General features: G+C 40.7%; 2 protein-coding genes across 12 annotated transcripts; both read left to right on the top strand.

Annotated features, from left to right (window-relative positions):
* Positions 1-2,684: 2,684 nt before the first annotated feature.
* Positions 2,685-41,259, top strand: LOC149319247 (GRIP and coiled-coil domain-containing protein 2-like). 5 transcript variants are annotated; one of them, XM_089511370.1, is made up of 23 exons: positions 2,685-2,754; positions 9,375-9,437; positions 11,124-11,208; positions 11,476-11,540; positions 13,434-13,538; positions 15,336-17,801; positions 18,718-18,778; positions 20,380-20,480; positions 22,254-22,352; positions 23,779-23,898; positions 26,285-26,449; positions 26,538-26,642; positions 27,528-27,690; positions 28,413-28,513; positions 28,635-28,712; positions 30,044-30,181; positions 31,001-31,116; positions 31,422-31,598; positions 31,885-32,102; positions 32,642-32,836; positions 34,394-34,533; positions 35,575-35,776; positions 36,377-38,912. In XM_089511370.1, the coding sequence occupies exons 1-23, from the start codon at positions 2,749-2,751 to the stop codon at positions 36,445-36,447; spliced, it is 5,040 nt and encodes a 1,679-aa protein (XP_089367496.1). In that variant the 5' UTR covers positions 2,685-2,748; the 3' UTR covers positions 36,448-38,912. The 5 variants fall into 5 exon arrangements, 3 of the variants coding, with proteins under 3 accessions (XP_089367496.1, XP_089367497.1, XP_089367495.1); XM_089511371.1 differs by lacking the exon at positions 2,685-2,754 and adding an exon at positions 7,890-7,910; XR_016280169.1 differs by lacking the exon at positions 2,685-2,754 and adding an exon at positions 40,673-41,259 and having other exon boundaries at positions 7,993-9,437; positions 36,377-36,532.
* A 10,050-nt stretch (positions 41,260-51,309) lies between these two features.
* LOC149319246 (LIM and senescent cell antigen-like-containing domain protein 1) lies at positions 51,310-143,324 on the top strand. 7 transcript variants are annotated; one of them, XM_089511366.1, is made up of 11 exons: positions 51,310-51,597; positions 119,661-119,820; positions 124,981-125,047; positions 126,744-126,864; positions 130,198-130,347; positions 132,294-132,444; positions 134,150-134,242; positions 135,389-135,437; positions 137,535-137,610; positions 138,789-138,983; positions 140,721-140,800. In XM_089511366.1, exons 1-10 carry the CDS (start codon positions 51,566-51,568, stop codon positions 138,934-138,936), a joined length of 1,047 nt encoding a protein of 348 aa, XP_089367492.1. In that variant the 5' UTR covers positions 51,310-51,565; the 3' UTR covers positions 138,937-138,983; positions 140,721-140,800. The 7 variants fall into 7 exon arrangements, with proteins under 7 accessions (XP_089367492.1, XP_089367494.1, XP_089367493.1 ...); XM_089511368.1 differs by lacking the exon at positions 51,310-51,597 and adding an exon at positions 61,320-61,343; XM_089511367.1 differs by lacking the exon at positions 51,310-51,597 and adding an exon at positions 101,267-101,298.
* Positions 143,325-144,179: the final 855 nt, after the last annotated feature.

Here is a 144,179-nt window from a genome sequence, read left to right as displayed (position 1 = left end):
CTCTAAAGAAAAGGGCTCTGCCCCACAAAACCTTATGTCACAATCAATTTCTGTTAACTTCTAAAAGGCCATAAATGAGGATCTCTCTTGAATAAATATTAAATGTGGATACAGGGAATAGTAGACATGATTCGATATGGTAAGAGACACTGAGAATTACAAATGTGCTTCTATGTATGATAGACAGCCTTTTATTGAATTTGTTATGCACAGTGTTACTGACTAGTAAGCACCAGAGACCGAGATCTGCAGGCTATCATGGCTATAGTTATCAGATCATATATTGCTAAGAAATTCAAACAAAGACTAAGGCTACTATAACAAAATGGAGTGGCTAGCGTGATCTGCATTCTTTTCTGGAATGCTCTGGTTCATTCTGAAGGAGGCAAAGAGTGTCAAACATGAGTTCTTAGGAAGTGGGGTCAATGCTTGTTTTTATTCATATTCCCCCACCAGTGTAGCTGCCAAAAACAACTTCTAGCTCTAGTTTATCACTTTGAACATTTTGCTCAAAGAACAAAATCACCTCTCTAGATAAATGAAAGAACTAAAAATAAAAAAATGTGTTGAAATAGATGTAATTAATCAGTAACTTGGGATGACTTTGGATGTTCCAGACAAAGTGCTGAGACCAGATGAAAACATGAGACAAAAATTATAATTAGTCTGAAGGGTACTGAAAGGAAATAAACATTTGTGTCTTTCACTTTAAAATGAACTCTTAACACACCTAAGCACATCTCTAAAAGCATGTTTTATAGCCTTATATACAAAATGGACTCCAGAAAAGATTCTGTTTAATATCAATGGATTATCGCTTCACAGGTCTGAATAACACTGAAGCAATATCCCCACCAAGGATACTGAAAACCCATCTTCCTCTATTGTTGGGCTTGGGGACTCCTTCACTTTGGGAGCAGAACTCCAAGGAAAGGTAAGGGAAAGAAAGTTTGTATCTATTTCATTTGGAGTAAGAGAAGTACCAATAAATAATAGAGTTCTAGAACATAATTGTTCCTACTCCTATGATCATCTACAGTACCACTGTCAATACTATCAGTCCCCAAAGCAGAAACCCTTCAGCTAAGTATAGACTATGATTGAGCATGAAAAGGGCACAACACTGTATCTACTTCGCGGTGGCAAATAACAAATGGGTTTGACATCTTTCCATTTATGTACCCAACGCCTGTCTACATGGGCGCTGCCATTTTGACACGACAGACGCTTAGCTACATGGGCGCTGCCATTTTGACACGACAGACGCTTAGCTACATGGGCGCTGCCATTTTCACACGACGGACGCTTAGCTACATGGGCGCTGCCATTTTCACACGACGGACGCTTAGCTACATGGGCGCTGCCATTTTGACACGACGGACGCTTAGCTACATGGGCGCTGCCATTTTCACACGACGGACGCTTAGCTACATGGGCGCTGCCATTTTGACACGACAGACGCTTAGCTACATGGGCGCTGCCATTTTCACACGACGGACGCTTAGCTACATAGGCGCTGCCATTTTCACACGACGGACGCTTAGCTACATGGGCGCTGCCATTTTCACACGACGGACGCTTAGCTACATAGGCGCTGCCATTTTCACACGACGGACGCTTAGCTACATGGGCGCTGCCATTTTCACACGACGGACGCTTAGCGTCTGCATGTCCCGGCGCATTTGTGATGCAAGTGCGCCATTGGCGCATTGCGGCATCACAAATGTGCCACAAGAAGAACCTGCTTTTTAAGGGTTCTTTTTGCTCCGCGGGGAAGTCCTTTTTGGGAGGTCTGTATCCCGCCTATGTTTGCTTTTCCAGGCTGTAGGGTGGGAGCATTCCTCAACACTGGCTACCCTGGCTAGGATTGATGGGAGTTGCAATTCAACCATATCAGAAGGGCCACACAATTCCCACACCTGCTATAAACCACAGACTAGTTAAAGCTATATTTGTTGTTGTTTGCCTTCAAGTCGTTGCACAACATCTGGCAAACCTAAGGCAACCCTATCATAGGGTTTTCTTGACACGTTCCTTCAGAGGGGGTTTGTCCTTGCCTTCCCCTGAGGCTGAGAGTGTGTGACTTGCCTAAGGTCACCCAGTGGGTTTCCATGGCCAAACTGGGATTTGAACTCAGGTCTCCCATGTTCACAATACTCCAACTCCCAGAATTCCATAGCCTTGAGCCAGAAAAGAGTTAAAGCGACGCCAAACCGGGTTATTTCTCCAGTGTGGATGCAGCCACAGCGTCTTTCAAACTGTTTAATTAGACGTTTCCCTGCCCTCAGGTTTATCTAATCTAATCTAATAATAATAATCCAGTTTGACCCCACTTTAATTAACGTGGTTCAGTGAGATGGGACTCTGAGAACTGTAGTGTTTGTGAGACATTGAGCCTTCTTTGTCAGTCAGAGAGAGAGAGAGAGAGAGAGAGAGCGCTCTGGTGCTATAATAGACTACAATTCCCAGGATTCTACAGCACTGAGCCAAGGCAGTTAAAGCAGTGCGAAACTTGGATTCCTGTTACTATTCTGTTATTGGGTTATGATTAAGTGCGAGTGGGCGTGGCCCGAAGGAAGATGCGGTTGAGTCGCCATGGCAACGCCAATCGGCTCCAGGGGCCCTGCGTCGCTGCTCGCGCTGCTCGGGTTGACGTCAGAGGCGCGCGCGCGAAGGGGGGGCGGAGCGGCGGTGACGAAGGCGGAAGTAGAGGCTGGAAGCAGAAGAGCAGTCGAGGAGGGAGCCGCGATGGAGGTAACCCCACTTTGATTAACATGGTTCAGTCCTCGCCCCTGTCTGTCAATCAAACTCTCCCTGCCTCCCTCCCTCCCTCCCTTTGTGGCTGAAAGGGCTTTTGGAACAGGGCTAAGAAGCATGCATTTACATTTATCCAAGTGTATATATAAGTGTGTGTGTATATGTGTATATATATGTGTGTGTGTGTGTGTATATATATATATATATATATATATATATATATGTCTGTGTGTGTGTAAGTATATATATATGTGTGTGTATGTATGTGTGTGTATATATATATGTGTGTGTATATATGTATGAGTATGTGTGTGTATATGTATATATGTGTATATTTGTGTGTTTGTGTATATATATGTATAAGTATGTGTGTATATCTATGTGTGTGTATGTATGTATTTATATGTATAAGTGTGTGTGTTTGTGTATATATATATATATATATATTATTGTTATTGTATTTTATTTATGTGTTTTTATTGATTTGTAATCCTGCCTCAATCCCTCTGGGAGAGGCTGGAAAATATAAAATTATTATTATTATTATTATTATTATTATTATATCCAGGGTGACCAGACATGTCCTCCTTTCCCAGCTTTGGACTGGGACTCTGCAGAGCTGGGTTCGAATCCTGGCTCAGCCATGTTAAAAATACTAGGTGACCTTGGGCAAGCCACACTCTCTCAGCCTCAAAGGGTGGCCAAGGCAAACCCCTTCTGAAGGAACTTGCCAAGAAAACCCTATGATAGCTTTGCCTTAGCCACATACACACCCCTTGATTCGAGGATGTCCTCCTTTTCCATCCTCCCTTTCAGCCTTCTTCTGTCCAGAAGGAATCCCAAATTCGTCCTCCATTTGGAGCAGGGCTAAGAAGCATGCATTTGCACTTATTCACTGAGTTGAAGGCTACACAGCTCAGGGACGCGTTTCCAGGCATTGCATGATAGCCTTCTCACGTTACTTTAAATTGTTGGACCTATCTTATTGAAAGCTGGCGTGAATTAATATGTATGATTTAATTGTTTGTGTAGAATGTACGCCATAGGCAGGTTTATTTTAGCTATTTTAATTGTATCTACAGCGCTGTGTAAATTCACAGCGCTATATAAATAAAGCTTCATAATAATGATAATAATAATCCAAGTGTCTTCAGCTTCTATAGTTCTTCTGTGGGTTTTTCAGGCTATGTGGCCATGTTTTAAAAGAGTTTTATTCCTGACGTTTTGCCTGCATCTGTGGCTGGTATCTTCAGAGATGCTTCAGTATGGTCATGTCCCCCATTTTTCTTGACTGCCCTACATCTTTACGGTGCTTTGCTCTTCTTTGCAGTGAGGACATCTCTTCACCCTGGTCTTTTACCTCCTCACCGTTGCTTCGCAGGTTGCATTTATGTCCCACTTTCTCCACAGTGAGCTCAAGGCAAATGAGTTCCCCCTTCCCCACTTTTCCCTCACAACAACCCTGTAAAGTGGACCTGTAAGCTGAAACGCACCAACTGGCCTGAGGGAGCCCCGATGATGGAATTCAGGGTTTGGTGAGAACTAGTTTTCTCTGGGGTTCAAAACACACACTGCAGAAATCATAATCCAGTTTGAGACCACTTTAACTGCCCTGGCTCAGTGCTAAGGAATCATGGGAACTGTAGTTTATTGTTGCACCAGAACTATCTCTCTGACAGAAGGCTAAATGTCTCACAAACACTACAGTTCCCAGAATTCCCTAACACTGAGCCAGGGCAGTTAAAGCACTGTCAATCTGGATTGTTTCTGCAGTGTGTTTTGGACCTGGATCAAGGAACCAGGAAGCCCCTGAGGAGCAGAATGTGACTAAGGTCTAAAACACACTGCAGAAACAATCTGGTTTGAGACCGCTTTAACTAACCTGACTCAATGATAGGGAATTCTGGGAACTGTAGTTTTGTGTGACATTGAGCCTTCTCTGTCGGAGAGAGCTCTGGTGGAGCCATAATAAACAACAATTCCCATGATTCCCTAGCACTGAGCCAGGGCTATTAAAGTGATCTCAAACTGGATTATTTCTGCAGTGTGTTTTGGACCTATGGCTCTAATCATCCACACCATAGAAAGAAATGCAGTTTGACACCAATTTTAAATGCTGTAGCTCCACCCTGGCTTAGTGGTTTGAGCATTGGACTAGGACTCAGGTTTGATTCCCTGCTTGGCCATGAAACCCACCTTGGGCGAGTCACACTCTCTCAGCCTCCTCAGAGGATGTCAAAGGCAAACCTCCTCTGAACAAACCTAACCAGTAAAATCTCACTATAGGTTTGCCCTAGGATCACCATAAGTTGGAAGGCACAAGTGGTGTTAAAAAGCAGATCCGTACCTAAAACAGAGGTTTGTTAAAATAACATAAGACTTTACAGGATGGGAGAGTGGTTGGAGCTTGTTGTTATTCATGCTGGTCTTTTGCAATTCTAAACAGATGCAGCAGACAGGCAGAAATGAAACAGGTGACAGATGGGCATACAGCCATTTCACTATATGGTGTTCTCACAAAACTACAGTTCCCAGAAATCCATATTTTCACTATCCCTTAAGGACAGGTTTAACACCTCTAGTGATACTGTCTCAAAGATAGGCCAAAATCCTATGCATGATTGCCTTAACAGTCCCACTGAACTCAGAGTGGCTTACATCTGAATAGGCCTGCGCAAGGTTGTACTCTAAATCAGGCACATGGGATGCTTAGGGTTGTTGGCCTTGTAGGTTCAATTGGTTTGGCTTTTGCAGCAGCCTGATACACACAAAACTCAGTTCGGCTTTTCTGCCTCCAAGAATTGGTATGGTGTAGTGAGTAATGGGATGTGATCAGAGGATCATGGCTCTGTCTTTACCTTGAACTTAACTGGCTTTTGTTGAGTCACTATCTTTCAGATTCAGACCCTCCCTGTTGCAGATTTACAACCTGGGGGAACGACTGTTGAAAAAATGAACACTTGACACACTGTAATGCATTCTGTGACTCCCTAGTATAACATCCCATCATTATGTACTTAACATTTACTGCCTGCATTTCAGTGTGCCAGGCTGCTTTTAAAACAGTATAGAAGCAGAATAAGTAAATACAACAGGCAATCCAAAATATGTATGCTAGCAATTCCATATGAGCTGACCCTGCTGCAGCTCCAGGCAGGGAATTGTTTTATCAGCTCTTCTGGCCAAAAGAGGATTGTAATTACTTTTCTAAAACCAAGCCTTGGCAACACGTTTTGATTGGACATGTGAACTATTAGAAATCATAATTGTTTCTGAGCGTATGGTGAGTAAAAGTAGACAGAAGTCCCTCTATACCTATGATAATTAAAGAACAGGGGAGTAAAATTTTGTGGAGTTAGTCTTAAATTGTTATAGCCACCTTCATGTAGAATAGTTATCCTTGATCCAAAACACACTGCAGAAATAATCCAGTTTGAGACCACTTTAACTGCCCTGCCTCAATTCTAAGAAATTCTGGGAACTGTAGTTTGGTGAGACATTTAGCCTTCTCTATCAGAGACCCCTTATTGCCACAATAAATGACAATTCCCAGGATTCCCTAGCAAGGTGCCATGGCAGTTAAAGCAGCCTCAAACTGGATTATTTCTGCAGTGTCTTTGGGCCCATTCTTAGGTTCAGTTGTTTTGGTTTTAGCAACAGCCATCAGGAAAATAGTTTTTTGCCTTGCATGTTTAAAATAATTCATCTTGATAGTAGATGAGTAACTGAATTATTCATACTAGTAGCCTGCAATGTGTAGATATGAAATTATCTTATTCAGAAATATTGTATTGTAAAATATTTCTTCCTGTCCTTCCAACTTAAAGCTTTACATTTTTCAAATATAAGTAGACAGTAAGAGGATTTATTATCATTGGCTACAAACTAAACACAAAATGAATGGCCTAACAATATTCCAGTGAGGTACCTCAGTGGGGCCTTAATTTTATGGTTAGGTAGTACATTATAAAAGACCACATGTCCTTTGAGGACCTTCCTTCTGAATTTTTGTTGTTGTTAACCATCCTCAAGTCGTTCTTGACTCATAGCAACCCTGTGGATGAGACATCTTCAAGACTCCTTGTCCCCCACTGCTCTGCTCAGTCCCTGTAAACTCATACCTATGACCTCCCTAATACAGTCCATCCATCAAACATGCAGCCTTCCTCTCTTTATGATTCCCTCCACCTTTCCTAGCATTATTGTTTTTTCCCAATGAGTCATGCCTTCGCATAGAATCATAGAATCGTAGAGTTGGAAGAGACCACAAGGGCCATCCAGTCCAACCCCCTGCCATGCAGGAAATCACAATCAAAGCATCCCTGATGATGTATCTGAAGTACAACAGGCTCAGTTTGATCAACTTGGATTCCAGGAAGATTGTCTTTTTGGCCATCCATGGCATCCTCAGCACTCTTTTCCAGCACTACATCTTGAATGAATTGATTTTCTTCCTATTTTCTTTCTTAACTGTCCACCTCTCACATCCATACATGGTAATATATGCTGGTCTTTTGCAATTCTAAACAGATGCAGCAGACAGGCAGAAATGAAACAGGTGACAGATGGGCATACAACCATTTCACTATATGGTGTTCTCACAAAACTACAGTTCCCAGAAATCCATATTTTCACTATCCCTTAAGGATACATCAGGGGCTAGCCTGAAGACGGAGGCTCCTCCCTCCCTAACTGTCATCGTTCGGCCTCTGAGGGAGAGAGAAGGCTGGCCCAGTTCCATCAGGGGCTAGCCTGAAGAAGAAGAGCCCTCCCTCTGGTCCATCTGCCTTGGTCCAGGCCTCAGAGGGAGAGAAGAATGCTGGACCTGATTCCCTCCCTCCCTCCCTCACCATTCCCTTCTCCTTTTGTGTCGTGTCTTTTAGATTGTAAGCCTGTGGGCAGGGAACTGTCTGTTATCCCCCCTATTGTAAACCGCTTGGATTCCCAGTGATTGGGCGGTATATAAATAAAACATATTATTATTATTATTAATAGGCAGTACAACGGCTTGTATGCTTCTAACTTTTGTGCTCAGTTGTATATCTTTGCATTTTAGGATATTTTCTAGTTCTTTCTTAGCCACCCTCCCCATTCTTAATCTTCTTCTGATTTCCTTGTTGCAGTCCCCCATTTCTATCAATGTTTGATCCCAGGTATGAGAATTCTTTTACTATTTCTATTTCTTCATTGTCTAGGTTGAATTTGTGTAGATTTTCCATGGTCATTATTTTTGTTTTCTTCATGTTCAACAGTAGGCCTGCCTTTGCACTTTCTTCCTTAATCTTTCTTAGTAGTTGTTCCAGGTCTGTGATGTTTTCTGCTAGTATTATGGGGTCATCTGCGTATCTTTTGTTGTTGATATTCCTTCCTCCTATTTTCACTCCTCCTCCTTTGTCCAATTCTGCTTTTCTTACAATACGTTCTGCTTATAAGGTCCAAAACACTGCAGAAATGATCCAGTTTGAGACCACTTTAACTGACTTGGATTAGTGCTTGGGAATCCTGGGAATTGTAGTTCATTGTGGCACTAGAGCTCTCTGACAGAGGTTAAATGTCTCACAAAACTACAGTTCCTAGAATTCCATGGCACTGAGCTATGCCAGTTAAAGTGGCGTGGAACGGGATTATTTCTACAGTGTGTTTTGGAGATAAATTGAATGGGTAGGGTGATCAGATTAACTGTGGCATATCATGTCTCCTGACCCTGACAAACTGGCTAATTAGAACTGGTTTTATATGGAATAAACCAGCTTGAAAGTGAGCTATTAAGTTGATTTGTTTGAACAGAACATTATTAAAATTAATTGATTTCGGCTTCAAGCAAACCTCTACACTATGATTATTCTAAAATGAAAGTAGAAACTTATGAACACTTCCTACTAGCTGCATCAGAAAAGGAAAGGAAAAAGGGAGTTTGTGAGCTTCAGGTGAGTAGTGGGTGGGTAGGTTTACTCCTACCAGAATACACTATCATGACATCAAATGTGGTTTACCCTTTCCATTCAGATTCAAATGAAGCAGTAGAGTCACTAAATAGATGTTTTATTGGTTAATTATCCAGTTTTTGACTAGTGAGGATGCCTTCAATTCATCCAAACAAGATGTACATGTGAGTGATGCCACCCAAAAAGGCAATATAATTTTGCTTGTTCTCTGGGAGCCTTTTCTGTTTCCCAGGAAGTCCACATAACTGGCTTCCAGGTAGGGTTTAGAAAACAAGCAAAAGGTACAGTTTAACAAAAGCAGAAAGAAATTGTATTGAACACATTGGTTCTAAATCCTGAATAGAAGGGTATAGAATTGTATTGTAGGATTGCAAATCTGCATTCATTTGATAGGGAATAAGCACTACTGGACATTTCTGAGTAAACATAACATAGGGTTGTACAGACAAAAGCTTTTCGTTCTTTCAGGATTTTGGAATAAAGTGACAGCTATATGGTGACCATGCCTTTTGAGATTAATTATTATTTTTAGCTGTTGTCGTGATACTGTTTTAAATTGTGACTTCATTGTTATAATCCTATTGAACTACACTGGTCACATGGTGTAGATCCACAGAAGCAAAAAATATCTGGTATGGCATGGTTTACATAAAAACTGTATTTCCACTCCAGCTGCAAGATGGTGGTCAAGAAATGGCAGGCTCTTCTTCCACAACTACAGCAGGGAAATCAAAGGTAAGGTTTCTTTACAGACATAACTGATTTCAGAAGTAATAATGTAACATTTTTACTATGACTCAGGCCGGGGACAGATGGGCAAGAAGGGGTGACTTAAAGGCAGGTTTGGGCTGCAGTAACCATACGCTGTGGCCCCAACCTGCCTTGAAGCCAGCCCAAAAAGAAGCAGGAAAGATCCACTCCTTTTTGGGCCGGAAGAAAGCTGGCTTTCCTGGCCCCGCTGAAGCCCGAAGTGGCTTCAAGGCATTGCAGTGGTGTGCGGCATGTAAATGCCATGTCTCTGGAGCATCTTGAAGCCACCCACATCTGGGTGGCTGCCCGAATTGCGTGTGGCTTCAGGGCAGCTTAGGAATATGTAGCATATAAACACTGTGTTCTGAAGCTGCCCAGACAGCGGCATTAAAGGGCCATCTGTTCCAGCCCTCATTTTCTAATGCAGAGGTTTACTGTGCGTAATGTGCAGAAAGCAAAATTGTTGCAGACATTCAAAAAGTAATGTTGGCTGCATCAAGGGTTTATTAGGCAAACACAGTTGACAGCTGTCACTGAAAGAAAGCGTTCTGGAAAAAGTTTGGTTATATTCATTCAGACATTTTTGTTTTTTGTTTTTTATTGCTCATTCTTCCAATAGTGTTGTAAAGTCAAACTAATTTTTACAGCATTCAGCTATGTAATCTAAATTTCTTCCTACATTTTATCAGCTTGTTAAGATTTACAAAGTTAGGGATTTATATTCAGAAGGTAAATCCTCAGAATGTTTACATATGGAGGCCTTCTGAAATAATGTGGGGTATAACAAAAATGCAAGTGAAAGTCATTTTATGCACTGAATACTGCACTGGTATTATGCTCTGGGACTGGATTTTTGGGAAAGAGGCAACAAGTCCCTCCCTTTGCTATACCAGGATTTTTTATTTCTATATTAAGCACAAGTGTGGCTAGCTAGGGTGTCTCTCTGAGTTTTAAAGTGCTAGATTAGTAGTCTGGGATGCCACTGGAATAGGGGCAGGTGCACAGACCTACAGTGCGTTCCAAGGCAGGTCTCCTGTATTAAGAATAGGCAGCTGTTCAGTTAAGGGCTCCCCAGAGGACCATGCCACCCCTATCTTCCCCCCCACCGCCCCCCAAAAAAACCAAAAAGAAATTATTTGCACCAAAATACATCCAGTGCCTGGGAGGGCAATTTTGTCACATTTTGGACCCGGCATGGACCACTTTAGGTCCAGGAGGAGGGCTTTTTTTCCAACAGAAAGTGGCTGGAAGATTAATTGCAGGGGTAAGAATATCTAGATGGTGTTTTTTTAAAAAAAGGTTTAGGGTACTGGGGAGCCCCATGGCTATAAAAGATTGCCTTTGGGGCTGCATCATCACCACCCCACCCTATATGCTGTCACTGTTACTTTTCTGAGACGCTTCTTCCAGTTGACAGATCTGGCAGGGACAAAACGGGCTGAAACCAAACCATACTGAACCAACAAAACCAACAACAAAACAGTTTCCTATTGACTGATATACTGCAGTATGGCACATTTCTCAGTGTTCCTTATGGGTTCAGAATCTATTAAAGTGGACAGGTTTCTACTGACAAAGTATTGTCTGAAGAGCAGAGCTATAACAATTACTTGATGTGTTACTATTCAGTGTTGTTAATTATAATTTGAGAACCATTCATAAATTTTCCAGCTGGATACACTGTCAAAAGAAGATCTTATCAAATTTGCAAAGAAACAAGTGATGTTACTACAGAAAATGAAGTCAAGATGCACAGGTACCATACAGAAATTGGTTTTAATTTATCTTAAAGCAGCATAACAGGATCCACAAGGGTCAGTGGGGGGGGGGGGAGCAAAAAGGATCCATAAGTTTTGTTAGGTACAACAAATGAGAAGAATCACAAGAAAGATCTTACAGTATTCCTGGGTTATTACTATAGTAATGAACCTGAATTACTTGTATGGGGCTGTAGGAAAAGTTGATATCATTGTAATGAATCTATTGTCCGTATTTGGGGAAATGTACTCTTTTTGCTTTCTAGAACTAGAGAGAGAGATTGAAGAGGTGAAAACAAAATCTGCAGGAGGAACTGATGATATTATACAGGTAGGAATACATAATTTCATACGTCACATATAGTGTAAGTATTTTTAATCCTCAAGAAATCCAGTATTCCCATGTGGTCAGAGAATCTTTTCTTGTGTCGTACAGCTCATACTTAGGGTCTGTGCACACCGTCGGGAAAGGACAGGTTGGGGCTGGAGTCAGAGCATAGCATCTATATGATTCACACCCCAGCTCTGCCCCCAGAGCGGTGTGATGCTGTGTGCCGTACCACATAGTGTACAGCGTCATGGCGCTCCTCTGGCACTGCATCATGTGGGAAGGAGCACCGTCAAGCCACGGCTTTTGTGCCCTGTAAAGGCCAGATTGGGGCTGCAGCATGCAATTGCCGTGGCCTCGATCTGGCTGTAAAAGGGGCTGTTGCAGGCCAACTCTTAGGCGCAGTCTGCACAGCCCCTTAGTTTGCCATCTCACATATCATTTGCCTACTATGTAAAATGTTGGCAGGTATATTTATTTTATATATATATATTTGTATGAAATTTGTGTTAACCACTGCTTTGTGTCTCATAAGAATGGAAGATGATATGATAGAAATGTTCTTGAAACTCTAATTGTATATAACAACAATCACTGCTAATAGAAGACTGCTCTGCTAGAAAATGGGAGCAGGATAAGTTAGATTCCTGCTGTTTTAACCCCAATAACCTGGTTCTGACATAACACTGAAGTTGTTGTTTGCCATTACATGCAGACCTTGAGCTTGCATGCCCTCTCCCCAAAAGCACAGTTGCAAGGAAATCAGAAATTTTTGGTTCCATTTTCAGTTGACTGCAGTTTAATATTGTTTTTGAATTGTAAACTGTGGTACATCTTACCAACAGTTTGTTCCAGCACATGTTAATGAATAAACTCTGGTTTTGAATTTTTCTTTTTTAAGTAAATCACAGTTAAAATTAACTGCTGTTTAGGACTCAGGTTATTAACAAGCTATTATTAGAATCAGGTGTAATAAGAAGCTATTATTATCAGAATCAAAAGGTATCAGTATCCTCCTTGCAGCTGGAAGAGGAAATGGAGGGGATCTCTAACAAACCTCATTGACATAATATTAAACCAGGGATCGGAACTACACAGCTCCCAGGCTACACATGGCACTTGAGGAAGATTTTTTGTGATCTTTGGCTCCATACAGACAGGCCAAAATAAAGCTGCTTTGGGTCACTTTGGAGGTATGCTGTATCAATGACGCATGCGTACTAAGAGTCCAGAAAATGTCAAATTAGTGGCCCACACAGTGTTGGGGAGGACCCAAAGGTGACCCTCCAACCCTCTCTGTGTTCAAGCCTAAATTAAACTATAGTTTAGCATTATATTGAAACATATAGTAATTTGTTTGTTTGTTTAACTTTCACTTCCTCCTTTCCTATACTGATATGACACACTAGCCTTGAGGCTATGTAGTTAATGAGAGATAAAAGAAAGATCACTTAAAATAGGTGGCTTATCCTGTAGGCATTTTTGCAAATACCTGTTTTTCAAATAGTATTTTCACTGGCTGTTCCAGGTTTGTTGGAAATGCCAGCCATCTTCTAGAACCATACCTAGAACCACAACAGTACCCTACTAGTTAAGTCAGATTTTTTTTCAAGGTGGTCTAAAAAAGATTTATAGGGAAATAAATGACAATAATTAGCAATAAAGCAGATATTTCTGTGGTTTTAGTGCCAATGGCGCATAAAGAGCAAGGATGTGCTGCTGAGTAAAGAAGTTCTGTGTTTGTTTTGTATTACTTTTGATGTACATTAGAAGTGGAAATGTTGAAGGAAAAGTGAAGTATCTTTCAAGAAGTAAACAAATGCTTTGTACTATTTTTTTTGTATAATGATCTTTCTTTCCCTCTTCCCCCCCCCCCAAAAAAAAAAAAAAAATTAGGCTCTCACAGAGAGACTGGATGCAGTTCTTCTGGAAAAAGCAGAAATCCAACAGCAGTGCCTCACTCTGAAAAAAGAGAATGTGAAAAGACAACAAGAAGCAGAGGTACTTCATAAGTAAAGTAAATGTTTCTAATAATCTGATTTAATCTTGGCTTGTAATCACAAGCAGAAAGAGATGTCTTTCAGTTCCTAGGTTCACAGGTATCACAAACTGCCCCTCTCACCATCCCTATCTGTAGAGAATCAAGTAAGAGTGAACCCTATGGGAATGGGACCCACCCATCAGACCCATCCCAAAGAAATTAAACCTACTTCAGGGGGACTTTGCTGTTCTGGGAATTTAGGAGCTGAACAGGCTGCCCCTTTCAGTGCCAGATCGGAGCCATGGCCCCGATCTGGCCTTTCTGCGGTGCAAAAAGGAGCTGTACAAAACAACACCTTTCTGCACTGCGGAAAAGGTGCCATAGATGCCGGCACCATAGCTTTTCTGCACTCCTTTGGTGCTGCATCATCTGGATGCAGTGCCAGAGGAGCGCCATGACACCACCCGCCGTGGGGTGGGGTGCATGGCATTATGCCGGTATGGGGGCAGAGTCGGGCGTGCATCGTGCGGACATCACAGCCCCACTCCGCCCCGATGCTGCCCTTTATGGCTGATCTGTTGAGGCTCATAGTCCCGAGCCAACATTCATTTATAGTAGGATTTTGACTTCTCAACATGTTGTGGATGAAATCCTATTCACCACACGTGTAGTTATACAGGGTTGCCTGCTACGCTTATTCCATGAAAGGTAAATGCTCTCTCAGAAAAATAGCTTCCACATGCCGATATTGTGGATACCTTACTGTCTAATTACATGCACAATTATTTGTTTTGCAAGCAGTTTGACACAGGTTCCTGACCTTTGAGATGTATGTTTTTGGGAAGAGAGTACTTACCCCTGCTAAGATTCAGGTGTTATTCCCATGGAAGGTTCGGGCATTGAAGAAACAGTGGCCCCATACAGACTGCCAAAATAATGCTGCTTCGGGTCACTTTGGAGGTATGCTGTTTAAATGATGCAAACGTCCTAAGAGTCTGGAAGCCATGCCAAAGCCACATTCCATTCCTTAGGACTGGATTGTGGCTTTGGTGTGGCTTCGAGACTCTTAGGACGCATGCAACATTTAAACAGCATACCTCCAAAGTGACCTGAAGCAGCATTATTTTGGCCTGTCTGTATGGGGCCAGTGAAACCTTTAGTTCTGTGTTTTGCTTATTCCTGTCAGCTTTTTAAAAGAACATACTCTGCTGCTTTATTTTCTGATGTACTGTGCTTTAGAGACAGGAACTGCCATTGCACATAAAGGATATATAAATTGCTCAGGGATTGCATGCTCATTTTGCAAACAGAATAACTTAAGGAACAGCCAAACTTTATTTAAGCGTGCTGAACCGAAATCCATGCTCATCCTTTTGAAATCTTATGTTGCATTTAATCAAATACAAATTTTTGTTTTAAGTGAAGAAAAGCTATATTTTTGGCTGGGATAGGAAGACAGATACTGCTGGTATACAGTTGTCCATTTGTGTGGACTTCGGATCCTCGTCCCTTTCTTACTCGCAAGGTGCAAACTGCGGGGCTTGAATATTGGCAAATTTCCATTTTTGCAGAGTGGTGGTGTCTGGAATGGATCCCCCACAAAAACAGAGGTGCGACTGTAATTCTACATGTGCAGATCTCATACAGATGTTTCGGATTCTTTATCTGTCCTGTTCCTTTCATTATCAGTGCTGTGCGATGGGATTGGGGAATTAGCTTGATATTGTCATTTAATTTCATTTAAATTAATACAAGTTTATGGGGTTTGGGAACATAGGTAAATATGACACTGTGCTCTATGTTTTTATTCTTGTTAGGCTGCTCTGGCTAAAGAAGAAAAATTGCAGAAGCAGGTTGCACAAGGGAACACTGCCTACCTGAATGAAATTGAAAGTCTTAAAAATGAAATTGCAACATCACAATCCAAACATGCTGAAGCTATAGCCACATTGCAAAAGGAACTACATATAGAACTGAAGAAACAAGAGAAGCTCACTGAACAGCTTGAATGTTATAGTAATAGTCATGAAGAAATGAAAAAACTGCAGGAAGAGGTAGATCAAACAAAAACTATCTATGAAGAGCAAGTATTGGGTCTGCAGAAACAGTTGAAAGCTTGCGATGAGGCTAAGAAGGAGGAAATTGCCAAACTGGAAGATATTATTGAAAGTAATTCTCAGTATCACCAAAATGAAATAAATAAATTAGATGAAGAATTATCCAAATTGAAGACTGCTCACCAGAAGGAGTTGTCAGAGTTGATACATCAGTTGGAAACCACTGCTAAAACACGTGAAGATGAGCAAAACAAATTAGATCAGCTAAAGCAGGACTTAGGAGAAGAGTACAGGCTAAAAGAGAAAAACATGCAGGATGAATTGCATGCTTGTAAAGAAAAGTATGACTGTGAACTAGAATACATAAGGCGGACTTTGGCTAAAGATGAAGAAATGGAGACTAGAAGTGTAGAATTGGAACCAGAAATGGGAGAAAAGACCAGGCAATTAGAAAACACTTTAAAAGAACTACAATCTCAGCACAGTATACTAAGAGATGAATTAACCTATATGAGTAATGTTAAGATGAAACTGGAAGTGGAACTTCAACAGACAAAGGATGAATACTTTCATGAGAAGGAAGATTTAGAGTTCAAAATTAATGAACTGCAACTTGCCAAAGAGGATCACAGTTGTTTAACTGAAAAACTAAAATCGGAGCTTCAAGCAGCTAGAGAACAAAATGAGAAAACTGTGAGAGAGAACAGCCAGGAAATTCAAGAACTAGTAGAAAAGCATAAAAGGGAGATCTGTGAGATTAAAGAAACAGTATCATCTACTTTAGAGGCAAAAAATCAGTCCTTGGTTCTTGAAATACAAAATCTGAAAGAACACTGTCAAAGGCATGTGGAGGAGAAAGAAGAAGCAATTGCTAGTTATGAAAGCTTGCGAGAAACTCTGGAGACTTTACAAACTGAGTTGGGGGAATCAGCTGGTAAGATAAGCCGAGAATTTGAATCCATGAAGCAGCAGCAAGCTTCTGATGTTGATGAACTACAGAAGAAGCTTAGAGTAGCTTTCAATGAGAAGGACGCTCTTCTTGAAACAGTGAATCGTCTCCAGGAAGAGGTAGAACAGTTTTCCTCCAAAAGAGAAGAAGCAGAAGAACTGAGGCATAAAATAGAAGAACTTAAGGAACAGAATGAGAGACTTGTTATTTCTCTTCAGCAGAGAGAAGCCTTTATAAAAGAATTGGAAGAGAAGGAGAGGGAGCTCTTCTCACAGAACAGTAGTATCTGTGATGAAATGAAGTGCTCTGCTGAGAAAATAGAAAACCTCCAAGAAAAATGTGAAGTGGAGAAAGTGATGGTTGTGAAACTTCAACAACAGACTGAAGCTCTTAACCTTTGTAACCATGTATTAGAACAACAGGGAGCAGAATTAAGAGAGAAACTGGAAAGTGCTTCAGTGGAACAAGAAAAAAACCAGCAAAAGCTGTGGGAATTCTCACAACAAATTGAAGCCCTTCAGCAAGAGAAAGTATGTCTTTTGTCAGAATTAGAGAGTTTGCATGATGAAAATATTAAAATAAAAGAAGAAAGAGAGAGAACAATGGAAAGCATTGCCTCTGAAAAAGTGGACTGGCACATCTCTAAAGAGAAAGCAGATTGCTTAGAAATGGAACTGCAAACAGCCTGTAAAGAAAAAGACCATTTGACTAAGCTGCTTGATGAGGAAAAGGACTTCAAATCACTCATCATGAGTCAGCTGCATGTCCTTCTTGAGAGGATGGGCACTAAATATCCAGAGGAAAATGACAGAGATGATGTTTTTGGTATACTGGAAGCTATAAACAAATTCTTGGAAAATATGAAACAAGAAGAACAAAATATGACTTCGCAGAAGGATGAAAATGTTATTCTACGGCAGGAGATGCAGCGGCTTCAGGAAGAAAGTGAGGCTGATTGTATGGAACTTAGATCTCGACTGGATGATTATGAAAAAGAAAAGCGCCTTTTAAAAGAGGAGTTAGAAGGGGTTCTCTCAGAAAAAGAAGCCCTCCAACTAGATATCCAAGAGTTAAAGCACACCAGTGATAAAGTCAGGAATGAGAATCAAGAACTTCTTGCCCGTATTGGACAAATGTGTGAACAACTTGAACTTCATGAAAGCAAAACAAAAGAGCAAGAAGAAAAATTGGAAGAAGAGCGAAAAACATTAAGCTTATCCATGGAGCAAAAAGAAATGGAGCTGAGAAGTGTACAAGCTGAACTTTCTTTGCTAAAGGTTAGGCCTTTTATTATTAAGGTACTCTTGATTTATCCCCTAAAATTGTGTATAACCAGTTCACATTTTGTGTTCACCTTGACAAATTCCGTCCACCCATGATCACCTAAAGACTGTGGAATGAGGTCAGAGCCTTGATCTGGAAACAGTAATTCCCAGATTCAAAGTAATGAAAACAATTGATTTAGAGAGTGGTTTTAAGAGGTTTTTTTCTATCCAAGTCAGTGAAAGAGTCTTTTCCAAGATTATGCCAAAGGTACTTAAATGAGAAAAGGTGAAGCTTCTCATTTATTATTGATGGCAAAGATGTTTTTTTGTCTGTCAACTTTTGAGATGTATAGGCTAAAACATGTTCATGACTCTCATATTGAGGTATTTAAAAACAAAATAGATTTTATAATGTAATAATGTCCTGTCATTCTGTAATCAAGATTGTTGCAACGTTGTTGTTCTTTTTTTAAAAAAAGGATGGGGTTGGAAGCAGCCTTCATAAATTTATGATGTCTTTTGAAAGTTAAATGTGTACATTTCCAGATATTAAAGTGGTATCATTCTTTTTGAAGGATTTCTTTCATTATAATATCTTATTCTTCATTTTCTTGTCATGTAAAACAGATAGCAAAAGGCAGCAAAATACTTGTTAACCAAATGTGTTTTGTTTAAGACTATCTTATAGATCAGGCTCAGGGCCTTATGTGATGTCACAGTGGGACTATTAAGTTGTAAGTCTTCTCATCCACACCTTGCAGTTCCCACTACTGGCAATATGATGCTACCCTTGTATTGTAGAGAAACTCACATGCAGTTGTTTTAAGTGATTCTCACTATGAATTAGTACGGCAGGCTCTGCCTCATGAGACCTCCAGTCAAAGATAGAACTGAACTAGCCTTCTCATTTATTTTGTTTACAATGCAGGTTTCTGTGGAAGACTCTTCAGCTAATGTTGACCAACAGTCATCAGAAACACACAAAATAGGTAAGTCTGGTTAAATAGTTGTTTTCTCAGTTTTGCTGTGTGTGTGTGTGTGTGTGTGTGTGTGTGTGTATCATAGTTGACATCTGTCACTGTTGTATATCACAGTTCTGTAGTCTGCCAATATTACTGTCATAACAATATTAAAAATAACTGATTGCATTTTTGCAGTTTGTTATATTGTTGTTTTGTTCTTTTTTATTTATTTTATTATTTTGATACTTTCTGTAAAATATTTTTAAATACTTTACATCACCTGGTAACATTTTATACTGCCTAACTTTTACCATCAGTTGGGGTGACAAAGCCATTCTGCATTTTATTGTTTCACTTCCTACAGGGTAAAATGCAGAGTGGGTTTGTGGGCCATCTCTGAGATCAATATAGGAACAGTGATTTTAAAGAAGGCAAAGAAAGAAAACTGACAACAGCAGTGATAAAATAGACATATCAACCAGTATAAGACAAACCAGTTTAAAAATATATACAGGGAGAGTGTTCTGCATCTGAGGTACACAGAAAAAAACATTGGGAAAAAACTCATTCCATTGTTATCACACTATCAATAAACAAGTCTTGAAAATCCTCCTTAGTGTGGTGGTTTGAGTGCTAGACTGTGACTCTGGAGAGCAGACTTTGAATCCCTGTTCAGCCATGGAAGCTTACTGTGTGACCTTGGGCAAGTCACATTCTCTCAGCCTTAGAGAAAGGCAAGGGAAACCTCTGAACAAATCTTGCTGAGTAAACCCCATGATAGTCACCATAAATCACCATAAATAGGGTTGCCATAAATCAGAAATGACTTGAAGGCATAAAACAATAACAACAGCAACAACAACAAAGCAGGCTGTTACAGGAACAGGTGCTCCTTTTAGGAATGAAACAATTTAGAACATTAAAAAGAAAGCCCTGAATTTTGAATTCACTTTGAATTGAGCTCGCAGACATAGAAGTAACCAATACAGCTTTTTTTAGAACTGGTGAAATACAAATTCAGTTGTATTTCTACTACACTCTAAATTGAGTGAAGCTTCTGTTATCTTCAAGAGCAGCCCTCGTGAAAATGTTTTGCAGTAGTCCAATCAGGAACTTATATGCAGAATGGTGATTAGACTATCTCTCATAAGCTGCTGAAAGAACAGTGCCAAGAAAGGATGCTGCTAGACACCAAGATCACCTGGGCCTTTGGTGACAAGGTTGGTCAAGGATTGTGCCTTTGATTAGGATCTGGGCCTAATCTTTCAGGATGAGTTTATTTCTGTCTAGAGCAGACATGAAGATCATCTAACTGTAGGGCCCCCATCTGGGGAATTTAGCCCCAGTGTATTGGCCCTAGTCAAAGCTAGATGTCATTTCGGGCACATACACAGCATCACTTGAATCCAGTAGAGCTGAGTGTCATTAAGAGAGTCAATCAGAGTTTTCTTCAGCCCTTGCCCTCATCAGCTAGCCAGAGATATGTAAGACCTACTCTTCACTATCCCTGTACCATGAGAGATCAATACACATGAAGTAATCAAGCTAATGTGTGTTAATAAAGTGATAATTTCTCCTGACAGAAATATTGTGCCATCAGATTTTAAAGTGGCTTTTATTTATTGTAGAAAATTTGGAAAAACATCTGAAAGAGAAGGAAGAAAAATTAAACAAAATTAAAGCAGTTGCTGTAAAATTGAGGAAAGAATTGGATTCTAGCAGGAAAGAGGTAAGTGAAACCATACTCTGTCATTTCCTTTGATATGGTAATGTAATTCTGGGACCACATAGGTTTGTTAAATTTTTTAGTGTTTTGAGTTCCTTAATTTTGTTCCCAGCAGGTTAGTTCTAAAGCAGGGGTCAGCAACCTACGGCCCGCGGGCCACATGCGGCCCGCTGAGCCATTGGGACCGGCCCCAGGTCAGTCCTGCCGCTGATTGCCACCGCCAAAGGCCCCACGAGGCCTTTGGCCTGTCGCGGAAGCGCGCGGGGCCTCTAGCGCAGGCGCACGGGGCCATTGGCCTCCAGTGCAGGCGCACGGGGAGGAGGAGGAGGGAGGAAGGCACAGGAGGTGGAGGGAGGGAGGAAGGAAGGGAGGAGGAGGAAGGAAGGAGGAGGAAGAGGAGGAGGACGAGGGAGGAAGGAAGGAGCAGGAGGAGGAGGAGGAAGAAGAAGAAGAGGAGCAGGAGGAGGATTTCCATTCCATTTTTACAGGTCTGCTTTGTTTTAACAATGGTGATGATGATGATGGTGATGGTGATATTGATATTGATATGAGCCAGCTTCAGAGGCACGGCCAATGTAAATTGCTGTGATTTTTACAAACTCATGCGCAGTGAAGAAAAACCACAGTCCCTTGACCAAGTACACACTTCTGAGAAGTACACTTGGTGCAAGAACTGTGAAACCACCTTGACATGTTCAATATGCATAGCCATGTGAACCCCCCCCCCCCCTGTTCAGTGTGAAACCCAAAGAGTTTGGTTATGCAATAAGCCTCTGAAATATGCAAGAGGCCATCTTAAGTAAAACCATGTTCAATGCCCAAATGTGCTGTTTGGAATGGGGTGAGGGGGGTTGGCCAGAAAGGGAAGTACATTTCTGCCATCTGTCTAGGAATAATGCCCAAATGTCCTCCATTTTGATCATGCCTAAGAAACATGCATTTATATTAACATTTTTTAAAAATCATCAAATTTTTTTGCATGTCCTCCATTTTTTAAAAACGTGTCCTATATTTAAAAATGTTGTCCTATATTATTTAATTATTTATCCCCCCCCCCCCCCCCCCGTTGTCTGGGGGACACCAACCCGGCCCCTGCTCAAAAGCTTTCTCATAAGTGACTGTCTTATTAAAGTGTTGCTCTATTTTGTTTCATCCAGAGCTTAATGTATTTCAGGGATGAGGCTATATGAAGAGCTGGCGAAATGCATATGTATGATTGCTGCTTTTTGGTTTCAGTTTTTTACAAAGCTTGATGCATTTGCATGAGAAGGCTATGAAGATGATAATTGACACATTTTGAAATCAGAACAGAGTAATCCAGCAATATTGGAAATATTTCAGTCTCTGGTATTCACCGACAGCCCCTCCCTTTACTTTTAGCATTTTCATGTTCCAGTATCTATGTGTTCAAAATGGCAGTGTGGTACAGAAGTTAGTATCATAGCATGAACATGAGCATTTCCCTGTCCGTGTTTACCTTGACAGACTTACAACTAGTTGTATGTTTAGATACTGTATATTGAGATGCAGATTTATTAATTTATTTGTTTTTCAAAAATTAGCCATTTCATGAATGAAGTTTCAGTCAGGGAAAGGAGTGCTCTTAGGTTCTAACTCCCCTGCAGTCTGAAAATGTGTTCAGGAGGACTGGAAAAATCTTTGGGGAGGGTATGAGGGAAGAAGGAAATCAGGGGGGGAAATCCCCTACCTTGATGGAAGATTATTTTTTGATCACGTCATTGTCATTAACAGCCTTATACCTATCTGTGCACTTAGGTACAGACACTTAAAGAAGAACTGGCATTGTCACAGTCAGAGAAGGAGCAACTATCTACCTCGATGGGAGACATTATTCAAGGAGCTGAGAGCTATAAGGTGAAATAGAGGCACATGAGTGCTTGGTATACTTGAAATTCTTGATCAAGGCTTCTCTACTATGATATAAAACCTACTTGTTCAGTATTCACTGGAATTGTTCTGACTTTGCTTCTGGCCGTCTCCTTTTAAAGCTTCCATGGAATTATATGGGGGAGGCTGTAGTTGCCATGGATTGTGGTTTGTCAGGAAGACTGGGTTGGAGAAGAGAAAAATCTTGCTGAACACTTTGAAGGAGTACATTATCTCCACACTCCCCTGCATAAACAGTTGTTCTACTCCTCTATAACTTGGATGGTTGCATTTGATGTTTCTTAAATTGTTCTACAGAAGGGGTTGATATTGTTGTGTGTAAGTGAGGCAGTTGAAAAGTTAGCGGAGTTTCATTTGCCACTTTTTTTCTCACTGAAGACAACAAAACAAAGGAGAAGCACACAGAACCAAGTATTGTTCATCTAGGCATTGCATAGTTACCTTGAAGTCTATACATGAGTTAGCTGAAATGTCTCTCTCCACTTGCTTTTATGCCTTATATTTTGCCAGCAACATTTTGCTTTTTTAAAAGCAGCATAACTCTATATATGAAGACAGCTATATGGTTTTAAATTGTTCGAGAGGCTCTGAGTGGTATATGAATACTAGAAGGATTGGATACAGCTGTCTCTATAAATTAATAAAATTTTAATTAGAGATTAAATTGGCTGCCTGTTAAATCAGCCTCAATTCAGCACTGTCACAGAAATAAACATAACAGGCATTCTCCAACTGGCATCTTCCACTGATAGAAAAGTACAGCGTGCCTGTGTCATACACGGCTTTCAGCTTATGCTGAAAGCTGCGCACTAGTAGTGGCAGTGGCATGCACACCTGTGGCATGCACATCATGCTGCACCCCATGCATGAGCCCCATTGTTTTCAATGGGGCTTGAGCATTCACAGTATTTCCCTTTACGGGGGGGGGGGAACAGATCCCCCGCATAAGGGAAGGGCCCACTGTATCAGCAGAACAGATTTCCATCCTTTCTGCATTACTCTGTATCCCATAATCTCCAGGGATGGGGAAACAGCAGATGCCCCAGTGAGAAGAGAAGCTGGCAGTCCATTATGCAAACAGAAGTTTTATTTGCTCAGTATCTGATGTAATCAGTTGTAGATATTAATTCTCACCAACAGTAAAATATTGCTGCTTTAAAAAAATACTTTAAATTCACAGTAATGTTGTGGAAGGCAAATACATTGATATAGATCTTTTAAAAGACTTACAAAGAAAACTGATTATTTCCATGTGAAGAAATAGATCAGATTTCTCAAACGTTCTTGTAGTATTTAATAAAGATAGATGTACACTTCATACTTCACATACATCACACATTGTATACTTCTGTATATTTTACAAAAGTTGAAAAAGATTTGTATGTGTTCCAAGAATCTTTTACTAGAGTTTGACAAACAAGCAGAACAGCTGGATTTTGAAAAGGAGCGAGCTCGTAATTTTGAACGGCAAGTTGATGACCTTACAAGACAGCTGGAGAATTCAACTCAGCAGGTATTGTTTATTTAAAACATTAAAAAATTTACTTGTCCATAATTTGATAGATGGGAAGTAACAAGGCAAATAAATTGGAAGAAATGGGATTGGAGTTGGAAAATCAGTGACTGGGTGATGAATTTGTGATTTATGGCAGCTCACTTGTCACCAAATCTATCCCAAATACCTCTGAAAACCTTACTGTAGGGCATAGGAAACAGTAGTGCCCCACTGTTTCTTTTTGAGAAGGATACTGCATTTCTACATGGAGGTTCTGTTTGGTCATAGTAGCTGATAGAAGAGGCTTTCATAGGTGAAGTTGATGTAAGACAGAGGTTGGAAATAGTGTTGTGGTATTTGTGTTACCCAGAGCTTGCAAAAGCTACCTTTCTGGACCCAGCCAACATGATCAGGGACTATGGGGGCTGTGGCATTCTTTACCTTGCAGTGCAAATACTGAACATTTCCAAGCTCTCTCATCAGCCCACATCTTAGAAGGGAACATCTACTGGTTGGATGCTTGTAAAAGTGTCATTCATAGGATTATGCATCTGCAGAAATCTGACAGTTCATTGACACAGAACAATTTTGGTTTTCTCCTGCTGATTAATTTAATAGCCCCATGAAGATATTCTTTGGATAGTATATAGTCATTAGAAGTAGCACAGATTTATTTATTTTTAATTGGGGGGGGCGCTAAGTTGTTATGGAGATAATGTATGCGTGTGATTATTTTTTCTTTTGTGAGAGCAGTGTTTTAAAATAAATTCTGTTAAAATATTTTTAGGCAAGAGACTGTTGCACTATCTCTAGGCCACTCTAGGACAAGAAACAAATAATGAGTGTTGTAACATCTTTGTTGAATAGAGACATTGATTATTTCATTTTTTTTTCTCTTCACCTTCTTTCTTTATTTAGCTTTTGTGTGTGTCTTCAGGTTGTTTCCAATTTATGATGACCCTAGGGCAAACCCATGTGGTTTTCTTGGCAAAATTTGTTCTGACGGGGTTCACCTTTGCCTTTGTCTCAGGCTGAAAGAATGTGACTTGCCCAGGTTCACCCAGTACGTTTTCATGGCTGAGTGGGGATTCATATCCTGGTTTCCAGAGTCACAGTCCATCTCTCAAACCATTATGCCATGCTGGCTCCATTTAGCTAGCAATTTGAAATGATCCTATATTTTCATGTGAAGATCTCAAATCTTGCGGGTTCTTCCCCCTCTTTTTTAAAGAATTACCAATTTTGTAAAGATCCACGTATAATGAAAACCAAGGTCACAAATTTCTTTTCTGGCTGTCTGAATAAAATGGGCTTACAGGACTGTCTACAGTAATTTTCTTCTTTTAAATCGTTATCACAATAGGCTGTTTCTGTGTAAATTCTGGATATTATAATTTAAATTGTTTAGATTCTAACAAGGCATACTCTTTTAAAGTGAAAGCATCCCTGGGCTTAGAACCGCCAATAAAAAGAAGTTAAACGGAAAATCATGCTCTGCTTTTGAACCAAAATATTTTAAACTTGTTTTAAGCTCTACATCAAGTGTGGGAAACCTCCAGCCTTCAGCCTGCTTTCATATTTCACTTGACCATTTCAGAAGTTCAAGCTTCTTTTGAAAGTTACCTGTCCCTCTTCTGGCAGCCTGCTGCTTAAAGAGACAGAAAGGAGGGGGAAAGGATTAGGAGTAGGATATAAAAATAAAGAGTAAAGGTTTTATTGTTTCTTTATAAAGCCCCTAAACAATTCAGGACTTGGTTATCTGAGAGACCATCTTCTCCATTGTAGGTTTACTCAGTTTTTGTGGTAATCTGACTAGGCCCTCCTGGCATTGTCACATGCTCCTAGGATCTCATCAGTGGTTGTTTGGAGCAGAGTATTTAGTGTGGTGGCACCTGCAAAATGGAATGCTCTTTTCCAGGAAAGCTGACATGCTCCAACATTTATAAATATGTTAAATACGTTAAAACATTTTTTAATGCAAGCCAATCCTAATTTGTCCAACGTAACATCTGTTTCAATATCAACATAAAGATTTATTGATGTACACTGCTTTAAATTTTTTGGATCCAAGTGGTATATAAATATTTATTAAAAAATAAAGAGAAAAGAGGGGTGGCAAAAAAGCGAACACAGATACCCCACTCACTTTTGGCTCTGGCCTTAACCACCACAGTCTTTGGCTTAACAATACTCTACATGAAAACTCCTTACAGGTTATGCCCAAGAGAATCTGATCCTTGACAGAAAAAAAAACCTTGAAAAAGTAGTGTGTGTTTGGTGTTTTATTTTATTTTATTTTGCTTGCTTTACTCACATTGTAAATGATATATAGCCAAAAACTCCAATGTGCAAAATAATGGTTTCCTGTCTTAATTACATTAGTTTTTTTCATCTATCATTTTAGCAAGACCAGTGCCGCTCTGCTAATGAAGATCTCTTGGCTCGTATTGAGACTCTACAGACTAACACAAAGCTTTTAGAAAGCCAGCTATTAGAAACACAGAGATCCAAAGCAAAAGTTGATAAAGAACTTGAAGCAGAAAAACTTCTAAAAGAACAAAAAATTAAGGTAATAGTAAATGCTATGAAAGTGAAGATAACTTAAAATAAAATTGTTTCTTTTTTCTAAATGAGGAATACTTAAAATGTGTTTTCAGGACCATTCTAATGCTGTAAAAGAAGTTGAAGAACTCCAGGTACAACTCCAGAAAGAAAAGAGACATCTTCAAAAAGTGTTAGAAGAGTTGGAATTGGCAAAGAAGGTAGGCTAAGGGCTACTTTACCTTTCTGATACTGGTTTTTGGCTTATGATTATATAGTAATCATAATTTAACATGGGTCTGAAACTGATAGGCCGAATAAAGGGGCTTCTGGCCACTGTGGGGGCATAGCATTCAAATGACGCATACCCCCAAAGCAGCTGGAAGCCACACTGAGGCCACACCAAGCCTGCAAGAGCCAACCCTTTTAGGAGCGGATTTAATCCATTCCTCCCAGCTTCTGCCTTGGGGCCACAGTGGCAGCCCACTTTGAGAACGGGCCATGCAGTTGCTACAGTCCCTGGCTGATTGCAGCCAGAGTGCTTCTGCTTCATCCCTATGATTCTGGCTTTATTTGTTATTGTAATGAATCATAATATCTTTTACTTGGGCAGTATGTGGCATGTTAAATTGATATAAAGGAGAAAGGTCTACTACCAGTAGTTCAAAAGTAGTAGTATTAGGTTTACTAAAGGTAAAGGTAGTCCCTGATGTGAATGTCTAGTTATAATTGACTGTAGGGGGCAGTGCTGATCTCTGTTACTAAGCTGAAGAACCAGCGTTGTCTAAGAACTATTCTGGTAGTCATGTGGCCAGCATGACTGCACCGAATGCTGTCCCCCCCCCCCCCCCGAAGTGGTACCTGTTTAACTACTTGCATTTACATGCTTTCATACTGCTAGGTTGGCAGAAGGTGGGACTAGTGACAGGAGCTCGCCCCGTCATGCAGTACTTGGGCCTCTAACTGCCAACTTTCCAATCTTCTGATCATGGTCTTAACCACTAAGCCACCATATCCCTGCCTTAGATCTACTAGATTAACTATTATTACTAGCTGCAGTTGCATATGTTGTATGGAAATGTCACATTGAATTTTGCAATTTACAGGATGCACAGAAAAGTACATTGATGGACATGGAAATAGCTGATTATGAACGTTTTGTAAAAGAACTTAATCAGAAAATTGCTGACAAAAGCAGCAGAATTGAAGACCTTGAACAAGAGATTAAAATTCAAAAACAAAAGCAAGAAACTCTGCAGGAAGAAATCAGTGAGCAAGATACCTCTTCTCTTTGTGTTTTGGTTTGGTATATATTCTGTTATACCAAGACGACTTAATATGTATCCAGAAAGTAGAAACAAAACTGTAAAAATTAGCATCAATCCATAGATTTTGTTCCAAAGATTGAGAAAAATAGTTTACTAGACATTTCACAAATTCCCCATTTGTGGAGCAGATTACCATTCTTGATTCTTTTGTGTTCAGTGAGAAACCCTGGTTTGTGGGTATTAAAGAGAGATTTTCATATTATCCATTGAATTTGGAACACTTTTTAATCGGGGGGGGGGGGGTGGAGGGGTGAAGGGGAGCCTTAAAATGAAAATTAATTTAACTGCTCTAATGTTCTAGCATAATCTCAATTTAAATCCGAACTATACTACAGAAATAATCCACTTTGAGACCATTTTAACAGCCCTGGCTGAATGCTAGGGAATTCTAGGGACTGTAGTTTTGTGAGACATTTAGTGTTTTCTGTCAGAGAATTCTAGTGTCACGATAAACTACAGTTCCCAGGATTCCCTAGCACTAAGCAAGGGCAGTTAAAGTGGTCTCAAACTGGATTATTTCTACAATGTGTTTTGGACCTTAATTATTTTTCTCCTTTCCTAAACTTGAAGAATATGAGAAGAAGAAGAAAAATCTATTAATGTTTCACAAAATTCCTACTTCTTGCTGTGTAACTAATCCATATTACTTTCTTTGTTTTATAGAGTCATTTCAGGGTACTATACAACAGTATGAGGAAAAGAATACCAAGATTAAACAGCTACTGGTGAAAACAAAAAAAGAATTGGCAGATTCAAAGCAAGCAGTAAGTCTCAAAGCTTTTGTTATGTGTTCTGCTTTTCTTTTTTTCTTTGGGTAAAATGATAATCATATGTTGTTGTCTTCTATGATATGATAAATTATTCAAAATAGCTCTTTTTTCTCAGGAAAATGAACTACTTAGACTTCAAGCATCATTAAAAGGAGAATTGGAAGCAAGTCAGCAGCAAGTGGAAGTTTATAAGGCAAGACAATGTTTCCTTTTTGTTTTAGTGAGAAAGCATTATATCTGACAGAGTGGTAGCTGAAGGTATGGCTTGATATTATATCTATAATCAGTTTGTACTCTATGTGCCATCTGCCATCTGCCTAGTCATTCTGCTTATATTTATGTAAATCGTACGGAAGTTAAAACTTCTGCCATGAATAGGCTGCAGTCCTAGTCTCAGTTTTTTATTAATAAGGCCCTGTGAACTCAATAGTCTTAACTTTTCAATACATGCTAAAAACAGATGTATTTCCCATGAAGAGGGAAGGAATATCCTAAGTGTGTATTGTCCGATTCCTTTTTCCATAGACAGAAACGAATAAGCCTATTGAGGGCGTTGGATAAGCAGGGCAACTCTTCTTACAATGCCAGTCTTCATTTCTGCCTTCTTTCCATACACACACATTTCTCCTCACTCCACTTTGATTTTATTTCCATAACCAAAATGGGAGCTTCAGTTATAGAAAACTAATTAAGCAAACATACATAGAGCACAAATCTGTGACCACTACAAAAATATCAAAGTGCAGATAACAGTTAGTGTAGATGAGCCAACCAAATTAAGTATTACTAAATACAGTTCGTTGCTAGTGGAAGAAATGGAGTAGGTGCTTGAGGTTTCAAATGGAATTTGTCGTAGTCGTTTAACTGGATCATCCAAAATACAGTCATCTAAATGGAAATAAAATCACACTGAAAATTGAATTCGCACAGAGAACCAGAAGCCCCGTTCCACACTAATTGGTTATAATGGTCATTTCACTCATGTTTCCTACATGAGTGTAGCGGGGGAAGTACAATGTATAAAATTAGTTTATCTTATTCTATGTGTACATGTGTTGAGAAGCTGCAGTGAATTCCAGTTGCATACCGTGGTTAGTACTTGGATGGGAAAGTACTAACGAATACCAGGTGCTGTAGGCTATATTTCAGAGGAAGGAATTGGCAAAACCACATCTGAGTAGTCCTTGCTGCAAAAAAACCCTATGAAATTCCCATTCTGTTCATGAAAATAAAATCATAACAAAACACTGTTGTTGTGAGAAATCAGCAAGCAACTTGAAGGCACATAGTGACTACTTGAAGCTTCCTTTTCTACACTTCTGTGACAAATTCTCAGTTGGCTTTTCAGATTCACATAACAGTAGATGTAGTACCATTTTTTGCCACAACCATGCTATTGCCACAAGGAAATGGAGTACCTTGCAACTTGTAGTGAAATAATGTAGTATTTATTCTGCTTTCCAAGAGAAGTATTAATATCCACAGCTAAATTCTAAACTTACTGAAATAAATGTCCTTTTGTAGATTCAGTTGGCTGAGATAACCTCAGAAAAACACAAAATTCAAGAACACCTGCGGACTTCCCTAGAGCACCACCAGCGGGTTCTGAATACTTATCAGCAGAAATTGACAGCTTTCCAAGAAGAGTGCAGTGCAGCAAAGGTATTTTCTGTTAACAGTAGACCAGTAGAGAGCTGAAGTGGCAGAGCTTTCTACATGTTCACCTTTATAAGCATATATTCTAGCCCTGGTCCAAGTTATATTTTCAATTATAGGTTCTTCATAACAACAGGTAACAAAAGATAGGTAGTACTTCCCAGAAGGATGTTTTCAAGAGCAGATGGGAAACAAGCCATGAGAAGACTTCAGTCTGTTGCTGAGAACATTTGTGCTATGGCAATCCTTGTATGGATACACAAAAGCTAAATGAATGATATCCTGCTATTGGAAAACGCTTTTGTATGCTTTTCACAACTCTTCCCAAAATTTAATATAATATTTCCCCCCTTCTCATTTGCTTTTGCAAAACAGAGTGAGTCAGAATCTGATGTAATTCTATTCAGGCACTTGGTTGATGTGATTGTAGGAGAGAATGACTTATGACAGGTAGATATGTCATGACTTGTGAGGTTTCTGGCCAAGGTTGCATTATAAATGTTATATATAGTAGTTGTTTACACATTGATTGCAAAATAACTTCATAATTATTCATACATTAAAAGTATATCTGGAAATCATGAATAATGTTGATGCTGTCTTTGAGGCAGAAGTGTTTTTACTCTCATTCTGATAAAGTGCATCTTGATAATTTTGTAACAGCCTATCATTGAGGTAGGAATGTAGTCTTGTTCTGTTTAAAAAAGTATACAGGTGAATGTATGCCTACAAATGGACCCCAGGTAAATGGAGTATGTAAGTCTTTGTAAAATATATTCTCCTTTAACAGAGTTGACTACCTTCTCTCCCACTATGTCATTGCAGGCAGAACATGCTGCTGTTACCTCTGAATTTGAGAGCTATAAAGTCCGTGTACATAATGTTTTAAAACAGAAAAACAAAAGTTCCCAATCTGACACTGATGTGACAAAACAAGAAAGGTAAGTGTTGCATAGTTGGTTGGCTTGGTCAATGCTGTTTTGAATCAAAATTACCTTGCAAAGATCGGTTTCCTGCCTGAAAGTCATTGCACAGTGGAGCTAAGACATACTTAATTCACATGCAATGTAGGGCACCATTCCGTTTTCTAATTCTAAGATACAGTTCTTTTATGTTGTTATACCATTCAAATAATAGTAGTATATGACTAAATCCAATGAAATACTGAAGAATTTGGTTTTGCGGTCTATTAGTGGTCACTAAAAGATTCAGAAACAGGTGTTTGCAAATATTTTCTTCCTTTTAGAGAACAAATGGAAAAGGTAATGGACCAACTAAAGATCAAATTACAAGACACTCAGCATAACTTACAAATTAATGTAACTGAACTGCAGGCATTACAATCTGAACATGACACCCTGCTGGAAAGACACAATAAAATTCTTCAGGAAACTGTGGCAAAAGAAGCAGAGCTCCGAGAAAAGTAAGTTGCTGTGCTATGTAAATCATACTGTTGTGCTTGCAAGTGGTATTTGATCTTAGAATATTGTGTGTGAATGGATCATTTAATCATAAAGGGCCAGAGCTACCATGTGATAGATATTGCTGTTGGGGGGGGGGGGGGGGAGGCAGATTCAGTACACTCTTGAAATCCTCCCAGACTGGCAGTAGTAACTTTAGAGGTTTCTGTCACCATTGCCTCTTGCTTTCTCAAGGTACTGTAATTTTTGTATACTAATGTCGAAACTTGGGCTTGGGGGGTCTTCTAGGCTCTGCACAGTACAGTCTGAAAACATGGTGATGAAGACAGAACATGCACAGATTGTGAATCAGCTGACAGCCCAAAATGAAGCTCTTAGGAACAGCTTCCGTGATCAAGTCAGACATCTACAAGAAGAGCACAGGAAAACAGTGGAAACATTACAACAGCAACTATCCAAAGTAGAAACTCAGCTATTTCAACTCAAAAGTGAAACAAACACCAAAAGTAAGCTACTTTCCATTTACTAAAAAGTTAGTGTTCATCTGAAGCCACTTATTAACTGTTAACTCACTTCTACTTATGACTCTCTTTACACCAAACACACATATCTTAGGGTAGTATCTAATGGTGGCATTCCATTGGCAGAACAGCAAGAGCCAATGCAACTTGCAGGGGGCTGGGACACCGTAGAGCAGCGATGTCCAAACCCTGGCCTGCCAGGTGTTTTGAACTACAGCTCCCAGAAGCCTCAGTCACCTTGGCCAATGGTCTGGGATTCTGGCAGCCAGAGTTTGGACATCACTGCCCTACAGTGTCAGGTTTCAGGTGGCATGGAGGACTGAAGGATGGGAGGAGAGTTCTCCCATAACCACCCACAGAATGTTGGATTTCATTCCTATTTTTAAGGTGAATTTAGAAGTAAATTGGGGATATTCTGGTATAAATCATTATTTTTTAATTTTACAATACTTGTTGAACTCTCATATACAGTAGTAATAATTTTCTTGTATAAAGGGTTTATTTTCTAGTGGTTTGTCTTTTAGGCCCTCCTGCTTCCAGCCTACCAGCGAAGAACTTGCGAGAACGGAAGAACACCGACCTTCCTCTTCTTGACGTCCACACTGTAGCTAGGGAGGAGGGTGAAGGAATGGAAATGACTGACACAGAGTCTGTATCATCTACTAGTACCCACATACCATCCTTAGAACAGCTTCTTAATACGCCAGAAACAAAATTCGGTAAGGAATGTTTCTCAGATGACCATGTGTTCAATTGTGTTTTGTGCCTGTCCTAATTCAGAATTGATATTGCTTAATAGTTGTTGTTGTTGTTGTTTTTTGGGGGGGGAGTTATAACAGATTTTTATTTATGATTCCCAAATGGTGTGTTTGAAGTTACTATAACTTACCTACTAATAGCATTTCATGTAATGTCTTATAAGAGTCTAAAACAAAACAGGTGAGTTATTAGGGCAGGCTAATGGTGCATAATGGATATTTTCTTCTGAATCTCCGGGCCACAACAAGTCTCAGAAGAAATGACTGCATTAGTAGCTAGTTCCCCAACCTTTCTGATTCGCAGAGCCTAAAGGCTCCATAGAGCACAGGTTGGGAACCACTGTGATAGACCATCAAAGGCTGTGGCTTCCTTATCTGAACTGCCATGCTGATTTCATATTTTTGGTTGCTGATGGCAGGTGCATCAAGACTGCTTGTGGTCCTTGAGATGTTGGACTGCAACTCCCATCAGCCCTAGCCAGTATAGCTATTATGTTTTATGCTGGGAGTTATAGCCCAACAATATCTGAAGCAGCACAGGTCACTTATTATGGCAACAAAGGCATCTACAAGCCTCTCTCAATCTGCAGATGTTCTAACTGGCACTCTTCTGAATATTTGGGCCATTGAAAATCATGGAGGAGAGTGAAGCCAACATCAAAATGGTTGTCAATGTAGCCAGATGTTAGTCCCTGAAATGACAGGCCTTTTTCACAATTGCTTGAAGCTAGAAGACACACTGGGATGAGTAGAGGTATTAAGGAATCTGTTCTCTGTTCTCAGAGGGTCCTAATTATGATGGAGCAGCCTACTCTTTTATATGTTTCTGCAGCTCTTAAGGCACAATTGGATTGTTTCTTGGCATCTGAAAAAGTTAAATGTGGGTTTTTTGTTGTTTTTAACATAATTGAGACAACAGGTGGGATGGAATCATCACCAACTAGACAAAAAGACAAGAAGTCTGAGAGTGAATGGAAGGACTGCAATAATTATTCATAAATACCTGATATATTTTGGAGTAGATCACTAAATCCAAATGCCCAGGACTTTTCTACTTTCTTGTAATAAAAGCCTCAGTCAGAGTTTTAGTGTATTTTAGCACACATAATCAGCTAATTTAAACACAATTACATACTAAGTTATTTCCATTAATCATTGAACATTGTTTTTCTACTTCCTTTTTATTTTTACACAGTTACAATTCACCTGCATTTTATTTTTCTGTAATTTTGGTAAATGACTCATTTGGACTAATGGCTAATTCTGTAAGCTTCAGCCTCAAGGGAATGGCTACTGTTGTATAGGGTAATGGATTAAAAGCTATTGCAAGTGTATGATTTGTTTGTTTTAAATCTGAAAAGGTCCTGAAAAGGCATTATTCACGAAAACATGGAAATGAAAGAGATGGCTCTAATTTGGATTTTTAGTAGAAGTGGGAAAATGGATAATATTTGCTAGCAACCACAAGAAACAGTACTTCTGTTAAATTTTAAATCTCATTTTTGTGACCAATTTTAGAACCTCCACAGTGGGAAGCAGAGCTCACAAAAGAACAATTGATCCAGAAATTAAATACCACATCAAAGAGTGCTGATCATTTAAATGGGTTGCTTCGTGAATCAGAAGCAACCAATGTAATTCTAATGGAACAAATAAAGGTTAGTAGTTGTGTGTGTTTTTCAAACTCATCTTATGGTATGTGTGTTTTTCAGATGTTCTTTACCAGGTCCAAAAATCTTGCTACAGATCTTGTAAATGTAATACGTTCCTTGTTCCCACAAGCATTCCTTTGTGTGCTTGCTCATAGGTTCTCGCAGGAGATGGTGTCTCATGATCAGTTCTCAGCATTTTTCTGGGAACAGATAAAGGCCAGGGAACAGAAGCCTGGGAAAGCCAAGGCAAATAATTAAATATAAATTAACAGAAAATAGAAAGATGAAGCATGAAGACTTAACAAGGAGAGAAGTCCAACCCCTTGCCTTCATAGGCTGTGATGCCCCGCTCACCAAAAATAAAACATAATGCTTAAGCCCTACTACCAGATGTACCTCAACCAGAGGGGAAAGCTAGCACTCACAGAATACCTTTTTGATTCTTGCTCATGGAATAGCTCACTGAAAGTACCTTTCCAAGATCTGCTTGCTTTCTCCCCTTACAGATGCTGTTGGAAGGGATTGTTTATGCTTTACCTATTGAAGTAGCTGTAGCTATCTGATGTAGTGGACTGACATTTCTTTTTCCAGCACACCAGAGACTGGTACCATATTTGCTACAGTTGTTTATGCCTTTCCTAAAAGCTCTCCAGAAACCAACAGCTGATGGTTCATAGGCTTACACTAGTCCATGGGCCACCACTTTTGAGTAGCACTGTCTTAGTTGACATTGACTTTCTCCCATTGCTTTAATCTTTTAAAGGATCAGTTCCCTCTGCTATATCATTCCCTGAGAAGGAATTTAACTGGGCGAACTAACCTAATTCTATTCTTTCATTGTATTGTGCCATACTTTGATTGTGTGTTCCTGCATGGCAGGAGGTTGGACTGAATGGCCCTGGTGGTCTCTTCCAATTCTGTGATTATACATTCAATCAATTGCTGCAGATCACTGCATGTTTGATCTCCTTATGCTTTTTGTCTAATAGGCTTTCTTGGTATCTACACATCCAGCTATGATTCTGTTTCTTTGTTTTTCATCTTCAGCTTCTTAAAAGTGAAATAAGGCGTTTAGAAAGGAACCAAGAACGAGAGAAATCTGTTGCCAATCTGGAATATTTGAAGAATGTCCTGTTACAATTTATATTTCTAAAGTCAGGCAGCGAAAGAGAGAGACTTCTTCCTGTCATAGATACCATGTTGCAGCTGAGTCCAGAAGAGAAAGGAAAACTTGTTGCAATTGCTCAAGGTACATGAAGCTATTTTGCTACCTTCATTAAGAGGAAGGAAAGTTGTGAGATAGATTGAAGTAAGGGACCAGCTTCAAGAAATTTAGTTCTCTTTTAACCTCTGAAGCCATTCACACCATTGCTAATGGCAAAACCTAAAGCATTTAACCATAGGTGCTGTGACTATGTTTGTAACTCAAAGCAGAGTGCATTAATATTGAGTACATGTTTAGTCTAGAGACTGGAGCATGGTTTTAGGTATGGAAATCTTTGTTCAACAGTTGAAAATCGGGAATGGGCAGCTTGTGGTACACCAGATGTTGCCAAACCGTATCTCCCATTGGCCCTAACCACTTAATCAATGGAAGTTTTAGTCCAGTATCACCTGCAGTGCCACTTGGTGTTTATTTGCTTGGTGACTTTGCAAGACAGCTCACTTGGAAATGTTTGCTGCTTCTTGCTGAGATATGCCTTTCATAGGCAGTGCCTCCAACGTGCATCAGGTTTCATACGTTAAGGCATAATGAATGCACTGACAGTCAAATCATGCTTTCAACTCTTTGCTTTAAATCTCTTGGCTGTTATTTAAAGGATGTTTGTATTCTTGGTCTTTTTCTAAGGTGAAGAGGAGAGCACATCACAGCCATCTGGGTGGGCATCATATTTGCACAGCTGGTCTGGACTCCGATAATATTCTATACTTATTGAAACATTCAGAATCTGGAATTGCACTGGGAGGAACACTGAAGAATGAACCATATATGTGTGTAGCAAGGGTAACTCTTGTTGATTCTTCTATTGATTATTTTATATCTGATTTTGACTTAATATCTGGAGAATAATATACCAGTAGTCTGGGTGCAGATTCTCTCCTCTGTTTATTTTGCTATAGGTGTAGGAACTCTGATGCAGCTATTCAGGTTTCTTTTATTCAGGTTCCCTCTCCCCTATTAGAGGAGGCAGATTAGTACACATATCCTCTTCTGTCTTTGAAGCCCCTTCCCCTGGAAATGAGTCTGTAAGTTTGCACATAGAAAATTTTGTAACTACCTTGGAACTCTGGATGTTGTAGTATCTCACTTCAGGAAACATATTTTTTTTATTTGTCTAAAAAAGGTGAGCTATGCAATTTAGTGATCAGTGATAAGGATAAACTCAATTCATAAATCCAAACATACGATTTTGATTTTCTTTTCTTCCTCAGCATTGGTCCTTTAATGCCCCTCCCCCCACATCACATAAATATTTTACTTAGCAAGGTACCTGAACACATTCTTTTCGACTTGCTTATTCATCTCAAAGCAAGAGACAAATACAAAAATGAAGTCTTTGGCTGTCTGCCCTACATTCAATTTATTCAACACTAGGAATGTTGCCAAACTTACTTAGTGATTCCTCCAGCTAATAAGGTAATGTCTAGTGCATAGGACATTGCTGTGTCAGATCCTTCAGAATGTGTACTAAATCATTAGTTAATAAGTACTGGAGACAAGCTGCTTTAATAACTTTAAAAACAAAGCAAAAAGCTTCACATAAAGTGTAATAGGGCATTGTGTTCTGATGCTTAAACACCTATTGACACAATTGTATTAGTCTAGTCATAAGGGCTAAAGATAGAGTGGAGGAGATCAAGTAATAGAATAGCTTGATGTAGGTTGTGAATCTTAAATGGAATGAGTAGTAGTCATCAGTTTGAGCGCTTTGTGAAAACAAGCAGGAGTGTTAAACGTCTAGTTATATGCTTGATCTCTGAACCTTGATTCAGCATTTCATCTCTCTTCATATAAAATGGAGATGCAGAAGTGTATAGAGCAAGATCCAGATTTATTCATACAGTAGACCAAGGATGGGAATCGTGTAGCCTTCCAGATATTGAACTGAAGCTTCCAACACTTGTTGTTTTTAGCTATGCTGTCTGCAGCAGCTGGGACTTGCAGTTCAACAGCATCTGGAGGGCCACACATTAGCACTGCTGGAGTGGACTTACTGAAATTTAGTCATGAGTAATGTAAGTCTCATTTTTTTCAGTGCACCTACTTAAACATAACTAAGGCTAGATAGATCTAACAACTGTTTGCACAGTACTTTCTGCTTTCTCCTGCTTTCCCACATATGCTAGGAGTCATATTCCTTCCTCACACCAATACATGAATTGGATTGAGAAAAAGGAAATCTGGATGAAATTGTTGGTCAGCTGATTAAGTCAGAACTGCTTCTTTGAAATTGCTTTTATGCAGTGGAGTGGAGATTTCAATGTATATTCATTGATGCTACTTACAAACTCATTCCAATGCAGTCAAGGTACAAGTGACTACTTAGGGCAGTTACTCATTCGCATAGATAAAAAGACTTGTTAAGGAAGTGCTAGTAACTCAGAGAAGGAATGTAAATGGCAAATCTAGTGTAGAGGTATTTAGGAGTCTTTTGTCTAGGCTAATAAACGTGTTTTGTAATCCACTACTTGAACACGTATTTTCAGATACAAGAATAGCATAGCAGACTACACTAGGTCTTTCAAGTGTAACATGAAACCATAAACTTGCAGCTACTGCTAATCCACCAATTTAATTTTTACTATCTGTTATATTGATCTACCTTGAAAACAACTGGAAGGTGAGCTCATTTTAGGCATATGAAACCTTTTAAGTATTTGTCATCAGTAATGATAAGTGTACAATTTAATTTATTATATCAGAAATGTCTTTGTGCCACTTTTATAGCACAGGCAGTAAGGAGAGGATATCTGATTTATTGCAGCATCTGTAATTGTCGTAGACGCACAGCGACATCTGCACTGACTTTTCAAAATACAGCCATTTTACCTTTTGTCATCAAGTGTTAATTTCACTGCAAGCAATGTTACTGGAATTTCTTTTTTTAAATCCTACAAGGATAGCGCCGAGGGTCAGATATTCTGGGATATGTCCTGTCATATACTTCTTCATGTTTAAACTCAGCAGGAAAATATCTTTGCACTTTCTTTAAAAGTTCACTTTTCCTGAAGTGGTACCTGAACACTGGCTACTGATGGAAAATAATTTCTCTGTCTGCACAATATTGTTAAGAAGCTGTGACAAAGCAAACATTTTGTCTTTTTAGTCATTTCAAAGCCTGTTTTATTGTTCCAAACTGTGAATAAATTATGCATATAGTTTAGTTTTGTTACTTTACAATTTTAAATGTATATTCAGTATATTGATTAAAATACTATACTTGCAAATGTAACATTTTAACATGCTCTAAACAACCTTTTACTACACAGAAAGTTTAGAAATCTGGGCAACGGGTGGAGAATTCAGATTAAAATGAAAAGTACAAAACTTTTTGTAAATCATGTGTTCTCTGGATAACCAAAGGGGGAATCTATCACATATGGTTTTACCCCCATGTACCAACAGCTCAAGGCAGGATTCTAAAAATTTTTCTTCCTGCACTCTGAACTCTTACCTTTTAAAACCCCAAAGGCTTAGAATCAAACTGTTTTGGTCCCTTCATGGATGTTGCAGGAAGACATTCCAGACCTCATTTATTCTGGGTGGGTAAGGAAGTCTCTGCTGTAGACCTCCACTGCTGTGTCTCCTCTGCCCTTAGTGAATGATAGACACATGCAGGGGATGGTTGAAAGAATGTTTTGGACCCAAATCCCCTTCCTTCCCTCAGTAGAGTGGGATGAGAGGAATATTCCAGCCCTAGAATTCCTTTTAGCTACTGCTCAGATTTCTTCTGCCCTGAATGATACATCCTCCACTTCCCATTTCCCAGTTCTATTAACTGTTTTCTGAAAGTTAATTAGGACTAGATTGGTATTTTGAAATAGTTGCATTTTTTCCTGCTCATTGAACTGTATGCTAGACTTCCACTTTGGAAAGAATAGAAACAAACATAAATGAACTCTGTCCCTCCCTCTCCCCACTGAGAGCTTCAGGGAGATAGAGGATGAGCCAAAAATCCCATTGTTACTGCTGGTATCACATTGGTTTTTAGACTTTGTGTTCAGATTCCCAAGTGGAGAAACTAGAGTTTGTCCATTTTTTTGTTCTAGATTATTACATCTGTTTCTAAAGCAAAGGGAGGGTACTGTCTACCCCTCACAGTAGTTTTGGATTGCAGCTCTTATTAGCCCTAGCCAGTACTGTCAAAGTTGAGAGAGGAATGGAGTTGTAGTCCAGCAACTTCTGGAGAGCTACATGCGCTCCATATCAGTTCTAAAGAGTCAAATTAAATTTTCCCAACAAAGGTGCAAAATCCTGATGAGAGATACAATCTGGTCTTTATTATAGTTTAACTGTCCATGCTACAGTAACAAATATAGAAGAGCAGATGTGACTTTTCATTGTGTTAGGACAGCTCAGTAACTCAATACATTATGGTTTGCACTCCTTCTAGGGTCCAGTTCTCTACAGTAGACAATATGAATGCTGCAAAAAAGGAGGGGACAATTATTGAATGTACATTTAGTCATTTCAGCTACAGGATCCAGACATTAAAACACTGCTCAGGGCACTGGAAAAATATCTGTTGGTGTATTATCTCCAATTTTTTAATTATCCATGACAAATTCAGACTTGAACAGATAGAAAGAACATTTGTTGGAATGACAGGAACAAAGAACTTGTTAAATGTGCAGAGGCTAAATGGATTGGAAGCATTGAAAATAGGAAGCTGAGAACACATCTGAGTCATATTCTACAATTAAATCAGAAAGTACAAGATTTAAATGATAGTGGTTTCAAACCATAGATGGATTTCTGAAGTATACTTTGGTATTTTCTGCTCTGGAGTGTTAGTTGTGAACTATTGTTGTTGGATTTTTTTCTTCTTAAGATTCCTAATAGTTGTGTGGCATTGATTTCTGTCTTCTAGGTAAGGTTGTTGCCTTGAATCCATATACTTAAAGCTTAAAATCTTTATTGCAGTGGTTCTCAAAGTGCAGAGTGCAAGACTTGGGCAGCAGAAAAATGTTGCTTAAGGCAGGGAGGGGAGGCATAAGACTAAGAGGCTCCGATCCTGTCGTCTCCTCTGTTTCCCAAACTTTTTGTGTTCTGGAGGGGAAGAGAAAGGAGTGTACTTTGAGCAGCTGCTGCCTCTGTCTAAGCGAAGAAGAGAAAGTGACTGGGGAAATATTCTGGATCATGGCCTCTTGTTGGGCCCACTCCAAGCTGCTGCCAGCCCAGAGCTGCCACTACTTCTTCTCCTGACCCGTCCCAGTCCCAGTTCTCAGGACAAGACACTGTTACAGCCTAAACTAGCAGGTCTGCTGAGTCCAGGACACCCCCGGCACACATCAACTAAAGAAGAGCCAGCATCTACCCACCCACCTATAATGGCCCTCAGGACCTCTTTTTGAGCTGGCAAATTTCCGAATAAGGGTCACAGTGTGCAGTTTCCGCAGCCCTGATCCAGCGCTGAAAGGGGCAGCAGGATGCTGCTCTACTGGGGCTGTCTGTTTTGCCCCTTAGAATCACTGCTGTGTCTATGAGAACATGATAATTAAATGTATTGTTTTTGTTTGTGAGTCATCCACATAATATCACTAGTGGGAAAGAACACAACAATACTTGATTAGTAGTCTACTCTTGAGGATTCTGTTTTCTGTGTAAATGATAAGTACCTTAGATGCACAGAACTTGGGAGGGTGGTATGATAAATAGCATCTCTTCTGGCTATTTCAGCTAACTGGCTGAAATCAAATACATAAGGATCAGATAGAACCTTGGCAACAAATCAAAAAGGAAGTCACAGTGTCAGATACAAAATGTAATCTTGCTTTATTTTGGCTCAGCACAGGAAAATAAATCATTCTACAGTGCACAGTATTTTGGGAAACAACAGATGAATCTGCTAGAAGCAGTTGCTGCAGATACAATGTGAAACTATAAAAAGTATGGATAATGGAATGTTGGATTCTATAACTAAAGATCTAACTATATGATCCTTGTTGAATATTGTTTTTATGTATTAGCAAAGTGCAGAAATTGGAAAAAGACCAAATATACTAGTATTCAGGGGAAGAGGAAGAGGATGATGTCCCATTTGCAGTGCAGTTGTCAGTGACACACACAGGCTGCACTACTGATGAAATAATTCAGTTTGACTCCATTTTAACCACCAAGGCTTAACGCTATGGAATTCTGAGAATTGTAGTTTTGTGGGACATCTCTGCCAGAAAATTCTGGTGCCACAATAAACGTCTGGATCTTAATCCACCCTGGCAGTTTAGAGGCTTAGAAAGCCTGTTTCTTACAGTTAAGTGTTATGAGGAAACTATCTCACAGAATGATTAATGTTCAAGGGAAGACTATTACAGAAGTTATCCCTTTTATTAAGAAGTATTTTTGTTTCTGGATCTTCTTTCAGCTGTTAAAGAATCCTATTTGTATGTGCTATAACCCTTGAAGGTTTATATTTGGACTGGAACTCAAGTCATGTTAACATCTCCTGGCCTCTTATCTGTCAGGATCACAGTCTTGAACTCGAAAGTGGAAACAGAACAGCACTGAGAGCTTTTCTACTTTGTCAATACAAAACTCACTGGAGAAAACATCACTTTGCAAAATTTGCTTTAGGCTCTCTAGCTAGTAGTACTATTTTTTTTTCCACATACAAGGTGGCATTACAGCAGATGGGGTTCAGGAGTGTAATCACCAGTGTCATGCCCTTAAGGGAAAGGGGTGACTAAACTCTGTCTGAAGACCATATTGCGTGCTGGAATATACCAAGTGTTTCTCCCCTGGCTCCAACAAATAGTATGCAGCTATAGGACACTGGCACTGCATCTACTTCACCCTTCTAGCCCTAGGATGAGTAAGACCATAGCTTAAAAATTCTGTCACCACCAAGCATAGGCTCTGGTTCCTAAGCAGCAGTTGCTTCACTTTGGCTGATTTTATCATGTACTTTGAGCAGGAATAAACAGAATAGCTGGAAGACATATTGGGCATATGACTTGTCATGGTGTGTGTGTGCTCTGGGATATCCCCAAAGGACTAGTTGAATCATGCAGGAGCCAGACTATTGATATATGTAATGCGCCCCCCCCTGCCCCCCATGACTCAACTATTCCCGCATATGGAACTGCTATTGCAATGTCTGGTTCTGTGCTGGTTTCAAACCAGGGAGTTTCTGTATATGAGGTCACTCTTCCACCCATTTTAGGCTCTCCTTGCAGTCAATATGTTTCTAGTGAGTATGGGGCTGTGCAGACTGTCCCTGAAGGGGCGGCCTGCAGCCACCTCCATCCTTGCCAGATAAGGCCGCGACAACCACACACTGCAAAAATCATCTAGACTCAGCGCCAGAGGAGTGCCGTGATGCTGCACGCTGTGTTGTGTGGTGTGCAGCATCACACTGACCTGGGGGCATAGTTGGGCATGCATCATGTAGACGCCCCACCCCGACTCTGCTCCCACGTGGGCCAAAGATGCCGGTCTACACAGAACTTCTCATTGAGATTTTGGCCTGGAGGAGGACAAATGTCCCACGACCTTCACGTTTTGCTACAGTAAGTAGCATGGGTTAGATAAGGATGTACATGACTTGGCCAAGCAATCTCCTTACGTCAGTGTCGCACTTGATTTAAGAAAGCGTCTTAAGCATTTATACATTTTATATGAAATAGATAATGGTTAGTATCTCTTACACACACACACACCTTACTCTGAAACCACAATATTTTACTTCTGAGGAAAGCCACCACTCCAAGGGAAAGAGACAGTTCCACCCTTCCCAGTTCCATCCTGCCTTGGCTGGATACAGGACAGCGCTCCAGCTAATCTTAGATAAATTGTGGAATTGGTTCAGATTTAAGCTCCCTGCATCGCCTGAGTCTTCTAAATACCTCAGTAGTCAACATGGAGTGGATATGCATGCCTAACTCTTTTGGACCATGTTCCACACTGGTTTCTTTATTCAACACATTTACTACATAAAGTCATCAGAGGTAGTGTGTTGTGTGACTTCAGGTTGTTTCCAACATATGGCAACCCTTTTATGGAGTTTTCTTGGCAAACATTTTTTAGATGGTGCTTGCCTTTGCCTTCTTCTGTGGCTGAACATGTGACTTTCCCAAAGTCACCCAGTGGATTTCATGGCCAAACAGAGATTTGAAACAACCCATTCCCACTGAGCTATTTGTGCTGGATGGAACTGGGCAGATTCGGATCCTCCCCCTCCTGAATCCCTCTGGAATCAAGTGCCCACTAATTTACCTTATTCGGGGTAATTTATCCCTGAATGCCATTGCAGCCCTTTTGGAGAGAGTTCACATTTGTGGAACCGGTTTAAAATGAAGGCTCCTCTGCTGTCAAATCAAATTCACTTCTGCTTTACTCAAAGGTGACGTTTCCTACAGCAACTGGCCAAGCGGATGGGTGCTTCCGCCCCCCCCCCCTTTGTTTAAAAAAGCTGGCGGCAGAATGCGCATATGCTGCCAAATTTAAAAACCTCCAGGTGTGTGTATTGTGTGTAAACATTCACTCTTGTATCAATTTGCCAAATTGAAAGGGAAACATTTGCAACATTTGCATTGTAGCATTCGCATTTTAAAATAATAATTAAAAAAGACTTGCAAAGTGAGGCTGCTGTTTCAGGAGCAAGCAAATGAAAGGGAAAGTAGCACAAGCAGACACACATTCCATCTATATTGTAGCATTCGAATATTAAAATAATAATAATAATAATAGCCTCTTGCAGAGTAAACATATGTAACATTCGCATTGTAGCATTCGAATATTGAAAGCAAAAGTGAGGCTGCCGTTCCGGGAGCAAGCAAATGAAAGGCAAAGTAGCACAAGCAGTCACACATTCTATTTGTATCACCCTGTAGCAAAATGCATGCACATAGTCTGTCAAAAATAAAAAATAAAAAGAGAGAGATAAAGCTGCCTGGTGTGAGAGGGAGGCTTGTTCCGTTCTGTGACCTCCCTCTGACCTACTCTGAACTTGACCCTTTCTCCGGCTCCTTCCTCTTGCTCCGTCAGTCACCCAGATTGCCCTTTGCACCCTTCCTCTGGCTCCTTTGCTCCGTCAGTCACCCCTATTGCCCTTTGCATCCTTCTTCTGGCTCCCGTCACCCCGATTGCCCTTTGCATCCTTCTTCTGGCTCCCGTCACCCCGATTGCCCTTTGCATCCTTCCTCAGGCTCCCGTCACCCCGATTGCCCTTTGCACCCTTCCTTTGGCTCCTTCATCATCATCCTCCTCCTCTTTCATGAAGGGGAGAAATGTTTGGCCCTCTGCCCTCCCTCTGCCCTAAATCCTTCCCTTGAACTTGCTCCGATCATGATTGGGGACAAGTTCATATTTGACGGAACCCGGTTTATTTAAAAAGATACAGCTTTTACTCCGCATTTGCCCCTGAATGGGTGTGAAAGCCTCATTTTCGCTAGTGAAAGGATCAGGTCCAATATGAACTTCCCGTGGTTAATCCGGGTTCTGATCCAGGGTAAAAGGTAGTCTGAATGGCGGTCTCCAGAGTTGTAATCTGATGCTCAAATGAGATGACTATACCAAGATGGCACTTAAAAAAAAAATTTCATTATCACGCTTATCCTTATTTTCTCCCACACTCTTGTTAACTTGTCCATGCCCTCAATTCACATTTATGCTATGGAATATTGCCCTGTTGGCCTTGGTTGGGAGGCACTTGTAGTAAATTTTGATTTTTCTGGGACGCTTCTAATGATGTGATACATGCACAAGAGAGACAAAAAGATTACACACTCAGTATTGCTCTTTATTGCCTATTGCACTGAGCAAAAATAGTTTGCCTTTTTAAAACAGTTTTGCTAAAGCAAAATATGACCATCCTTCTTGACTTAGGATGGGGGGGGGGGGGCTGAGTGGGTGAAGGGGCAAGAGGCGTTCCAAACCAAGGTGTCACCCAATTGGGGGGGGGGCTTCAGGGGCAGCCCAAAAATGCATGCACCCAACTCCCTCTCCCACGTGGCTTTACTCATGAGTAAAGCTGTGCAAGTCAGGGAGGGGGGTGCACCGGGCCCTTTCCCTCCCTGTCACATATGGCTTTATTGCAAGTAAAGCCACGGGAGGACAGGAACGAGGGGGCACCGGGCCCTCTTCCTTTCTGACACGAGCTATGATGCACATCAGGGAGGTTGGGGAACTTGTCAGGTGTCACCCCCTTTGTGGGGTGTCACCCAGTGCATTCCGCAACCCCCCCCCAACCCACACTTCCCTAGTGATGCTACTGGAAGGGGAAAGTCAGTGCCACCCTACAACCAAGCAGTTTCCAACTTGCCTAAAGGAGGTAGTTATGAGGCCTTTGTTGAAAAAAACAATTCCTGAATTCCTCTATAATGGATAATTATCAGCTAGTGTCTAATCTATCATATTGGGGGTAAGATGTTGGAGCAGGTGGTAGCCTCCAAACTCCAAGGTTTTCTAGATGCCACAGATTATCTAGATCCATTTCAGTCTGGTTCTAGGTTTGGCTATGGGAGAGACAGCTTTGGTTGCCTTGGTATATGACCTGCACAAGAGGAGTGAGTTTCTGTTGGTTCTGCTGGACCTTTCAACAGCTTTTGATACCATCAACCATGATATCCTTCAGAGCCGCTTCTCCAATATGGGGCTTGGAGGTACTGTTCAACAGTGGTTCCGTTCTTTCCTGGGGGGGGGGGGGCAAACCTAGAAGCTGGTTCTGGAGGACTCCTGTTTGACCCACTGATGTTGAACTGTGGTGTCCCTCAGGGTTCCACTTTGGTCCCCATGTTATTTAACATAAATGAAACCACTGGGAGAGGTCACCTGGCATTTTGGGGTGCAATAGCATCAATATGTGGATGACACCCAACTCTAATATGCCCTCCCATCTCAATCCAAGGATCCTGGTCCATAGTCTGTAATCAGTAATGGACTGGATTAAGCAAAGAAGTTGAAACTTTAATCCAGAAAAGATGGTGATGGTCTTGGTCAGTCAAATGGCAGATCAGAGAATAGGGATTCAGCCCACGTAAGATGGAGATACACTCGCTCCGAAGACACAGGTTTAGAGTTTAGGTATAGTCCTGGACTCAGTTTTGAACCTGAAGGTTTCTGCAATGGCCATGAGTCCTTTTGCATATTTCAATCTTATGTGCCAATTGCACTTATTTCTTGAGACTCTGGATCTGTCTGCAATGGTAAGTGCCTTAGTTACATCCCATTTGGACTACTGTATGATGTAGTGGTTTGAGCATTGGACTATGACTCTGGAGAACATGGTTCAAATGTCCACTCAGCTATGAAACCCACTGGCTGACCCTGGACAAGTCACACTCTCTTAGCCTCAGAGGATGGCAATTGCAAACCATTCTGAAGAAATTTGCCAAGCAAAGCTTGTGGCAGGTTCACATTAGAGTCATCACTAGATGGAAATTATTTGAAGGCACGCAACAACAACAATGCACTCTACTTGGGGCTGCCTTTGAAGAGTGTTTGGAAGCTTCAACTGGTCCAAAGAGCTGTTGCCAGAGTATAAACTGGGGCAGATTACAGAGACCACACAATGCCCCTGTTGAAGCAGCACCACAGGCTGCTCATTTATTTCCAGGCACAATTCAAAGTGCTGATTATGACCTATAATGTCCTATATGGCTCAAGTCCAGGCCATTTGGCAGACCATATCTCCCTGTATGAACAAGTCCAAGTCGTGAGATCATCAGGAGAGGCTCTCACAAGCACGGTTGGTAGTCACAAGAAAGGACCCTCTCTGCCCCTAAATTCCGCTTTAAGTCCCAATTCTGGGGAACAAGCAAGGTACAAATAAATATAACAACAACATCTTGGGTCCATTAATGTAAAGATTAGGTTGTGATAATAAGTTATTGCTGTGAACTGCAAGGGGGATTTGTTGTCTTTGACAATGAGAATCGATCTTCAAATAATATGACTTCTTAATACTTTATAATCAGCCATGGAAAAATGATCTCACAGTCTTGTATATACTGCAGTTATTTCCCCCAGGATAGGGTGGGAAGGAGGATCTGACTTCCATTAAGCTCTCAGAGCCCAGTGGTATATAATTGTTTCATGGAAAATATTCCTGTATAGAAAATAGCATGTAATCTGTGTATAGATAATCAAATGTGTTAACCACAAAAGCACACATATGTATGCTACAATCTGCACATGTTAGTGTTACCAATATTTCAAAACAGCAATAAGGGAGCATTAAAATTCATGACACGCAGGGTTGACAAATAGGAATTAGCTATTAGCAAGTTTGTGTGGTACCAAAGTATCAAATGAAAGTATTAATTTCAGTTTACTTACCCATCTATTTATGTATAAAACACATTGTCCATAGTCATAAAATATATGATACACTTGTTTCTGTTTTTATGAAGGACCCACACCCTAAAATTCAGGATTTTTTAAAATTATTATTATTTGCATCTTGTTCAGTCTAAGGAAAAGGCATTCCAACCCTCAAATAGGGGACATGTCTTTTAAAAAAGACTCCTGGTCACCCTAGTATATGCTGCTGTACATGTTAGTGAAAACAAGGCATTACTACAGTTGCAACTGCACTGCAGAAATAATGCAGTTTGACACCACTTTAACAGGCGTGGCCCAATGCTGTGGAATCCTGGGTTTTGTAGTTTGTTGTGGCACCAGAGTCCTCTGACAGAGAAGGCTAAATATCTCACAAAACTAGAATTCCATAGCATTGAGTCATGGCAGTTAAAGCGGTGTCAACTGCATTATTAATTCTGCAGAAATTATTAAGGAATTAACACCTGGAGGAGACCCGCAGCTATTTCTCCCAAACCATACCCACAGTCCCAATCTCTTTGGCACTCAGCTGGATGATGGGCAGCAGTCCAACACATCCAAAAGGCACCAGGTTAGAAGAGGTTGTGTATGGTGTTGTGTGCCTTCAAGACAAAGCTGACTTATGGCAGCCCTAAAGCCAACTTAGGCCTCAGGGACAATGCAATGGCTTAGTGCAGGGGTAGGCAACCTGTGGCCCGTGGGCCGGATGCGGCCTGGCAAGTCCTTGGGACCGGCCCCAGCCCAGTCCTGCTGCCGATTGCTGCCGGGGCCTTTGGCATCTTGCGCGAGGGGCATGGTGGGGCAATTGTCTATAGAAGCCTCAGAAACATGCATTTATCTTAACATTTTTTTAAAAAATCAGCAAATTTTTTTGTGTGTCCTCCATTTTTTATTTAAAAAGTGCCCTCCGTTTGGAAATTTTGTCCTACATTTGTCCCGGTTTATTTATTTATTTAATTTTTTAAAAAAATATTTAATTATTTATTTTTTTGGCTTCGGCCCCCCAGTTGTCTGAGGGACAGCAACCCGGCCCCCGGCTCAAAAGGGTTGCCTACCCCTGGCTTAGTGGTTAAGACACCAGTTCTGATGATTGGAAGATCGGCAGGTTGGAAATTTGAGGCCCAGGTGCTGCATGATGGGGTGAGCTCCTGTCACTAGTCCTAGCTTCTGCCAACCTAGCAGTTCGAAAGCATGCAAATGCAAGTAGATAGATCAGCTTTCAGTGGAGTCATGCTGGCCACATGACCACCAGAGCAGTCCTTGGACAACGCTGGCTCTTTGGCTTAGAAACGGAGATGAGCACCACCCCCTACAGTCAGTTACGACTAGACATTCATGTCAAGGGACTGCTTTTACCTCTAAGGCCAACTAGTGTGACGGGTGGTTTGAGTGTTGGGCTACGACTCTGGAGATCAGGATTTGAGTCCCAGTGAAGCCATGAAACCCACTGGGTGACCTTGGGCAAGTCATATGCTCTCAGCCTCAGGGGAAGGCCATGGCAAACTTCCTCTGAAGAAATCTTGCCAAGAAAACCCCATGATAGCGTCACCAGATGTCAGAAATAACTTGATGGCACACAGCAAAACAAGGCAAACCTATCACAGGACTTTATCACATGGGGGAAAATTGGATAGTTAAAGTGATCCCAATGCAGGGTCATCCAGGGCTTAGGGACAAGTTTGCAGCTGCTTTTCACATGACACTGCATGCAATCAGGAGAGATTCCAAAGAGAATGTGAGGGTGAATCAGGAAATGGCAAATTCGCAAAACTACTGGATTTCCATTTCCATTTTGCATGCGAATTGACTTCCTTCGCGTAATGCTAGCCGTCTGAAAAATCAAGCCTCCATGCATTCGGATTCCTGATTTCCCAAGCTGCCTTGCTGTGCCAGAGAGGGAGAATGCTCTCGCCTTAAAGGGATACACAGACACTTCCCTTGCTTTGCCGCTATCCTCCTCTTTGCAGGCTCTAATGAAGGGAGCAGCTTGTGGGAGAAGGCAGACAGAGGGCATTTGGGAACTTCTCCTGGACAGGAGGGAGAAATGGAGGACATGGCCTGGAGAAGCAGGGAATCAGGCAGGTTTATGGACCCAGCCCTCTCCTTTCTCTCTCTCTTTCTTGTGTGCGTGTGTGTCTTTGTGTGTTTTTGGAGTTTGCAGAGGGAAGCCTCATTTTGCCTTGCTCTGAAATACCTTTTGGGGCTTCCTTGGCAAAGAGGATCCCCCCCCCCTATCCCCTCCCTTCCCCTCCCCTCCCCTCCCCGGAGCATGTGGGGGGGGGCATTTGTGGAAATGACAGTTTTGAGCATGCACAGAAAAGGTATTTATAAGCTTGCAATGGGGGTTTGTCTCCTTTTGATAGCCAAATTCACATTGGGCCCACTTTAATGTGCTTTTAACCCCTTGTTGTGCTCTGAGTGTGATAACCAATAGCAAATGGGCTTGCTTTTGTGGGATGCCACCACTTTAACCGTTTTTGGAATGGAAGCACATAGGTCCACGTGTGGAAAAGTCCATAGGGTTTTCTTGGCACGTCTTTTCAGAATGGGTTTGCTACTTCCACCCTCTGAGGCTGAGAAAGTGTGACTCACTCATGGTCTGCAATGGGTTTCCTTGGTCTCCAGTGACCTTAGCCCAACACTGGAACCACGACACCCCTCTGCCAGGATGACCAGGTGTCCTAACCACCAAGGAGGACAAGGCACTCCAAAATGTAGGGCGTTCAAGAAAAAGGTGGGATATTGCCAAGTAAAAGCTGAAAACGCTCATATAAATATTAATTCCGTGCTTCTTAGTCATGCTCAGAATGGAGGACATTTTGGAATTCCTCCTGGACAGAAAGGTTGAAATATAGGGCAGGTGCTGGAAAAGGAAGGTGTATCTGGTCACCCTGAATTAAAAACACTCATACAGATGTGTATTCAGGCTTCTGGGTGATGCTCCAAATGGAGGACATTTGGACAGAAGTTTGTAATGGAGAAAGAGGGCCTCTGGTTGCCCTGAGCTCAATAAAACCCTCCCAGCAATGGGAAATCCCTGCTTCTTAGCCAGGCTCAAAGAAATGGAGGACATTGGGGGATCCCTCCTGGAGCTGAAGTGTGGGGAGGAGGAGGAGGAGGAGAAGGTGGGAGTGAGGCAAGGAAAGCGGGGCCGGAGGCGACTCCGGGGAAAGCCTGGCCCTGCCCTCCTTCCCTGCCTCCAGCTCCCGCCCATCTTTGGGGCCCCACTTTCTGCTCTTCGCTTGGTGGCCATTTTCCCACTCTTGGTCCTCCTGGGCCGAGTTCCCTGGAGCCTGGGAGCCAGAGGAGAAAGCAGTGCCTCTGGGCAGAGGAAGGCAGGGAGGGAGCCCAGGGCAGCCCTTGGGGCCACCCAAGCCTCCTCCGGGGCTGACGCGCCATTGCCACCGCCCTCTTCCCTCCTTCTTTCCCTCCTTCCTTCCTTCCCTCCATCCCTCCCTTCTTGCTGCCAGGAACTTGCCAGGAGAAAGAAAGAGAGAGAGAGAGAGACGTGACCTCCTCCTCCTCCTCGCCTTGGCCATGTTGGGGCTGGCGGCTGGCATGACCAACAGGTAAGGAAGGCGCCAAGGCATCATCCCAGGCTACTAGCCAGACCCCGTCCTCCTTTTCCAGGACCCCTCCTCCATTCCGGCCTTTCTTTCTTTCCCAGGAGGGAATTCCCAAAGGCCCTTCCCTTTTCAATTGAGAAGCACGCCTTTACATTTCTAGGAGTGAGTTTTTGTTTTGTTTGTGAGCAGGCATGTCCTCTTTTTCCAGGACACGTCCTCCATTTCAGCCTTGTGTCCAGGAGGAATCCTCCACTATGAGCAGGACTAAGAAGCCTGGCTTTAACACCTCTAGGAGTGTTTGTGAGCTTTCCTTTGGTTTTTTTCTGGAGTGTCCTCCATTTTGCGGCGTGCCTTGTCCTCCATGGCAGTGAGGACATATCTGGGCATCCTGGGGTGCCATTCCCATTCATTCCCTCAGGAGACCATTCCCCATCCCCCCTTGGCCCAGGAGCCTCCTTCTCCCTCAGGGGATTGAAAACCCATTGGGGAGAGTCACACTCTCTCAGCCTCAGAGGAAGGCAAGGGCAAACCTCCCTCTGAAGAAATCTGGCCAAGAAAACCCCAGGAGAGGCTCACCACTTTAAGGTTGCCATAAGTTGGAAAGGATATGAAGGCACACAGGAACAGCCTTGGATAACCCTGGTTGCCTTTGGCTGAGTCACACTCTCTCAGCCCCAAACAAATCCTGCCAAGAAAACCCCTGTCATAGTTTCTCCTTTGCATCACCTTGAGCCAGAAGTGACTGCAACCACAATGGGAGAAAGGAGTAGTGCATGGAATCCCTGTTTACAGCTAGCATAGAGTTTGCCTTGGCAAGTTTCTTCAGAGGAGGGTTTGCCCTCGCCATTGTCTGAGGCTGAGAGAGTTCCACTTGCCCAAGGATCCCCCCAGTGGGTTTGCATGGCTGAGGCGGGATTCAAACCCTGCTCTCCAGAGAAGAGAGGAAGGAGGCTCCTCCAGAGGAGTGGCATGATTTAAGAATGAGAACAGAGAGGAAGCAGGGCTGCTCCAGAAAGCGTGGGTGTGGAAGTGTAAGGGGGAGAGAGAGAGCAGGAGTTGGGGGGATTTGAATCAGGATCGGGACTTGTATGTGTGGATGGAGGCCCAGGGCTGAGATTTGGCAGGAGGGCTGGGAGGTGGTCTCGCTCTCTGGCATTCAAAGCACAAACCTTACGTTGATCACATGGAGGAGGAGCAGTGACTCAGTCCTCTCCTGGAAAGAAGGAAGGAAAGAAGGAAGGAAGGAAAGATGATGATCTGCAGTGTTCCTCTTGCTATTTGTTTCTTTGCAGAGGGATCTTGTCATACCTTTGAGATGGAACTGAAAGAGAGAAGTTGGTAGCAGAAGCAAAGCTCTTGCTACCAACTTCTCTCTTTCAGTTCATCTCAAAGGTGCGACAGGATCCCTTTGCAAAGGCCGCATTCCCACTTACAAATAAATCGCTTTGCGAACCGAACTGATGGCTGCAAAATAAAGTAAAATAACCCACTTGTGTTTCACATTTATGAATGAATCGATTCAGAATGGACGCACTCCAGCCGGCCAGAGGGCAAATTTAAATCGATTCCAATCTGCATCTGGTTCACACTTGTGCAGAATCCATTTATCCAAAAAGGCGTGGGAAAAATAAGCACCAAAAAGACATGGGTTAAATGGGTCCAGCATATACCCCACCTTCGAATCCCTTTAGCGATTCGGTTCAAGTATGAACTAGGGTCATTTAAACGAGTGCAAACCAATTTACGATCTGGTTTAAAAGGTAGTGGGAATGAGGCCAAAGAAACAAATACCAAGAGGAGCACTGCAAAGCATCATCCTTCCTTGGGAAAGGTCCATCAAGACCTCTTTGCAGACTGCTTTTCCAGACTAACACAGCTAGGCCTTTGAATTCCTGTTTATTTTATTTTGCTTCTGTTCCTTTCCCTAATTCTACAGAACCCCAGACCAAAAGCTCTGGTGCTTGTGTGCCTGTTTCCCGAGGGAATTCAAGCAAAAGGATGCTGCCTTGTCACACAAGTCCTTTTACAATGCAGCAAACTGAGGTTTGCAAAGAAGTGTGTGCTTGATAGGGAGTGGCAGCCAGCCTCGGCATGCTTGGCAAGCTTATCTGTGCGGGGGCACACTTTTCTCTACACGTTTGTATCTCACACGTGTATGCGCACGCACAGAAGTCTTGGGCAGATGCAGGATGCAGGGACTCTGTGGCCCTTCAGATGTTGTTGGGTTGCAGCTTCCACTATACCCACCAATTGGCCATGCTGGGTGGGGCTGATGGAAGTTTTTGAGTTGAGCATTCAATGGACCACAAATATCTCATTCTGATATCATTTTTGAAGCAATTCTGAGGACTCCCTTAAATAAGGTGCATTTCCTGTTCTCGTGCATGATAGTTTGTGACAGCAGTGCGCATCTCTTTGACTGGAAATGTCTATATAGTGTCCCATTTGCAGTTGCCTTAGAAATCACTCCAGAAAGTGTACTCTATGAAACTTCAGTCTGATCTAATGTATCCATGATACTTAGTTGTGTGTAAGAAAGTTTATTTATTTTTTATTTATTATTTTATTCATTTAAAAAAACCCAGAAATTAACATGAGAAAAGTACAACAACAGCACAATAACGTTGACAATGCTTACATGGAACGTAGGGGATGAGTTATCTTATCCTCATCTTGAAATGCAAAGCAAATCCCTCTGCAATTATTTGTTTTATTGGATTATTCCTTTCCAAACGGAACCATGAGTTTATAGAATGTGACTTCTTTCTTCATTAATTTGGTTTACATAAGAAATACAGTTGCCCCTTCTAACTCACGGATCTGGAATCTGTATCCTCAAATATTGGCGGAGGGGTGACCTCCGCTATTTCCAATGGCACACGCGCCTGGGCCACATGAATGGGGGTGCACCCCATTCAAGCCTATGAGGCTTGAATATGCATAAGCCTCCATTTTCGCAGGGGGGGTCCAGAACAGATTATTATGAGTAACCAAGGCCCAGTACAGACATCCAAAAAAGGGAGGCTTGCCAGCACATTTTTCCCCCCTGCAGGGAAGCCGCAGCTGCCAAACTGTGCGACTTCCCTGCAGAGAAAAAAGAACCTGCGAAAAGTGGGTTCTTTTTTGTGCCACGCCAGTTACACCTGAGTGCGCAAATGGTGCACCGGTGACCTAACTGGCACAACGTGTGGACGCTATGTGTCTGTCACATCACAATGGTGGCACCCGTATACATGGGGCGCTGCCATTGTTACGATACTGCACCATACTAGGGTTAGGGGCCGTGCGGTTATTACGCAGTCTCTTAAACCTAGTACACTGCCAGCACGGCGCATTTGGCTCGTCTGGACTGGGCCCAAGTCAAGAACCAACTTTTCTTAAAACATTTTCTGACCAACTTGGCTAGAAGTACTGTATTTTCTGGCGTATAAGACTACTTTTTAACCCAGGAAAATCTTCTCAAAAGTCTGGGGTCGTCTTATACACCGGGTGTCATCTTATAGGGCAGGTGCTGAAACTTCTGAGCCAGACTGGAGAATCTGCGGTCGCCACATATGGTGGGGGGAGCTCAAAAACGGCTACAGCCACATCCCCACCGTATGCGACCATCGTATGAAAGCAGCTACCGCTCTGATAGTCTTGGAGACAGGAAAGGCTGGGTAGGCAGGGAGAGTTGACCAATCCAAGCAGGCTTTGTATACAACAAGGTTTCCTGCTAAGTACCTGCATGTCATTTGAATTAAAATTACCATATTGAAATCAAATCTGATGTCTTTTTAATTTTTATTTGGTGTGCGTTGGAAGAGGGGTAGTCTTATACGGTGAGTATATCCCAAACTCTATATTTTAACTGGAAAAGTTGGGGGTCGTCTTATACGCCCAGTCGTCTTATATGCCGGAAAATACGGTAGTTCTCATTCAGGCAGGTTGCTTTTTATTCAAGTAAGAGGCCTCCTCCATTGTGGAGCTTCTTCAAAGATAACATTTTTTAAGTTTTCCTGTTAACACGTTTCTCAGAGAAGCTCACTCACGGAGTGACAAGATCTGCTCTGTGTAATGTTCTCAAACAATTGGGTTCTGTCAGAACATGTAAAATAATTTGAAAGACTCTCTTAATTTAAGTCCATCATTTCCCCTACATCTGGGACTTTGAGCCATTGGTTTCTGCTCAGCTTGCTTCTGTGTAGACATCCTGTTTGTAAAGCAGTGGTGATTGTTGAACTGCAACACCCAATATTTCTCACTATTGGCTTTGTTGGCTAAGGCTGATGGAAGTTACAGTCTAGTGGTTTCTGAAGTGTCACATCTTCTCCACTCTGATGCTAAAGTGTTAAGTATTTGCTCTCCATGTATGTGTGTCAAGGAGCATAAACCAAACAGGGCTCCTTAGCACTTGTTCACAAGAAGTTGAGGGCATCTGTCTGTAATGTGTGTTGCTGCAACAAATACTGCTGGACCATGCCAGACACAGCAAACTCTAAAGTGTCTCTTGGAGCCCTGGAAAATTTATCCTAGTTGTCCAAAGTACCTAAATATTTTTCTGTAGTGAAAGTAGGTGTGTGGCAAGCCTCCTTTTTACACACGGTCCACATTTCTGAAGAAGCTAGGGAGGGTGGAGAGATCCTGTGCATAATATCTAGATTCCTGTTATGCCAAGATCCTGAGCAATTTGCAGATGTCCTGTGGTCAGGATGCTTTACTAGAACATCTGTTCTTGCAAAAAATAACCACAGCTGCTCTAAACTTGTGGTAAATGAGGCAATTCAGAATTCATGGAAGGGATCTGAAATGCCAAGTATGTTGCCTTCATGTTCTTTTCCCATTTTTGTGATTATCATGAATTTGTACTGCTTGATTGACACTTATTTTGTAATGGACTTGGGTAGGGGTGCAGTTTGTGTGGTTTTTTTAAACTACAGATGCACTTTGTTTTGGTTATGATTTCCAAGGCACAACCTGGGAAGAAATGACTGTCACCTGGACTGTTCAATCTGTTCCAGTCTTGTTTATAGTTTTTTTGTGGGTTTTTTGGGCTATGTGGCCATGTTCCAGAAAGGTTTCTTCCTAACGTTTCGCCAGCATCTGTGGCTGGCATCTTCAGATAATTGTTTATGTTTCCTTCCGTTGAAAGGCAGATGAATTGGGAGGCAGGCACCCTCTTCCTCGTGACCTAGTTTCCAAAGCCTTCTATAAGTGATCAGTTTAGACCTATGGCAAAAGTGACCTGTTTATATCTCAGCATGATACTTTGTCCGGAAGAATGGGGAAAGAGAAAAGGGTATCCATAGGAGAGGGAAAGAAGAGGTTTCTGGATCTGTTCACCACAGCCTTCAAACTCACCCACTATCAGTGTACAACTCCCAAAAGATTAACCATAAGGGAATCCTTCCTTGTTTAACTCATATGAAAAAAATGAAACTGTAACATAGGCCTGCACGGTGTGTGATTCAGTAGGCCAAATACAGCTCACATGCCATATACGGTAGCCTAGCAGGGTCATGATAAATTCCCCTTTTTTGTTGACTGCAGGGAACTGCAACAACAGGGCAGATATCCCCAACCTAGGATTTTTTAAAGCTTTGGTTAGTTGTAATTTGCAAGAGAAAGATAAAAGACAGGGCTTGTTTCCTCCAGAGAACAAGGTGATCCCTTTATGGAGAATCAGGAAGAATAGCAGATAGATTACACCTTCTCTGGGACAGCTGCCTCTCCTCTGCCATCATGAAGCCCAGGCTGATGCCTCAGGGCAGGCAGACATCCTACTGGCCTTGCTCCTATTGCAGCAAATGCAGTAGAGAAGTTGTCTTTTTGAATCAGAAGAATACTTCTACATGGTGCTGTTGTTCCCATGGTCTACGTTATCTTGTTTGATGCTACCAGAACTGGAAGAATTTGTCTATTTCTTGATACAGATACATTTCATGCTTGTAGTGTATGCATGATTATCTCTGGATGTAAAGATACATGCAGGTATGAGGTCTAGATATAGCCTTTGGCATTTCTTTTCCATAAGGGAGAAAAAATAACAGGCTTGAAGCCTTCATCATTGCTGACATTCCCTGTTCTTTTTCAGCCATGTTTTTGGAACCATGAAGAGGACTCTATGCTTAATTAAGATTAAAACAGATCATCATGAAGGCAGATTCTGTCTTTGTGGGTCTCAAAAGATAGGCTTGTGTTTGATGGATTATGTGCATATTCAGAATAAATTGCAAAAATATTTTTAGTTAAAGGTTTTTAAAAGCTGACTAATGTTTTAATGAAGAGAGTAGTGTGGTGTAGTGGTTTGAGGATTGGACTGGGAGACCAGGGTTTGAATCCCTGCTTGGCTGTGCAAACCCACTGGATGACCTTGGTCAAATCACACTCTCTCAGCATCAGAGGGAGACAAGGATAAACCACCCTGAACAAATTCTGCTAAGAAAACCCTCTGATAGGGTTTGTCTTAGGGTCACCATAATTCAAAAATGACTTGAAAGCACACAATAACAACAATAGTGGGAAAATTGCTTGCTTGCTACTTTTCCCTGTGCATACAGTTAAAGCCCTTGCACATGTGCTTGTTGTCAGTCACCAGATCTTTCTCTCCGTTCCATGGGTTGTTTGTTTTACTTGAGCTGAGTGTAAGGAATAATGTCATAATTCAAAGTGTCTACCCAGCTTCAATTCTCTGCGGATTATCTTGGGATCGTGGGACCTACCAAAAGAAAAAGAAAAATTCTCCGTGCAACTGGTCCCTGAACAGAGCATTACTTTTCTTTCCCTCTGTCCCTGTTCCCACAATAACAGACCAGTTCTCAGAAGGACAGTAGTTCTGAATCCAGGCCCACTTTGGATGTTTTGAACCCAAAACTTGAGGATGTCTGTTTTTAAACTCCTGCCAACAGTAACAATAACTGTAATAATAATAATTATTTTTAGAGGATGCACATTCTTGAGGAATGAAATTATGTTGTATGCTTTCATCTTGTTAGACATCTTGTGCTCTGTGGAGGAAAGGTGGAATATGAACATTTTTAATGAAATAAAAGCTGAGCACTTAGGACAGCAGCTTCTGAGAACTGTCTTTGTTACACTTTTGATATGAAATATTTGGGCCAGCTGAGATGATTCTCTGTCTCTTGTGTCCTGCCAGATTTTCAGCTTTTAACAGTGGCTTGAAATCCAGCCATTATGATTGCTTCTGTGCAGCGAAAGCCTTCATTTGTTGACTTCTGTAGATCTGTCATCACCAGTTATGAATGTTTCAAAAACATGAAGCAATGGTGGGAACCATGTAGTCTTCCATATGTTGTTGGACAGCAAGTTCCACCAGCCCTAGATAGAATAACCAATGGTAAGGACTACTGGAAGTTGCAGTTCAGGAACATCTGAAGGGCCACAGATTCTCACCTCTGAGTTAGAGGCATAAAAGGAAGTAGGCCAGAGCTGGGTTTTCCTCTTTTTCTGGTCAATCTGACATCCTCATGTAGCTCAAGTTTCATTGGGGAGAATTTCCTCACTGCAGCCATGACACTTCACAGCCAATGCCAGACTTTACTCAGATAAAAGTCCAGTTATGTTCAACAGAGCTTATTACCAAGAAAGTACCTTTGCATACGGGTGCCTTTCATCGGGTCCTAATTTTGGCGGGGTGCAGACCGCCAAAAAGAGGCGCCTCCTTGGCGTCTCTGTTTGCTGCACAGGAGCGAAGCCGCTTACAAACAGTGCTGCGCAGCTGCGCAGCAAAGAAGGAGCTGTAAAAAGCGGCTCCTTTTTGTGGCGCTGCAAAGCGCCAGAGACAGCTCCTTTACATCGCAGCTGCACAGCACTGTTTGTAGGCGGCGCAGCTGCGACGTAATCATTGCGTGTGCCGTTTGTATGGCGCTGCGCAACTGAGGCATGTTGACGACGTGCTAGGGTTGCGGGGCGTGTGCACGCGCCAACCCGAGACAACCCTAGCACATCGTGGACGCGCTGGTAAGGGCCCATCTATACAGGGCCTTTGCTGTCTTTTCCAGGTAGCTAAAAGAGGGGTGGGTGGGCATATTGAGTTTATTGCAAGTCACTGTACTGATTTGGCAGGCTATATTAGATTAGCCTAGGTAAGAGAATGTGTGTAGACTCTCCCTTGGACATTGAGCACAAACTAGTGTCTGAAGGATAGAGGTAAAAAAAGATAGGTGCCAAAAAGCAAGAAAGAATTATGTGGCATCTTAATCAGTGACATCTGTGTTGTGGCTTCCTATTGTGGTTTCAAACATTATGTTCTTCATTTTGTTCCCAAAACATTATATCTGTTTTTATGATTTCTTTTTATTAAAGGAATCCCATGTCTTTTTTAATCTGATATTGTTGCTATGCAAAATATATCAAAGCAGCTATTTTCTCATGATGGTAATTCGAAACACTTTATTTATTTATTTGATTCATATTTCATTTCTTTGATTGAAAGTTTGATATAATTTGTTTTATTTATTGGTTCAATGGAAAGGTAACAATTCTCTTTATAATGAACTAACTCAAACATTCATGTATGGGGATTACATGTGTCAATGAATCCCTCTAATGCCCCCCCCCCCAAAAAAAAAAAATCCTGTTCGTGCACACTTAGCGAATCAGAGAGAAGACTAGGCTAAAAAATCTTCTACAAGGTAGACTAGTTTTGTGTACATGAAGAATTTTAATGAAAGAGACAAACCTCATACTCATATCTGAGATGATGTAGCCCCATAAGAATTATACAATATTCACCATACTCATATCTGAGATAATGTAGACCCATAAGAAGTGTACACTATTCAGCACTCACTGACTTTGGCTTAAATGTTTTCTGCTGTTATATCAAAGGCCTGCTTTGAAAAAAAAAGCAAACAAAGTACAGCTGTCCTATGGATTGCTTGCCTAATAGGAAGGATGAAAACTTGAGTTTTGATTTATTTTTTTTTAAAAAAAACTCCCAATTTTGAAAGGTCTCCAGCATTCAAAGTCAGATATAAAAAGCTAGTTCATTATTGCTGAGCTGTGGTATGCAGCACTGGAAAATAGGTAAATAATGGACTTGAGGGTAGACATAGCAAAAAGGAAGCTAGTAATAAAACAATCTAATTGGTAACATATGGCACCCACACACTCGAGAAAGTCTTCCCTTCAGTTGGAATGTACAACAGTATTGGAACTCTCTTCAGTCTCCTTTTCCGGCAGCATAGAAGATTTCTAAGGATATTGTATGGATCCATTGTGAAGTAAAATTCTTACAAAGAATATTTGTACCCCAGCCAATGTAGTCCTTATTCTGGACAGGGTAGTAGAGTAAGGGCAGAGTGCAGAGTAGTTGCGAAGGATATTCTTGCATTTTGGAAGTGCAGAATACACAGTGAAAGCAAAGTCTTGCTGATAATTAACTTCAGTCACAGTTGTTGGAAATGCTGGAATGAAGTTCTGGATATTTTCATTTGAGCCGCAGCCTTGGGCCTTGTGTGCGTGTGTGGTGGGGGGAGCATACTTTTACTAGAAAAGCATTAGCTGAAATGAGGTATCTGCAACCAGACATTTGCAGATGAATTCCTTTAAAAGAACACTTCCATGCTTTCTGTTCATGTGCTAGATTACCTCATGCCTGTCTGGGTAGCATTGCATTTACACCATGTATGGTGATCACAGGAGAGCAGCTTGTAGTGTTCTGCGGAGTTGGAACACATTGTTTGCAACCTACAGATCATAGAGGAACTGTCCTTTTTGATATCCTCCTGACTGGAACAGATTATAAAGTAAGTGTGCCCTTCTTAGCATCTTGCTAACTCTTTGGGGATGAATGTTGCAGTTATCCCTCGATACTCTTGACTTTCATCTCTTGATGTTTTCCATGGATGCTATATATTATAGACTGTTTGGGGAAAGCCCTTGTCTGTTTTCTGTTTCTGCTATGTCTTGTATATTAATGTTGTATAATAGCATATGCTGCCAGTGAACAAATTAGTGTGCTTTTATCATCCTGCATTCCTAGTCTGATGCAGCCTAAGGGTTATTCAGACAGTGTTGATTTTTTTAGTGTGACAGTGTGAATAATCTCATTCATGCATTCCAGTTTTGTTGTTCACACTATTTTTTTTTATCAGAGCTGCATCTGTGTACAACTGCAATTTCTGTTGCTCACACGCGTTAGTACTGTGAATAAAGTTGGAGTTGATGATGCAGATTTATTCAAAACACATTTGAGGCATGTAGAGTTTTATCCCTGTTTATCCTGGGTATATTTACATTGCTCATTCACATAGCCAAAAATGCAAATCTTTTAGGAAAACTTGGGGGTGGGGGGAAGATCAATTATCCTGGGTTAAGTGGGCTTTTGGCAGCCCCCTCACCAACTTAATCGGGCACATTCAAAATGCATGTAAACGATAAAGATTCAGCCCACATTCTACTAAGATTATTTTTACCATCTGAATAACCCTCTAGTTTGCTATGTGGGAGGAGAAGCAAATTCAGGTTTTAAGTGTGTGACACTGGCTTAGAAAGGCCTGCTGCTTGCCTTCTGAGGAAAGGTTTTGACCCCTGTGTTCAGCCAACCATATGAAGACAGTTCTCCCTCCATTTTAGTGTAATTGTACTCCTCCAGGAATATTGAGTAGATCAATATTGTTGTTACTGCTCAGTAGATGGATAAACAGTACAGCTGAGATCTTCCCCTTCATCTTTTCTGGTACTCTTGGGAACACTTCTGTAGCATACTGGCACATTACCACACGCTTCAAATGGAACTAAGATCTAGGAAGAGCTACACCTTGTTTAAGGCTCAAGCTGCACGATGACATTTTCTAAAATGGCTTCTGTCTTATTTCTGCTAGGTTTTGCCAAGAGTTGTTAGTGTGTAGTATATACTGGCAGAATGATACAAGACTCTAGTGGTGAAAATTATTTTTCAGCTACTGACAGAGGTGCTTGCCTTTCAAAACAACTAGCAATGCACATTTTATAGGGACAAAATGCATATCCTTTACATGTGTAATATTCAAGAGCTGCAAAAGAGAGGGGAAATGCAGCCAGTGGTAACATATTCCAACACACTATGATATATTTCAATTGGCTGCATATTTTGTACATATTGCCTCCTTTTGCTATTACCTGTATACTTGACTATAAGTCGATCTCATGTATAAGCCAAGGACAGGTTTTGGGGACAAAATTATGGATTTTGATATTTCCCATGGATGTCGAGGGTAAAATTTAGGGGCATGTAACAAAGGATGTAAAGGATGAAACAAAGGGAAAACAATGGCAAAAAACTTACAGAATTCCAGCAGGTATAACTATCTGTGCTCATGTATGAATGAGAGACTAGAAGGTATCAATGCCTTTAGGACAGATTATGCTCTTGCCTTTTACCAGAAGATGGTTCCTTTATTTACATAAAAGTTAAAGTACAGTACTTACATTGACCCATGGATAAGTCAACTCAGGGTTTTTTGGGTCAGTTTTTTGACCAAAATATTTAGACTTACACATGAATATATACAATATTCTTTGTGCGTATAATCAAATATGAGGGGGGAGGGGTTCAAATAAAGCATGTGTTACTAGCATCTCAAAGTGGTGGACTACTAGTAAGCAGACATTGGCTGCATTTTAAAACATTTTTCCAAATCCCTAAATACGTAAATATGAAGTGTTTAATCCTGCAAATTGTGGCACATTTTCTCATTCTGAATCCAAATTAAGTTCCACTGAATTCAAGATTTAACTCTAAATTCAAATGCATTAATCTATGCTCTGCATCCTTTGAGAGAGAGTAAATAATACTGGGTCTTTGGATAAATTTTCATTTGGAGTAAAAATGGGGCAAAACTCGTTAATTTTCTCAAAAACATTGCAAGCGGGTTTGAAGGCTGTGTATTTTATTAACACACTGAACTAAATACCCCTCTCCTATAAGGGGTAGAGAACATGTCTGGTACCCAGGTGTTGAACTCCAGTTATCATCAATTCTAGCTCACATGGCCAATTAAAAGTCAGGGATGTTGTCATCCATCACCGTCTAGAATGCCATAGTTCCCCATCTTTGTTTTTATTGTTACATCCATTCTAACCTTCCATATACTTAGGGATAACCAGAGTCCCAAACTGACTAGAATTCTTTACTCTTTGGTTTAGCTATCACTAATGCCAAATTTCATGTGTTCTTTAATTACAGGAAGGGTAATTCATTCCACAAAGGAGACATTTTGTAGGGAGGAATTATGTACATCCATGCCTTCCTTCTGAATGCTTCTTGATAAGACTTTAGGCACTTTACATCTTCCCTGAAACTACAGACAGCCAAAATAAAGCTGCTTCGAGTCACAGTGGAGGTATGGTGTTTCAATGATGCATGCGTCCTAAGAGTCCAGAAGTCACGCCAAAGCCATGCTCCAGCCCTTCAGGACTGGAATGTGGCTTTGGTGTGGCTTCTGGACTCTTAGGACGCATGCATCATTGAAACACCATACATCCACTGTGACTCAAAGCAGCTTTATTTTGGCTGTCTGTAACAGGCCTTAGAGTACTGGGTTAAAAGTTTTTGTGCTGCACTATCCATATAATACAAATATTTCTTTAAAAATTGAAAAGATGGGAGAATCAAGAAACAATATCTAATCAACTTTATAATGTATAAGTGATTGTTCATGAGCTGTTGTAAAAAATTAATTCTTTTCTAGATAGCTTTCCAGTCAGCACTGTTGCTCAAACATACACAGCCACAACCTGAGAAATTTCTTAGCTGCAGGCCTTGCTTATTTTCATCTGCAGCCCTGATGCAAATAGTTGATGTGGCAGCATCTTCACATGGTGTGACTCATGACAAATGTGGGTGAGGCAACAGCAAGCCTCTCACAGAGTTCCTTGTGAATTTTATGAAAATACTATTTGCTTGTGGTGCTACTTTTTAAAGGAAAGCAGAGTCTCAGTGCTTTAATTTCATAACAGGCTAAATGGTGGCATTCAAACCTCTTCAGAGCCAATGTTCTCTGCCCCAAACCCCCATTATTATGAGATTTAGTTATGGTTACTCACTGATGAGGAACATGCCTTATAGATCCTCAGATATATAACATCTTTTGTTATTAATTCATTGCTGAGACCTAATTCTCACTGACATGGTAAAGCCTATAGAACTTTAACCTAAGAGTGGTAGGATTTTACATAAAGTAATACCTCTTGGTACAAACTCCCCTTCCAGTTCCTACACATAGCGTTTTCCTTGACATGCTACTTTGCTGAATTAGAATCCCCATTTTGTCACCTCATTTTCTATTCATGAATATTTATATGTATATACCAGATCCTGGCTGGTACTAAGCTTGGAAGCTCAACAGGGTTAGCCCTGGATAGTACTTGAATGGGAGATGGCCAACAAACACCCAGTCCTATAGGCTATATCCAGAAGAAGGAATTAGCAAAGCCACATCTCAGGATTCCTTGCCTAAGAAAACCTTATCAAATTCAAAGGGTCACCAAAAACTGATAATCAACTTGAAGGTGTGCATAAGATTGAAGGGTCATGGAGTCATAGAATCATAGAATCGTAGAGTTGGAAGAGACCACAAGGGGCATCCAGTCCAATCCCCTGCCATGCAAGAAATCTAAATCAAAGTATCACTGACAGATGGCCATCCATGTGAGTCCCATCCTGGAGTTGAACAACCCAAAATCAGATGTGCCATCTTGACAAAAAAAAAATGATAGAAAGAAGCTTAAAGCACTACAAAATCTGCAGCTGAAAAACTCAGCTCAGTTGATGGCCTGTAAGAACTTGTTCAATCTGTGTTTGTGTTATAATTTAAATTTTGATTGATTGACATGTTGCGGGGGGGGGGGGGAGGCAAGAGACAGCCTGTGTCATTACAGGGACAAAAATTATTGTTCCAAATTGAAAAAAGCATGGTTTCTTTCTCCACCTTGTTCATTCAAGAATTCCTTCTACAGCTACTGTCCAGTGACTGATGCCAATCTGCTGTTAGTGAGAAGGGAGCAAAACCAAAAACAGAGAACTAGTCCTTCCCTTCTTTGCTGGCTGATCTTCAGTATCCTTTCATAATGAATTCCAGAGAGGGTGTTCCTTCAGGAATGAGGATTTTCTCCCAATGCTGGAAATGTTTGCTGCTTGTGTTATTTATTCTAACTAACAGCAAGCATGCTGGGAAGCTCTGGTTGCTTTCTGAAGCTTTTAAAAATATTGAAACAGAGTAAGATTACTGCTAATGAATTGACAGGTTCTGAACTCGATATCAGTTTTCAAATTCCATAGCAGGTGAAAACAGTAGATCCACATTTTCTTTCCTACTGCTGATTGTTGTTAGGTGTGGTCCAAAAAGTTTTTTAAACACAAACAGAAAAATAAGTTGTATGGTCATCTGACATTGCCCACTTGTCTGAAAATCCTGATTCCCACTTTTCCAAAGTTCATAGTGGATTAAAAGATGCTCTCAAACTCTCACCCATCTAGACACAAACCTAAATTAAGATCAATTAAGTTATAACAACATCTTGGCTAGCCCAAAACATTTTTTTTCCTAGTGGCAGAGCAAGTGTTTACTCCTCCTCATACATATTGTAAGGTGTTCTTTTGCCTAATGATAGGACTGTCCATGAACACCATTATGTAGAATCATAGAGTTGAAAGAAACCTCAAGGACATCCAGTCCAACCCCCTGCCATGCAGGAATACACAGTCAAAGTATTAGATTGCCATCAAGCTTCTGTTTAAAAATCTCCAAAAAAGGAGACTTCACCACACTCCAAGGCAATGTATAAACAATGTTGAAATGCTCTCACTGTCAGGAAGTTCTTCCTAATGTTAAGGTGGAATCTCTTTTCTTGTAGTTTGAATCCATTGCTCTGTGTCAGTCTCTGAAGCCGCAGAAAACAAGCTTGCTCCATCCTAAATATGACATCTTTTCAAATATTTAAATACGGCAATAATAATAATAATAATAATAATAATAATAATTTTATTTATATTTTCCCACCTCTCCCAGATAGATCGAGGCAGGATTACAAGCCAATAAAAACACATAAAAATGCATCAATAAAATACAATAACAGTAATAATTTCATTAAAATTTAACTCATCGTCAATTAACAACAGCAATAAAATTATGCAATGGTCAGAGAAGTGGAGCGATATCTCCCACACAAGGTCAAGTGGGTAAGCTCTCCGGAAGAGATCAGTCTTAAGTACCTTCCTAAATGCCTCCAAGGAGGTAATAAGGCAGGCAGATCTCTTCCAGAAGACTATTCCACAATTTCGGAGCAGCTACAGTAAAAGCTCTTTGGGAAGTCAATACAAGTCTGGTTGATGTGGGGCGGATTATGTAGAGAGAGGCGTTCCCGCAGGTAACTCGGGCCCAAGCCATGTAGGTAAATGTACTGCGCCCAGGAGCTAATCGGCAGCCAGTGGAGAGACTTCAAAACAGGTGTTATATGGTCAGACCTGGAAGAACCAGTGACCAGTCTGACTGCCGCATTTTGAACCAATTGGCGCTTCCAAACTTGATATAAGGGTAGCCCCATGTAGAGTGCATTACAGAAATCAAGGCGAGAGATTACCAGTGTATGTACCACTGCTTTAAGGTCCCCCTTAACTGTCTCCCCCCCCCCAATCTCCAGGCTAAACATACACAGCTCCCCAAGTCTCTCCTCATGAGGCATGGTTTCCAGACGTTTCACCATTTTAGTCACCCTCCTCTAGACAAGTTCTAGCTTGTAAATATCCTTCTTGAATGATGGTGCCCAGAACTGGACACAGTATTCAAGGTCGCCTTGCAACATGTGGCCTAATATTCACATTTTTCATCATGGATGTCACAGTTGCCATGAAACAAGCATAATATTGGGGTGCCTGTTTTTGCAAGTGTATGAAGAGTAACATGAGCTATACAGATAGCTAACACTTTTGAAGATCTACCTCACTTCTTTGTACTTGGAGATGTGTGTATGTGTGTTTTTTTGTGTGTATATGTTGCCAAATTGGCATGTTGCTGGGGTGCGGCTGTTGAACTATTCTGCCCATGCTGCTGCTACATTACAACCACAACCACTGCTTGGGTGTGGCCTTCACTGAATGTTTTTCATTGCTATTCTAAGTGTCTGTACTCTTAAAAAAATTATTCTTCTGATTTTAATGTATAGAAGTAAGTTTGTAGAATTTTCTGTTTGGAATTATCATCAAATAAGAAATCAGAGGTTTACAAAGATAGCCTGTCCTTTATGGTTTTACTATGATTTGTAGTTAAATAGATTGTGTTCACCTAACTATAAACCATTTCTGTGTTGCATTCTTGCCACTTGTAAATAAATGAAATAAAATATGAGCACCTTTTTTCTTTTTTTTTCATTTCTTCTGCAATTACTGTTCACCATGAAGGAAACAGCTTTTCATTGTGGTGTAAGAAAACTGGATGTTGAAACAACTTTGCTTGGGAAAATTAGAATGAATGGGTGTGCCTATGGATGAAATATGTTGTAGCCCAAAGGAACAGAATGTTTTAAGAAAATAGTAAATCTATTTTGTTTTGACATTGCAAAGTGGGAGAGGTTTGGTTAGGCACAACATAATAGATGGCAGTTTCAAGCATAACTGAGTCACACTATAAAGATCTAGTTGCATGCTCTGATTTATACACTGTAATGCAGGCATATGCCTTTAAATTGATCTTTTTTTCATTTTCCTTTTTCAGCTAAAAATAATTATCTACCATTACTCTTATTGCCCTAGTCATTTTGAATTTCAATCCATCAATGGTTTGAATAAATCTGCATAAAATGTTATAAGAAAAATATCTCTGCTTGAATGATTATTTATTAGAGAGTTTCCAGCTTGATAGATGCATATGTTAAAGATGTTCTCTCTCTTTTGATACTTCTCCTTTGTACTGTATCACTTGCCCTCTACTGGAGGAAAAGAGGTGAAATGGGCTTACACTTTTACAAAATATTTTATGCACAGGATGCAACACCTCAATATTGTGCCTTTTGATGAGTCTTGTGCTTACTTGGCTGCAAACTGGAAAGCTGAGAAGCAACCATGTTCAATTTGTAACAATGCCTCTGGCTGTCCCTTGTTCCAGGGTATTGTGGAAATGTTAAAATGTTGTCCTAGCATGAACTACTGGCTGCACCCTGTTTTTCCAAGGGTGCCAGTAGGTCCAGACTTGAACAGTTGCCATGCTGTGAGTTCTTGCTGATTGTTTACACTGCACAGTGTTGCCTCCAGAATATGAGGTAGTCTTGCCCTACAGTTTTGGAAGATAATATAATATAGTACTGTATATAGACTGAAAGATCACTGCACCCCTTCACCAAGAGAAAACTCTATGAGAAGCTTTTGGTATCCAGCAAGCTATCAAGGCCTTCAAATATTATAAGCGGTACAATTGGGAAGTCTTGGATCTTCAAGATGTTTCTGATTATAACTCCCATAAACCCATATCTCTGACTGTGCTTGCTCATGGATCTGGGAGTTGAGACCCAAAATATCTGAAGGGCCAAAGACATCCCCTACATTCCTGATTTATTGGTCTTTTGTTTGTTGTGGTCACTAGACATACTTGTTTACTGACTGACTCCTTTAGGATAAGGGGTGAACAAATGAATTGAAGGATTGGGTCAGAGGGAAGCAGACACAAGTTGTGGCCTCCATGGAAAATGGAGTTTGGAAAAGTTATTTTTCTGGAGCACATCTATCAGACATCTGGGATATTCTAAGAATCTGGAGGATTCTTAGAGCTTTGTCAAAAATTGTTATAACATGGCAGAAGCAAAGAAAAGAGATGCTACAGGGAAGGGAGTTTGAATGCTTCCCAGGAGATGTGAAGAGAGAAAGAACAGGTTGGCAACTTGGGCATCAAGCAGGAAGGCTGTCAGAGCAGCTAACAAATTGTTAATTTGAAGTTCCACGCCTTCAAGCTTACTATCACATTTAAGTGCAGCAAATGTTGCCTCTTCTCTCCCTCAGAGGCCAAGGCAGTGGCAGTTGGGATGGTGGGAGAGACTGGTGAGAAAAAGACATTTGAGGCACAATCCTTGCTCAGCCCTTGAATTATGCAAAGAATAATGTGCTGGAATATAATAAATAGAATATGTTCATATATTTATTTAATTTTTTCCACTGGCATATTTTTGATATTGGCTTAAATGGCATGTTTAAATTTTGCTTTAAGATACTGTGGTACCTTTATTTTATTCTTCATGATGACCTAGACTTCCAGTTCAACATATGTCTACTGAATAAATGTGTTGAAACTTTTAAATGATATATCTGCTTGGCTCTTTAAAATCTGTTTTAAAATTGAACTCTGAGACTGAAGTAAAGCAAAGCTGAGCTGAATCAAGTTGTTGATGTTGTTAATTGCCCTTGAGTTGACCTGACTCATGGCAACCCTGTGGATGAGGCATCTCCATGACCCCCTGTCTGCCACTGCTTTGCTTAAGTCCTGCAAATTTAGTCACATGACCACCTTGATTGAGTCTGTCTATCTGGCATGTGGTCTTCTTTTTCTGTTATCCTCTTCCTTTCCTAGCATTATTGTCTTTTCTAATGAGTTGTGCCTTCTCTTGGTGTGGCCAAAGTACAACAGCTTCAGTTTTATCATCTTGGCTTTCAAGAAGATTTGAGGCTTGCTCTATTCAAGGACCCATTTGTTTGTCTTTTTGGCTCTCTGTGGTATTTTCAGCACTTTTCTCCAGTACCACACCTGAAATAATAATAATAATAATAATAATAATAATTTTATTTATATTTCCTGCCTCTCCCTGTGGAGAAACAATATTACAAGATAAAAAACTACAATTTCATATAAAATACACTCAATAAAACAGTAAAACTGCTATCAATATAATACGTAGACTAAGGTGGGATACGTGGCGGCGGCAGCAGTAGGGTTAGGGAACGTGCACCATTCACATGCTCCCTAACCCTAGTACATACTAGGCTAACCCTAGTACGTACTGGGAGCGAAAAATGGCAGCGTCCTGTCTACATGGATGCCACCATTTTGACATGATGGACACCTAGAGTCCGCATGTCCTGGCGTGCTTGTGACGGCGCATTGCGTCCCAGTGCGCTTGTGACGGCGCATTGTGGCGTCACAAGTGTGCCACAAGAAGAACCTGCTTTTTGTGGGTTCTTTTTGTTCCACGACGGAGCCGCATGGTTTGGCCGCTGCGGCTCGTGGAACAAACCAGGGCGGCGGGAGACCGCCTTTTTTGGGCGGTCTGTATCCCACCTAAATCATCATTTAAAATACATATCTTTACAAATAGAGCTGGGGTATTTCTAACTCTCTTATAGCAGATTGGGTGGATAGGCCTGCCGGAAGAGAACGGTCTTAAGTGCCTTCTTAAAGGCATCTAAATGGTAATGAGATGGATCTCCTCCGGCAAGCCATTCCATAATTTAGGAGTTAGGGCAGTAAATGCCCTGTGGGAAGTTGTTGTTGACCTGGTGTTTACATACTCTAAAAAGTTCTGCCCGGTTGTTCTGAGAGTGTGGGGCAGATTGTGTAGGGAGAGGCGTTCCCTCAAGTAACTCGGGCCCAAGGCATGTAGGGCTTTGAAGGTAATAACCAACACTTTGTACTATGCCCGGAAGCTAATCGGTAGCCAGTAAAGAGATTTTAATACTGGCATTACGTGGTCTGATCTAGATGTTCTAGTGACCAATCCGGCTGCTGCATTTTGCACCATTTGAAGCTTCCGAACTTGGTACATAGGTAGCCCCATGTAGAGCGCATTACAGAAATCTAAACAAGAGATTACCACTGCTTCAAGGTCCTTTTGGTCCAGGTAGGGACGCAGTTGGCATATCAACTGAAGTTGGTACCATGCATTCCTGGTCATCATATCCACATGAGATGATCACTGTAAAGATGGGTCCAGGAGTACTTCCAAATTGTGAACTTTGTCCTTTAAGGGAAGTGTGACCCCGTCCAGGACTGGTTGACATAATTCCGTCCCTGAACTTGGGATACCTATCGCATGTACCTCTGTTTTTTCTGGGCTGAACTTGAGTTCGTTTTCCCTCATCCAGTCCATTAGCGACCCAAGGCAGGCATCCAGAGGAGAGATGCTGTACTTAGTCTACAACAGTCTGAGACATAGAGAAATAGATTTCAGTGTCATCAGAGTACTGATAACACCGCACCCCTTATCGCCGGATGATCTCTTCCAGTGGCTTCATGTAAATGTTAAACAGCATGGGGGATAGAATGGTGCCTTGAGGGATGCCAGATGTCAGCTCTCTTTTAGAAGAGCAGCTGTCCCCTAGCATCACCATCAGGAATCTGCCCGAGAGGTAGGAATGAAGCCACTGGAGTGCAGGGCCTCCAATACCTAACTCCCTCAGGCATTCCAGAAGGATACCATGGTCTATGGTATCGAAGGCCGCTGAGATGTCCAAGAGCACCAACAGGGGTCACAATTCCCCTGTTGATGCCCAGACGGAGATCATCGACTAAGGCGACCATGGCCGTCTCAACTCCGTATCCCGCTCTGAAGCCGGTTTTAAATGAATCCAGATAATCAGCTTCATCCAAGACAGCTTGGAGTTGGGAGGCAAATGAGTTGATTTTCTTTTTATTAACTATTTCATTTCCTTGATTGTCTAGATTGAATTTATGTATTTCTTCTGTGGTTGTTACTTTTATGTGTGGGTTTTTTTTAAATGTTCAGCATTAAGCCTCCCTCTGCACTTTCATATCTGAATTGCCTTAGTAACTGTTCCATGTCTGTGGTGTTTTCCACTAGTAATATGGTGTTATTCTCATATTGGTTATATTGCTTCCTCCTATCTTCACTTCTGAATCTAAATCTGCTTCTCATATGCTATTTTCTGCATACAACTTGAACAAAGAGGGTGATAAAATGCAGCCTTGCCTTACTCCCTTGCCAATTGGGAACCATTCTGTTTCACTGAATTCTTTCCTGACAGTAGCCTGTTGTCCTAAGTGCAGATTTCTCATCAGCACTATCAGATGTAGTGGCACTCCTATAACCATAAGAGCTGTCCATAGCTGTTTGTGATCTACACAGTCAAATGCTTTGCTATAGTTTATAAAGCACATGCTGTTTCTTTCTTTCTTTTGGGAATCAAGATTGAAAATATTTAATTTGTGGTTTCCAGCATGTTTACTTAAAAGTAAATGCCATTGGGTTTTAATACATTTGTTTAGGATGGCAGTTTAGTGATGATACGGTTTAAAGGCATTGAATACAAAAGATCTCTGGTTCCATCTGCTGGTGGGAAAACTGATAGCAGTGAATATAGATTAGTTTGCTTATAGATATATGATCAGCCTCAGAAAAGCCTCTGGATATTTTACAAACATCAGTACCTTACTATACAGATCTTACTCTTGTGTATACTCCCATTCACAGTCCCAAGGGCTCAAATGTGTACTCTGAATGTACATGTGGTGAAACAGACACATGTGCTCTCTTCAGTTGGATGGTCAATACAGACCAAATGCATAGTTTTGCTGTACAAGAGTGATGCTCAGCCACCATTGTAATCATCTTTATTTATACCCTGCCTTTCCCCCAAAAGTGAGACTCACAGCAGTTTAAAAATAACTGTGCATGAGGTGATCTTGGAAAATATAAAGTGGATGTGAGAAGCAGAGCAGGGTCAAAATTTCTTAGAATATATATATTTTTTTCTCCCTGAGGAAATGTATAGGATTCTTCCTTTTCTGATCCTGATGGAACAAGAAAGTCATTTTGTAGATTTTTTCTTAATCTTTTTCATGGGGGTCATGGTGGTGGTTAGCAGTAGTGATGATGATTTAGGGTGGCAGCTGACATCCCCCTGTACCTCCAGTGAGTGCCCTGGGAGGTCCTTGGTTGGGATTTTCTGGAGAAGGCAAAATGGTGGCCAGACTGCAAACACACTTACAATGCATGGTACTTGGCCATGGCAGCAAAAACTAATTGAGAAAAAAAAATCTGGGAGAAACGAGGAAGCACTGCTCCCTGGGGGGGAAAGGTAATCCTTAGCCATGCATTGAGACAGGCTGTTCAACAAAGGAACATATTTTCTGTCAATTCAAATTATGTCTTAATCAACTGACTTTTTCTAAAGCAAGCAGCTTGCATTCAGTAATGAAAGAGTGTTGTAAGAACATATCTGTTTATCTCCTTGTTTTGTTTTCTTACAAGATCAGTCAATATTAATTGCCAGTTATATCTTTTAGAGGTATTGCAGCAGGGTTGGGGATTGAATTGTCTGTGGGTCATATGCATCCTCCTCCCCTCATTAAAAAAACGAAATGAAAAGGCATCCTGTGTATGCTAAGGAGTGAGGGGGGGCTGTTTTACCAGGTTATATCCAGAGGACCTTCCTTTTTCAAAATCAGAAGTGACTTCTGAAGTCTTTTGGTTTTAAAAAAGTTGCCTCCTGAGCCCTCAGCTCACCCCGACCCCCGTCTCCATAACCTGGTAAAACTACCTGCATGATCCAAGGAGTGCATTTTTCAGTTCAGAAATTAAAATGAGGGATGTTGGCAGTAGTGCAATCTTCCAAGTTCTGATATAGAGGGCACCTCAGGAAAATTGCCCAGCCCATGTTACAATATTTCCATCCAAATTAGAACTAAGAATACATAGGGGAAGCATGACAATGAACATAATTCTTTTACTACTTTATGCAATAATTGAATGAATTGTTTTTAAAAATAAATTATATCCTACATTTGCAAAGATGTTTCTAGCATCCTTCTGTCATACAGCAGTTTCAAAGCCTATCTTAAATATACACTTATAAAAACAGGAACTAGATGAAAACTCAGCTTTTTTAGTATACCTGAACTGTGTCTCTGAATGTAACTTCCCCATTATGAAATCCAGAAGCTTTAATCTTTTTTTGGAAAGGCCCAGAGTTAACTAGTGCATAGTGTAGAAGCAACACAAAATATGCTTGCTGATTCACCAGAGCTTATAATGCTGTTATAGAGGTGACATTCAGATTCATTGGTTGGTATTGCTTTATTGTTGTTTTTTTCCTAGTCTTTGCTTTGATACAGCTGGGATGGTATACTGTGGGAGCTCCAATAAACTTCAATGTGTTTGGCATCAAGGATCATTTTGCCATTCTCACTTCCTTTTTTCTGTTCTTGGGTATGCCTGCCTTGTTACAAAATGTTCAAATGTGAGGAGGGCTTTTGATTCCCAGTTTTAAAAAGAGATATTTGCATTTCACATGAGGGAAAGATGCTTAAAAGTAAGTAAGAACTGGGCCTTGGTCTTTATCTTGGTACACAATTATAAGTAGCATTTCTTTCTCCTCTACCTCCTCCTACTTATTTAAATATGGCATAACAGGCTAAATGTGGTTTTATTATCTGGGTATTTGTTTGTCACATCTATATCCTCTCCTTTCTTAGTATGCAAAGGTCTTGCAGCACCTTTGAGATTAACTGAAGAAAAAAAAAGAAGCTGGTAGCATCTGAGGAATAAGACACAAATCTGTGAAAGCTTATTTTTTAGCTTCTGTTATTTCAGTTAGTCTCAAAAGTTAACACAGGTGACACCTTTTGCATACTGATTTTCCAGACTAACATGGCTATGTCTTTGAATTCTATCTTTTCTTAATTAGGCTTTAGGCACCTCCTCACTTTTTTTTAATCTGCGAGGGGACTGGGTGCTGGAGCCTAATATGCTAATATGGCATTGTTTATTCACACAGCACAACTTCTTCCTTTTGCATGTGATCTCTAAAATGCATCTCTTTACAATCTGCATCTGCCTTATAGTCTGTATATGTTTCTACTTAAGTCTCAAGAAATTCTTACATTCTTACACCAGCAAATATCCATTGCAAGACTAGCAAAAGCTGGTGTTACCACACAATCTGTGCTGTTGATATTGGTGGCCTCCTTCTGCCATATGTCTCTTATTGGTGTTGACCTTGACTCCCCTCTCTACCAATAAAATCTGGCATACAAACGAGAAAGGCAACTTGTTATATAGTTTGCATGCCTAATACTCAACTGCCACATTTTTCGCATTCCAAGTGCTTCATCCAAGTGCGACATTCTGAAACAGTCTTATGTACAAAACAAATAATTCTGATTTAAGTGGCAACCAATTGTTCCACACCTTTTTCTGTATGATAAGCCAGGAATTTGTGACTTGAACGTGAAAGAAACTGCAGAGTTGCTTTAATAGGAGGACTGTATGTGCATTAACTCCCTGTTAATACAGCTAAGTGTATATGACTGTATGGATGGTATTACAAACATAGGCCCTTCCAGAGTAATCTATATTTTATGATCCAGAGAAGTGTGTACAAGAGCCTTCATGTGCTAATTTCACTGTAGAAGATTGCTCTGAAGAGTAGCTTGTCTCTCTAGCAGCAGAAAACTCCTGAGGTGGAAACAGCATGGTTCTTGATTTTATTGCACATGCATGGAAATACATATGCATACACCCAAATGCCAGTTTATCCTTATTTCTTCTTTATAACCATTCAGTAGTCATGTACTCCATAATGGTGAGGTGCTCAGCTGAAATTTTATATTTTAATTGTTTTGTAAAAACAGACCTGCAAGCAGGCAAAATTAATACTTGTTTTGTAAAATATATCTGGAAAGTAGGCCTGCCAGTGGGTTCCTCATATTAAAAACAGTTTGGGGCTCCCTGTCAGTATACATTGTGGCTGAATATTTTTGAAGTTGCAGCTGGACACCAAAAATGGGGGGGGGGGGGAGATTGTTCCATCCTTGCTCTTGTCCTACTATGGACAAAAGGCTGTCAGTTACTCAGTAAGTTGTTTGCCAGTGTACTTCCAAACCCAATTTAAAGTGTTGGTATTTACCTATAAAATCATGCCTAGTGTCAGTTGCAGATGAAAGTCCCTCCATCCCAAATTGCCACCATCTCCTGGATTTATTCCTCTCCCACACTGCCACCCCATTTTCCTTTTTACAATTAGACTGTAAGCTTGAGGAACTGTTTCGTTGTTCTTTTACTTGAAAAATGTCATGTACAGTGAGGGTGCTATATAAATTGATCATGATGTTGATAATAATGATAATGATGATGATATATCTTAAATTAATTGAAATTTTTATGGGAAGGTAAAAAAGCAAGGGTTAAATGGAAACTTCTGACAGAAGATAAACTAAGAGGGGGATGTAACCTACCAAACCTTAAGTTATATTATTATGCGGTATGTATCAAGTGGCTAGAAGAATGGTTTAAGTTGGATAATAAGAATGTGTTGAATATTGAAAAAGATAACTTAAATCTGGGAATACATGCATATATGTGGTACACGTAGGGTTGCCATAGCGCCGGACCTCCAAACCGGGAAAAATGTAGGACAGAATTTTCAAATGTAGGACACACAAAAATGTGTCCTACATTTGAAAATTCTGTCCTACATTTCCCTCGCGATCGCGGCGGGGAGCGGAAGCCAAGCGGCGAGGGAAAGCCTCCACTTAAGGAGGCTTTCCCTCCCCGCCTGGGCCCCGGGCCTCGCCGCGATCGGACGCCAGGATCGGGGCCTCGCCTCGTTCCTGGCCCCCGCAGGGACCAGGAAGGAGGCGAGGAGCCGGCGGCGATAGCCAGGGCCTCGCCTCGTTCCTGGCCCCCGCGGAGACCAGGAAGGAGGCGAGCAGGCCGCCGACCATCGCCGCGGCCTTGCCTCGTTCCTGGCCCCCGCGGAGGCCAGGAAGGAGGCGAGGAGCCCGGCAACGATCACCGCGGCCTTGCCTTGTTCCTGGCCCCCGCGGAGGCCAGGAAGGATGGAGAAGGCTGCAGGGAGGCGGGGAGGTTGGCGCGGCTGCGCCCAAGAGGTGCCGCCTCCCTGCAGCCTCCTCCGCCCCAGGCCTCGCTGCCCTCCTTTTCCTCCACGCGGCCATGCGCGGTGGAGGAGGAGGAGGGCAGCGAGGCCCCAGGGTTGCCTTGCAACCCCGCTGCAACCGGGCCTTTCCCGGTTTTTGGCAGCACCCTTGCCGTGACCAGGCAGGTGCCGCCAAAACCGGGAAAAACCCGGTTGCAACCGGGTTATGGCAACCCTAGGTACACGAAACCTAAAAACAACAGTATATTTAATCATCATGTGATAAGAAAATCTTTGCTTAAGGTTTGGTATAAAATAAGATTCCAATTTTATAAGAATATCCCTCCCTGGGTATCTATACAAGAAGCTTATTACAATAGAACTAAAGATAAAGAAGCTTCGTGGTTAAGATATGGAGATATAATAAATAAAACATCAGAAGGTATATACAATATGAAATCCATAGAAGTGAAAGAGAAAGGGAAAATTAAAGATTGGTTTTTATATAATCAAATAAATAGTCGCTTTCAAGCAGACATTAAAACTTTTGGATTAACAATGGATAATAATGAGATAGACAAAATAATGTTGGATAAGAAAGGTAAACATATATCAAAATATTACAAATTATTAAAAGAAAGAGATCTTGAGGATGAAACCATCAAAAGTAGTATGATAAGATGGGCACAGGATATTAAGAAAACAATAACAACAGAATAATGGGAAAAATCATGGAAAGAAACAAATAAATTTACCCTGTGTCAAAATTATAAAGAAAATTATATCAAGATGCTGTATAGATGGTATTTAACTCCCCCAAAAATACATTATATATACAAAATAGGGGATACCAAATGTTGGAAATGCGGAAAACCAGAGGGAGATTTTTTCCACATGTGGTGGACATGTAATAAGGCAAAAGAATATTGGCAAAAAATCCATGGAATTATCCAAGATATCTTAGACATTAATTTTCCATTTGAAGCAAAATTATTTTTACTAAACATGACGCACAATCTTAAATCTTTAAAATATAACAATAGGATCATTTTGTATATGGTCACATGCGCAAGAATTTTATATGCTCAACACTGGAAAAATACTGTTAATCCATTGATAGAAGATTGGCTGATTAAAATATATGAGGCAAAAAATATGGATATAATATCAGCTGCACTAAGAGGAAAAGATAAAAATCAGATAGAAGAGGAATGGAAATGTCTTAAAGAATATTGAAGGAAGAGATGACAATTATAAATAGTAAATAATAAATGAAGGTTATGTGATAAGGTTATGTCAACACAGGAACAGATAAAGATAGAAACATAAATATTAGGAGTAAACAAATTTTTTTTTCATGATGTGGGAATACTCAATTGTAAAGGAAGTATGACTAGAAAGACCATGATTTCAAATATCTTTTGTAAATAGTATATATTTTGTTGTTATTAGAAGGTATATAAGGTATTGTAAATTTGTTTGTATGTTTGTTTGTATGTTGGTTTTTTCTTTTTTTCCTTTTTTTCTTTTCATCTTTTATGTGCAATGTTTACAAGCACTTTCTCTAGACTCAGCCTGAATCCAGAGAAAACAGAGGTGCTTGTGATAGGTTCTCCTGGCCCGGGAATGGTGGTGGTTCCACCTGTCCTGAACAGGATCACACTTCCTGTGAAGGACTCAGTACGCAGTCTGGGGGTGCTCCTTGACTCGTCGCTCTACCTTACATCTCAGGTGGATGCGACGGTCAGGAGCACCTGTTATCAGCTTCGGCTGATACGCCAGCTGCGTCCCTACCTGGGCCAGGGGGACCTTGAAACTGTAGTACATGCTCTGGTAACCTCTCGCTTGGATTTCTGCAACGCGCTCTACATGGGGCAACCCTTGTACCATACCCGGAAGCTACAATTAGTGCAGAATATGGCAGCCCGACTGGTTACTGGCATACCCAGAACCAGTCATATAACACCAGTGCTTAAGGATTTGCACTGGCTGCCTATTCGCTTCCGGGCGCAATACAAGGTGTTGGTTATTACCTATAAAGCCCTAAATGGCTTGGGCCCAGGGTACCTTGAGGACCGCCTCTCTCCATACAATCCGCCCCGCACACTCAGAACATCTGGGCAACAGTTGTTAAGGGTTCCAGGGGCCAGATTAGTTTCTACTTCCAAGAGGGCCTTCACCACCTCGGCCCCCAACCTCTGGAACTCTCTGCCCATTGAGCTCCGCTTGGCCACCTCCCCGGCCCAGTTCAAAAAGGGGCTGAAGACCTTTCTATTCAAACAGGCATACCCCGATGCGAGCCCCGAATAACCTCACCCTCTTCTTTACGTCAGTAGTGGCAAGCTGGCTGGAGTGTTTTATTGGATTTTAATCTGAATGTATTTTTTACGTATTGTATCTTGTGGAATGCTGTACACCGCCCTGATTTGTAGAAGGGCGGTATATAAATACATTTTATTATTTATTATTATTATTCTAAATAAAATTTAATAATAATAAAAAATTAAATTAAATTAATTGAAATCAAATGATTTTCTTCATCCATAACAGAACCATTGGTAATGAAAACCTTTCTTGCTTGCCTACCTCTGAGAGCAGCCAGATGGCAAGGAAGAGAGGGCCTTTTTTGTAGCAGCTCCCCATGTCTGGAATATATAATTCCATCATTATGGGCTTTCCAGAAAAGCCTTCAAAACTCATTTCATTTTCACAGTCTTCTCTTGAAATGGAAGGAATGCGTGTTATAGAACTGATTTTAACTGCAGCGGTTTCAATTTTTGTATTTCTGTCTGTGTTACATCTATTTTATTATTATGTAGGATTTTATTCATGCTAGTGTCTCCTGCTGTATTGTATTTATATTGCGAGACGCCTTGACTGGATTTCTACCCTAACAGGCAGCCTAAAATCATTATGGAGAAGTATATAAAATGAATCTACCTGTTCTACATCTTAAGCCAGGAAGGCAGTGCCAGTACATTGTGTGACAGATTTTTTGTTACCATTGTTCATTTATTTTTGGCAAACAGAGCCATCAGCTAGTGTAGAGGCGGATGGACTTTGTACTGCCTGGCAAACTAAATGTTTGTTCTTTTCTGGCTCCTGTCTCAAAGAACATGATTTTCTCATTTGTGTAATCAGCACTCAGTTCCTTCAAGCATTTACAAACGGTGCCACTGGCTTCAGAAAGACTGCAGTGTCTTCCTCTCTGTGAAACCCTCTTCAGATAGGGTGGGTAAAAAAAAGGGGGGAGGGGGGGAAATACTGAAGTTGCCATAAGTTATCATAGGGTAAATTTGTCTCCATTTTCCTTGAAGCCACAGAAAATTTTAAAGTCATCATGAATCAACATTTTGTCTTTCCTTCCTGCTTCACTGAATGCCATTAGTATGAGGCTTGTTTGTAAGGTTCAGGCAGCTTAAAAGTTCATATTATCAAGAAATATGCTTCTTTCAATTTGTAGTATGTACTGTATATATATTTGCTTCCTTAATGACACCTTAAGAATTATATGCAGAATATAACCATAGTTAAACTCTTCCAAATCCCATTGATTCAGAGAGATAAATTTAAATATATACTTAACTACTTTATGAATTGTGTGATTTTAGCTGGCCTGTGTCCAAATATTTTCAAGGTATTAATACAGGAATTACAGTGGACCCTTGTTATAGGCTGGGCTTTGGTTCCAAGATCCCCCGTGGATAACAAAATCCGTGGATGCTCAAGTCCCATTAAATACAGTGACATAGCAAAACGGTGTCCCTTATAAAAAATGGAAAATCAAGGTTTGATATTTGAAATTTATACTTTTTTTTAACATTTTCAAACCGTGGATTCTGGAATCCGTGTATAAAAAAAATCCGTGTATAAGAAGGGCCGACAGTATTGTAGGTCAGACAGAAACTGCTCCAATTACTAATGATTTATTTCTAAACAACCAATTGTTGACTAATCATCCAGCTTCTTACTTATATCATGTTACAGTACCCAAATTCAGGAGAGCCATGTCATTAGCTCTATTTAATGCTCTCCCAACAGCAGTGATGGAAGAAAAATATAGGAAAATTCTTCATGAGTTCCTACTATGTTACTGTGAAACTGGAGCTATTGAAACCACAGCCCATGTTTTTTTGGATTGTCAATTTTATAAGGATATTTGTCACCAGTTGATTACCCCTCTTGTAACCAATTTTCCTGGCCACACTGACATGTTTTATTTACGCTATTTGTTGGACAGCCAGAACCAAACTGTTACACTGAAGGTAGAAAAGTTTTGTTACATTATGTGTGAAACACGTCAACAGATGGTTGGTAATATCTGATGTCAGATGGAAGAGATCATCTCTGATTATGTATCAACAACTGTATTTTACTTATTATTTTATCCATTTCACTATGGCCCAGTACAGACTGCCCCAAAAGGGCAGCCTGCCGATGCCTAGTTTTCTGCCAGTGGGAAAACGCAGCAGACAAACCGTGCGGTTTCCCGCTGGCAGAAAAAGAACCCGCAAAAAGCGGGTTCTTTTTGCAGCGTGATACGGATGCCACAGTGTGCCAATGGCGCACTCGCGACATCAGTATCGCACTGTGAAGCATCCGTCACGTCAAAATAGCGGCACCCATCTGTACAGGGCACTGCCATTTTGACGTACAGAATATGTGCTAGGATTGCGGGGCTTTTGTAAGCGACACCCCGAGGCAACCCTAGCACAGCCCTCCCAATCCCGCTATTGTGGCACTGCTCTCCTGAGGAGAGCGACCCCACAGCAATGAAAGAGAGTGCCAAGTGCAGCCCTCCAGAACCCTCTGCCACAGTGCTGCTCTCCTCTTGAGGAGGATGACACCGCAGCAGCAAAGCAGAGGGCTGAGCATGGCCCTCCTGACCCCGCTGCTGCAACGCTGCTCTCTTCACGAGGAGAGTGGCCCACCGCAGCAGCGTCCTTTTGGAAGCTCCCCCCTGGAACCCCTGCTTGGAAGCCCTGTGCTCTTCACTGGTTGACACAGGAAGTGGGGTCATCATTGCTACAGTATTTTGCTTGATAGAAGCTGTAGCACCAGAGAATGAAAGATGAAGAATATATACATTTGTTTTTTTAAAAGATGTATAGGTCTCTAAGTAAACTAAAAGGATCTCATGGTGTAGCATGAGCTGACATGTGGGGTAGATGCAGTATGTTGTGACTCTTGGCAGTATTATTTATTTATATATCTGCATTTTTTTTCTTGGCTTGTTTGCACACTAGGGTTTCCTTTACAAAATTATTTTTGGAATTTGTTTGTACTGAAATATCTGAGAGGCGGTATACTTTCTTCTTCTGCCCCAACTGCAGATGTGAAGAATCAGAATTGCTAAGGTAGAGCTGGACTGCAAAATGCAGAATTGGGGCTTGACTTCACTGGTGGAAACCCTGTACTCGCCCCGTAGTGGCTGAGACCCAGGACATGGCATTCCTGAAGATTCATAGGCAATGCAGGGCTTTTCTCCAAAACTTCTGGGGGGAAATAACTTCCATTTACCCTGCATTGGTATGTAAAATGTGGATTGGTGGTGAGGACAAAGCTGTGAGGCTGGGAATATTTCATACTATAGCATATGTGATCGTCATTAGAACACCCTTTTTTTCTTGGTTGCTTCAATCTCACCACAGTGAGTGTGGCAGTATTTGACTGGGAAACTGTGCTGTGATTCTGGGGTAAGTACAGGGTTTCCCACCAGTGTAGTCAAAAATGTTTTGTTGCATCAAACAGTCTCGCCATAGAGTGAGAGAAGGATCCCCCTCCATTGCAAAGGTTTTAGGGATGTGACTGTGTGACATGAGAGGTTTTTCCAAGTTATATGATGAATCTTCTGGTTCATGTGCTACTTCATTGGTAATCTTGAAAACATTGTCAGGGAACTGTTCAAAATATGTTTGACTGACTGTCTTACACTGAACCTCTTCATCAGATTCCCATGTGAGGTGGTGGATGGAGAGGGAATGGTGGAATAGGGGTGATGCGGGTAAAGCTTGCAAAAGTTACTTTTCTGAACTGCAATTCCCAGAATCTCCCTACTAGCATGGGCCAGTGGCTGAAAGGAGATCATTCAAACCTATTAGCTTTTTTTTACAGCTATACCAGCTAACAAGAAAAAAAAATCATTCATAATCAGTTATTTCCACTTTGATCAATACTGGTTCATGCTGGGAAGGAACCTAGCTGATTCAGTAAAGAGAACTTTTGACATAATTCTACCATTAGAACTGTAAACATTAAAAATTGACCATCCTATCTCTTGATGTCATTAGAGAATTGACTACTCTGAATGGCTGTACTTACTTGTCCTACTGAAAGAATGAATATTTATCACCTTCAGCATATTGTTATCAAACAAAAATATTAATACCCTAAAATAGTAAGATAAGCAGTAATTAAATAATAAGATCCTGGAAAACTAAAGAGGACTGTCTCTCTGACAAGGGCTGGACAAGCTCAGGTGGGCTATTCTCACTAAAAAAATAACAACATATGTTTGGTTTGTGGAAGCCTACTATCCATTAATATTTCCCATTTTGGATCTAAGATCGGAACAAAGTCCACCACTGATTTGTATGACATAGTATCTCCTAATATTAGAACAGTATTTTACATAAGATTGGCTATGAAGTAACTTGTTCTAATAAAGCAACGGTTGTGTAAATGTTTGATGGTATTGTAGAAGAATTCCTCATTAATGAAAACAAAGGGAATCAATCATGAACCCTATGGGATTCAGTAAGCTGTAATTAAAATAAAAGTTTCCAAGCTCTGAGCAGGTTAGGAAGGCAACAAGATGACAACATTGCAAGAAAACCATGGGTCCACTTGTGAGAGTCATGCATTTCTTTATCACATTAAAGTGTTGATAAATGGCTAGAGAACGTGGCTACCTCTACTTGTTACAGAGGCCACTTCATAGCTCCAGGTCCTATTTTAGCCCTGTTTATTTCACTTATCACATCATAATCCTGTAACCTCGAGTTTTTGGTGGGACTGATGTATATGAGGTATTCATTATTTCTGAACTTGATTTGTATTTTGAAATATATTTCTGTCCAGCAACAGGGAATCACTAAACTGTTAAGCACATAATGGAACTTTAAAAGGCCACAGGGTTTGAAACGGAGTTGGAAGTGATGTGCATGCAGTTGTGGATTTTGGTGTACTGTACATCAGTTTTTATTTTTCAAGAGAAATTCATGGTGAAAAATAAGAGGAAGTGGTTTGCTAAGTCATGCAGGCTTTTATCACCACTGACACTAATGACCACAGGGAAGATGTGTGCGCATGGAATATTCATCATGTCTTGTGTTCAACATATTTAGCTGTGCATCTGTCTTTAGTGTCACTTTGCTGGCAGGACACAATGTGAGTATTTCTCTCATCATATTTTGTTTTTTCAGGGATAGGATCATTTTATGTGCTTGAAAGGGGAAAAAAATTCTGTTTGTACAGTCGTATTGTTTAATGTACAGCCATACTTATTTCAGAAAGTTTTCCAATAAACACGCTCTTATATGGCTTCTTGGAATGTACTTCTAAGGATAAGTGAGATTAGCTGAACAGTGTCAGCCTGTCTAACTTGATGCAGTTAAACGGTTTGGGTCTTTATAGTATAGGTTGTAAAATTATGTTCTTATTCTTCTGTTATAATTTTGCTTTTTGGGAGATTAGTGGGAAGAATTTGTCTCTCCAGAATAGCTCAAAGGCAAAGACACACATACACACACACACACAAATATACTGAGAATGTGTATAGGACTAGGGCATCACTTCTGAAGAGTAATGGGAATGCCCCTCCCCAATATTATTGTCACACCAATCTTCAGGCCAGCCATTTCTGTCTTGGTATCTGTTACAGATGAAATAGGAGAGGGGGGTAAAGACTGCTGAAAGGATAATTTAGTCCAGTCCCCTGCCATGCAGGAATACACAATCCAAGCACTCCAGCCTTCTTAAAAACCTCCACTCCACTCCACCACACTTTGAGGCAGTATATTCCACTGAATATTCCACTCCATGGTAGCATATTCATCTTCTCTGAAATATGTCCATCCATATGAAGGAGAGTCTACACTTTCCAAACCAAAGTCAGTTTTTACTTTCAGGAAATTTTCCTAATGTTTTCTTTCTTTCTTTAATTTAAATCCTTTGGTTTAGATTCTGTCCACACAAAAAACAACAACGGCAATCAATCTTCCCCCATATCCCACATGATTGTCCTTCAGATACTCAAGTATTCATTGTTGTGTCAACATCTAATTCCAATATGGCTTAGGAAAGACTGTATCCCCCTATACAAACCTGCCAGACTCTTAAGATCCTCAGAAGAAGGCTTTCTCTCTGTTCCACCGCCATCACACTTCTGTTTGTTGAGGACATGAGAGATTGTCTTCTCAATGGCTGGTCCCACCCTATGGGATGCCCTTCCACAGGAGGTTTGCCTGGGTCCCTCTCTACTCTCCAGCAGACCAAGATCTTCTTGTTCAAGCAGGCTTTTAATGAATAATTGCTTGTGGGGAATTTTGTTATGAGAGTGAGTGAGTACTGTAGTTATACATTTTGTATGTTTTTAATTATTTGATGTTGTTTAATTTAGTATTTTTAAAATGGCAATATTTTAATTTGTGTTTTAATTTTATTGTTATGTTTTCAGCTAATTTTGTTTTACTTCTTCTGAGTTGCCTTGGATCCCAGACTGGGAGAAAGGCAGAATATAAATGCAATAAATTGTTATTTTTGTATTGTTATTCCACAACCAGACAGGAGAGTCATGGAATGGATTGAACCAGCTCTGAAGCAGCTTCTAGTCCACTCAGCTTCACTTTGAAGGGAAACTAAGCCTAGCTAGCTAGTTGGCTGGTGGCCTATATTTGCTGGGAGGAATTGGAGAAAAGGGTGGGAGGTATATTTGTCCTGCTTTTCGTCAGTCTCTTTTGAAAGGGAAGATATGTGGCTAAAGGTATATGTACGCAGCTATATGGTAATATGCACATTCTGTCTATTAAAAATTATTCCAAAATGAATCCAAGGCAGGCACGGCATGCTAAATTTATTTTAGACACTACCGACTCACATTCATCATAGTCACACATTATTCACATGATTTATTGCAGTGAGGTCAGTTGTCCTGATAGGAGTTAGTTTTGGCTTTCCCTTGGTACAGATCAAAGCAATCGTATATTCCGTTATGTGCAGTTAAGTCTTCGCTGCAGTGGGATTTGGGAATGAATATTTTAGTAATTATCATAATTACTTGTTATTTGCTGCTTTCTTTATAGCTTTGAAGACACAGCAACTCTAGTACAATAACTTCTTTGTTTTTTTTATGAACGGTGGTTGTTGAAGTGGGAAAATGTATTTTCTGAAATAGTAACAAATGGAGCACAACTATTTGTGTTCTGGAATGATTTTGTTTACAACATTATTTCTCTTTAAGTGTGATTATTTGCTAGGTGGTTGCTTTCAGTGATTTCTCAAAAGAAATGATGTTTCTGCATTGATTATGTATTGAAAGAAAAGCATTGCTCTCAAATTAATTTGAGCCTCTTTTAGGTTGGCTTACACAAGCCTTCTCCAGCATAGAAACTGAAAATTTTATCAAGAAAAAGGGAAAAGACAATGTCTAAGCCAGCCTTCACCATCTTGGCATCCCCCATGTGTACAGGAATCCATTTCAACATTTCAAAAATTGGTTGGGGATAATAGAAATTATAGTCCAACATGGATAGAAGATACCAGGTTGGAGAAGGCTAACTTGCATTTTCCAGTAACTCCTACGCACTTGCTTCCTTCCCTACATTTCCAGCTCTTTTTCTCCCTACCCCAGTTGTCAAAAGCATTAATACCCACAGGTTCCTCCCCTGCTTATAGGCTATGCTTACTCTAAAGGGAAAACATTGTTCATCCTTAAAATGTTTCTGCATTATAAAGAGGTTATTATTGTTGACTGTGGTGATCCTATTATATAGTTTTCTTGGCACTATTCTTTCACAGGAGGTTTGGCATTGACTTCTGCTGAATAGGGCCTAGATCTCTATTCCCAGGTGTACTCCCTGGCAGTCTCCCTTCCAATACTAACCAGGCCTGGCCCTGCTTAGGATCTGAGAACAGGGAGTATCTGGTACATTCAGGCTATTGGTTAAACATACTTTTATGGAGACTAGGGATGTGGGGCAACATTTATTGGTTTCGTATTTTAATATGAACCAACTGAGAACCACTATGGTGTAACGGTCTGAGTGCTGGACTGGAACTCTGGGAAACAAGATTCAAATCTCCACTGAGCCGTGGAGGGGCCTTGGACAAGTCACAGTCCCTTTGCTTTAGAGGAAGACAATGGCAAGCCTTTCCCCCTTTTTCTAAATCTCAACAGGAAAACCTGTGAGAGGTTGCCATAAATTGGAGGCAACTTGAAGGCACATAACAACAAAGTTTTTTTTTTAACTTTCAGAACCAATACACAGATTGAATGCAAGTATAGTTTGGTTTTTTTACATTACTGAATTTTGCAATCAGCTCTCTGATTTTGAAAACAATATACAAAAAAGTGCATGAGAAATTGTGTAAAAATGCACATATTAGGGGAAAGTGCCTTCAAAAATGAATATATTTTGGGAAATGTGAGACAGTGTATTAAAATTGCATATGACCTTTTAAAAAACTTCTAACTGATCTGGAGCAAGCTTCTGCTTGGGGGGGGAAGTACAATTACTATAGCCATGATGGCGAACTTATGGCACCATTTTGCAAGGCACAGACTAGGAGAAGGAAGAAGGGCAGCCATGGGCCTTTGCTGACCCACAGCAGTCTCTCAGAGACAGCTGGGGGGCAGGGAAAGGGCAGTCAGAGAAGCCCCACCCGGGAAACCCTGCCCCAGAGGCCAGAAGTCCCACTCTTGCACGCAGCCCCATCCGGGGGGGGGGGGGCAGAAGCCCCACCCCCACCACGTGAACCTGAAAAGGTTCACCATCACGGTGCTATAGAGAGCAAAACCGCTTAATCCCTCCCTAAAGGAACCTAGGAAATGCAGAATAACAAATGACTCTATTAACCTCAGGGTTAGGGTTGCCATAATTCTCTTCCACAAAACTGGGACAAAATGTGGGGGGAAATGTAGGACATTCAAGACAAATGGAGGACACGGTCAACTAAAGGCCAAAAACATTAATATAAATGCATACCTCTGAATCATGCTTAAAATGGCAATTTTTTTCTGACCTATGGCAACCCTAAAATGAAGTATCATGGGGTTTTCTTGGCAAGATTTGTTTAGAAGGGGTTTGCCATGGCTTCTGAGACTGAGAGAGTGTGACTTGCCCGCTCCAAGGTCATGCAGTGGGTATTCATCCCTGAGCAGGGATGCGTGTCCAGAGTCTTAATTCTCAAACCCCCATTGACCCACTGAATTGATGAGCCTTGGTGGCGCAGTGGTTAAATGCCTGTACTGCAGCCACTCACTCAAAACCACAAGGTTGCGAGTTCAAGACCAGCAAAAAGGGCTCAAGCTTGACTCAGGCTTGCATCTTTCCGAGGTCACTAAAATGAGTACCCAGATTGCTGGGGCAAATTAGCTTACAGTTGTAAACTGCTTAGACACTGCTTAGGCGGTATGAAGCGGTATATAAATGAAGCTTGATTGTTTGTTTGATGGTTAAAAGATCAACATGGGCTGCATCCACATGGGAGAAATAAATAATCCGGTTTGACACAGTTTGGATGGCCATGGTTCCAGGCTCTACTCTGGTGCCACAATGAAAGACCATTCCCAAAATTCCACAGCCTGGAGCCATGGCAGTTAAAAGCAGTATGAAACTGGATTATTTCTGCAATGTGGATGCAGCCATAGAGTCAAACCCCATCTCTCCAATATCCCAAGTGGAACCAACCACTGGCTCAAGGCCTTCCGTTCCCTTCCCAGGCACCCAGACAGAGCCTCTCTCACTCAGAGTCTCCAGAGGTCTCCTCCTCACCCAGCTTCACGGCTGCTCTTTCCAGCACTGCCTGTAGTTTCTCCCAGCTCCTGCCAGCCACATCCCAGCGGAGGGAGCCGCACATCTCCTCAGTGGCCACCCGGGCCACCTCTTGGACACTAAGGTCCTTCCCTGGCTTCCTGCCAGCCAGCCTGCACCTTCGCTGGCCAGCCCGCCTCCTTACCTTCTTGGTCTCATCCCCATGTGGCATGGCCATGCCTCAGCCCCAGGAGGCATCCAAAGAGGTATGAGTCCAGGGCTGGGAAAAAGCTGCAGCCCTGGGCCATGATGTGGACTGCCGCCCAGCACTTCCTGCTGCCCAGAGCCGCAGCAGCCACTATCTTGGCCACTGCCTGAGGTCCTCAGACTGAAGAGGACACATCACATGACTCAGTCAGTTCACTTGGGGGAAGGAACCTGGAACAAAGCAGAAATCCAGGATTGGAGGGTCAAAAATGCCCCGCCATGCCAGGACCTTTTTTAGACCCTTTAATCCCAGTTTTCTGGGATGCATGGCAACCCTACTCAGGATGTGTCCCTCCTGAAAGCATCATATCAATATAACTAAAACTCTGGCACTCTCTTTCTGGCAGAGCTCCGGTTAAAATTAAAAGTGCTTATCTTTTTGATGTGTAAAGAAAGAATCCTATTTGTTCTTCCATTCGTTCACATCTTGAAATAAGATTGTAAAAATCTTAATCTGACTGTATTTAGACTATATACAGTAGCCCCTCTCCCCATATCCATGGATTCTCTGTTCATGGATTCAACCAACCACAGTTTGAAAATATTCAATTTGGGTTCAGGGGAATTCCAAAAAGCAAACCTTACTGTTCACCATTTTATATACATGACACCATTTTACTCTGTTATTGTACTGTATATAATGAAACCTGAGCATACATGGATTTTGGTATCCATGGAAGGTCCTAGAACCAAACCCCAGATACTGAAGGCCCACTGTATAATCTAAATCTAGACTGTATTTTTCTATCATAATGTTGGTAGAGTTTAAACAGAAGTTCGAAAAGTTTCTTTTCAAGACCAAAACTACTAGAATCCCCCAGCTAGGCAGTTATATCTGGATTAAATGTGAATGCAAAGACCACTAAAAGTCAGGCTTCACATGGTCTTATATAAGAATGGGAAAGGAAGTAAATGTGACTATATATTTAATTGATAAAGGAGATTATCGTACAGTTTAAAAAACGATTTACCACTGCCAAATTCAATTCGAATTCGGGAAGCTCCTGGCTTTGCAGATTGGCCGTCTGAACTTAGATTATAGCCGGATATTACCCAGGATGCACCCACTCGGTGGTATCGGCAACAAAAATCCATGCGATATCATCCGGATGTATCCTGAATTTGAATTGAATTCGGTAGTGGTAAGTCATTTTTTTTATACTGTGCGATAATCTCCAAAGTGTGTGTAACACATACAGTTTGATGCAAACTGAACATTGCCTTATAAAGATAGCACATTTCAGCAGCAGAGGGAGATGTTGCACAGCTGAATGCTTTGCATATAGTATTACTCTTACGCTTTTATCACAGTCAAGTGGATGGGGGAGAGAAATATTTATCTATGTGTAGCCTTTATGCCATTGTAAAATTGTATTTGTCTGTTCAATTTTCATTGAAGCTGTTTGAAAAAATCACTGGAAACAATTTCAGTTAATTTCTTATGGGAGATATACTCTTTCCACAAACAAGCATTTTGATCCCAGCAGAAGGGAAGGCACTTGGGAGGAGAAATTGAAACATAATTAAGTTTTGCCATGCCCTCCTGACAGTACTGTCCTCTAAGTCCTTTTTTTTTTTTTAAAGGACATCAGGCTGCATTTCCGCACATTAGAGTGAAGCATGTACAGTGGACCCTCCACACTTGCTGGGGTTAGGCATGCAGGACCCTCCAGTAACTGGAAAAACCACAAATAATAAAAAAAGAAATCACTGTTGTTTTTTACCTGAGAGAACAGCTCTCTAGGAATCTCCAGGTCCTTCAGTGCAACCCTCTATGGTCAACATTCACCAGAGGTCGACCATAGAATTGTGTTAGAGGACCTACAAATGCCTAGAGAAGTGTTCTCTCTAGGAATCTGTAGGTCCACCAGCTGAACTTCTGGTGCAGGTTGACCACTGAGTTGCACTGGAGGATCTGGAGATTGCTAAAGAGAACATATTAATCAAATTAGTGAATAATGAAATCCTCAAAAGTCAAAGCTGCAAAGATGGAGGGCTGACAATAATTAACATGTAAAGTGGTTGTTAAGTAAGCAACCTTGTAAAATGCAGTGGAAAGGTTCTTGTGGAGAATAAGGAATAAGTCCACAATGTTGATTACTCTTTTATCAGTTATAAAATTCCTGGTGCAAGCCAGTATAGGATGCTTCCAGTCAAGGCAGTCAGTGCCCCCTCCCAGGATACTACTTTCTCATTCCCCTATGCCTAAATTTCCTCCCCCTATTTTCTGTTTTGTTGCTGTTATCCAACCATCAGTCAGCATTTCATGAATGCTTCGTCCTTATTATTTCGGGGTGTTTTTTTGGGCGGGGGTTGCCTTTTCCCTCCCATTTTTTTAATATAATGTAGGATTTTCCCAAGCCTGCTAATATTTCCCTCTTGCATTTGGGTTGTGGTATTGTTTTGACTGCATAACAATAGAAAAATAGAGAATAAACCTGCCATTCATATACAGGATACACTCATATCCATGCCAGTTTATCAAGATGATATCAGAAAATAAGTGAACATTTTGACAATCTAGTAAACCTTGGAAAAAACCTAGATATCTGGTTGCCCAAGTACATAGAAATATAGGATTTGTTTTGTTTTTTGTTTTGCTTTTTAAATCCCTTTTGTATGGTCTAGCAGGCAGATTAGAAATACCAATATCTAAGAAGAATTTGAACATATCTTAATCAAGTATAGTCTGCTTTCTTTCCCATAGGAACTTGATTCTTTGCAGCCCTACCATTAATGAGAAAGTTGAGAGCTCCTGACAGGCAGGACATCCTACTTCAGTGAGCAGAGCTGGTATCTAGAGCTCTCACTGTTGGGAAACTTCCGAGGTTCATCATCTGATATGGCCTCCACTTAGGGTTGCCATATCCCGCCGGGGGGCGGGACAATCCCGGTTTGGGCGGTGCCATCCCGGTCCCGGTCCGGTTTGGCGCCCAAACCGGGACGGCCCCGCCCACCGCGGCCACCTCAGCCCCCGCGGCGGCTCCAAGGCCTTGCTGAGGCCTGGGAGGGCTCTCCACGGTTGGAGCTCCAGCCGTGGAGACGCTCCCTCCCGGGCCCCAGCGAGGCCTTGGAGGTGGCTCCGCGGGCGGAGCTCCGGCCGCGGGGTCCTCTAAGGCCTCCGCAAGGCCAGGGAGGAGGAGGAGGCCGCTTCCCACCGCGGCGATCACTGCTATGAGGAGTGGCCCCTGCCTCTTTCCTGGCCTGGGAGCCGGCCGAGGCTTCCTCCCAGACTGGGAGGAGGAGGAGGACGCTTCCCACCGCAGCGATCGCCGCTATGAGGAGCAGCCTCCGCCTCCTTCCCGGCCTGGGAGCAGGCCTAGGCTTCCTCCCAAGCCGGGAGGAGGACGAGGCTGCTTGGCACCGCGGCAATCGCTGCGATTCCAAGCCGCCCCGCGCCCCTTCCTGGCCTGGGAGCAGGCCTAGGCTTCCTCCCAGACTGGGAGGAGGACGAGGCTGCTTGGCACCGTGGCGATCGCCGCGATTCCAAGCCGCCCCGCGCCCCTTCCTGGCCTGGGAGCAGGCCTAGGCTTCCTCCCAGACCAGGAGGAGGACGAGGCTGCTTGGCACCGCGGCGATCGACACGATTCCAAGCCGCCCAGCGCCCCTTCCCGGCCTGGGAGCAGGCCTAGGCTTCCTCCCAAGCCAGGAGGAGGAGGAGGAGGACAAGTTTTAAAAATATAGGACCTTTTTTTAAATTTCCTAGCCAGGAAATTTTTTTTAAAAAAGGTCCTACATTTTCAAACCTTGTCCTACATTTGTCCCGGTTTGGAGGTCCTCAATTATGGCAACCCTACCTCCACTGGCAATTCCTGGAGCCTCCTGGCCATGCTGTTCCTCATTTTGACAGAACAGCAAACTTCCAATGGCTTTTTGATTTGGTTGCTAATACTCAGCTAGTACAGTAAGTCTCTTACAGCATCTCTCTATCCTGCTATTCCCTTCAACTGAATATTGTGTTGTTCACTTGAGTACTCGTTTCACTTCCTGATGCATCTTGAGAACACCAGATCCCTGTGTCCTTCTGAGATTTCAGCTCTGGATAAGATGTAAGTGTTGGATTGGTTCTGAAAAATCTCAAATATATTTCTAGCCCTAATTTGAAACCCACAGTTGTAACCATGTAGTAATTAGCTTTCTAGCTACCTTACCCAAGTCGGTTGTGACAAAGTGTCCTGTAGCACCTTTAAAACCAGAAGATTTATTATATCATGACTTTAGCATGCCACTTTGTCACTTACACAGAGTGAGCTTTTTGGGCTTCGCGTGTATGCATGAGTAGGTGTAGTAACTATAGCTAGGTTGGGATATACACAATGAAGTTCATTTGAAGCTGAAGAGGAGAAAACGGGATCCAATTACTGGCATATATAGCAATATGTGTTGGCTGATTCTCAGAATTTTCTCAGATTGAGTAATCACATAACATTTTTATCTAATAGAAAAGAATGTAGCCTATTTTATTTAGAAGTTTGGTCAACATAGTTGTATCAGAATAAGTCAGTTTGGTTCATGCCATATGCTAGTTTGCGCAATCTATAATTTTTTGAAATAATGTGCTTCCAACCTTTCCCCATCTCTGACTTGTTTACACATCCAAATGAATCAAAGGTCAGCAGATCTCTCCCCTATCCCATCATGTAATTAGGGGTTATAGGTCATTGTTTGTGTGTGTGATTTCAGAATAAATAACCATTTAAATCAGTGTGGAGGTGGATGCAGAAATCTTAAAGACAGTGTTCAAGAGAGCGTAAATGTAATGAGATTTCCTGTCTGTGTTTACAACTGGATCATAAACATCACTCTCAGTTATTGATAATTTATATATGTAAACACATGGAAGATATGAAATTTATTCCTCTTCAAGTTAAGTATAATAGAAATTCTTAAAACTGCCAGGCAAATCAAAGGAGAAAAGGCCTTTTTTATGTCCAAAGAAAATTGTCAAGGGTTTTTTGTTTTGTTTTAAAATTGAAATACTGAAATTATGGATGCTTCTGGATGAAGCTTTTATTCTGCTTCAAACATTGGATTTCACTAGGGATTCAGATGATTAGGTTTTTAACTTGCTAACTCTGTGCTGTTCCCCACTGCATCTTCCATCTTGTTTTCATTACCACAGAAAGCCTGTTATGGAGGGAAGATGCACAATGCCTTTGGATTAGTAGTGTATCATCAGGTGTGTTCCATCTGGAAGCACCTTCTGTATCTTTTGCAGAGAATTATAGAGTGGCAGGACTATTTTACGCATCAGGAACAAATGAGCTATAAGATATAAAGGACCCCTACCAAATTTATCTATAAAGAGTTGTGTTCTCCCCACCCCACCCCAGACTGGTTGTTCAAAGGCATTTTTGGCCTTCACTCTTTCACTCTTTTATATTAGGAGAGGGGAAAGGGCATGCAGTCCTTGAATTGCACTTTTCATAGCTTTTATCCCCCTGAAGCACCCCCCCAAAGCCCCTCCCAAAATTTCAATTTTTTTCTCATTTGATTTTTGGGTATTTTTTTCACCTGAAAACTGCACCCGTTACCCAAACTATGCACAGATGTGGTGGTTTGTCTTCACCCACCTATCCACCGGAGAACCTTTTATTGGCCTTAAATGTTTCCATCTTCAGTCAAAACTCTCCCCAGAATGACAAGCACAAATGATTGTGGTGGTGTCAGGCCCACAGAGGCACAAATTAGTCATTGTTTTCTTTGCAGTTGCCTACCCTGGTTTAAATGTATCAAAGTAAAATTCAGCTTATAGTGAATTGTCATTGACTGAACTACTATGGAGGGATAGCCCAGAAAGATCAGCCTAAGAGCTACAACAGAAGTAGAGGCATAGGGGAAGACAGAGGCTAAGCTTAGGCCAAAGGAAGCAGCTAAAGGGAAATAGAAGCTTCAGAAGAAAATGGTTTTGACTGGGAAGTAAAGCCACGTCAGAGGAAAAGTCTGAGGGAAATGAAAACTTGGAGAAATTCACATATGTTGAAACTTTGTAGGGCATAAGCAGCATGCCCCTTGCTGAGGAGTTCAGTACTGTGTATCTCTTGTTGTTATTGTTGTTGTGTGCCTTTAAGTTGTTTCCGACATGGTGACCCTAAGGCAAACCTATAATGGGCTTTTCTTGGCAAGTTTCTTCAGAGAAGGTTTGTCATCGCTATCCTCTGAAGCTGAGAGTGTGTGACTTCTCCAAGGTCCTCCAGTGGGTTTACATGTCTCAGCCAGGATTTAGACCCTGGTCTCCAGAGTCATAGTCCAACCACTACACCACACCAGCTCACTGTGTATCTCTACTCATAAGTAAGTCTCATTAATTTAATGAGGCTCACTCCTAGCTCTGTATACAGGGCAGGCAGATGATGTGGAATAGGAGATTCTCTGAAAAGGTGCTGGTTTTCCTCACCTTATTTTTTATGGATCTGCAGAAAGGCTCTAGATTCAGCTCTGTTCTGCACTGCAGAAATAATACAATTTGACACCACTTTAACTGCCATGGCTCAGTGCTATGGAATTCTGAAATGTGTAGTTTTGTGAGATATTTAGCCTTATCTACCAGAGCTAAACAAACTACAAATCCCAGGATTCCATAGGATGGCAGGTAAAGCAGTGTCAAGCCACATTATTTCTGGAGTGCAGATTAGACCTCGGTTGCTGAGAAAAGCCTGTAAGATAGGAGGATGACAGTAGGAACTGCATGAATGTAAAATGTCCCAGCAAGAAGCAATTATGATGTGTTATTTGTAATTAAAAGCTGTTTTTTTAAAAGGTTCATGTTTGGATCTTAGAGCCGCCTGTAAATTTTTCTGCAAGCCAAGGATTTTGAGCTTGAAGCTACATTAGATTGGTGTAGATGTTATCACACAAACATCTGCTGGTCTGCAAGCCTGGCAATCTTTTGCACGATCAAGCTAAGGTCCAAAACATACTGCAGAAATAATCCATTTTGAGACTATTTTAACTGCCCTGGCTCAGTGCTAGGGAATCCTGGGAATTGTAGTTTGTAGCACCAGAGCTCTCTGACAGAGAAAACTAAATGTCTCACAAAACTACAGTTGCTAGAATTCCCTTCCATTCAGCCAGGGCAGTAAAGCAGTCTCAAACTCGATTATTTCTGCAATGTGTTTTGGACCTAAGAATTAACATCATGTGCTTTTGAAAATGCATTCCCATTCGCAAGAAAAAGAGTGTGCTGTAGCTTGTTCTTCTCTTTCTCTCTGATTTTGACTGTTAAGTTTAAAAAACAAATATTAAGGATAAGATAAACATTTGTATTTGAGGAAAGCCTCTCTATATTATATTACTGACATCATTACCACAGTGTTAAACCCAGCATTTAATCTGGGTTTCAGAATCTCCCTCCTGGAGTTTCACTTTTGTTTGATAGAAATTGTATTCTACCATTTGTATTAATTGTGTTTTTAAAATGGTTTTGTCCATTTTAACAATTGTCACATTACTCATTAACACTCTGATTTAGCAGATATTGTGGTAACAGTGAGTGCCTTTTAAGCACTAATGAAGGGCTTCTCAAAAAGTGTGGCTTAATTATTGTAGGCTCACCTGCTGCATGTTAGTTGATGCTCTCCCTTTGAAAATAGAATGTCACATGTTTAGATAATTAACAAAGTATTTCCCCCTGTCATTGGCAGAGGTTGGAATAGGCATTTTTGGATTACAACTGCCTGATACCCCCAGCCATCATGAAAATTCATTACATATTCTGGGAATTGTTCATCGGAAAAGCAGTGATATAGACCTGAGTTGATTGACTCAGAGCCAAGTTGCTTCAGTGACTCAACTTGAACTCGACTTATCAATAAATGACACACTGACTCAGCATGACTCAGGACTTGTATATTTTTACCAACCTACTTGCTAACATTATTCATTTCAAGTAGCAGGCAAGGCCTGCTCACAGAGCATGGGGTATTTCTCAGAGGGGAACAGCAAATATGTTAGGAAATGGGCTTGTGGTGGAAGGGTCTTTCTAAAGCTTTTCAAATGCTTTTGATGATTCCTCTTATGTACAGCAAGGACAGGCAGCCAAGGAGACCTCAACCCACACCTCAAGCCCATTGCTTAACACATTTGCTGTTCCTCACTGACAAATGCACCCTGGCTCCTTTTATATTAAACGTTGGCTCTCAGGCTTGGGATCTGATTTGAGACTTGACTTGAAAATATCTTACAAGGACTTGAAACTTGACTTGAGATTTGTAATAAAAGAATTGAATACATCACTGCTAAAAAGGAAACTTTCCCAAATCCTGATTATTTTCCAGAAGTACTTTCTAAAAGAGGGAAGAATTTCCCTCTACTTTTTAGGTGGGTATGGATATAATCCTGCCCATGGGGTAAGTGCGTGCATAAAGACAGATTATTAATGTGATACTAGATGTGTGCATCAAATACAGCATGGACCACCATTTGAGTTTGGGCCTGTCAGCCACTTTTTATAGGGCAACCACAACATTCCATGAGACACAAAGGCTGCTATACTTGTATTTAGGAGTCCCTGCCCTGCTCACATCCAGAATACTCAGCAGAGGCAGATTTTCTGTGGCAGAAACTTGATGACTATGTGGTGCATTGCAGGGATGAAGCTGTCCTGTGCTGCTGTCTCTGAGCAGCTACTAAAGTGGACCAAGAAGCCCCAATTTCCTTTCTACAGGGTGATGTACATAGGAGATGGATTGATTTAAAGCATTGCCAACAAACATAGCTGTCATAATAGTAAATAAATTAGGTGGCTTGGTTGCTGGTGATTCTTTATGCTGACATGCTCACTTTCCAAGAATTAAGGAAGATCTTTGTGACATCACTAATAGAAGCTCGTAATAGTAGTTCTGTGTAGTAATGAACTTCAGGTATGTGCAAGGGAAATATTTTGCCTTATTCTTGTACAAATTACAGGGAGGCAGAATGATATAATGGCTATGGTGAAGCTCTCAGGGGATGATCTCAAACTCTCTCTCATTCTCACCCTAACATACATCTGTAGGTTTGTTATGATGATAAAATGGATGGGATGTCACATTGAGGAGGGAGCTAGTTTGTTTTCTGCTGCTCCAGAGACCAGGACCTGGAGCAATGGATGCCAGCTCCAGGAAAAAGAGATTCCACCTCAACATTCGGAGGAACTTCCTGACAGTAAGGGCTGTTCAACAGTGGAACAAACTCCCTTGGAGTGCAGTGGAGTCTCCTTCCTTAGAGGTCTTTAAACAGAGGCTAGATGGCCATCTGTTGGGGATGCTTTGATTTACATTTCCTGCACGGCAGGGAGTTGGACTGGATGGCCCTTGCGGTCTCTTCCAACTCTGCGATTCTATGATTCTAAGAACTGTGTATACTTCTCTGAGGGACCTAAATGATGGTGGGGTAAATGTTTATTTATGTTCAATCATCCCTCTGTATCCACAGATTGTTTAATCTATGGATTCAAGTGTGCACAGTTTGAAAATATTCACAAAATATATAAATTCCAAAAAGCAAACCTTGATTTTACCATTTTATATAAAAGAGCTGATTTTTCTATACCTCTGTATTTAATGGGACTTGAGCATCCACATATTTTGGTATCCACAGGGGGTCCTGGAACTAAACCCCAGTGGAAACCAAGGGCCCAGTGTATTTTGATTTACAGCCTGGCTTTCTTCCACAAATGAGAGACTCAGAGTTGTTTATAATAAAATAACACATACTAAAATATATATATATAAAGGTATAAAATATTAAAACAAAATTCAAAGACATACCAGTAGTGGAAGAACAATACAGAAATTGTATCCATCCAGTTTAAAGGCTTTTCCACTTCAAGCAATGTCTGTTGTCAAGACCTGCCTGAATAAAAAGGTTTTTACCTTCCAGTACAAAGATGACAGGAAGGGGGCTAACCTGCTCTCCCTAGCTAGGAATTTCCAGAGCCCAAGAACAATAGCTGAGAAAGCCCTCAGTATTACAAAATGGAACAGACACATAATTCTTAAATGCATATTTATGACACAATTTATAAAATGTTTCAGTTCTCCAAATCCATTTTTTTTCTTCAATAGTGTTCATTTTAGACTCACCAGTACCAACCCTAATGATAGATTGTTGAGTTTTGGCTGGTTTATAATTCCATACCATTCATTCATGAAGTTGCTGGATAGTTCTGAGCAAGTGCTCAGGATTATGAGGAGATTGCTCCTCCCAGGAAGACTGAGATGAACAATCCTGAGGGGCAGCTGAATGGAAGAGAAAGATTATGAAACATGAAAACCTACAAACTGAGATTGAGTGCCTGTGGAAAAAGAAAACAACTCTGGTTCCAAGAGTGACAGGCACTCCGGGAGGAATTCAGAACAAATTGATTAATGTAACAATAAATTAATAATTTAATAAACAATAGTGATCATTTCATTATAATTTCCATGACAATTGATAGAATTCTCAGTCTCAAGCTAGGCAAGTGACCCCTGGCATTGGGTGGCATTAAAAGCAGATTAGAATTGTGTTCACTGACAATAGTTAGCAGCTAAATGGATTTCCATCTTCATCATCTGAATACCAACCAGCTCTGTATCTCTGTATTCTGTATTCATTATCTCTGAGTACCAGCCGGGAATAAAGCGAGGAGAGCAGTTGCCTTCATGGTCAAGATGACTGTTCTAGAAAAAGACATGGTGGGTTAGGGAGACCTTTGGCCTGATCATGCAAGGCTGTTGTTACCATTCTTGTACAATTAGATATTCTTTATTAAATACAAGGGCATTTAAAAAATTGTGTTTACACTAAGGTACATTTTAAAAACCCTTAATTCATTTAAATGTAAAGTCCAACCTTGTCTATATGTGTATTTCATGCAAGCGATGTCCTTTTTCTTCATTGTGTTAGATTCTTGGGCATGGGTGGCAGGGGTGGCTTGTTGTTTTTCAGTATTTTGTTCTAACTGCAAATTGGTTTATACTTATTGCCAAGCACAAGAGCAGGACTTTTGTCACAAGGTTAAATGAGGCATGTATGGCTTGTAAATCCCTGGTTGTCAGCTTCCTCTTTTACAGGAAACCTTTCATTCCCTTCTTGTTTCCATAGTCTCCAGTGGACCTTGTCCCAAAGCACAATGAAAAGATGAGCGATGAATGATGTAACCTTTGTGTGCTTACAGTCCAGACAAGTATATTGAAAACAGGAGTTTCCGTCTTACAATTTGGCTTTTATTTAGAAAACATTCATTAACATCAGTCTTCAGTGTGCAGTTTGAAGGAAAGTTTTCATTCACTCTTTCCCTTTTCTGTTTCAAATGCATATGCTGAATGATTTTCTAGGCTGACAGCCACAGGCCTGCCCTGATCAGTGAAGGGCTAATAGGTTTTGCTTTTGTTAGGAGCTCATGGTGGTGTAGCAGTTTGGTTGTTAGTTTGAGAGTTTCAGCTGATTACAGAAAGAGGACTGAAGAAGTGGTTGTTACTTTTGTTGGTTTGTAGGTGTCCCCCCTATCCCTTTCACAGTGAATGGTTTACTTCTGATCTGGGCATAAAACAGCTGTCTCTGGGTTGTCACAGAAGCATCCCTTAGGTACAAGGCTCACTGCTAAAGGAAACACAGTGCCCGTCTAGAGGGTGTGTACCTATGCGAAACAGGAAGCAGTGTAGCAGCTGCCTGTGAGAAAAGGACGTGTGATTTCGATCAGTGCAGGTGTGCAAGCTCAACGTTCTCTCTCCAAGCATCTTGGCAGCCTTGCTGTTTAACAGAAACTGGTTTTTTTGTGTGGGGGCGAGAGGAGGGGAACCATGGGTGAAAGCAAAATGACTGCATTACAGTTGAAAGAATTATCGCATTCAGGTTTGTACAGGAGGAGACGGGATCGACCAGATAGCTTGGGTCTACACGGGTTACCTGAGCAGAAGCTAAGGTGAGTGACGGGGTGGTGGTGGAGGAATGAATGGTTCATGAGAGCCTGGACTGGCTTTCAAGTTAACCCAGTTTAACATGGTTTTATAAAGACATTTGTAGAAAAATGTCTGGGTTGCAATCAAGTTAGTTGCAGAACATAAACGATTGGAAATAGAACTAGGATTATCTATGGGAAGTTAATCTCGGTGGAAGCAGCTGTTCTCAATTTATTCCACTTGGAATGTTTCTCAGTAGCTTGATTACTATCGGAAATGCTCATGGTCATACAGGGAGTGACAGCAAAATGGGACATCACTTTCTCCACAGATTTTTAAACATTGCTTAATTTCCCCCAGGATTTATCATTTTTAGATTACACTTTAGAAAGAAATGTTGGTCCTCCAAACACAATTGTGCTTTGGTAGTCCAGATACTGTTGTTCTTTAGAAGTATTTCAGTTTATGTTGTTTTAATGATGTGGTATGACTTGTTAGACCATTCTGCTTTTTAATGTTCTTTAAAATATTATTATTGAGATAAGCCTTGAGACAAAAGAATGCAGTAGAACCACTTTGTATGACCTTTTTGATGGGAGAGTAATCCAACCACACACACTCTAAAGGAAGGATATGTAAAAACATGACACTTTAGTTTCCAAAAGCTGAATTTCTATATAGAACCTGCATGACTCCCCCCCCTCCCCACACACACCTGAATGCAGTTTTAAAAGTATTGCTTTATAAAGTAGAGCCCAGTGAAAATGTCATCCTTCTTTCTTTAAGGTTCATTTTTGGAAACTAACCAATGTCATTATACTGTTGGGGTGGGGGGAGGAGAAAGAAAAAGAGAAAAACCCCTGAGCAGATGCTGTCAAAAGCATTAGTAACTAGGAGGGGTGTTTTCTTTCGTGCTGTGACTGGTACATTGCTTTTAAGACTCGTTTTGGTTTTTACTGCTTTAACATGACAAAACAGAACATTATTAACACTCTGGACCAGAGTATGAAAACATATTTTTTTTGTACTAAAGTGCTGGCCTTGGGGACTCCTTGGGGAATCAGGGAATTGTGTTCCCCAAAATTTCCTTTTCCTAGCTTTGCACTGGGCTGCTGATCTGTTTATCCTGCTATTAGAGATCCAAATCTGAAAAATTAAATAGGAATACTGCCTACTTGCAGTGATACGTAGCAGGGAACAACTTTTAAACATAAAGAATGCCCCATGGAGAACATCTACCAGTACAAAGGGGAGAGAGGTTCAAGGGTAGCTTACTGCCAGTGAAATATCGCTCAGTATCATTCCCTCTGTATCCCATATTTGGAGGTCAGAGTCATTGTTCATGTAACTGAAAGAAGTGCCAAGTCACACACAAGAGAGGAATTCAGCAGATTTGAGGAAACTTTGTTCATCCTAGGACCTGCCTTCCCATTGTTGGCAGGCAAATACCTTTATGTTTAAGCATAAAACATATATGTTTTAATATGTAATTGATCTCAGAGAGGCTTCTTATTAGAGTGTATCCTTTGAATTTATTTTTTAACTATGGTATATTTTTAAAATATTGTTTTTACTGTTTTAATATAATTTTATCTTGTTTTAAATGTAATGATTTTAACTGTTTTAGGTTTTAACTCATTTCTTCTGAAACCCTCCTTGGGCCTCACTCCAGGAGAAAGGTGTCATATAAATCAAATAAGCAAACTCCAAGGCATATAGAAGTAACTTAGGGCAAAAAACAAAAGTAAAACCCCATCAACAGGGGAGGATCTTAAAGCTGTTCATTAAAGATTGAACATGGACACTGGCAACAGAATGCTACTTGGGGAAAGAATGCAAAAAACGTTGAAGAAGAGGAAGTATTAACGGCTGATCCTGCAGAGGACCATCCCAGAACAAAATGTAATATTTTATTTGCGGTTCCTCTTATGCTCCATTACACTGACATTTAAGCTGTAGAATCAATAGACAATCCTGTCCTTTGTCATCATGGACCTGTTAACTTACTGGTCCATCGACCTGGAGTTGCAAGGGTCTTGTTAAAGCAACAGTGATAGAAATCCTTTTGCTTTTTTCCTCCTTTTATTTTTATGGCTAACAGCTGGTCCCCAAACTGTGCTCTTTAAGGGATTTTGGACTTCATCTCTCAGAATCTAAACTATTGGCCAACATGGCTGAGGCTTCTGGGATGTGAAGTCCAAAATCTCTTATAGGGCACAGTTTGTGACCTGTGAGCTAGAGAAATTGCTATTTGAATTTTGGTCCAGTCCACACTACATAAATAATCCATCTTGAGGCTGCTTTAACTGCCCTGGCTCAGCGCTATGGAATTCTAGGAATTGTAGTTTATTGTGGCACCAGAGCTCTCTGATGGAAGAAGGCTAAATGTCTCATAAGATCACAGTTCCCAGAATTCCCTAGCATTGAGCCAGGGCAGTTAAAATGATGTCAAACTGAATTATTTCTGCAGTGTGGATTAGACCTTAGTCACCAGGCCATCTCGCTCCTGATAGGACAAATAAACAAATGGCACCATTTAATGAAAAAAGAATGGTATTCAGTACTGCTAAATATTTAAAAGCAGTATGAGATAGTGGTTAGAGTACTAGAAAGACCAGAAAGGTTGGATTCAAATAATCACTCAGCAATAAAGCTTCTTGAGTGGCCAGGCACTTAGCCTAACCTACCTCACAGGCCTGTTGTGAGATTAAAAGTGGAGATCACATGTGCTACTTCAGGCTCCTTAGACAAATAGTGGCCTAAAAACAATATGAATAAATATTTGGGAAATGAGCCCAATTCGAGATAGCATGAGCCTATACTTTTTGACAGCTTATATCAAAATTGTCACTTGAATAGTGATGCTTAAAGTGTTTCATTGAGGACAAATGGCTTAAAAAATTCCTGGTGCATCTGGGAAAGAATCAGTAAGCATGTCTTTCAGTTTTTCCTTTGAAGCATCCCTTCCAAGCTGTCCCTTCTTTACATTGTGGTTAATATGCTACAACTATCAAACGTTTGTGCTAGAGGAGAACTTTTCAGCTCCTTCAACCATTCCCCAGCTCTACATTCAGTTTCCTAAAGCTGAATTAAATCCTCTTCATTATTAGTCTGGAATAAGTCCCGTTGATTTAAGCAAACAATGCCAGCACCCATTGATTTAAATCCCTCTTGCACAGCAACACAGTGGATGTTGCTGGGGTTGCACAGTGCTTCCCACCCACTTGTCTCTACAGGGCAACACACAGACCAAGCAAAAACACATGAAGAGTATGAGAGAAGAGAAGTACATTAGCAGAATGGCTTTATTTTAAGCAAGACAACTACACTGGCAAAGTCTCTGACACTTGAGGCATACTTATTAGAAGTTACGAGTTACAGAGTAGTCTAAAAAATTTCAACCAAGATCACCAAAATAACAGTAAACCCTGACATAAACTGGCTAAACAATTCTCTAGCACGATGGAGCCCAAAGTCCTGGATGTTCATGAGGATGGCTAGGAGTCTGGAACATCCCATGCTGCCAGTCCCAAAGCATCCCTTTTGTTCTACTTCCTCCTCATGTCGTCACTCAAGGCCACTCTTCATGGAAGCCTATCAAAACTTTGGCCACTGGTCACTCAGATTGGCAGTTGTGTCTCATGATCTTGATGAATCTCCAGTGACGTTGATCCCAATAAATGCAACTTAACACTAACACATCATTAACCCTTTGTTTTACCTGAGGCAAAGGCTGTCCATCAGCTGTATTGCCCAGTTAGTGGGAAGGCCCATTGTCACAGTTGTCTTCTACTATGCCACTGGAAGTGCCATTCAGGTAATTCCATCTTGGATGACAAAATGGTTTAGGTCAACTTGTCAGTAGCTAAAAAGATACTCAAGATGCTGCATAGATGAGACAGTTCTGGCCCAATTCCTATGCATCTCCAGCTACAAATGTTCAGCTAGTGGTACCCAGAGCAAGGGACACATGAACCTTGTAGAGATCCACTATCCTGTGGAGGATTGGTGCTATGGTGAGTGTATCATCTCTGATCTTATTGCTGTACTTTTGAGAAGCACTTTGGAGTGAGTTCTAAGTAAGCTGAAATGTGATCTACTAGGTAAAGGTAGTCCCTTGACATCAATATCTAGTCGTAACTGACTGTAGGGGGCAGTGCTCATCTCCCTTTCTAAGCTGAAAAGCCAGTGTTGTCCAAGGACTGCTCTGGTGGTCATGTGGCCAGTATGACTGCACCAAACACTGTTACCTTCCCACTGAGTCATGGTACCTATCTATCTACTTGCCTTTGCATGCTTTCCAACTGCTAGGTTGGCAGAAGCTGGGCCTAGTGACAGGAGCTCACCCGCTCAAGCAGCACTCAGGCCTCAAACTGACAGCCTTCTGATCATCAGAATTGGTGTCTTAACCACTAAGCCACTGCATTCTGCTATATTGTGCTCAAATCCTCAAATAAAACCATTGTTTGATTTAAGCTTTTTAAACACACACACACACACACACAGAGTCTTAAATGCTACATCTCCCTAGACATCTTCTTAAGAAGAATTTGCATATTCTCATTCCTGTTTGTTTTTCTGTCTGCATTTTTTTTGGTACTGCCAGTGTACAATTGCTGTCCTTCTCCACACCCTTAAAAATGTTGCTCCATTTTTTTGTTGAGTGATCTTTTGAAGTGCAGTGCAAGTTGCCACTAGCTTAGGAGTTCTAAGGTAAAACAGTATTAATGTAGCTTCACCTTGTGTTATTATATGAATTACAACAGTGCCTTCAGGCCTCAGCCATGTTCAGGATACTGCTGTTTTAGATGGTGTGTGTGTGTGTATCCATCTAGATTCAGATACATACAATATTTCTATGTGCATCTTACTATTAGTGTTGCTAGTATCTTTCGTCTGGGGAAAAAACCACCACAGTGGTTTCATTAGGAAATCATTGCTCAAGTGTTGTCTGCTTGTGACACCACATAAGATGCAGGATATTTCCATTGCTTGAAGCCTTGAATATTTACAGAATGGCACACCCTTTTCCCCTGTCTTCCTTGCCCTCGCCTTTACCCTTACACTTTTGCAGGCATGTTGCTTAATCATTCTTAAGAAATACCTTTTGATTTACTCACTAGCCCCAGAGTACAAAATGACTTGACTTCGCATGCTGCTTGTGGTGCCAGGGGCAGTTCCCCCTGGCTATGTTATGTTTGGCTGCTGTTAATGGGGAAGGTAAGCAGGAGGTAAAACATGCTCCTCCTTTGCCAAGGAAAGAACAGGAGAAATTGTGAGGCAACAACCATTTGATTTGAGCTTGCTTATCTCTTCTGTGACATCTGGTCAGCACATTTCATGAGGGGGGCAGGGTGATAGGTAGATCTAACCAGAGAAGGCCTTTTGAGTGCAGGGCTGGAAAAAAATGCATGCCTGACAACTTGCTTAACAACCTGCTTATGTGATTATTATTCTAGCATTGCCTCTCTGGAAGCAACTTCATGCCAGATTCTCTTTCTGAGTTCCATGTATCACATCCCCTTCCATCTAGTTGGCAGCAGTTTTAGGAAATGTTCAAAGAATGGGATGGAACAGGAATTGGAACATTGTGTATAGTCAAACCTTTTCTTGTGTATTTATTCTGTGTCAGTGTGGCAATGGTATAATACATGGAGGAGCCACTGAAGCTAATGTGGCAGAGCAAATGATTTAAGTGTTCAGAAGTGAGTAATGCATCTGTGGTCATATATATTTTCTCCAGGAATGGCCACAAATTCTGCACCAGACAAAGTGAAGAAGAAGAAGAAACTCCATGTTGTTCTGTACATGTCTTATATCTATTCACCTAGTTGCTCAACTGATTCCATGAGCTCTTATAATGAGCACAATAGACCTGTCAGAGGAAATGCAACTCTACCTAGAAAAAGTTGTCCTCCAAGTGCTGGATTAGACAGTCTACTAACCACCAAGGCCTCTGCCTCTTTGGGATAGAGTCTCAACATATTGAGCAAAGTATTACTGTATCATGATTTCCACAGTATCTTTGGTATCAGTTGAAAAAGAGACAGTGTAGGGCATTGTGAGCAAAGTGATGAGATCCAAACTCAGGCCTCTGAATACATTTTCCTAGTGACTTCATGTAGATGCAAAAGATAAAAGGAGGTAACGTTGTATGCTAATGAACCGCACAAGCACCATATTTCAAAAATGTTTGGCAAACTCTTCATACAGCCCATAGTTGCTGTTTTTAATTGTTATCAAGAATGTTTCTTTAAAAAAAAAAGGAGGGGGAGAGGAGTAACAAATGAAAAATTGTCCTGTGTATTTCAGTGTGTAAACTTCATGTGTGTTCCTGCTGTCCTTGAAAGAGTTTGTTTATTGAAACCATTTGATCCATGTTCCTTAAACAACCACTGAAACTTGTTATCACTCAGCTAGCCTGATTACATTTTGTTTGTGTAAATAGTCAGTTTCTCCATTCATTTTAGGCCATTCAGTGTGGTATCTCTGTGGGCATGCTCGTGTTTAAAAACTGACATAATTTTTAAAGCCCAGTGAAAATTTTCCCCACATTTAACAGATTACCAGGCAATGGTCCCTGAAACCTGCATCAGAAGTCAGATCAGAAATATGCAAAGCAAGAGTTTCTTGGGTACTGGATGCTTTTCCTTCAGCCTTCAGCACCCACAGCTAGTGAGTGTATACTTCCAGACATGCTTAGCACTTTTCATTTCAAATGATTCTGTCGTAATGTACACCATCTGGGTATATGGCACTGTGCAGCAGACATCCCATGGGTCCAGAATGACTTGTTTTTCAATTGTTCATATCCTGCTCTTTCCCCTCAGTGTTCTAGGCAGCTTGCAACTAAATGTGTTAGCAACTAAAAAGCCCCTCTACTTAATATTATAGAATAGGAACCCCTACCCCTGAAAGCAACAGATGAAAGACATGGTGCAGCAAATTAAAAAGATTTTAAATGCCAGAGAGACTGATCAAAGTAGCAAGTTAAAATTATACACTGGAGGCATTCCCAAAAAGGGATGATTTCACCATTTTTGGAAAGTTGTTAGCGAGGAGGTGAGAGGGGCATCTGATGGAAAGATGAGCAGCATCTACCAAAAAGGGAGAGTTAATGAAAAGGCAGGGAGAGCTGTCCTGCAGCATAAGCATCTTTGTTTTCAAATATTTGCTGTGTGCTAGAGGTTTAGTGACTATAGTGGTTTAATTTACATCTTGTGCTCATAGTACAGCAGTTTACTTAGACCTGGTAGAGCTCTAGCTAGTAGATCACAGCCTGCTTCACAAGATTAAAAATATTTAACAAACACCTAGAATTTCCCCCCTACGTCAAGACTGTTCAGTTTGTGCTGCATGTGTGAGAATATCAAATTTCATGCTCCATCATGTTTAATCAATACAGTCTGTTCATAGTAATCTAATACATCAGCAATAGCACCTCTTCTTCCTCTGCTTATTTTCTACATGTTTGGAATTTTTCTCCCTATGAAGGAGCATTCGTAAATGGAATTCCTAATGTGCCATCTGAAGAGCACAGCACACAAAAACAGTGCTATGAAATTTGTGTTGAACTGAGCTCAAGAGTTTGTCTAGAATCCATAAACAGACCTCCTTGACATTTAACTCTGTACAATCTCTGTAGACAGAAACCATTTACCTGATATTGAGGCTAAAGGAAAAGTTTACACTGTCCACGTTCTGTGCTGAATGCTATTAGAGTGCATCACATGACAGGGTTGCTTGCAACACAAATACAACTTTTGAATGGGAAAAGGCACAAGCATAACATGGCATGCAGGGCAAACACATGTGTATATTTGATCCTAATTTCGATGTACAGGATTTCAGTACATTGAGCTAATGCAAAGTGCAATCCTGGGGACTCTTATATCTCCCCCCACCCCACAAGTTATTTTTACAGCCCTCAACTTCTCCAGACTTCCCTTTCTGTGGCTGAAAAGGCAATAGGGGTGGGGAATTAATTACCTCTAGGGCTAACAAATTCAATATTGGAAATGGGTCCTGTACATAACTAGCTAACAGGACACACTTGCTGAAATTCACTCTGCTACACAACATTCAATAGTCTTGATGAGGAATATGTACTTCAGACAAGAGGCTACTGTTATGGAGAATATGGAGAAACAGAATGGTTCCTAATTTGCAAAGGGGTTAGGCAAGGCTACATTATAAAGAGCCCTCTGTGGCGCAGTGGTTAAATGCCTGTACTGCAGCCACTCAAAACCATAAGGTTGCAATTTAAATACTAGCTAGGGTTCAAGCTCGACTTTGGCTTGCATCTTTCTGAGGTCGCTTGTTGGGGGCAGTTAGCTTACAGTTGTAAACCGCTTAGACACTGTTAGTTCAGTATGAAGTGGTATATAAATGAACCTCTTTGTTTGTTTTATTTGCATTCTATCACTCTGTTTGTTCAAATTGTGTACAGAAAAGTCATACAAAGAACAGGTTTAGACTCAGAAGAAGGAGAAGGGAAGATGGGGGAGATTTCAAAATTAACAATCTAAGATGTGCAGATGACACCATAATGCTAGCAGAAAATAGCAGAGACTTGGAACAATTACTAATAAAAGTTAATGAAAAAAGTGCAAAGGCAGACTTACATAAAGAAAACAAATAAAAAATAATGACCATGGGGGATCTACATAAATTCAACCTAGGTAATGAGGAAATTGAAATTGTAAAAGATTTTGCTGTACCTTGGATCAAATGTTGACTAGAATGGAGACTGCAGTCAAGAAATAAGAAGACTAGGAATGGGAAAGGCAGTTATTAAAGGGCTAGACAAGATCCTAAAGTGTAAAAATATACAATTGAATACTAAAGTTAGAATCATCCAATTCATTGTATTTCCCATCACCATATACGGTTGTGGAAGCTGAACAATAATGAAAGCAGATAGGAAGAAAATCAGTTCATTTGAGATGTGGTGTTGAGAAGAGTGCTGAGGATGACATGGGTGGCCAAAAAGACAAACAAATGGGTCCTAGAACAGATCAGGCCAGAGCTATTCCTGAAAGCCAAGATGATAAAACTGAAACCGTTGTACTTTGGCCACATCATGAGAAGGCATAAGAGAATAATGCTATGAAATGTAGAAGAAAGAGAGACACGCTGCACGCCAAATAGACAGACTTCAATCAAGGAGGTCACAGGCCTGAATCTGCAGGACTTAAGCAGTGCAGTGGTGGATGTAGGGCCTTGGAGATGTCAATAACAATAGCAACAAACACACCACTGGAGGTATAGGCACCATTTTTTACTCTGGGGCCCTAATTGCCTCTAATGGAAGCCCCGAGGCGGGGCAGTTCATCTTTTGAATAAATTGCAGGGGATCTCTATACTATTTAACACGTTAAAAAAAATTCTCCAAAATAATTTATGTGTGTATGGTAACATTTTTGGCCAGGCTGCAGAGGCAACCCACACACACACAACCCCCCCCCCCCCAAAAAAAAAAACAAACCTGTGCCATCTGGTTTCATCCTAGTAATAATCTACAGTTGAAGATATTTAACTTAAACGATTGAAACATTGAGAGTCTAACTTTGTTTGGGCGAGGGGAAGCTAGATATTTTTAACAACAAAGGAAAGCTAAAATTACAGTTAGGTGGGAGCAGTTCCCAATCCCTATCTTCATGTAATCAAATGTATGCCCATTAAAATAAATAATATACTTTAACCCCCTTGATATAAATATCAGCATGATTGTTTACTTGCAGCGGGAACTTTAAAGGACTGACATGCTAATTGGTAAAGGAATCAACACTGGCCCAGCCACCGTTACTGAAGGTCAGTCTTCAGCACAGCATTTGCCATGAAGTTGCTATAATAAGAATGTTGTTCAGAGCCAGAAAGTCTGGTGTTGACAGTTCTCCCAGCCGTAAAAGGAACTTCATGGCCATATGAGAAGTCTTTCAGGGCAGGCTGGATGTTTGTCTCTTTTGCTCAGGGTATTAATTTTAGCTATTGGATGAACTGTTCAGGTCATTGTCTTAAAGTATTAAGGAAACCGTAATATACTCAGATGAAACAAAATTGTCTGTGCTATCTCTTCCTTAAGAGTATTAATGTGGGTTGTTTATTGCAAATAAGCATGTCCATGTAAGAATGTTATTTAATCCTTTAAAAATGACTAATGAGGATGGGGAGGACTTCATTGTAGTGAAATTACAATGTATCCTGTAAGGTGAAAGTTTAAAGCCTTGACACAGTGCATTCAGGCAAATTGTAGTGAGATCTCTGTTAACATGGACTAAGGTTAGTGTCTCAATCGCACAAGTTGTCTAAGACTACCTGATAGATTTCATAGCTAAATAGAGACTTGAACTCAGGTCTCCTCACTTCATTTTCACTATAGTACACAGGTTTCCTGGACATATTAATTAAGAAGTAAATTTCAATGAATTTATCTGAACTGACTTGCAGAAAAGCTTATGTTAGTTCTCTGTCTTATTTTAACAAACCCTCCTTAACATTCCCTATTCGAATCACATAACTAGCTAGCAATTACCTACTTGCCTAGTTGCATGTAAAAAGATGATTTTCTTTCCATCTCTGATAAGAAGCAACCCAAGAACTTTGGGAAATTGGTATTAAAAGCAATTTCTACTTTTGAGGACTTACAAACTGGCCATGAAGGTTGGCATAGGAGTGGAGTCAGGGTGCAGCATCCTCATGACACATGCCTGACTCTGCCCCCAGGGTGCCCTGACACCATGCTCCACTCCACACAGCACTTGGCATCATGGCATTCCTCCGGCGCTTTGTCCATATGATGCAGTACCGAAGGAGCGCTATATAGCTGTGGCAGCACAGCTATGGCACCCTTTTGAAGGCGCAAAGAGAGCTGCTTTTTGCAGTTCCTTTTTGCATCCTTGAAAGGCCGGATCGGGGTCATGGCATGAGGTTGCTGCGACCCCAATCCAGCTAGGAAAGGGGCGGCATCCCGCCACCACTTAGCGGCTGTATATACAGCCCCTTAATTAAAACTCTACTGTTTACCAGTTCTGTAGGCTATATTTCAGAGGAAGGGACTGGCAAAACCACCCATGAGTATTACTTCACTAAAAAAAAACCCTATGAAATCTACGGGGTTACCATAAATCAACAGATGACTTGAAGGCACATTTACACTTTATTTTACATGTTTGGCCCTTTCCCCTTCCTATATCTGTTGCTTTAGTGTCACTCAGAACCACAGTATAGTTGTTTCTTTAACAAATGTTTATTTAAACTATAGTAAAATACCACTTTTGATGGGCTCTATACTATCCTGACTAGTCAGACTAGAGGGAATCTGTAACACAGAAACCTCCAACATACTCTGGATAATGATTTCACATGCTACCTCCATAGAAAGGGTGCTAAGCAGGCTTTAATCTGTGGTTATGCCGTGAGAGATAACTGAAGTGTTTGGAAAGCTGGTCTGCTTGCTGGGATGAATGAAAGAAAATTTCAAGAAGCTGGGGTATTTATTTATTAAACTTATTTCCTACTTGTATCTGTACAAGTAATTAACCCTGTAAGCATCCATGCTATTACAATGAAGAATGCATATATTACTCATGTTGAGCACCACTGATAAAATGGTACTTCAAGCACTGACACTGTATTTAGTCACTTATGTCACACTTCGCATGAAGTGGAAGGTGGGGGTTGCACTTGTGGACTTTTCCTTGCTATCTGTGCAAGGAAGAGGGGAAGCAGAGGGAAAACACTTTTATGGTGTAGAAATGGTGATCATGGGGTGGGGAGCCTACACATGCACAGCAAGTATTAATAATAATAATAATAATAATAATAATAATAATAATAATTTTTATTTCTACCCCGCCTTTCCATAAAAAATGATCAAGGCGGCTTACAAAAGTTAAAAACACTACAATACAAGATAAACAAGACAATATGAAGTTAAAAACATAGCTGCAAGAGATAAGAAGAGGAATCAATAAATTACATATATCAAGACAAGAAAGGGAAAAATCAATTTACAATGGTCCGGGGTCAAAAAAGGAAGGGGACAGGGGCAGAGAAAACAATTAACTAAGGTGGGAAGGCCAACCGAAATAAATGGGTTTTTAAATTTTTCTTAAAAGAAGCCAATGAAGCGGCGGAGCGGAGCTCTACAGGGAGCTTATTCCAAAGGGAAGGGGCAGCGATGGCAAAAGCCCTCTGTGAGGTCCTCACAAAGTGTGACCTAGGGACCTCCAACAGATTTGTCCCGGATGTAAGTTAATACAGGAATACTTAAACATGAGCATTTTCACACTGTACAACTGTGACTCCACTTTAATTGCGATGGTTCTATCCTGTGAAATCATGGAATTTGTAGTTTCATTAGGTGTTTAGAATTCTCTGCCAAGGAGTTCTAATGCCTCATCAAACTACAAACCCCAGCATTCCATATGATGCAGCCATGGAGGTTAGTGGGATCATAGTGCTATAGCTGTGTAGTGTGAAAGAGACCATGGTTTTGTGCACTTCAGACTGCTACTTCCATACCCATAGGAGTACAGTACAGAGCCTAGAAGAGTTCCTTTTTGGATTAAAAAAGGATCAGCTGCTCCATATCTGAGCATCCTATAAAGAATATTCATCAATGTTCCTTGACAGCTGTGCTGTTGCGTATTGAAGAAGAAGTGGACCCAGCCTAGTCAGGTCTGGGTCATGTATATTCTTAGTCTTGGGGAGAAATGGTCATCAATTTGCCCAGATGGATGATTTCAAAAACAAAGCAAGAGAACGTAATTGAGAGAATGTAAAGGGATTCTTTTTTTCCAGTATTTCTGAGCAAGCTGTTCCTATTTCCTCATTATCTTTCCAAATGTGTTATCATGAGATCTCTTTATAATAAAGCACCATCACAATGGAGTAAGTTTTTCCACAGTAAACTGCCAGTGACACTTAGCATGCTCTAGTTTCCATTTATCCAAAATAACATTGCCCTTAGTAGAACACTTCGCTAACAGTGGTAGATAGCAGGGATCATATGTTCCACCCAAGTCGATGTTACCACCTTGCTATGGAATGTGTTGCTTTGCTTCCAGTAAATCTCTTCCAATTTCACTGTGACATTCAAACTGCTCTGCAGTTGGACTTCTCACTTGGAGCTCTTAATACAGCACAGAACTAAGTCCTGAGGATTACTTTTTTCCTCCCTCCATACTCTCTGCGGCTTATTTGGTTCATTCTGTTGCAGTTGGGTTTTTATTGTAGCAAGTTAAGGATGGCATCCCAAAGCAGAGCACACTCTTATGCAATTCCAGAGAATGAAGAAGTCTCACATACTCATCAAAATGGACACAGTGACCATGGAAATCAAGATGAAAGAGCCGTGTCAAAATTGCAGCGTAGGCACAGTGATGTTAAAGTATACAAAGAGATTTGTGACTTTTATGCAAGATTGTAAGTTCATCTTGTCAGAGTTGGTTTGCTTCTCAACGGGCTGTTATAATCCTGATTGCAGTTCCAATGGTGGCAAATTATAATTTATTGTAATCTGCACATTAACATGATGCTTTCAAGTGAACTGAATATTGATACTGTGTTTGTCTATGTGTGTATTAGTTTCTGCTTGTGGTTGAAAAGCTTTTTGGGGTCTTTACAATGTGTTTCTTTTTGGAAACATGAGCAAAGCTGATCCATTTCACATATAAGCACTACTTGTTTGCAGTGGTACAGGCATGTGAATGTTACTTTTCTGAGTTCCATCAGTGTAATCTTGTGCACATCCTTCGTTTAATCAGTTGAAGTGGGAGATAGATTGCTGGTGTAGACACAACCATGCACCACATTCTTGTCTATGTTTACTTAGAAGTAGGTCCCATATGAATAGGAGAGTGATATTAGGTTTATATTCTGTTTATGGGATTCTCGTATGCATCTGGATGATCACTGTCAGAGTACCGTGTCAGACTAAATAGGCTTTTATAAAGGTATGGTGGATTGTTGGTTAATCTGCAGTTCTGAACACACTGCTTCCTAAGTAATCGCCAGTGAACACAATGTAGGGTTATATATAAGGAAAGAATGCACAGTGCTACAATTTAGAGTGCAAATGTTGGGATGTGTGTGTGTGGCACTCAGAGCTTGATTTTGTTGCAGAAAGACTTGCTCTGCAGGTAAGGTTCCGATTGCCAAGACTTTGCAGATCGTTGATGTTGTAGAGACATTTCTTTGGCACTGTGGGAGATGTTGCACAGACTGAAAATGAGCTGGGCCTTTTTTATATTTTATATTATGGCTTCAGTCCAGGGCTTCATTTGCAAGAAGCCAAAAGTGAGTTTTGTAATTGCCTAGTTTTTTCATATGTCTACTTTTGCAACCTGCTAAGTGTATGCGTCCTGTTGGAGAGGGTTGTACATTGCCCTACTCCTACAAGTGCCATGGTCTTTTTGGGCAACACTATCATCCAGGTAAAGAGAAGATTTGAGAGAAAGGTCACAGGAACTGTCCACCTTCTTATATGTGGGTCTGATCAGAAACTCATAGGGATAGGGCAGTGGTGGGAATCATGTGGCCTGGGAGCTACATGTCACCTTTCTGGAAGTCCAGTGCAGCCACTGGGCCCCAATGATCCCTCCAAGCCCTCAGTACCCATCATCACTGCCACTAAAAACACTTTAAAATGTTTATTTGTAGGTCCTCCACCCCTAGACAAACAAGCTGTCCATCAGATCACACAAAGTGCCACACCGCAGAGCTGAAAATAGAACAAGACAGCCCTTGGGGCTCTGGAATGTGTTCACCCCTGGGATAAAGTATTCTCTTAACTCATTCTTTAGGAGGGCCTGGGTATGCATATAGGTTGCCAACACAGTCCAACCTAACCTAGATGTACTTAAGAGCTGCTTCAGAGAAGACGCTTAAATTGGACATTTCAAAGGGGCTTCAGTCTGCTTCAAAGGTGAAATTTTGGCTGATTCACACAGTCCACTGATTGACACCCATCTGTCCACTGATATGTCTGCATTCTGTTAGATAGTGGCATGTGGAACAATCTTTGACTTCTGCAAACTACTCTGCTCGCCAGAGTGCAAAAATCATTTACTTAGCCAAAATCAAAATGCAGTTCATCTGCTACACACAGAGAGAATGAACAGACCATGTAGGCATGGTGTATGCACCAGGCTTTAGGTGCTATTATGTAAGGGAAGAAGAGATGTGTGCAGGAGACCTTCCAGCCTGGCTTGTGTCTCAGTGTCAGAATGATGAGTGGCATGAGCTAGGCTAGTATCAAGCATGAACCAGACCAGAGTCATTTCACACAAATCATACACACCAACCTTTATCAACTTCATTTCCTAGAAATACACTAGACTAAAAACCCCATAAGAGAGCTAGCATGATGTAATAATGGCTGAAGCATTGGACTGCGACTGTGGACACCAGGTTCAAATCCATACTCATCCATGAGAACCTATTGAATGACTTTGGGCAGGTCACACTCTCAGCCTCAGCAGAAGGCAAATCTGAACAAATCTTGCCAAAAAAAACCCAAGATAGGTTCACCCTAAGGTTGCTATAAGTCAGGAATGACTTGAAAGCGCACAGCAACAATAACTCCCATAACCCTACAGCCAGTTGTGCTGTACTAGAAGATGGGGGAGTTTTAGTCAAACACATTTAGAGAGTTTCCAGTTAGGACAGGTTGACATAAACCATACAGTGTCAAGCTTCATGTGAAGACCAAGGTTTTTGTAGTCTCAGTTGAAACCACTGCCTGGTTGATGGCATATAAATATTGGCTTAAAATTCATTATAGACCAAATAGATCTAGTTTAATTGGGTTTCTTTTATCTGATAATTATTATACTAGTTGGTCTAAAGCCTTTGAAGACAATCTAAAATTAAAGGGTTTAAATCTGGACTCTTTACTCCTTTTGACGGAGCACGAGTGCTTCAAGACAATTAAGGATTGTTTGCTGAGTTGGGAACATAAGGAAATTTATTCTACCTCTCCCAGAGTATGCTCCCCTTTTGTATTTGGCATTTCCCCCTGTTGTGGTGAGATACCAAAATATTTTCAATCGTTGTCCCTTCAGGCTGCGAGGAAAGCCTTCCTTTTTGCAAGGCTGAACATCCATCCGTCATGTGTTACTAAGGGGAGATATATGAAAATCCCATTTGTCAATCGTCTTTGTATATGTGAGGCAGTTCCTGACACCCTCCAACATATTGTTTTTCTTTGCCCATTATATCAAAAACCGAGAAAGAATTTGATAAAGAAACTAATGGAAATGAACTTCTGTGTAATGGATATAACTTTAGTGCATTTATTGGAGGATAGCAATGAGCAGATTACACGAGTGATGGCAAATTTTCTAATGGAGGCAACAAAAATTTGGTATAAATTGAACAACTGTAATCCATAGAATTACATGTTATACGGACGGAATTTTATAGTATTTATGTTAATAATTTTAGTTTAAAATTTTAACTTTGTATGATGTTTTTTTTTATTGAGATGCCTAATAAAGGTTATGGTATGGTATGGTATGAGTTTCCAGTTAGGACAGGTTGACATAAACCATACAGTGTCAAGCTTCATGTGAAGACCAAGGTTTTTGTAGTCTCAGTAAGGTGTGAATTTACCCATGCACCTTGATATGAGCTCAGCAGCTCCATGATCTGCAATGGGGCTTTAAATGGTTGTTGCATTGTGAAGAGCCTGGTACTTTCATCCCCAAAAAGTTTTTTTGGGGGGTCAAGAATCAGGAAGGGCAAATCCTTGCAAACCCACCACCATCACCACAGCACACAAACAACCCCATCTCCTATAATTTCCCCTCCTTCACATTCCCTGAAAATTTACCATAGGCAGCAAATGATGATGATGATGATGATGATGATGATGATGATGATGATGATGATGATGATGATGATGATGCTGATGATGCTATCCTGCTTCTCCCCTAAAAAAACTGAGACTCAAATCAGCTCAGTTTAAAAAAAAACTATACAATTAAAAACATAAAAAGTAAGCATTAAAATAGAATTAAACTATACTTGTATTAAAACAGATCACATAACAAAATAATAAAATACAGTTTAAAAAGATAAAAGCTCTTTAAAAAAACAATTGTTAAAAATTATAGCACCCTCTAGTCGATTCTTTAAAAACTTCCTTTTTTTAAAGCCTGCATGAAAAAAATGGTTTTAGCTTGCTGATGGAAAGACAACAAGGAGGGGGCCATTCTGGCCTCCCTGGGAAGGGGGTTCCAAATTCTGGGGGCAGCCACTAAGAAGGCCCTGTCTTGCGTCCCCATCAACCGTACTTGTGATGATAGTGGGATGGAGAGGACCTCTCAGCCTTACTGAATCCTACCATTCCATACTTAAACACGTTACTTGGTAGTAAGTTCCACTGATTTCAAGAACACTGAATGCCAAGCATGCTAATAGCCTTAGAAACCTCGTGCTTTTTGTTTCTGCCAATGGATCTGAGTTTTGGGTTCCCTTGCCACAATCCTGAAGTAGACTCTAGAAAGAAGGAACAAAGCTCAACAGCAGAATAAGATGGTGTGGAAAAACCCCACTGATGAGTTAGGTACAGAGATATATACTCACAAATTGGAGTAGAGATCAGCCTCTCTGTCCATTTAATGGTGGTCACTCTGTGATTTTCCCCTCAACATACAGCTAGCCTGCACAAATTCTGCATTCACAGATTGAAAATAATTTACACCCACATACACACCCCAAAGAAAATCCAAAAAGCAAGCCTCAATTTTGCCATTTTATATAAGGGACACAATTTTACTATGCCATTGTATGTAATGGGATGTGAGCAAAGAGACGAAGGACGGCTGTTCCTTTCCATTTGCACAGAGGCTGGTTAAAGCAGGTCTTGTCTGGTTGCTACCTCTACGACCACCACCACCATCTTTTCCTTCATCCATCACATGTTTCTTGAAAATGGAGGTAGGACTGGTTGACAAGGAGACTGTTGGTTTTTAAAATCTCTTTTCCAGTTTTTCAGAGGCAAGGCTTTATTTGCCTCTGGTCTTTAGGCAGGGCCAAGAACCTACAAAACGCCACTCTCACTGAAACAGATAGATGCAATCTTGTGTTTTCTTTATTGCTGACTTGGAAACATAGCAAACCTATGGTCCCATGTATAACCTGCTGTTATTTTTGTTACAGCAACATGGCAAATGCTCTTGCAAATGCCATGTGTGAGCGCTGTCGAGGTGGCTTTGCACCTGCGGAGAAGATTGTGAACAGCAATGGCGAGCTGTATCATGAACAGTGTTTTGTGTGTGCCCAGTGCTTCCAGCAGTTTCCAGAAGGACTCTTCTATGAGGTAGGTTCCCTAAAGCTGATATTTCCCTGTTAACAGTTCACAGATCTGCTGACAGTCACATAGTGCGCTTGTATGCCTGGCCAGAGATACGCACTCAAAACTGTTTTCCTCTCCACAGTGTCCTCTTAGGGGCTGCTGATTTTGAGTTGCTTTTTTTTACTCAAGACTAAATGCAAAATATATTTGTGCTTGACCTGGGATCAGCCTGAGCCCTAGAATAATAAAATTGAATGCCAGGACCCACTTTTAATACAAATGAAATAATAATAATTTGGAAAATAACACCATAGAGCTTATTCAGATTTCATTACTCACTTTATAGTATAACCATAGTCCTCTCCAATATATCTGGGATTAGAAAGCAAGTTCTTTCCTGCAGATCATGCATTTTCCAGTGCCAGCATCCTACTTGTTGGATACCAAGCACTAATACAACAGAACTTAGCTTGAAATTCAGCAGCCCATGAGTGAATAAAGAAGTCTGTCTACAAAACAACAACTTACTATGACTATTTATTATTTTATTTATTGAATTTACTGTTATCCCATGCTTCATCCAAATGTCTTAAAGTGACACATAGATACCTATTTTCTTTATAATAATCCCACGAGGTAGAGTAGGCTAAGAAACTGTCATGGATTTAAGGGGTCACACTGTGAGATCTGTGACTGAGAGAGGATATGAATTTAGATCTATTGGTTCAAATCTGGCAGTTTATTCAATATTTCTCATACAACCAGAGCCTGGAAAAATTACGTTGCAGAAATCCAGATTCCCCCCCAACCAGCATGACAAGCAACTCTGGCAAGTGCAAGAAAATGTAATTTTTCTAGACTCTGCATATAACAACATGTAGAGGTGGTCATCTCTGTCTTCCGCTCCTCTGGCCTAGCATAGAACAGTACGTGCACTGATAACAGATTACTTAAATTAGGAGTGTTGGTGCCAAAGTGTCCAGAACAGCAGTGAAACTTAACACTAAGACATGCCAATTTATGTTTGCTGGCCGTACCCTAGGAAGTTAAAGGAAGATTGGCACACTATTAAGAGATGTCTGTGATGTCCAACATTGCTCTGAGATTTAAGGGAGTGAGAAACTATGCTGTTCAAATTTAGTTTGTGATAGCCTAGACTGCTTGAAGGACTGCATAGTTAAATTATCAGAAGCTGCAGTTTGGAACAGAGGTGACATTAGCAATCAATAAAACACAGGGCACATTCCACTTTAAACAGGGAAGTCTGGCTTTTTCAAGAAGTGCATGCTTTTTATATGCCTGCATTTACTCTGCAGCCACTTCTCAATGGATCACACACAAATGCCCAGTTTCGCAAAGATGCCATTGTCAAGTCTATATAATTGCTCACAACAGCTGCTGCCAATTAAGTTGCTGCCCCATGCCAATTATTTGTCTTTATCTGAGCTTAATCTTTTGGACTTCCCTTTTGTCTGGAGCCCATCCCCTAGTAATCTTTTGAGCAGCATTGCCTTTTTGAGTATTCTGCTACAGCCTAACAACTTGTGTGCTTGGTTTTAGCAAAACACAGGTGGCCTTTAAAGACTCTTGGAGAAAATCATGGAGGTAGAAGGGCCTAGAATGTCTGAAACAGTCTGAAACCTCTTATACTTTTTGCTCATATTTTTAAATGTCCCTTGTCAGGACCTCTGCAGTGACAGTGAGACCAAGATGAGTACTGGAGAAAAAAAATTAAACAGTAAATATCAAAAAAACGGTTTATTTATTTGTTACATTTCTGTGTTACCATTCTTCCGTGAAGCTTAAGATGGTGTATCTAGTTCTCCTGTTACCTGCTTACCCTCACAATGACTCTGAATTAGGCTGAGCAAAAGAGAGATTGGCCCATGATAACTTAGTAAATTTCACAGTTGCATGGGGATCAGAATGTTGATCTCCCAAATGTAAATCAGGGTACTTGTTTACATTTTCAACATTTTCTCATAGGATCTGTCCAGCTCTCTTCCCTACTGACAGTGAGGCAATGACCTTGAATCTGGTGGCCTTTTGCTCATGTTGCCCTGTGTCCTGCCATTGTGTTATCTTCCCTAGCTAAGTACAGTCATTCTTCCATTTGTGCGGAGTTCAGATCTGCATCCCTCGCTTACTTGCCGGGGCAAACAGAGGGACTTAGGCTGGGGTGCGCACCTGTGGCATGCGCCTGTGGGTGCCCGCGGGGCTGTGCTACCATTCAAGTCAATAGGGCTTGAATATTGGCAGATTTTCGTTTTTGCGGGGGTATCTGGAATGGATCCCCTGCGAAAATGGAGGGGCGACTGTAGAAGTGTCACTGTTTCTGTATGCTGATAGCTGACCACACTGTGATTTTAAAAAAGGATGTGGCCCTCTACAAATTGTTGGACTGCAATTCGCACAAGCCATAACTCACATAGCTCACAGTGGTGACAGAGAATGGGATTAGCAGTCCATTAAGATTGGCAGAGCCCAAGTCCTCCTTCTTCCTGATTTAGGAGGTTATTTATTTAAATAATGTTCTCATCTCATTATTTAATGTTCTTGAATTCCATAATACACTATTCATAGTAACTGTTTTTAAATTTCACGAGCTCATTTTCTGGCCCAGAGTCTAACAGTGCACCTACTCTGTAGAAATAAGATGGCTTGATACCACTCTATCCTATGGAATCCTGGGGTTTGTAGTTTTGCAAGGTCTTTAGCCTTCTCTGCCAAAGAGTGCTGCTGCCTCAAAAAACTACAAATCCCAGTATTCTATAGGATGGAACCATGGCAGCTAAAGTGGTCTCCAACTGCATTATTTCTATACTGTAGATACACCCTAAACAACAAAGATCCACTTTCATATGACAGAAACCATAGTTATTTTGTATTCACCTTCTAGAAAACAAGGCAGCAATCCTATGCACTCTGAAATCCTGCTAAAATAGTTAGATTTGATTCAGAGTAATTTTTATTAGGATTGCACTGCATATCTCTCTATTACAAGTTGGTGCTTCTTATGTTAATATTATCAGTTTATCCATTTTATGTCTATACTGGAATATAGCCTCCAAGATGCCTCTTTCACTTAGGGGAGCCATTTAACGCATAGGGCTTTGGGAAAGGGAATTTACACCATGTTGGTAAATGTCTTAGAGAGCTGTAAGTGGCTTATGACAACTTGGGGTATGATTTCTTTTTAGGAGCCTTTAATACTGATACACATAAATTTGCCAGTATCAAATAAACTTCACTTCCAAGTATGTATTTGTTATAAGTCTTTGAAGTGTTTGATCAAGAAGATGAAAGTAGGCTTAGCCAGAATATTAGATATAATGAGCCACTAAAACCCTAAAATGTAATTATAAAAATACTGAAAATAACTAAGATCTGTTTGTCGTAAGAGTTGGGAGGAATCTGTTTTAGTATGTTTGTGGTTACATCATGGTACAAGTATCCAAGCACAGAATCATATGTAAGCCCCTAAGTTAGGAATATACGTGAGGCCATGCTGGTTTGGTTTTTAATGTCCCAGACATTATGCAATGGGACTTGAGCATCCATGGATTTTCATATTCACAGGGGATCTGTTCAGATGATCTGAAGGGATCTCAATGCAGACAGTCAGGGGGCCACTCGTCTACTTGGCCTGTAAGGACTAGGGATAAAGAGCAGTAAAAGACAGGTAATAAAATTTCAGCTCCATTAGTAACTGAAAAGTAACTTCTCTTGAGATCTGGGCTGTCCCTGGTTCTCCCCTAACTTCCCATTTCTTATGCAGAAAACATTGAATTTCTCAAGAAGTCTCTGTACTGTTGCATTTAGGGGAAAAAACTTTTTGGCACTCTACACTTTACTCTGACATTGTCACTTTTCTTCTCCTGTATGGTTTTTTAAAACATCTTTACCTGACGAAAAAGCCAGTGAAGCTTTGAAAACTTGCATGATGTATTTTGTGCATGTTAGAGCCACCTTTCACAGTTGTTATCTTCCTAAAATAGAATACTATGTACACCTATCTAGAAGGTGGCTTTGAGCAAAGTGGGACTTCTGTCTCTAGAAGATAAAGTGCTCTCCTTGTTTTGAAGTGGTACCTAGTTTATTTTATGGTTGAAAATAATGCACTTGACAATCATAGGGGCTAAACAGACAGGCAAAAAGAGGTGCTTTCAGGCTGACTTGAAGGTGTGGCGTTTAGATGACACTTGCCTTGAAGCCAGCAGGAAAGTGCCCTCTAGGCGCCTTATGCAGAGAAAAGCCGTTTCAAAACGAAGCAGCTTTTTTCCACTTCTTCCTGGCTTGAAGCCATATCATGTGGTCATGACATGAGCAGCTGCCTTGGCAGCCGGCGGTGTGGTTGGTGGGGTTTCAATGTGGCTTCAGAAAAGGCAGCTTCAAGCCACTTTTTCCTGCCCATCTGTTTTGCCCCATATGTTGTAACAAACTCTGAGGTGAGGATTTCAGTATTTGGAAGAAGGATTTGTACTGTATGCCTTTTTACCTAGATTTCTGGCAGGCTTATTCCTGTCTTTACATGTATATTTCCTGGAGCATGCCTTCAGGAAATGCTGTGGACAGACAGAAATAGATGAATAGGCAGAAAACGCTTCCTGTTGTCAGCACCAAAACAGGTGTTCATAACCTGGATTCAGCAAAGCAATCATTAAGACCAGCTGATCTGCACCCAGATTTTGATTGTCCCGTCAGAATTCAGCTACCTTACTTGACTTCCTCTACTGTGTAGAGATTTCTACAAGAGACCATTGCCAATTGCATAACAATATTGTTATGGTTTGAGCATTGGGGTAGGACTCTGGAGATCAGGGTTCAGCTGCTCAGCTATGGAAGCCAGCTGCGTGACCTTGGGCAAGTCACACACTATCAGCCCCAGAAAATCTTGTGATAAGTTTGTCTTAGGGTTGCCATAAGTCATAAATGACTTGAAGGCACACAGCAACAATAACAATGCAAATATTCCTGAAACGTCAGGAATAAACTCTTCTAGAACACAGCCTCATAGCCTGGAAAACCTACAAAAAACAATGCAAATATTTTCTTTACTACAAAACAATGTTGAATCTTCTTTTACAATTCAGAAGAGTACACCCATTTATTTTATATGTGAAATCTAAATGCTGTATTTTGTATTCCTCTAATAGTCTGGTATGTCTGTATGTTTTTTTTCAGTTTGAAGGAAGGAAGTACTGTGAACATGACTTTCAGATGCTTTTTGCCCCTTGCTGTCACCAGTGTGGTAAGTTTAAAAAACATGTTTTATGAATATCATTTTTGGCTAGTATGTTGTGGGAGAAGAAGAATATTGCAATATGCTGTTTATAACATAAAGCAGGGCAATACCAGGAAGATGACAATATGCCACATTATATTCACTGACATGGGATGCTTTGATTTGGATTTCCTGCATGGCAGGGGGTTGGACTGGATGGCCCTTGTGGTCTCTTCCACCTCTATGATTCTATGATTCTATGTGGTATTGTTATCATGGCATTTTGAATAATTTTCAGTCTTCCATCCTGTTCATACAGGAAACATGGGCTATTCCAAAGCCAATGCACTAGTATTTTGTGTAATTTTAGTGCATGAAAGTCTTTCCATAGTATACTATAACAAGACACATACCTCTATCATGCTAAATTGGGACAGGTACAAAATTGTGCTTAAACTTCTTAAGTTTCTGTCATTTTAACATGAAATGTGGGTTGCTAAAGAAAAATCCTCATCTTCAGAAACCAAAACAAAATGCTGTTTCTCCTCTTGCTGTGCCCTTGGGTGAGCATCATGTCAGATCAGAATGAGAGAACAAATATTCCGTTTGTCAAGCACAGGCATGCTATTTCTGGAAACAACCAGGGAAATTCCTGCAGCAGCACATCAACAGGATAAATTATGATTCTTATCAATAATTTTTTAGACAGCATTAAGTAGTGATTATGTCTCTATATGTGCATTCATGTACTTGGGTGGCCATGAGTTTATCAGTAGTAGTGGTACCTCTGTTTTGAGAAGAGCAAAATAGTTCAGAAACAGAACATTTGATCTGGTTTGTTATGACTTGGTGAAACAGTTACACATCCATGTGAATTTTCTTTCCTATCATCTTTGGAGGTTTTTAAACAGAGGCTGGCTGGCCATTTGTTGGTGATGCTTTGATTATGTATTCCTGCATGGCAGGGGGTTGGACTGAGTGGCTGTTGAGGTCTCTTCCAACTTCATGATTTTATTTGCTGTCAGTGCAAGGCGAAAGTATTTTGTGGCCTGCTGTTGTAAGCTGTCTTGAAAAAGAAGGAGGAGGAGAAACCCCAAAAGGCAGAGTATAGATAAAGCAATACAGTACCTGAGGCAGAGTGGTGATGGACACCCAAAATCATGTGGAAGGAGAAAGTGCTCCCTCTGTTCACAGATAATCCATTTTTCAGGTGTGTTACAGATGTTTGAAGCAGAGAAGGGAATGTGTTTTTTCACATAGGTCCAAAACAGACTGCAGAAATAATCCAGTTTGAGACCGCTTTAATTGCCCTGGCTCAATGCTAGGGAATTCTGGAAACTGCAGTTCTGTGAGACATTTAGCCTTCTCTGTCAGAGAGCTCTGGTGCCACAATAAACTACAATTCCCAGGATTCCCTAGCACTGAGCCAGGGCAGCTAAAGCAGTCTCAAACTGGATTATTTCTGCCTTTCCACAACGTAAGAGGCATCGTATACAGCTTTTTGACCTCTGCCCTTTGTATCCGAATTGAAAATCTGTTTCCAAACTGGCAATATGCTCAGTTTGGATGTGGTATTTAGAGTTAAGTATCACAGAACTGCAAACAGTAACAGAAAATAATGTTGATGTTTTGATCCTTTACTCAGTGGAGAATACACATATTTTCTTCTTTATCATTTGAAATTAAACTCTTTTTGAATATCTAATTTGTTATTGATTTGCAGGGGAGTTCATTATTGGTCGTGTGATTAAAGCTATGAACAACAGTTGGCATCCAGAATGCTTCTGCTGTGATATCTGTCAACAGGTACTGGCCGACATTGGATTTGTCAAGAATGCTGGCAGGTAGATGTTTGTTTTTCTTTCAGTTTTGTTTCTTTTCTTAATAGTAAGTGTTATTACTGTAAGTGTCATGCTTGGTACTTTCTGTGATCTCTTTGATCATGTGGCCAGCATGACTTCACTGTTGCCTTCTCACCAAATTGGTACCTATTTATCTACTTTACGTTACATGCTTTTGAACTGCTAGGTTAGCAAAAGCTGGGACTAATGATGGGAGTGCACTCCATCACGTGGCACTTGAGTATCGAACTACCAATCTGTTGACCTTGTGATAGTCAGAGTCAGCGTCTTAACCATCATATAAAATGAAATATAAGTGGAGTCAACCAACATCATTCCTTTATTGACCCTAAGAAATTAGATCTCTTGCCTCTCTCTAAAACTGCTTGTCACAATGTGGAAAAGACCTGTGCTTTCAGGTATCACATGATCTACAAACCCATGCCTTACCAGCAAACATTAGGGAAGTATGTAACATGTACACTACAGACAAATATATTTCATATTATATGAAGGAATTCTGAACACAGGAATGCTTTAAATTGGAATTTTGGGCTGAGAAGTGAGTGGAAGGAAGGGATTTTTTTTTCATTTCATATGATGGTTGCCAAAATTAAACCCTTCCTTCCTCTCACTTCCCAGCCCAAAATTCCAATTTCAAGCATTCCTCTGTTGAGAATTCCTTCATATAATCTGAAATATGTTTGTCTGTAGTGTACACGTTACATATTTACGTAATGTTTGCTGGTAAGACATGGATCTGTAGATCATATGGTGAATTTGGAACTGGAAGCACAGGTCTTTTTCACATTGTGACAAACAGTTTTAGAGAGAGGCAAGAGATATAATTCCTTATGGTAGCAATAGCAATACCATGTACATTTCTATACCGCTTATCAGTGAACTCAGCACTTTCTAAGCAGTTTACAGTCTGTAAACTAATTGCCCCAACAAGCTGGGTATTCATTTTACTGACCTACAAAAGGATGGGCAGCTGAGTCAACCTTGGAGTCCCTTGGGATCAAACTCACAACCTTGTGGGCTGCAATACTGCGCCACAAGGTCTTATGGTCAATAGGGGAATGATGTTGGTGGACTCTACTTATATTTTCCCATAACATCACACTTAACAATGTTTTCTTTTATTTAACCATAGCTAAGTTATTTATTTGTGTAGTTAAAGCATGATTAAGGATTGGTCACAAAGCAAGGTAATATGAAGTGTGGTTCAATAGCATGATTTACATTAACCATGGTTTACTGTTAGATCTGCATTGAGCAAACCACAATTGAAGAAACTTTTGCCATTAGTACAGTGCAGTCTCTCTGCTGGCAAAGTGACAAATAGGTCTCACTGATATCTCCTTATACAGTGGGCCCTCAGTATCTACAGACTTGCCACCCATGGATTTAAGCATCCAGATGGCAAGCCCGGGGCGGGGGGGGGGGCAGCAGAGGAGGAGGAAGGAAAAAGAAGAGGGAGGGAGGGAGGGGGGAGGGAGGGAAAATGGCTTTGGCGGTGGACAAGAGGGAAAAGGAGGAGGAGGAAGGAAGAGGAGAAGGAAGGAAAAACAGCTGTGGCGACGGATGGTGGAGGAGAAGAGGAAAAAAGGACCACAACTGTGCAGCAGCTGCAGTGATGGGAAGAGGAGGAGAAGGAGAAGGAGGCAGCCCCCTGCCATGGTGGGAGGGGCTTTGGACTCCCAGGGGGAGGGAAAAGTCCTATTGTTCTCACTGGTGGCACAGCTGCATGGCCATGCCACCATTGAGTACTATGGGACTTAAACCTCCATAGATTTTGGTGTCTGCCGGGGGGTCTGGAATGGATCTCCTGCAAATACTGAGGGCCCACTGTACATGTCATGTACTAGGGAGAGGCTTCTTAAACAAGCTAAACCATAATTTAATTATACATCTAAAATCTTAACTAGATTTAAGGACATAAGCTAGTTGATTCTAGCCATGGTTAAGCATTATGTTGGTACAGATCCTTTACCTTAAACATCTTTCTAGTACTTACATGGACAGGATGTTTCCATGAATTTCAGTATGTTTTTTATATACAGTGGGCCCTTCCCATCTTTGGGGGTTTGGTTCTGTGCCTTCCAGATTAAAAGAAAAAGAAAAAGAAACAGGAGCTCAATCCCATATTACTCAATGAGCAGTGATGTGTCCATGCCCACATCAGTATGCCTGTGGGTGCATGCTGCCGGGGGGGGGGGGGGGGTTAGTTTTCCTATATGCCTTACTTAATAGTTGCTAGAATGCTTGCAATTAAGCATTGGAACCAACACACTTTAGTTGAAAGGAAAATAGCCAATAAAGTTCTTCTGCAGAAATTAGGGTTCCCAGATCTCAGGGTCTCTAGACCCTCTTCTCCATTTCTCAGTGGGAAAGGGAGGTATCACATCGTGAGAGCACTGCCTTGGAAAGTGTGTGTGTATTCCTCATTACTTAAACTTTGTGTTTTTTTATTTGAATAAAATAAAAATTATACTCTATAGAACTGTAGTTGATGCTTAATATTCATTGTTATCCATAGGGTCTTCCCCTTGCAATATCAGCTGTGTAACATCACCAAGGCTTATCATCCGTATATTACCGGGGTGGAGGGGTTCCCCTGCATCTCAGATTTTGACCTTAAAATCTCTGGGTGTGAAAATGTTCTGAATTGGCAACTCTAGCAGAAATTCTTGTACAAGAATTCATACAGTACTATGATAAAAAGTTCTGTAGCAGTCCTCATGTTTTTGCTTGTGCAAGTAGAACACAGTCTTTGTATTTCAAAATGTGAAAAGGTCTTTGTTTAAGAAGATACTTCTGAAATGCAGAAGGGCAGGTTCCAAAGTCTGTCTTTACCCCATAGTTTTTACAAGCACAGAGTTAGTGGCCATATCCCTGAAGATGTGTACATAACATCCCAAAACTATTATGTGGTTTTAATCTGTTCGGGTTATTAGGAGATCATGGTTTACTGCAGGGAGTAAGATTAGATGATCTTCAGAGGTTTACTTTGTTACAATTCAGCGGATTAGCCTTATGGGAATGCTAAACTTTTTTGCTTGGGTGCAGATTGCACAGGATGGGCTTACATCAAAAGGGTTTTTAAAGCATTTCCCCATAAATCTTAGATTAGCAAGAGAAAGAGAGAGGGGGGATTAATCCTAAACTGTTTGACAGTAAATTACCTATTTCCCATAGTGTGGAATTGTTTTTCCTTATAGATCATTATTCTTTTGGACACACAAAACTTGAAGCAAAAGCTGCCATTATTGGTTTTTAGGAGGATTGTAGGAAGCATGTATTTAGCATTATTTTTCTTCTGTTTTCTCTTAGGCATCTTTGCCGTCCTTGTCATAATCGGGAAAAAGCCAGAGGTCTTGGTAAATACATTTGCCAGAAGTGCCATGCCATTATTGATGAACAGCCTCTCATCTTCAAGAACGACCCTTACCATCCTGATCACTTCAATTGTGCCAACTGCGGGTAACAGGAACATTTTCAAGAAAAACAAAAAATATTTTAAAGGTTCTACCTTCTTGGTTCACAATGACTGATAATCAAATCTTAGTGAAAATGGAAACCCTATCAAACATTTAACAATGAGATATTTGCAGTCCAGTTACATGTAAATTTACTCTGAATTAATTCGCACTATGTCATTCTTACTAGAAATTACCCCCTGATAAAGTAATTTCACCCACTCTTATACTTATTGAGTATCAAAGCACACAAGGGTCAGAATCCTGTATGGCTAGGTTCCAGTGTAGCAGTTCTTATGCAGAAGTACCCATTCACCACCACTATGATTTACCATAGAGCCACTATGGTCCCCCTCCCACAGTCAAGATCGGGTAGGATTGGAGAGGCAACTGACTATGCTCCTTAGCCAAACGTAAAATGAATACGTCCTCTGCTGAGGTTCACCAGATTCCTCCACAATGTCAGCAGATGGTGTCATCATTTCATGTATGTCTTTTGGAGACAGCCTGATACTTCTTTGATTTCCCACCACCACTCGCCACCAGACGTAGAATGGCGATGGGATGGCTGCAGTGGCTCTGTGGTAAGTCAAGTGTTTTGGTCACTGCAGAGGGAGGAAGGGAATACCAACCTCCACAGTGACCATGTCTGTGTATGCCATTGACAGGATGCAAAACATTGTGTTAAAGATGTAACTAGCTGCTTTATCTTTTCCTTCTTTATTCTGAAATAAGCACTGATGACCCTGTCTGGACTGGGTCTTTACTCTGTGCATGGGAGTGCAGACTTTAATCCTTAAAGAGCCTCAGTGCCTGTGTTGTCACAATATGAACTGACGTCACTACACTTACTAATAATACACATATTACCATAAAATAAGCAGTTGATATAAATGAATCCCTTTTTTTGTTGACCAGGTCTGTAGTGAGGAACAAGGCTCAGAGCCTTACACCCGCCCTAAAGTCCAGAGCTCAGGACCTCAGGACTCCAGTACTTACTTTTGAATAAGAACAAACATAGCTGCTAGCTATACCTTTAAAATAATTTGGTCCTCAGAAATGAATCCCAAATAAATTCAGTAGGACTCATTCCTAAGGAAACGCAATATAAGTGTAATTCTCTTAACATGTTCTTGGTCTTTCAGCTGGTCCAGCTATAGCCCATGCTTGCTAGTGTTGACACAGATTTGCCCACCTTTCTTCTCTGGTTTTCTTAGCTGAACAGGCCATTTTTGTTCAGGCTGTCTCTGGTAGAAGGGCTGTGGTACATCTGAGATCGTAAATAACTGCTTATGGTGCTGCAGGCCTGTGCTCCATGGACAAATCACTTGTGGAAAATACTCACTTAGAGAGTGGTTTAACAGTCTCAACACTCGCACAGCAGCTGCAGCAGCAAAATTATAGACTCTTTTTTTGAAGTGTCAGAAATTCCCTAAATGGAATAATTTCATTTTGATGGTGTTATCCCCCTCCCCATTTTGCTTCAGAAATAATTTCTAACAGTAGTTCTATAAATAATCATATTTAACAATCTGCCTATACTGAGTAAATTTCTTATAGATCATCTATCTATCTATCTATCTATCTATCTATCTATCTATAGAGTGCTGTAAAGTTTATTGTGCTTACAAACTAGAAGCACAACTCACAATCACCTCTTGGCGATCCTTAGTTTTCCATTTCAGATGGATTCAGCATCTTTTCAAATAGCTATTTTTCAGGAATTATTTCATATGGCTGCTTAGATGCTGTAGCATCTATGTGTGCAGCTTTTAGCTGCTGGTCCAATAGTTCTCAAATATTTTGCTATCATACTAGTTCTGATTTATATCTAAATTTAGAATAATAACAGCCTAATAATTCAAGCATTATCTTTCAAAGCATGCACCATCATAAAGTCTGTATTACAATTGCTGTCTCTTTACTTTTGTCTTACTAACTCACAAACAGAAAGGAACTTACTGCTGAAGCTCGAGAACTGAAGGGGGAACTGTACTGTTTGCCTTGCCATGACAAAATGGGGGTGCCCATCTGTGGAGCATGCAGGAGGCCAATTGAAGGGCGAGTAGTGAATGCTATGGGCAAACAGTGGCATGTAGAGGTACAAACATTTTGTTATATACATTTATTACTATTTCTGTGTAATTATTTTACTATTTTCATTTTATTCTATTTAATTTCATTCTAAGTAATTTAATACAATAGGCCCTTGCTTTACGTGGGGATCCGTTCCGGACCCCCCCATGTAAAGCAAAATGTGTATATGCTTGAGCCCCATTATATCCAATGGCCCTAAATGGGTCATTTCTATCATCAAAGGTAAGTTTTGATTTGTTTGTTTGATAGCTATTTATTCATAATCTAAAACAATTCTGGGTTGTAAGCAATAAACTGATTTAAAATCTTGCCAAGAAACCTCATGATAGGTTCACCTTAGCAGGGACGTAGCCAGGATTTTAGGAAGGGGGGGTCCAGACTAAGCACCACCATTATAATGGGGCTTGGGCACGGCAGCGCAGCAGCACGCACCATTCATTTTTCTAATGGAAGGGGGGTCTGGACCCCAAGAACCCCCCCCCTTGGCTACGTCCCTGGCCTTAGGATCACCTTAAGTTGGAAATGACTTGAAGGCATACAACAACAAGAAGTTTAAAAAGAATAAAAGCATAGGTCAAGATCCTGCGTCAAACAAATGGCCATGATGTCATAGCTAAAGTTTAACTCCTCTGAAACCAAGTTTAAAAGCCAATCAGCTGCTCAAGCAACAGAGTCTGAGCGGGTTATCACATGGGAGGTTTACTGTCGGTAAATCGTTGGTAAAACATTCCTGAGGTGCAAAGGTGTGATAGCCAGTCACGCTTCTAAATCGTCATTGAGGTGTCCCTGCTCCTCTCTCATCCTCAAAGTGTTTGTGGAGCAGCCATTTCTTCATAACGGAAGTGAAAAAATAGCTGCTCTGCAAACACGAGGACGGGAGAGGCGAGGGGACGCCTCAATCAACAGCAGAACCTGACCTCCATCACTCCAGTTGGCTCACTAGCTTTTAATCTGGGTTTCGAGGTCACTTGCAGTCATGTGGAGTGTCCAGGCATTCTCTTTTTCTAGGACATGTCCTACATTTCAACCTTCTATCCAGGAAGAATTTCAAAATGTCCTCCATTTTGAGCATGACTAAGAAGCATGAACTTGTTGTGCCTTGTCCTTCTTTGCAGTTATGACATCGGTCATGCTGCAGACATGGCAATAGTGCAGTGATCCTAAATGAGAATACAAAGCTATTACAATATCCTACATCTAATTTAGAACATTATACCTGACTAACAATATGCCAGCCATATGAAATAAGTCAACATGCTAAAACAATTTAAAAGAGTAAAACCATGTATATGTATTTTTAGGCTTGTATGACTGAGAGAAAGAGGCAGACAATCCCAAAAGAGTGAACCTAGCTTTCTCCAGTGTACTACAGGTTTACACAAGCTTTGTGTCTTGCACAAAATTACAGAAAATATTATGTATAAAATTATCTTCATGTGTATGTGTATAAGGTATTATGCAATCATAAATGAATTTCATGTTTAGATGAATCCCATCTTCAAGAGATCTTATTATGCATATCTTATTAAGATACATTACAAAATCCGAAACAAAAAAGCCCAGACACTTCTGCTCCCAAGCACTTCAAATAAGGAGACTCAACCTGTATGTTAAGAAGCAAATAATATGCTCAAAACCACATATGGGTGTGTTATTCAGATGAAATCATAGAAAAATAAAGGTAACAGGTACTTTTTTCTCCTTTCTAGCATTTTGTTTGTGCAAAGTGTGAGAAACCGTTCCTAGGCCACCGTCACTATGAGAGGAAGGGATTGGCATACTGTGAAACCCATTACAATCAGGTATGGTTGGATCTTGCATGGCATAGTCATCTCATGAGATATTTGTAGTATGCTACTTTTAAAGTTTCCATTACATTTTTTAATAATAACTTGAATACTCATATGAAAAAGCAGTTTCTTTGAAATTAAGGGATTTTTAGACGTGCATGTACAAAATAATATCCTTTAATGGGAGTCTGTTTGTAAAGCCAGTTTAGTAGGGTGTGCCTTTTGTTTTCATTAGTTTCTCTTCACAAAACATTCTTGGGGATCCTGTTTTGAATTAATTATTTTTTCAGTAACTAATGCATAACTAAATTGTATTATTATGCAAAGGGATCTTGTAGTAACTTTGAGACTAACTGGGGAAAAAAGTTGATAGCATGAGCTTTTGTAGACATCAGCTTACTTCTTCAGATGTATGTTTTCGGAGTAGATAATCTCCACTTCAAAAACATGAATCTGAAGAAATAAGATGAAGTCTATGAAAGCTCATGTTTCCAACTTTTTTCTTTCAGATAGGGGTCATGCAGATGGGGCAAAAGGAGTGGCCAGAGGCTGCTCCTACCCCGATCAGCACAGGACTGTGGCAACCACATGGGCCCAGACTTGATTCGGGCTGCCACCATGGTCCCAAACTGGATACTGTACTGGAAAAGAGTGGACTTTCTCTTCTCCTTTTGTGGCTGGATTTTCCCAAAAGGGCGCACTCTGTGTGGCTTTTGGCCACGTTAGGGGTGTCCATAATCTAAATTCCATGCCCCCAACACAGACAACTTTAACTGCCATGGCTCAGTGCTACAAAATTCTGGGAACTGTAGTTTTGTGAGACATTTACCCTTCTCTATCAAAGAACTCTAGTGCCATAACAAATTACAAATCCCAGAATTCCATAGCATTGAGCCATAGCCGTTAAAGTGGGGCAAAACTGGATTATTTTTGCAGTACAGATACAACCTACGATCTTCAGAACACAATTGGTTTTCAAACAAAGCTTGTTTTAAAGACTTTCCACAACTTGCGGTTGGTGTAGGCCACTTTTTCATTGAGTCTATTGACACTCACACTTTCTTTGCTCTATGATAAATTATCACTTTATTTTCAGTTTTCCTTTCTGAATGTTTTATGAATGTGTGCTTGATTTAGAAATATTTTCTACTTCCACAGCTGTTTGGTGATGTTTGCTTCCACTGTAATCGCGTGATTGAAGGAGATGGTGAGTCTCTGCAGATATTCAGTTGTTTCATAATTTCAGTAAAAAGCTTAGTATATAGTATCTGAGAAAGGGAATAATGCCTATAAAGATCTAGATTTCTAAAAAATATCCATGGTGCTAAAACTGACCTGAAATTAGTTTCTTCATTTATTTCACACATTTATTTTAGGCCATGATATCATGGTTGTCAATCTAGGATATCAGATTCAAGAGTCGAAGTTCTGCCCAGGCTATGAATGCTTGTAGAATATTGATGATTAGCAGTGGGAAAATGGAACATATAATACCTGTCTATGAACTGAGGTCTGTAGGAGGTGGTCCTCCTCTGTGTCCCTCCAGTGGGGGGCAATACAAAGTGGGAGAATATGGGGGAGGGCCTTCTTAGTTGTGGCACCCCAATTATGGAATGAACTCCCATTGGAAGTCAAACTGGCACAGAGGTTGGTTTCTTTCCAACACCAAGCCAAAACCCAGCTTTTAAAATCAGGACCAGTTTATTTTAAAGAGTCCATGGGCATGGTTTTAAACTGTAGCTTTTAAAGGTAATTTTCATGATTACTTTGTTTAATATGTTTTTATCTTTTGAAAATTATTTATAATTTTAATCTGGAAGTATTTTAAATCATTTATATTTACCACCACCCTGAGATCCCATGATAAAAACTGGGAAATAATGTTTTAATGATTAATGAAATAAAGCAATGGCAAGGCTACAGTTTAATTATCTTTGTCATATATGCCATACTTGCACTGGTACTGTAAACAATAGGAAAAACTTAGAGCAGGGTTGGGTAGATCAAGAGGACAAATTTCAGGGGTCTCATAGACTAGTCAAAGTTCCTCTACAACAAAAACAAATGGAGTAGCCAGATGTTTGGTTTTGAACAAACTGGGATTTTCTTTGCAATGTTAACTGGTGTGTAGGAAGGCACTGTCCTATTCAAAAAGAGAAACACCATTTCTGGAAGCTTCTAGGGCTGCTGCCATACTACAGAATTAATGCAGTTTGTCACCTTTTTAACTGTCATGGCTCCATCTTATGGAATCCTGGAATTTGTAATTTGTTCTGGCACAAGATCTAGAAGGCTAAATATCTCACAAAACTACAGATCCCAGAATTCTGTAGCATTGAGCCATGGTAGTTAAAGTAGCGTTCAGCTGCATTAAATCTGCAGTGTAGATACAGCCTAGGAGAGGCAATTCACCCTTTTTTGCCAGAACAAGAGTACAGTGATGGATACACAAAAACAGGCATAATTTGCCTACTCCTGCTGTAGCGAATCTAACTGTCTAATCCCAGATTTAAAATATTTGACTCATATTGTGCATTGGCTTGCGCATATGCCTCATAGGCTTGAATGAGGTGTGCCCCCATGCACGCATCCCGAGTGCATGCGCCAGGGGTGCGCACCAGTGGAAATAGCGGAGTTCACCCCTCTGCAGATATTCAAGGTTGCAGATCTCAGATCCGCGAGTTAGGAGGGGCGACTGTATTCATTTATCCAAACAAACAATAGAAAGCAGCAGTCATAGAATTTGCCTTGAGACATTCCCTCACACAGCAAAGTGCCCACTCTCCCAGCTGACTTACAGACAGAAGCCAGAGACAGCAACACCACTCACTGTAGCAGGCAACTTTATGCTGTCCACCATCATAACTACCCAAAATATCCTAACATACTGTCTTTCTCTAGCACTGAAGACAGTTTATGGTATCTTCCTAGTCATCTACATCTTGGTAAGTCTGGGCTCCAGAGAGCAGAGGTGGTTGGGATAGTTCAGTACAAGGCTCAGCCCTAGATTCAGAAGCCACACAAGCAAGCAAAGTACTGAAATGAGATATTCTGTGCACATGTGTGTTGTGTGTGGTGCACATATGTATGGCATGTTGAGCCTGGGCATTACACCAAAAGTGCTGCTCTTAGCAATGTTTGAACATTATACAGATCATTATGATTTATAAGGCTTTGTATCTGTCTTTTTAATATTACTATGGCAACATATGCTATGAAACTGTGATATAAGTATAAACAACTTTGTTGTTAGTAATGTCTAGCTGCCTTTGGCTAATTCTGTTACTTCTCCATTCTTTCATAGTTGTGTCCGCCTTGAATAAGGCATGGTGTGTGAACTGCTTTGCATGTTCTACCTGCAACACTAAGTTAACGCTCAAGTAAGTGAATGAGTTGTTTGTGATTGTGAAGGAAGTTGGATGTTCTCTGAAATTTCTCACTTCCTTGGAGATATTGGACTGCATTTCCCAGTTTTCCCTAACATTGGCTTATGGTGGCTAGGGCTGATGGAACTTGTAGTCTGACAACATCTAAAGGGGCTACCTAATTCCTCCTCCTCACATACATAACACACTTACTGGAGAGGGTAAAGTGAAGACAAACCAGACTTTGGTTGAATTCAAAGATATAGTGGTGTTAGTCTGTAGAATCAGTATGTAGAGAGATCTTGTAGCACCTTTAAGACTAACTAAAAGAAAGAAATTGGCAGCATGAGCTTTCCTAGACTTCAGTGTACTTCCTCAGATGCATTTGGTGGAGTGGATTTTTTTCCCCAATCCACCAAATGCATCTGAGGAAGTACACTGAAGTCTAGGAAAGCTCATGCTGCCAATTTCTTTCTTTCAGTTAGTCTCAAAGGTGCTACAAGATCTCTCTACGTACAGACATTGGTTGGTTGTTCAGCATGATGACCAGGTTATGTCCTTCATTTACTCCAGTCCAGTAGAATCCAGCAGAGAAATTTAAATTACCAAAGGAGCTTGTGGCTTATTGTTCCTCTGCTTTTGTGTAGAATAATATTTCATAGGCAGCACAGTATCACAGCTCCAAGCTGATTGCAGATGACCATAAGTTATCTGTTAAACTCTACATTTGGAAGGAAGAAGGTCAGCCTGTAGTACACATTCTACTATTAGCACACCATATATAACACACAAGATGTGCAGCCTCCTTTTCTTCTTTGCTGCTGGCCCAGCCAGTCTACATTTTGCCAGCACCACTTTTCATTTTCCAGTGTATACAAATGCAGGTTTTTAGAGTATTTTCTCTCCTTGGAGATCTGCAGTATGTATATCATAAGTTTTCTGCTGTTGCTATCCTTAAGAACTTTAGCAATGTGCATCCATAAGAAAACATTTATTTTCCTGTTTTGCAGTAATGAAGCAATTATTACTGCAGTGATACAGCCTCTGGCAAATGGCAGGAATGTCATTTCCTATTAGTATGTTTACTATGTTCACTTCATTTCTGTTTTCTGCTGAATTCTCTTTTTCTACTTAACCTAAATCTTGATGCTTTCCTGTTCTCCCCTCTGTTTCTTCTTTGCTTCACCTGAAAGGGACAAGTTTGTTGAAATCGATCTCAAACCTGTATGCAAACACTGTTATGAGAAAATGCCAGAAGAGTTTAAGCGGAGACTTGCCAAACGGGAGCGTGAAGCAAAGGATAAAGACAAACACAAAAAGAAAAAGCCAGTCTGCTTGTAAACATTTCATTCCTGTCTTCTGCCATCTGTCCTCCTTCCTTCCTTTTGGTCAGTTTGAGGGAACTGCTTTTATTTTAGATTTTGCAGCATGCATGCTAATGTAATATAACACAAAGTCTTATTCCTAATATCTAAGGAATTTTACAAGACCTTTATATAAGTTGCATCTTGCATGCGTGGAAGTGCTGCTTTTGTTTTATATCTAAGAGTTAATTTGCTACAGTAAAAGATGATGTGGGCACTTCCTGAGAGGCTTTTCTAATGCAGTTGCCCTGTTTCATTCATAGTAGCTTAAAGGGGATCCCTTAAGTGACAGCTTCTTTCATTGACAACTTCCTGTATTTTCTGTTTCGCCAGTCTTTTTTTCTTTCTTTCAATTAAGAAGGGAAAGATGGAGTAGCTGCATTAAACTTTTGGACTTGCAGTGCTTTGAGTCATCTATTGATAAAACTGCTGTCCAGGGTCTAATGGTGTATTTCAATAGACAATACCAGCACAACTTCATCTTCCTGCTGCAGCGCTCTTTGGTACCAAAACTCTGTTTGTGGGTGCAACAGGGATTGCAGAAGGGAAGAGAAATCACCAGTCCTACCAGAAACAGCAGGATCCCACTAGTGACTTCCAACTCTCTCTTTACATACCTATTGATGTTAAGTTGAAAGGTGCTCATTTGAAAAGAGTCATCCCAAAAGAATATGCTGGGATCTAAAATACTGCATCTATATATTGATCACATATTATTATATGTGATCTGGGGGTATAAATTTAATTTGCTCTTCTCATGTGATATTTTAGACTGAAAAGTAGGATAGCATGAATATTGACCTTTTTTTCTCACCTTTGACAAAAAGTGTGTCTTGACACATTGAGACACCCCAATGAAAAAACGACAAACTGCTGAGAAATATTTTTTTACCAGTGCCTATTTTCAGTAGTACTAGTTGAAACTTTTTACAGAACATGTGCAAAAATGCCATATGCTGCACAAAAAAGTCTGTGCAATTATCACAAAATGTCCTGAACTGCAAAAATATATATGTATCAGAAAATATGTAAGAACTCTTCCAATCTCACTCAGTGAGAAGGGAGTTTTAAAATTTTTGCTTTGCATATACAAGAATTTAAAAAGTTAATATTTGCATCTGTACTGGAAAGTGATTTGCAGAGCTTCACTGAAATATATTGGGTCTTATTGTTCTTTGTCTGCCATGCTACTTGAGATGTTACATTCAAAGGACACCATATGGTGTTCTAATTACTTTTTAAACATACTTTAGTTTTGAGTGCTAGCACAAAGAAGCTGTAAGGCCCAATTTACTGCTATATTACCTGAGTTGGAAAAGTTACTACAACTCCCAGATTCCCACTTTTGGATTAGGAATTCACAGAATGGTTGTGGGATTCTTGGAATTATAGCCCAAAACATAGCCTTTCAAACTTTGTAGTGAACAGATTTTACTTATCATTGACTGTGTGGGGTTTTTTTTCTTTATGATGGAGAGCAACAAATCTAGAAAAATGAACTCAGAAAGACATGTATGAAGCCACTTTGTGATACTAATGTTCTCTCAATACAGTCTATTTTAAATTGCAACCCCCATGTCTACTCATACTAATATCTTCATGTTTATAAACTTTTTAAAAAATGATAGAGAGAAGTATAACTTGCACTGAGTTGTAGAGATTAATTTAAATATACTGTACATTATAATTTATTTTCAGTTAATTGTATACATATGTGTATTTTTTTTGGATTATTTCTATTAATATTTTTTTCTCCTCCAGAAACAAGTTTGTGGAATTTGATATGAAGCCTGTCTGCAAGAAGTGTTACGAGAAGTTCCCACTGGAACTTAAGAAGAGACTAAAAAAATTGGCTGAAACCTTGGGAAGGAAGTGAGACCCTCTTCATTCAGATCTCATCTTGATGTGCAACATATAGGAAATTGTATTGGTGTTAACAGACGAGTCCTTGAATCCTTAATTCAAAAGAAAAGTATTCCTCAGCATGACTAGCTAGATACTAAAACATTTGCTTCACCTTGAAAATATACCTCTAAAACTCCTTCGCATTAAGGCTTGGAAACATATGGCCCTCCAGATGAATTGGACTGCCCCTCCCATCAGTCTTAGCCAGAATAGTTACTTGTAAGAGATGTTGGCACTTACAGGCCAAAAATATGTAGAGGTCACATGTTCCATAGTCATGCTTTTCATCTTATGTAAGCTCATATCCAACCATTTAAATTTTGCATTTTACACTTATATGAATTTGTAGATATCTATATATCTTGTATTTGCTTAGCAGATGGAGGATGAAAAATTAATGGACACATTGGGAATAAAGTATAAGATTTCCCTTGCCACATAGACCAAATTTCACTGTAAACTATAGTCCAGCATGGAGCAAAATATAGCAGAACCACAACAGAACAAAACACAGCCAATGCTGGTTCCCATTCGTCAGTGTGACAAAAACTTTCTTCTCTTCACTTCTGAAAATGAGCTCTGGACAGTTTCCCATTGCTCTGAAACAAGTTTGAGGATACACCGTGGGGCTACCATATCCAAATATCTAAACTCTCCCTCCAAAAACCATCTCAGCAGTGGAAATACTCCTTTGAATCCTGGCCAGAGAGTGTAGTTAGTGTGAGGCTGGAAACCTGCACATACTTGGGGGTAAGTCCATGGGCCTTATTTTGAGGACTGCCCTGTTAAGTGCCATAAAGAAATTCACTGAATCATGATTCTAGCTGTTAAGCATATTTAGCTATGAGTCTGAATTGACCAGTCTTAATGTTAAAAATCTTTGAGAACAGTACCTATAAATCATGAGGTTTTTGAAAAACTATTTCTGGTTTATGAACTAATTGGAAACAACCTTATTTTTCACTTCTTTCTGTTGCCTCGGGGAAGGCTTTATTTTTAAAAATGTGTTCTCAAATAGTTCATATGGTATTAGGAGGCCTTGTTAAATATTCCACTAGCTTATTGGAAAGAATCTGCTGTATCTAAAGGATTCTACAGGTTGGCCATAAAGGCTGGCATGGGGGCAGAATAGGGGCATGGTGTCCACACAATGCATGCCCTGACTCTGCTCCCATGTCAACGCTCCTCTGGCACTGTGTTCAGATGACACAAAGCCAGAGGAGGACAGAAAAGACATGGCGCTGGCAGCTATGGTGCACTTTCTACGACACAGAAAGTCCAGATTGGGGCCATAAAGAAAGAGGAGGTTGCAGGCCTCCCCTTAGGGGCAGTCTGTACAGCCCCTAAGTTATGAAGATTCAAACCTCTGTAACATCCTGGATACAGATTTTAAAGAATTCTTATTTTTTTTTCCCTGCCTTGTTCAGAGATAAATAATTTTTGTAACTGATCAGTGTACACAAGATTTAAATCTGTGGCCCAGGACTGTCCACCTCAAAATGGTGGCCGCCTGATTCCTTCTCCAGAAATGCTGCAGCTGCCAAACCACTCATCGTCCCTTCGGAGTAAAAAGTACCCAGGAAAACCGGCGTATTTTTTCGGTCGCTGGGCGGACATCAAGATGGCGGCACCCATGTGGATGAGACGCAGCCATCAGGCCACCGCCATTACATACTAGGGGTCTAGACTGCGGTTGCTACGTGGTCCAGAACCCTAGTATCTCTGCCACCATGCCACTTTCGGTCTGTCTGTTTTGGGCCTATAATTCTTACAGAGCGGAATGACTCCAAAATGCATCATTTGAAGACTGCAACCCAAACCAGAAAATGGCAAGATGTCTGCACATCTAGAAATACATATACATAGAACTACTTGAATATTATGAGAATCCTTCTCTGTAACAGATAAATATTCCTGTGTGCTTTTGTACTTCATTTCCTTGTGCCTTATTCTGCCGCATATATGCAATATTATCCAAAATAGTTATCTTTTACATATGGTTACTTTGTATTTTTATGCAGAAAATATATGCCAAGCCTTTCAAAGTACGGCATATACTAAACCTTTTAAAGATTCATATTTTAATGATGGAAGATGCTTTTCAAAGTATATTTCCTTTTATTTTCTCATCTTACTTTAAAATAGTATGCAAAATAAAAATCTGAACATGTACTAATTTTGACCAAGAGAATATTAATTTTTAATTTAATACAATGTATTTATTGCACTTTCTTCCTTTGTGGAATAGAAGTCACATTGATTGTGGAATTAACTGCAATCCTATATATGTCTATTCAAAAGTGTCCCACTCAATTCAGTGAATTCATTTCCAAACGAGTGAGTTGTAGGATTTCAAAGCTGAACTCTATGGAACTTCAGAGTAGACATATATATGATTGCATTGTCATAAAATGATCTGGTAGAGAATTACAAAGGAATTGTTAATTTTGCTATTAATAAATTACAGTAGTTTGAAATTTATTACTGTGCTCTCTTGATGATTCAGGGCAGTTTATACTATAAAATCAGTATCCAAACCTTCTGCAATAAGTATACTATGTATACAAATATTTAAAAAGAACTGGGTCTCAACCTTCACAGTGTAAACATTAATCTGAAATTTCAACCAAATCCCAAAACTAAGATGCTCAAACTAGTCTATAACTTCTTCTAAGGAAGCCATAATCTTATGTATCACATATATTTCAAACTCTAGTCTGTAGCAGAACATTTAAGTCAATAACATTCTGCAAATAATACATTGATTTGTCCTATTCTTAAGTGGATCTTGCCGCACACAAAAAATGTTGAGGCTGAGCAGACCGCCCATAAGGGGCGGCTTGCAGCCACCTCCAACTGTGCTGGATCAGGGCCGCAGTGTGCGGCAATGGAGGAGATGCCATTGCTAAATTGGTAATGCAGCTGGCACATCAAGTTGTGTTCTCACTGGGAAAGGAGAAAACATTCAGTTAGAAAACACAAAAATTATAGAACCACTGCCAGTGTGCACCAATCAGGGATAGTACTAGTAGTGATAATTCACATGCCATCCACACACTCAGGGAGTCAGTGAAATAGCAACAGCCTGGATGAACCTATTCCATCAAACTTAGTGTCCCATTATCAATTATTATGCCAATTCCCAGACATAAGCGCATGCAGTGGTTCAAACTCCATAAAGTCAGAGTCTGCATTTTATAGCAACATACAAATAAAGGAGAGGAAGCCTTATAGAGCACACTACCTTTGACCCAGTGTCTACTCAAAATACAGTTAGGTGGTACAAGGGCTCTGATGATCACAGATGAGACCAAG

The sequence above is a fragment of the Sceloporus occidentalis genome, unplaced genomic scaffold (genome assembly GCF_023333645.1).
Source record: "Sceloporus occidentalis isolate IW3139 unplaced genomic scaffold, rSceOcc1.0.p SCAF_2, whole genome shotgun sequence".
Classification (NCBI taxonomy): domain Eukaryota; kingdom Metazoa; phylum Chordata; class Lepidosauria; order Squamata; family Phrynosomatidae; genus Sceloporus; species Sceloporus occidentalis.
Note: the sequence above shows the minus strand (reverse complement) of the source record. Positions and strands in the feature narration are given on the sequence as shown.

Excerpts from the sequence above, each read along its gene's own strand:
- LOC149319247 (XM_089511369.1), top strand. The coding sequence starts at position 9,342 with ATGGTTTACATAAAAACTGTATTTCCACTCCAGCTGCAAGATGGTGGT. Across the intron at positions 28,514-28,634 it reads TGGCAGATTCAAAGCAAGCA|GAAAATGAACTACTTAGACT; the intron begins GTAAGTCTCAAA and ends CTTTTTTCTCAG. Across the intron at positions 32,103-32,641 it reads AAGTGAAACAAACACCAAAA|GCCCTCCTGCTTCCAGCCTA; the intron begins GTAAGCTACTTT and ends TTTGTCTTTTAG.
- LOC149319246 (XM_089511362.1), top strand. The coding sequence starts at position 114,742 with ATGGCATCCCAAAGCAGAGCACACTCTTATGCAATTCCAGAGAATGAA. Across the intron at positions 114,921-119,660 it reads TGTGACTTTTATGCAAGATT|CAACATGGCAAATGCTCTTG; the intron begins GTAAGTTCATCT and ends TTTTTGTTACAG. Across the intron at positions 119,821-124,980 it reads CAGAAGGACTCTTCTATGAG|TTTGAAGGAAGGAAGTACTG; the intron begins GTAGGTTCCCTA and ends GTTTTTTTTCAG.